This window comes from Orcinus orca, chromosome 5 (genome assembly GCF_937001465.1).
Source record: "Orcinus orca chromosome 5, mOrcOrc1.1, whole genome shotgun sequence".
In the NCBI taxonomy this organism is placed as follows: Eukaryota; Metazoa; Chordata; class Mammalia; order Artiodactyla; family Delphinidae; genus Orcinus; species Orcinus orca.
Window position 1 is genome coordinate 73,807,088 of NC_064563.1, and position 144,179 is coordinate 73,951,266.

Genomic DNA, 144,179 nt, shown 5'->3' on the forward strand with positions numbered 1-144,179 from the left:
ATTTCAGATTTCACTCGGGAAGCTTCCCTGGTTGCGAACCAAGTGTTTTATTTTATTTTTAATAATTCTTATTATCACATGAAATGGAAAGCTTCTTTGCATTTATTCATTCCCATAAATGAGGAAGAGCTTGACTCATGATGACAGATATTTGCTTCAGTCTTCCAAGCACAGCCTGTGTTGAGGCTGGAAGAAGCAAGGATCACAAACGAACCTGTTTATTTCAAGATAGCTTTGACAGTCATAACCAAGAAATGCCATCTTGCCCCTTGGGGCCAGCCCTTAAGTCATCACTAAAATCATGTCTTTAATTTACTGATAGCTGGTTTTATAAAATCTGGTTTAAGAGTGTGATTTCTATGAAAAGATTTATGAATGTAAATAATAAATGTATAGGTTTATAAAATGTAAATGGTAAGATTTTATAGAGGTTTAGTCAAAGTTTTAACCAATGACCAGAAAAATTTTTAAATACCATCACATTACAAAAAACCCTAAATTACCAAACTACAGTTCTAAAAATACAAGCTGTTCTATTTACATGTATTTCATTTTTACATCCATGCCTCTGAAAGATCTATTAAAGTTGTTGGTTACCTATCATTAGTAGTTAATTTTTAAATGTAACTAAGTTCCCAACTGCACATTTTTTTCTTTCAAAGACAATACCTCTCTCCCTACATCTTGAAAAATGAGTAGTGTTTTGCTAATAACAGTTCTCCTACTGCCCATTCCTTTGAGCTCAGGAATTAAAATAAATTTCTTTAGCATTTTGCCATATTTGCTTTAATTTTTTGTTGAAATATTTTAACATAAGTTACAGATATATTTCACTCCCTAATACTTCAGCATGCGTCTTTAAATAAGGATATTTTCTTATATAATCACAATACCATTATCATACCTGACAAAGCTTACTAGTAATTCCTTAATATCATACTCAAAAATCCCAAATTGCTCCAAAAAATTTTTTTATAGCTGGTTTGTTCAAATCAGTATCCTCTGAAGGATCATGGATAGCATTTGCTCATTATGTAACTCTAAAACATCTCCTCCCCACTCTCTTTTTGTACCATGGTATTAATTGTTGAAAAGTCCAGACGAGTTGTCTACAAGATGACCTGCCTCCTAGATTTGTTTATTTCCTTGTGGTGCTAGTTGTTTGTCTAGTTTCTGAATTCTGTATGAAGTAGAAGGTGTAAGAAAAATTTGAATAAACTCACTACTGGCAAGAATACTTCATAGGTGATACTGCTAATTCATATTTGGTCCATTTCCTATCCCAGCCGGAAACTTTCCCACAATGGTCCTCTCTCTTCTCCCAGGATCTGTCAGTGACAGAAAATTAACTTTCTCTAAATGATCCATCTACTCTGATGAAAAGCTCTGAAGAAAAGTTTAACCCAGGTTCTGTTATTTATGGTTTACCTTTTAACTAAATGAAGATCCTGTATAAATGCACAGAATTTAATCTAAATAATAAGAATAGATACTAATATCAGAGGCAGAGTGGCATAGTAAAATGTTCTTAATTTTGGAAACAGACAAATGGTTTCAAATGTTGGCCCTGCCCTACCACTTAACTGTCTTTGGAACTTTGAACAAGTTATCCAATGTCTGAATTGTGGTTTCCTTACATGTTTAGAGTTATTGTGAGGCGTAAACAGGTTCATGAGTAAAAGCATCTAGCAAGAAATCTGCACCAGCAAGTATTCAATAAATGTTTGCTGGGCCCCCCACATATGCCAGCGCAATAAATAAGATATTTAAAATGACATTCTGCAGAAATGAATACTCTATGTGTGTAAATAGATGGATTTATAAATCTAAAATTGAGATAATTTTGGAAACAGAGGTAATTAATCTTAGATTGTGAAAGCCAGAAAGGCAGGGAACAGCCTCAATTCTGCATTTTACAGATAAGAATGTAAAGTCAAAGAAACAAGGTTTTGCTTCTACCCACACTCGGCCCCCCCTTAAGCATCTGTGATAAATTGGTGGAACAGAAGATGGCAGATGAAAAAGGTGCCTTCCCTTCCCAAGCCACATTAAGAATCCATTCGTCCTGAAAAGAGAGGGAATGTGGTCTAGAAATGCAAATATTTTCATCTCAGCTGCCATGCCAAATGACGGCTAAATGTGTCTTTAAAGATCTTTGGAAAATCAATGCTTTTATACGGGAGATTAATATTTGAGTTTTCTGAAATTTCTTCATTACCCTAAACCACACAGACCCAGGCACATGGACTCCCTGAAGTCTGATGAATGCCAGGACCCAAGTGCGGATTGAAAACCGCCAGCCCACACTTAGAAAGCCAGGGTCACACTACATTAGTATGAGTTCAGTGCCATATGGCAAATGCCATCGTTTATTAAACATGCTGCTTTTGAACTTACTGCTAATAGGGTATCATTATAAAATGGGCATAGAGAAAGAAACAGAATTAGTTAAAATTTTTATAGCCTGATTTCTACCACGTATAATGTATATTTTCTTAAAAAATGAAAAAACGAGATTTTTCCCGTTAATTAACAGAAGGTAGAAATTTAGAGAACTTTAGAGATATTGCAAATAATTCTCCATCGGCGAATATTTATTCTAAACAAGGTTTAGATCATACATTTTTTGTTTACCTAATGAAAATTACAGCGTTAAGAGGTACATTTTCAAAATTGGCTATTTTTCTCAGAGAGGAGCATTAACTACATCGATTCAATCAGTTTAAAACTATATACGTAAAAAAAAAAACAAACTATATACGTATTTACCTGATATTAATAAAATAACAGGAACAGGAAATAATGTCCATCCCCTTCCTTTAGTATAGGTAGTAGTTAGTGCTCCATTTCATGGCAAAAAGTTTTACCTGCAGATAAGAATATGGGGATTCTTTCCTTGACCCCCAGTAATGACCAGATGGGGAGTGGAATAGCCACACAAGCAGTCCCTTGGGTGACTCAAAGGAAGAGGTTCTGGAGAGAGCTTATAAAGATGGAGTTCAGTACCTTCCCCGAAGACCACTGCTGAGGTACAGAGCAGCAGGAAGCCCCCTGACCCAGCAGCTGCTGCTAAGCACAGCCTTCCTTTTCCTTCCCGGCCACCCTGTCCAAGGCTGAACTCCAAGTCAGGAAATTTTTCTCAGCAAGGTAATGATCTGATCCAAAATAATCAGCACTTAGCTGTGACCAGCCAATGGGCTTAATCCTTCCAGGAAGTGTTACAAAACACCCTAAAGAAACCTCCAATTCATGATGTGAAAGCAAGTGTGTGTGTGTGTGTGTGTGCATGTTTATAAGGGGTTGGTGGAGAACTCACTAGGGGCTCTTCAACGAGCCCCCAAAGCCTCCTCCCTGTTTGCTCACATCTCCACCTGAAAGTAAAATTAGCCACATATACCTGCCTCTCATTTTCCCTGAAATAACTTTGCACAGTAATTTCGGGGACATTCTTATTTTTAAAATATTTGGTCCTGTTTGGCTCCATCCACTCTGAAACCAACCTTTACTTGCATCTTTGGATCTTCCATTTCAGATGAGAAAGCCATACAGTCCAGCATAATCTACTCTTGAAATATGTAAAAACATGTCCCATCAGAGAACTGGAATCCTGTTGAGTTATAGCTTATAAATTCCCACAACCCAAAGAAGTATATGTAGGTAACATTAAAATGATGACTGCTCCCTTGAGGCATTTTATATTATACTTGAAACATTATTTTAACCAACCTTCCAGGCTTCAAAAGGACAGAGGGTTAGTAGGTCAATGATTTGCTTATGTTTCAGACAAGAAAAGGTATCAGACTACGTCTCATTTCTACTCACCTTCAACAAGGTCTGACTTACCAGCCCTAGGTTTACGGTACTGATAGCAAATCCAAGTACTTCCTCTTCCATATCCAGGGTGCATGCTGCTCCCCCAGCATCCCAAGCTAGAATCCTGAGCACGTCCCCGAATGGAGCAGCTGACATTGTATGCCCAATCCCTAACTAATGACTGTGGCCAGGAAAATGGTTATTTTGATTGGCCTACACCAATCAGGGTGCATGTCTGAAGCTGGGGATTAAGTCATTTCCCAAGAAGGACACGTTATATGGAGGATAGGTAGATACTAGTAGGAAAACTGGAGAAAGGGAAGAATGAATACTGGTTGTTCACTACATAGACATCTGGCCTGAAAGACAACAGCAAGCCCAGGGCTATATCTACTGAAAATTACTGTTGGGATTACTAACAAGGAAATAGTTTCCAGATTACAAACTAACAAACAACAACAAAATTCCAAGGCCAGTATGTTTCTTTTATTATTATTATTTTTGTTTGACTTAAGATGGTTGAATGATTTCATTTTCATTTATAAGCATTACAAGAATTCCCATGCAAAAACCAAGACCGTATATGCCTAATTTCAATCGGCCAAAATCCAACCCGTGAGACTGGACATTCAGGATCAAAATCAAAATGTTGCTTGACCTTTCCAATAGTAGACATCACGGTCATCCTTTGAGAGATCGGCAGGCCCCTGACCTCCCAAACACTACAGTTTGCCATGAGTTCATACCAAAACAGGGAGCCGATCGATGCCTTGCAGCACCTAAACCTGGCAAGTAATTTCATTCATGAAGACAGGACACCTCTACACCAAGGCTGCCACCCACAGTTATCTCCTGGTTCCTGCTCTATAGAAAAATCTGCTTTTGAACAGGCATGGTATCTTCTTTGTGGGGATTGATATTAATTTTTCCTTCCAGTTTTCCTCAAAACTCTCAGTAGAAGCAAAGAGACTTTACAAAAAAGCTTACCTCTTTAATGTCAAAAGAAATACAGTTGACCCATGAATAATGCGGGGGTCAGCGGCACCGACCCCTGTGAGGTTGAATAGCCACATATAACTTTACAGTTGACCTTCTATTCACGATTCCAAATCCATACATTCAACTAACACATTTAGTGGAAAAAATCCGTGTATAAGTGAACCCACGCAGTTTAAACCCGTGTTGTTCAAGGATCAACTGTACATACAAAGACAACTACTTTATCAAGCATGTACTTTCCCCAGCTTCAGATAAAGTCACTTAGCAGATATAAAGCTTTAAAAATTTCTCAGTAAGATAGGAACCAGGAATATCAAGGAGGGCAAAACAGGACCCCACAATTAAAGAACTAAACAAATACAAAGAATCATTCTGTTGATGAAGACAAATGGGCTAAATGAAGAAATGATAGCATTTCAACAGTGGATGTCAATTTATATTGAAATACACGCATTGGAACTCCGACAATGGCAAAAATCTCATTAGTGCAAATAACAATTATAATGGTATATTCTTTAATAGGATTTAAATAAGGCTTCAAATAATTACACACACTAAAACTACCATTTGGAAACCTTAATTCTATTTGGAAAGTTGTCAAAGACACCCTTCCAAACCATCCAAAGTTCTGATTTAAGGACAATTACATTCAATGAAGTTGCTCCAAACACAATTTATAGCATTACCACTTCCAAAGTCTACATTGTTTGGCAGAGAGGGAGAAAATACCCTGGCCACTGGTCGAAAGAAATAAATCCAACTAACGTACCAGGTAGTTCCCAGGTTCAGATGATTTTCAAATATCTGTGGTGATGAACGCTCATTAAAAAAAATAAAGACAATAAAAGGAAAACAAAAAATAAGAGAATCCTGAAGCATGAGAAAGAGATTTGTTTCCCCACTCCCATGAACAAAAGTATGAAAGCACAAAGTATGAAACAGAAAAAAGTGAGAGAATTCATGGGTATTTTCATCTATGGCTCAAGTTCTCCTTAACAAAAACAAAACCAAACACCAAAACAATGTGTAATAACTACAAAAAGTAAACAACAAAATCAGAGGCAGAATATGAAATAGTAATATACTGTTTCAGAGCCTGCACCATCCTGCAGAACCAGGAAACTTAAAATGTGTTCTTAACAGATCCAACCTAGGCTGGATATGTAAAAAACAGAAAGACGGCATCACAAACCACACTACATATTATGAGAGTTTTAGAACCAGAGGGGAAAAAAAGGCAGCAAAAACGCTCAGAAAAATTTATCATCAATTCTGAAATGGGGCCTTGTCACATCATCAGGGTTAATGAAGACGGAGATCGACTTCCCCGGGTTCTCAGTCACTAGTTGCTGCAGTTTTTTGGCCAGACGGTCATCGGGCTGGTTGGGGTCCCCTCCGTCGGACTGCGGGGAGGGGATGGTAGTGGTGCTCCCTCGTCTCTGGAGCTCCAGTGTCAGCCGGTTGGCTGCCTTGACGTGCTCGATGGCGGTGCGCAAGTGCTCCGCCGGGTCTGAGCGGACGGAGGAGAGCTTCCGCGCGTGGAGCATGACCGTCTCCTCGGACAGGTGCTCCAGCATGTTGCACTGCGGGATGAAGTAATTGGGACACATCTTGTTGACCAGACAGTGTTGCAGGTCATCAATGAGGCCCAGCAAAAAGTGGGCTGCATAGTCTTCTTGGGCCAAATAGTTGGCAGGAAGTCTGTCGCAGGCCCAGAGCATCATGCTCCGCAGGTGATAGGGGCTGATAGCCTTGGGCCGGGACAGGAGTTTAATGATGATGGCTTTGCAGGCCTGGTAGGCCTGCATGAGGCTGCTGGAGATGCACTTCTTCAACTGCACCTCACTCCTGGCAAAGGACAGCCGCCACTCATTGTCCTTCTTTCCCTTGTAGGAGCAAGCAGGCACCAGGTAAAACCCACTGATGACTTCTTCCTCGGTGATCTTCCCATCCCAAAAGTGGTTCTCCATGAGCCAGCTCTGGGCCACTGCCGGCCAACCCTTGAAAGAGACCACTGGGACGATATCGTACAACATGCGACTGCTCCCCACACCCAGAATGATGGAGATGATGGTCCCATTCTTTTCTACCTTTTCCACCTTTGGCATCCCTCGCTGGGGTTTCTTCTGTATCTCTGACAGGACGATGCTGATGGAGTCATAGAACCAGTCAGCCACTTTGGTTGGGGAGAAGAAGTAGTTGGTGGCACCATTGATGTGATCGACGATGGTGCAACAGTCTTTCCACTTACTGATCGTCCCCTCGTCAAAGAGCCGAAGGCTCAGCCAGGAGTGGCACAAGGCTGAATGGCGCATATCCAGCGTCACAGGCTGATTACGGTCGTGAAGCTTCAGGGCTGGCACCAGAAGAGTGAAGTCCATGTCATAGTCAGTCCCTCGGGCATAGACATTAAGCTCATCTAAGTCCAGGTCTACCACGCCTTCCCGGACTCCTCCAGAAAGCAATAGATACTCATTGGCCACCGGAAGTTTTTGGTCCAGCTTTTGCACCATTCCTAAAAACAGAAGGAGAAAACACTGTTACAGGAAGCACAGATACAAGAGTCTTATGCATCAATCGAGAATGTGCTGAGCTTCTAAGAGCCACTATTCGTTATCAATACAAAACCAGATCTTAGGCTGCTGCACAGACCCAGCCAACAGTACGTTGTTCATTTTCATCAGTGCTAGAATCCATCCTTTTCCAAATGGGAGAATTATGCAGGTTCTTCTCTCATGGTGAAAGCAGTATCATTTTCAATCATAAACCAGGGCTCCTCTTCCCCCAGTCATCACCTCGGTTAATGGCACTGCCATCCACTCAGTCACCCAGGCTGAAAAACCTTAGTAAGTTTCAAGTCTTACTTGCCTTTCTACTGCCAAATCTTATCTATATAGCCTCTGCGACATTTCTTGTTCCTTCCCTGTTCTCCATCTCTGCTGCCATCATATAACGCCTGGCTCTTCCATCTCTTGCCAAAGCCGTCTCTCTCCCCCACATCCTCACCCTGCTTAACTTTCCTCTGTTCCGATGATTCTCAATGTGGGCTGTGGACACTGAAAGTAAGACACTTTCAGAGGACAGTGAGGTCATGACTCCTTTCATAATACTAATACATTATTTGCCTTTTTACTGTGTTGACACTTGAGCTGACATTTAATGGTACAAAAGTAAAGGAGGGCAAAATTGCTGGTGCCTTAGCATTAGTCAAGACAGTGGCACCAACTGTACTAACAGTCATTTGATTCTTTTTTATTGGCATGCACTAGCATTTAAAAATTAGTAACAGGGCTTCCCGGGTGGCGCAGTGGTTGAGAGTCCACCTGCCGATGCAGGGGACACGGGTTCGTGCCCCGGTCCGGGAAGATCCCACATGCCGCGGAGCGGCTGGGCCCGTGAGCCATGGCCGCTGAGCCTGCGCGTCCGGAGCCTGTGCTCCGCAACGGGAGAGGCCACAACAGTGAGAGGCCTGAGTACCGCAAAAAATAAAAAAATAAAAATTAGTAATAATCCAGTTTCACTTAAAATCCTTAATGGAAAAGAAAACTGATTAATTTTGTTGAATCCCAACTTTCAAACCTCCTTTTTATGTGACAAAATAGGAAGTAACCATAAGGCACTTCTGCTGCATGCTGAAATACAAACTCTGTCTTCAAGAAAAGCACTCATGTTTGAGTTGGAGGCTAATTGAGCTGCTTTCTTCATGGAACGCCATTTTTAATTTAAAGAATTACATATAAACTATGGGTATTTAGACTTCAGTATGCAACAGACATTTTCTTAAAAACTGAACAAATTAAGACTGACTTCACAAAAACAACTGAGATATTTATTGCCAATGAAAACATCAGACCTTTCAGGAAAAAAGCATTATTTTAGAAAACTTATCTCCTGCACCATAAACTTAACATCTTCCCAAATTGTATACTTTTCTAATGAGATTGGTGGTGATAGAACAAATGTGACTTTTAGGGATGATATTATGAGCTCTTTGAGAGTGAGAACCATGTCTCAAAGATGTATGAAGCAGCCACAGGGGTCTGCTCCCAGCAGGCACACAATTGAAGCTATGACTGAATGACAAAGGAACAAACAGATGAAATTAATAGGCTTAAATATGAAATACATAAAGGCGAGACGGAAATGACTGTTCCACGACCAACATACAAATTTACCTTCCCTGCTTCCTGTCTTTTTATTACCGATTTACCTGTGCTTCATTATCTGACAAACTACCAGCATCACTCCGTGACTTATTTAACAACTTTTCCTGAAAGATCGAAAAGAATGACCACAAATTATGATTCCATTAGTCATTGTAGTTACTTTTAATCAGCATAGTTTTTTATTCATAAGGCAATACCAATGCAAATAAATAAACCATGTATATGTGTCTATGCTCCCACTATATTTCAGAATCTGACACTCTGATAAAAATGTGCTCTTTTTCATTCTTTAAAATCCTATTTTCCAAACAACAAAGAGCGAACGATCACTTTCTTTTTAAAGCAATCAATAAGTTATCCAGCATTAAAGAATCAACAATTCATCAGAAAGAGAATTCAGTGTACCCGATTTTTTTTTGGGGGGGTGCTGTTTCTCACGCTCGCTGTGCTGTGATGGGGCACCCAGATCCCTCTTCAATAAAGACTTCGTGTCTCAGCTGCTGAGGCTGTCAGTGCCTATCCCTCAAGGATGGTTTGACCTCAAAGAGCCACCACAACTAAGACCGTGGGCTGTGGTTAGGGTAGGAGGTAAACATCCCGTAACCAATCAGTGTGGAAGTGACCCAGTTCAGGGTACTCTGATGAGTCCCGGCACCCAGAGTTCCCACTGGGGCCCGCTGAGAAGGACACCACACTTCTCCCTCCGCCTGACCCTGCTTCCGCCCCCTCCCTTGCACAGGTGCAGATCCCAAGGGTGCTCCTTTGTAAATATCCTCACTCCATCTCAGGGGCTGCTCCCTGAGGAACCCAATCTAAAACACTACATACTAACCCAAGCAGCCTTCACTACAAATCAGCAGTGAACAATTTATTTTCCTTTTAAAAGTGGTTTTTAAAAGCCAGACAGCAACCAGTGTGGAAATTGTAACACCGAGAAAAAGATTCTTTTCTCAGTTGTCATCGTGTTTCAGTATCAACCTCATCTTTACAAAGTAATAGCTCCTACCACCACAAGTTTTGGCTGTTGCTCTAAGAGGATAAGATGGAACTTTCAGAATCCCGAGCAGGTGGCGAAAATCACTTTTACTATTTTACAGGCTCACGTGGAGGTACAGATACTTTCAAAAGGAAACATTTGATCTTGAAATAATTTACTCATTATTTCATATATTGTTTCATTCCAGCATCTGGAGCGCCCCAAACACACCTGGGGAAAACCATGACATGCTGGGTTGTAAGTAGTAAATAAGATCTGAATTGATCAGTAGTATTGTTATATGGGCACTACGTAATTGTCCCCTCTTGGGCATAAATAACTCAAAATTATATACATCTTTTTCTCCTAGACAGGATCCAACTGGCTCTGAGCACACTAGCCAGAACCTGTCTACACAACCAGAATAACATGTGTAGTAATGGGCTGGGGATAACTTGTTTACAAACGTGTCACTGAACTTTGCCTTGGATTGCCACAGTTTTGTTCCGATAATTACAGGTGAGAAAAAAAGCTAAAATTCCTTTCTGCCCTCTACTGGATTAAAGAAGAAGTTTTAACATATTTTCACTTGTTAGAATATTCCTCTTTCCTCCCAATTGCTGCTTATGCACCTAAAATGTTGACCCTTCTTTCAAAAGAGCCGTATAAAGTATTTGGCTAAATTCTAATATTCAGGGGTTAGGATAATGTTGGACATTTCTTATTCCTTTAAAAACGGCAGACAGAACTTGAGCAGTAGTGAGAATATAGCTGAAGCTCATTTGCTAAGCTCCTAAGAGTTAGAAACAAAATCCCTAAGGTCACACTGTTCCGGAAGCAGATCCCCTGAGACCTCCACATTTACATTTAGCCCGCCTGAGCCCATTAGTCTACAGTTTTACAGATTATTTGGTAGCACAAATTGGAGCCTTCCCCAGAACTGCACAAACTCAAAGGCCCTCCTTGAAAACTTTCCTGGGCTAAGTTTAAGTAAAAATCAGCTGACGTTAGCTGTCATCCCAGATGGGTTGCCAGGCAACTAAAACACAGGCAGGGTCTGAGAGGGAAAAAAAATTCTACTGTACACTTTGGCTGTAGGCATTAGTTCCAACAGATGCCATCTCTGAACTGATCTAAGGTTTTTTTGTGTAATTACAGGAGATTTGTGTGATATCAAGTGCCTCTGGCTGTTTAGCTATTAGTAAATTATTGGAAACAGTGGGAACAAAAGAAAGGTTGAACACACACCATTGAGCTTGTTAGCAGCAGAGAAAAGGAGAGGTGGAGAAGTAGCTTATTCCCCTGGGCGGGTCTCTTCTTTTCAGGAAAGAACTGGCATATGTTTGCTCTTAAAAACACAAAGCAAAAGTGCCTCCCAGCCTCCCTTCCTGTAACTGATTCCTTGATTTCAGTTTATTTCGTAGTATCTACTTATGAAGACCTTAAAACTACTGTTTTAGGTACTGGGGCCCCAAGTTTAAGGAATGAGTTCCCTATCATCCACTTAGTTCTTTGCTGACTGCCTTCAGAACATCAAGTGAAAAACTGAAGTCTGTCCTGGACTCTCTTGTATTCTAGAGAACAAAACTTTATCACATTCTGTTGAATTCAGATTACTAATTCCCATCACTCAAACGTATAATGCCAGCTGGCTGACACCAGAGCACAAGAACTAAGTATCATTTGTCCTCTCCCATCTTCACAGCTTCCCTCAAGTACATCTATGAGAACTCAATTAGTAAATGGATAAGTGAAATTAGTACTTATATAGATTGCTTTAAAAAAATCAATTCTTAACTATGTTGAAGAGATAAAGATCTATCAAAAAGAGAAAACTTTTACGTCTTGTAATTAAAGCTACAGAATACATTTTATCTCTCTCTATATCTTTGACTATGTATATAAAAAAGATTTCTATGTAGATAAAAAAGACCCGAATATCTCAATAATATTCATTGCTTCATAAAAAAAGTATTACCTTTTTCACCTCAACTCATGTGAAACACCAATAACAGTGCCTTTATGGCACTGATCCTTAATAGTAGGAAAGGTACAGAATGGGATGATTTTGCAAAGTCCTTCTGGGATTTTGACACATTCCCTTAGGGTAGCAGTCTCCTTAGCTGTTAATAAACAATATAAACCTTCCTGTAAAAATATTATCATCTATGTTTCAAATATTTTTGTCAAACTTATTTGATAGTCTGAGCAATATTCTAAAAAGTAGGCATGGCCATCTTCTTCTAAAAAAGTCACCAATCTATGAGATTTTTAATGACTTCAAATTGGGGAAAGTTTTTTCATTTTCTTTATTCACAGCCAGAAATCATCTATATGAAGTCCCTCACTTTATAGGTGAAAAACTGAGTTCAGAGAGGAGAAATAACTCATTCAAGGTCACACAGCCCTGGGGACAGAGTCACAGCATTGCCTTTAATTCCCATATTTGTTGTGAGGGTCAGAGTGGCAAATGCACACTGTTCTCCCTATGACAATGACCCGACTTGACATGAACGTAGAATGGCTGGGAAGGAAAGTAGCAAAGGTCTCAAGGCCAAGTGCCAGCTTTGCACTTTTGTTGGTCACAGCTTTCGTGTGACCTTGGACCGTCAGCAGAACATGCCCCATCATCCACATTTATCAGAAGGCAGGATGCACCTGACCTGTCTTACAAGAAGCTACCCATATTCCCAAATACACTATAAGACACAGGAAATACAGAAGCAAGACACCAGTGGAGCTTCCTAGCTTTTCAATTATCTGCTGAGTGATCATTAATATTAAAAATTTTATAGTATGTTTCATAAGTCAAAGAGTCTGTTTTATTTGGCATAACTTCTGAGACAACTGCAGGTAATGTTATTTAAACTTTTTAGAGACCTGATTAATTCACGTATGGTAATAACCTATTGACCAAATATATATAGTAACAGGACTGATTCAAAAGATGCCTCCTCAAAGAAGTCTTCCTTGACCTTTTCGCATCTTGACACTAATAATGTCTGCGAGAACACTGGAGTCAGAGCAAGACAGGCTTGGGTTTGAATACTGGTTTTGTCATTTACTACTTAAGTAAGTCTGACAAGTTATTTAACCTTTCTGAGCTTCCAATTCCTCATCTATTCAAAATGAACAAATAAAACCATAAAACCGCACTTCTAGGGTTGATATGAAATGTCTAAGCACACTGTAGATATTTAGTTCATTTTCCCCATATAGTCTTCCCTTTCTCCACCATCTATAAAACTGGCTTGGCCAAACAACTCCTATTCCACAGAGCTGATAATCTATCGAAAGCCTCTAAGCACGTGTAAGGCCTACAAAACATGTTAGATGAAGGGAAACGAATGGAGCATCCTCTCCTCCAGCCGCACCCAGACTGAAGCTAGCCCAGGGATGCCTCCTCTAGTGGCTGCCATCGGGTAGCATGGTGCACAGCCTGGCCAGTAGAAGGCGGGCTGGATTCCAGCCCTTTCGTGTTCCCTCAGAACAAGTGCCCTGCAAAATGAACAACCTACACACCCCTGTGAAGGACCTTGATCTGAATTCTCACCCTAGCACTTTCTACACCTATAATCATAGTGGGTTGTATTCATGGCTTATTGTCCCTCCTTAATGAGATAATAACACCTGGCACAGTAATTGGCAAAAAGTGTCAGTAAATGAAAGATGCTCTCGCAGTCAACGGTCTATGAGCTCCTGCAGTCAAGGTTTTACTACTGCAGGGGCTAATACAGACTTTGGGATTAGAAGGCAACTGTGGGTTGGGTGCATCATTTAGCTCCGTCAACTTGACCACATCATCAGTCACAAATTGGGAATCATGAGATTTGCCATATAATGTAACAGAAAATACTACCAGCATATCTCTATAAAATCATCCAAAAGTCAGGTTGGAGAAAAAAAAAAGCCTGTCTAATCTTTCATTATTTTCTTTCTTAAAAATTAAAACTCAAGTTCTAAAAATTGGTGGGCTTTGGCAAAGTTTACTAAGCTATTTTGAACAGAATGAACATGAGTCAGACCTGGACTCAAGTCCGATTCATCCAGGACCAACCTAATTAAACAGTTTCCTTAAATGACATTGGGGAATAACAATTAAAAGTTTGCTGGGGGGGGCTTCCCTGGTGGCGCAGTGGTTGAGAGTCCGCCTGCCGATGCAGGGGACACGGGTTCGTGCCCCAGTCCGGGAAGATCCCACATGCCGCGGAGCGGCTGGGCCCGTGAGCCATGGCCACTGAGTCTGCGTGTCTGGAGCCTGTGCTCCGCAACGGGAGAGGCCACAACAGTGAGATGCCTGAGTACCGAAAAAAAAAAAAAAAGTTTGCTGGGTGGCCATGGGGTTAAAACAAGAAAATGCACACCAAATTACTTAGTGTGTGGTCTGGTACTCACTTGGCAGTCGATAAAGAGAGGGTTCTGGGCATGTGCCCACATTAGCAAAATATTTTTCCCATCCAATAAGTCTTGCCTTTTCCTCCTTTTAGTTCTTAGGATAGTTTAAAAACTCATGGTTTCTGCCAATCAAGACTTATTGGCAAGACTCAAAGGAGTGTCTCATTAGCCCCACCTAGCAGTCGCCTACAGCTACAACAGGGCATGAAAGATCGGTTGTTAGTTTACAAAAGGAGTGACCATTTTAGAAGGCTCATTCTTGAAAGATAAAAACAGTAGCAGGTGAAAAGTAAGAGTGATGCCAATACAGTATCATAAGGATACAGAAATATGCCAGTGATGACCAGATTACCTCTCTCCTGATCTTCAGAAGCAGCAAGAAGCTTCTAATGGAGATCAGCATTAAGTCAAATGTACCCTCCTTCAGCCTGTGACCCAGCTGAATCTGGTTTGTATTCCTTTCTCATTTGGGGATGTATATGCCAACTACTTAAGCACTCTGAAACTGGAAGTCTGGGTTTGATGGGCAGGGGGTAGGCTCTATATTTTAGAAGAGGAATAATGAAGGAGGCCAAGTCTGGGAAATTGCAAGGATGGTGGTGGGATTCAAAATTGGGGTTTGATTTATTCATGCATGTGACCCATAAGTATCAGTGCCTCCTCTGACGCAGTACTATGCCAGATACTGAAGACACAACAGTGAAAAGAAACACACAGTCCCCACTGCATGGTCCTTATGTGGAGTGAGAAAGCCAGTTACATTTGTGTCAGTTACATTTGTATCAATCAGGAGAGATGTGAATATGCTGAGTAACAAACCTAAAACCTCAGTGACTTCAAACAACAAAGTCTTATTTTTCATTCAGGCAACGTGACCATCAGAGGTTGCTGGCTAGGGCTCTTCTTTCCTTCATCCAGGACCCAGGTGGCTACAGTACCCCGCATCTAGAAACTCACAGGCCCTCTACTGGAGGAAAAGGAAGCCCTGGGGGGATCTCTTTCCGGCAGCTAAACGCCTTGGCCTGGGAAGGACATATGTCATTTTCATTCACACATCACTGGCCAAAACTAGTCCCATCCAACCCCAGGGAAGAAACTGCAGTTCTACCTCATGCTGGGAAAGCAGAGAGCCAGAAATATTTGATAAGCAGAATGAACAACCCCCACACTAACCAAACAAGCACACACTAATGAACATATAATTATAAGCTGAGATAATAACTCTGAAGGAAGTGAATAAAGGTCCTAGCCAAAACATAGAAGGGGAGGAAGAGGACTGCAAATTGTTTTGCCTGGAGAATGAAAAATTCAAGAAGACCATGAGATCCATCTTCAAATATGTGATGAGTTGTCCTGGTAAAGGAGAAACGGACTTTAGGACTCCAATAAGTAGAAGGTGTACAGAGAGAAAAAAAAAAAATCAGTGTCATCGGTAAATGAAAGGCTCATCTATCTAGTAGAATCTTCTAGCAAGGCTGCCTGTGGAGGGAGTACATTTCCTGTCCCAAGAAATGACCAATCAGCATTTTCAGCAGGGGGTGATGACTAAAAATACTAACATGGGATGGGGTCTGAGTATAGGTGTCCTTCAAGGTGGCTGCCTAACACCAAAGCCTCCTCCTACTGAAGATACCATGTAGACTGCTGTAGCCACCGACGACCGTGCAATGTGGGCCCCATAACAGGTGCAGGAAGAAATCCAGGGGAGTATTTATTATGTTCCAGTGGAGGAGGCTGTTCTTCCCTCTCATCTGTTTTACTCTGTCATTTCTAATCTGCAACCCAGCTGCTATCACAATCCCCCAACCAACTCCACCGATTTTAAAAGAAGAGATCACAGTAGTAGCAGTAACACACATCAGAACAAAAGAAGGACTGACTTTACAAAGCACACTTTCAAAGTATGTACATCTCATGTCAAGGGCTCTCTGAGAAGGGCACAAACATTGATTGGATCTACTATGCATTAAGGCATAGGCTGAATGTCTCACCTATGTCTTTTCCTTCTATCCTCTTGGCACTTGGAAGTAGGTCATCCTGTCCCCATTTTACAGATGAGGAAATCAAGATAAATAAGTCGAATAAATTGTTCATGGCCATAAAAACTGAAATGGGATGAAAATTCAGGTTCACTCCATACTCTTTTCACTATCCCAGTGATGCTTTCCAGCATTAAATGGGCTCTCCTGAGAGGATAAATAATTTAATATCTTTGGACCTTTAAAATTGACACATGAAACACTGTAAGAAACAGTTAGTGGAAGCTTATTTCTCTGTCCAAAAATAAAACAAATTCTATTTTGGAGTAAAATGATTTTTAAAGCAGATTAAAAGCTCATTTTAGCAGTCCCTGGGAAATGAAGTATTATAAGCAAAATGGGTCAAAGATTATAGGAAAGACAAGATTATAAATGACTTCTTTATTTTTTAAAAAAGTGAGTATCTAGTGCTGCGACACACAGCCATGTGTGCATGCATGTATGTGTGCTGCATATTTAACTCAGACAATTCTGAAAGAGCATTCCACAAGTATTTTAATTCCAAGGGAATCCTTGGAATTCTTTCAGTCCCCCCAAGACAAACTCTGAAAATGTTCCTATATATTCAGATGCATAGTTTAATTTGCTTATTTTAATCCAACAGCAAAGCCTAAATTTTAAAGTCCTATCCCCTAAGTTTTTACTACTAGACTGGGGGGACAGAGAGTGGCTGAGAACATCATTACCAAGGGAAATACTAACCACAAAGCCAGAAGCTGTTACTGAGTTGTAAATCTTTTTCATTTGTGGACACAGCAGTATCTACCACCGTCACTTTTTTCCTCTGTGCAAAACTCAGCTCAGGCACACTGAGCCACGGGGAAAGAAACATGACGAATTCTGTGCCTTCTCTAAAAAAAAAAAAAAAAAGCAACCCAAACCCAAATCAAACCTAAATAACCTGTTATCCTGAGTCTCAATAAGAGATATGCCCGCTGTGACTCAGCAGCCTGAGAAACTATGTCACTGTTGATTAAAAAGGGACTCCACAGTGTAGAGTAGTATAGCTGTGGTCTACACGACACACTCAGATTTGCTACATTAGCTCAAAAATGGTTGCAATTTATATAAAGACCCAGCTAAAGGATTTTAAAACTTCATTGGCTAGCTAAAGTCCTGCCTTAAAATTAGTTTACTTTGGAAATGTTCAAACATACAGAAATGTAGAGATAACAGTACAATGAATCACCACGTACCCACTACTCAGCTTCAACAATTATGCTTGCCATTCTTGTCTCATGTATTCACACACTTTTGGCTGTAGTTCTTCAAAGCAAAGCCCAGATATTATACCATTTCACCCATAAAACACTTCAAAATGCTTGTCTAACTGACAAAACCTTTTAAAACGGTAACCACCATTTTCATATCTAAAGGAGATTTTAAATGATTACTTACTATTACTATTATTGACTTCACTGATTTTACCTTTTTCCTAATATGCGTGAATACATGAGTGTGTATGTGTAGGACAGGCTGTTGATGCCCTGCACCTGCAGCCACGGTAGGTGGTTTCCTGTGGCAACTTCCCTCCTTAAGGCCAATGATTCTGCTCCTTGGCCTGAGGGTCATCTCTGCTCTGGCACCACTGGGAAGTGCAGGGGAGTTCATGCAGGAGAACTGACTTTAATCCAACAGCAGGGGAGGGCAGGAATCAGCAGACAAGTGCCCCGCTTCCCCAGACTCTGGTGGGACAATTCTGAGTTCTACACAACTTCCCAGAGGGTCCCACAAGATGAATCTGCTCATGAACAGTCGTGCTTCTCACAATCACCTCCCAAGTGAGCTACCACATCAAGAGTTTACTGGAATCTTCAAGGGTGAAAATTTTCAGAGTGATATACTTGGATTGACACTGTCCGTCTGACACTGTTATTTCCTGACATGATGAGAGACCCCAGAGCCACTATATCTGCAACCTAGGGACTCCTATTACATACTCAGAAGAGATGGAAGGGAGAAACTAGGAGCCTGTTAATAAGCTGACTATATAATAAACTACATGGTAACTACCTAAAGGCATCTCCTCTTGTCCTGAGAATAATTTAATTCTAGGACATTTTCCAAAGCACCAATTTGCAGCCAACAACCTTAGCCAGAGATTTTTTAAAGCTACTATATAATTACAGTGTGAGCTAAGATCATAATAATCTAATACCTGATTTTGAAAAAGGATTATAACAATGCATTTTCCTTTGATGCCCGAGAACAGAGCAGGTAAATAAACGGATTCCGTCTTATAAAACAATTCCCAATAACTGCCAGAAGGTGGCGCCCACACTCCGTTCATTTACTAAGAGTTTTTGGAACCAAAGTCGTAAAAATCCTCCAAAGAAAGCTCTAGGGAAACAGGCTTAGCAAAGGGCTAAGACTTGATAAGACTATATTAAAGCACCACTCCGGGGCCTATTTGCCCTCAGCGACTCAAAACCTTGTCTTTTGGTCTCCCGGAGGAAATCTGGTTATTCGGGAGCTGATGTGCTCCACCTAGGTGGAGCCCAGGCTGAAAGATGCTTTGTCTGGGCAGGCAACATGGTGGGCAAACGATTCTTAAGAGTATATTCAAGACCTTGTTGCAAAGTACAGTTTCAGCTCTCATCGGTTGCAGCTGAGATGAAAACAAAACAAAACAAAAAACCATGAATAAAGCTTCAGGTGCCAGGAATAAGGGAGAGAGAAGGCAGAGTAAACAGTTTTTGATGGTATGAGGTTTAAGGCACCGCTCTTGCTGCAAAACTGTTTCATTCTGACTACAAATAACACACTCCAAGATTTCAGGAGCCAAGATGGAATCGATTTTTTTTAAACCTGGCTTCAATCAATAAATAATCCAAATAAACACTGCCTTACTTTGTATGATGCTTTGCAGTTCCCAGATCCTTTTCTCATTTGTTCCCAGCAATAATGCTGTGAAGAACACTAGAGTTCTCATTGTACAGGCGTGGAAGCTGGGTCTTGACAGCTAAGTGACTAGCCAAGATAAGCGTACAAAATATTCACAGAGTTCTTTGGCCTGAACAAGATTAAAAACTAGTCTGATCACATACCATTATTTTGAAAGAAAGAAGGGGGTGTTACTTGGGGTCTTTACCAGGTTATCAATTTGTTTCTTACAGAGTTAGCAGAAGGAGAAAGAAAAGGCTGAAAATGTAAAGCTTGCTCTGCCAGGGGCAATCTATGGATGATACACCTAGAGGTCTGAGTTACACCTAGACTGACTGGGTTACTGACAAAATGCCCCTCTTTGCTTAACTACACCGGCTAAACAAACACATCATTCCTAGAAAATAATTCGTCTTTAAGTTTCAAATAATGGGATACCTAAAAATAGTAATTAATCATTAACATATTGTTATAACACCTATTATTAGCGATGACCCCCTTGTCTCTATTGTCTTTATCTTCATTTAACTTGAAAAAAAAATGTTATTTCATTGTACTAATACCCTCAATCAAGTTTCCAAACAACAAAGTAGTAACATCCTAAAAATCTGCTACTTCAAAAAATAACATCTCAGTTAACAAGTCTTAGAAGTTTTTCCACTGTATACAGCTGGAACATTCCATACAAAAGTTCAGATTAGTACAATTACACCCGTACCTAAAATTTAAGGAAGGACGAGGGGATCAAATAAATATTTCCAAGGAAAACAGACCTGGAAAAAAGTACTGACAGCCTGACACACTAATAAAGAGCTGAATCTACTTCTGAGACGCAATTGTCTACCTGATAATTATTTTCAATGACTGGATGAAACCATACTTGGGCTTGAAAATGTTCACATCAAAAGAAGTCAGACTTATAAAACAACTAGTCAAAAAGCCCTGTGCAGGAGGTTGAAATTTGCAGTTTAGAAGCATGAGTAGATCACTTGAAAGAGGGTCAAATTGTTGCAGTGTTTTTAAATCCAGGCTGGCACAATAAAAAAAAAAAAAGTCAAAGAGAAAGTCAAAAAGGGAGTCTCTTCATGCTGACAAGCACAAGTGATACTTTGAAAATGGCTTATTTCACCTACTTTTCCTCCAACCATCAAAAACTAGAGCAAGAGTCAATGGTATGAGGATGAAAAGGGAAATTCGATATTCTAGCCAGAGATTGTAAACTAAAATGGTGGCTAAGAAAGATATAAAAGGGTTTGTTTGGTTTTTTTTTTAGCTTTATACTTTTGAAGGATGTTGTTTGAATCAGTTGCCAATTCGGTAACTCTTGGACTCCAGGGGATGAAGCTGAACTTGTGTGTACCCTGCACAAAGAATGGGAATGAATCATAGATTATTGGGGCCAGAAATGAATTCCAAAGTTCTGTACTCCAACTGTCATGGGACAGAACATGTTGCTAAGGCCCAAAGAGCAAGGGTGACACAGCACAGCACCTGGCACAGGTACTGAGAAGCAAACGCGAAGTCCTGACCCTCAGTCAAGGGCTCTCTCCACTCCATGCCGGGGTCACTAACCAAACGGTGGGAAAATATGGGTCCCCCCATCCCACCCCAGAAGGACTGAAGCATAATCTCTAAGGAGACATATGTGGTTTAAACTAGCAAATCTTTAAATGCTTTTAAAAGTGGAGGCTGCCTGCTCCCTCCCTCAATTTCAAAGCAGGAACTTTTATTACATGGACTCAAGAAAAGGCAGAGCTGTCCGGTTAGAGGAAGGGGTTCACTGGACCAGTGATACTTTAAAACATTCAAGAGCTGAGATTAACCACCCTTCAAATCAGGAGAGATACAACTTTGGCGGGACTTTTGGAAACATGCCAGTAATTGAGATTCAGGAAAGATGAGACACCTATCATGCCTCACACCTGGGGAACTCATTTACCTCTCCAACCTCCAAGTTATTCAGTTTGCTTTGAATGAAAAATATATTTTTGTTAGATTCCTGCCAATTATTTTTTCAACCCCTCTAACTCCCTGTACCCATCAGACAGTGGCTGATTTTTGTCTTCTGTTCAATCTTAAGCTTGGACAAAGCAACTGTGGAATCGACCGAAATCCTTAAGGGTACTTTGCCCAAGCACCACCCTCGCTCGGGAGCACGTACGTGGGTCAGGGGGGTATGACTCGGCAGCCCAGCCATACACCTGTGGCCATGGGCACAATCACAGCTCAGTCCTTGAAATCAAAGATCACACCGTTTAGACAGAAGCGTACAATCTCCAAAGCTATCAACTGCCCGGGAGGTGAATTTAGACACGGTGGATTTAACACAGACACCCATACGCATACCGTGTCCCTTCCAAAAATCCAGTGAGATTAGGTTTTCTAGTAAAGCGGGAAAAAGACCAAATGACAAGCATTCTTTTAAAAAGTAGTGCCAGCTTGAGAGAGGTCATTAAAGGACTCAAACCCAAGCGTGATGTGACTGTGAGATGTAGAAATCTCATTTTAAGGTCGTTACGAAAATGACATTTGTGCACTGACCCAAGTCTTGTCATGAGAGTACCTTTCAGATGAAAAATTCCATAAATTCATTTTAAAAGGGGGGAAGGGTGGTTTGGGGAGAAACCCTCGAGCAAAACCATAGGACATTTTCCATGTTTCCACTAGAGGTCGTGCCTTCCTTTTTCTTTAAGGTTTCGGACTGGCTCCAAGCCAAAGGACTGGAGAAAGGCCTGAAGGTTGGATATAAATTTTTAAAATTCATACCTGATCTTCCTGATATGCTTTCTAAGTGAGTCCGAAATGCATTTGGGTTTCAGATACAGTGTTTCTTATCGGTGACTCCCCAGTGTCCACGTGCTGCTTGCAGTAATTCTTTTGAAATAGTGGGATGGATGTCATATACATTCACTGATAAATTTCCACAGCTTTAAGGTAAAGAGGCATATGGAAGAGGAAGATACCCTAAGAGATAATGTGGATGATGTGATGGAGAGATCATAATTTTAGGATATAGAAAAGCTTGAATGTGAACCCTAGCTTCATGATTTATTACCTTTGTGACATTTGGGTAAGTATACTGAACTTTTTGAAACTTTAGTTTCCCCACTTGAAAAAAAAAATTAAAAATGAGGATACGAGTACCTCTTTCACAAGGCTATTATGAGACTTGCCTGAAACAGTTACATAAAGCTCCCAATACAATTTCCGGAACTTTGCAGATGCTGAGAAAGTGTAATTTTCTTTTTAAAATAGCATTCTGTTCATACTTCTCTGGGTCAGTTAATATTACTGGCTTTTACCTTGCTGTCTGGGCATGTGATTTTTTTTTTTTTTTTAAGGAAATGTTCCAGTATTTGCCTATCTGTTCAACCATCTCCCTCCCTCCCTCCCTCCCTCCCTTCTTGTTTTTTCTTTTGATTTTAGTTTCCCCACGTTTGTCAAGTAATGTGGGTTGAATGAATCAAAGCTGAAGACAACTCTGCCAGCTTTGTAGGGGACAGAAAAGCATTTTTAATGAAAAGTCAGCGCAAAGTACCTGGTTGGTAGGAGGGATGCAGAGAGGGAAACGGGAGGAACAAGAAAAGACAGATGTACTGATTTTTATGGTCAGTTTTAGCTTAATAGCATCTTTTTTGTTCTCTGTGAATTTGGTATATGCACAAAATGTAGTGAAATCCTTGATACTGAATAGATTCTGTCTTGTAACTACAGCGGTTCTCTAATGAGCATGCAGAATAATCATCTGCATAAATTATTAAAACACAGATTGTTGGGCCTCGGCCACCAGAGTTTCTGATTCAGTAGTTCTGGTGGAAGACCTGGGAATGTGCATTTCTAACAAGTTCCCCGTTGATGCTGGTCCAGGACTACGCTTTTAGAACTGGTTTAGCACCGTCACAAAATTTACAATCCAATTACAGGAAAGAAAATGGAATCAATTTAAGGAATCTAGGCTCTAATCCTGATCGTCCATTAATTCACTGTGTGGTGAGGAAGGTTCATTACCTGTCATGCCCAATTTGCTTACCTGGAAAGAGGAACAATGTCTCTCTACTGACGAGATCAAATGAGGGTCAAAAGAAGAAATGGGTAAATTAAAACTTTGAAAAATTAGAAACTACTCTGGAGGAACTAAGTAACGGATCAACAATTCTAACAGCCTAGGAGAGTTCACCTGAGATGCCAACTTGCCTACATCAGGGGATGCCCAAATCTGGGGGTGTGTCTGCAGGGTGTTTCCAGATGAGATTAGCATTTGAATTGGTAGACTCAGTAAGGTAGATGGCCCTCCCCAATGTGGGTGGGCATCATCTGATCTGTCAAGGGCCTGAACACAACAAAAAGGTGCAGGAAGGAAGGATTCACCCTCTTTTTCCTTCCTCACGGCTTGAGCTGGCACATCTCATCTCGTCTCCTCCCATCCTCAGACTGGGCTTTACACCATTGGCTCCCCTCGTTCCAGGCCTTCAGACTCAGACTGAATTACAGCACCAACTGTCCCGGTCTCCAGCTTGCAATCAGCAGATAAGTGAGAATTCTCGGCCTCCATGACTGCCATGAGTCGATTCTTCATAACAAATCTCCTTTTACATCCTGCTGGTTCTGTTTCTTTGGAGAACTCTAATACACAGCCATTACTTAAAAGATTTCCTTAAAAGACTGGAAAGTGACAGTCCTGGGTTCTAGTCTGGTTCTGCCTCTGACTTACCCTGGACACACACTTAACCCTTATGGGTCATAGTTTTCCACCTAGCAAGAGGTTTAGAGATGAGATGATCCCTAAGGTCTTTCAAATGTAAAAATGCTATGGTCCTAGGATCAGAACATGAGCAGTGACTGGGGCTCGGGCAGGTCTCAATCTAGGGAACACCATCTCCCCTCCCAGAGCTGAGGGCAGGTTCTTTTATTCTGTCTGCATGGATCACCCAGCAGTAACCTAAGGGCCACAACCTTGGCCCACACTTCAGTGTAGACCAGTCCCAGAACCCAGGCGTGCCATTGCCCTGCCAGCCCTCAGCCTGAGCTCTCAAACATTCCAAAACCAAGCTCCGTATTGGCTATCATTACTGAACTAGTGTATTTGTCATCATTAGATCACCAGAGCCCTACACCATCCATTCAGTTGATAAATGCTTGAGATTCTGTCTCTAAAATGTCTGCTGTGTCATGCCCCCCCCATACACCCTGTTGCCATTGTATGTCATTGTCACAGTTGAGCTTAAGCCCTCATTTCTCTCACAAGGACAACTGCAACCCCTCTTAATTGGACTCCCCTTCACCACCACCCAGCATAAGCTGTCAAAAGGAGCTCCTTCAAGGTCGGATCTGATCGCATCACACCTACTCCAAATCCTATAGGGTGGCCACCATCCCTGTAGCCAAGGCCTCCCAGGGGACTTCCCTGGCAGTCCAGTGGTTAAGACTTGGTGCTTCCACCATAGGGGGCACGGGTTCGATCCCTGGTCAGGGAACTAAGATCCCACATGACACGAGGCACAGCCAAAAACTACTGATAAAAATAATTAATCAGGCTTCCCTGGTGGTGCAGTGGTTGAGTCCGCCTGCCGATGCAGGGGACACGGGTTCGTGCCCCGGTCCGGGAAGACCCCACATGCCGCGGAGGGGCTGGGCCCGTGAGCCATGGCCGCTGGGCCTGCGCGTACGGAGCCTGTGCTCCGCAACAGGAGAGGCCACAGCAGTGAGAGGCCCACGTACCGCAAAAAAAATTAATTAATTAATTATTTTAAAAAGGGCCTCCCACATTCTGAGGCCAACTTCCATTTCAACATGGGTCTTACTGCTCCCTTACCTTCCTCAGTGGCTCCAGCCCCAAAGTGGATCCCCCAAACTCTACTGGTCCCCTAACTATGTCCTTGCTTTCCAGCTCCCGAGTCTTTGCTCATTCTCTCCTTTTGACCCTCCATCCCTGCCTGTTGAAATCCGGCCAACTCCATCTAAAAGCTTCTGCCTCCTAACCCCCCACGTTCACACATGTTATTTCCTTTCTTTCTTTGTACAGTCTTTTTGATTAACCTGATATTTTATGAGATTTATGAGGTGACTTGTATTACAGCTATCTGAATTCATTCCCAAGTCTCACACAAGGTAAGTTTTTTACGGACTCACCCGTGTCCCCCTGAATCCTGGGGGTTAGGCTACTGAGATCTAGAAACAGTCCATCCTGATACAGAATGTGTCCTTATAATATGAACTAGTTCGGACTGCAAATAGCGAAATGATGTCAGCAGAATAAAAGTACTGTTAGTTCATACGCCATTTTCCAAGAATGTTAATATTTTGTACAACCAAGGAATAGCCATCAAACAAAACATGCTCAAACACAGCAGAATGCATGAACCCACAGAACGAATGACGCTCAAATTCTTCGAGACTCAAATCGGCATGTGACCTGTCATGGAAATGCTTTTGTATGATTTTAGTGCATTTCCTCTTTGTCTCCACAATTCAACAACTTTACCTCCTTTTTTCCCCCCTAAAACCCTTTTCATAAAGCCACTTCTAATCTTTTTTCAACGGTAAACTCCTGTATTAGAGTATTCTGTCTTTTTCTGTTCAGTACTGCTACTGCTTTTGTTAATTTCCTGGTTACAAGGTCAGATAGGTTTGAAGCGATCTGCTCCTCACCCTGTTTTCCCCACAAGCCCTGTTGTTTCCTGAGTGTCTGCTACGAACCAAGTATATTACATGTTATCTCACTACTTAATATGCAAAATCTTTCAGTCTGACATTCTACCCTCAATTTACAAGAAAAGAGTCAGACTCGGTGGTTAAGGGTTTTGCTGTGGTGACTCACACAGGGTTGCCCGAGCCCCACACGTGGGCTTTTCACTGCTATGGTGGCTTCCACACTGAGTGCCAAGGGCCGAGCCTCCTCTCAGGTCCTGTAGCTAGTGGAGGGTGAGGGCGTGTGAAGGGTAAGGGAGACTGCGCCTGCGCCAGATGGGCAGCCCCTGGGCCTGCCGCCCCCCCTAGAATCACTTTTATCTGTTTTACATATTGGGCTTCCTCTGATGCTTCCATCTGAAGTAAGAGTCCTACAGTTTTAAAAGGCAGGAATAAAAAGGGTTGAAAATCACTGCATCCTATCAAGCTGGCTATTTCCCAATTCTGCCTGAGGCTGGCCTTCAGCAGAAAAATAAATCAGTTGCTTACAAAAGATCTACTCTATACAGAATGCTGTTGTGGGATTGCGGGGGGTGGGCCCCCAAATTCCCTGCTCTAATCATTCCAAAGCTCTAAAAAGACTTCACTTTATGCCCACTTTACTTGCTCATTTGACTCTCTCTACCCCTTTCCAGACATTGCAAGGCAGGTTGGGGGCTGGCAGAGGTGCAGGAGCCTGGAGGGCAGACCCTCCAGCTAATGCCCTATGGAGAAGGTGGATCCGAACCAGCTCCGAACTGAGCAGGACCCCCAGTCCTGGTGCTCCCTAAGAGAGGCCGGCTCGTTGCCACCAAGAGAGCTGGCTGGACAAGATGCTCTTTAATGTTCTTCCTGACTGAAAAGAGTGTGTTTCTGAGCTGAGGGAAGGAGGAGGAGATGTCTTAAGAGTGAGTTTATAGCAAGCAAATGGGTGTAATGGGTGCAATGGGTGTAAAGCACATGCCCCACTGACACACGCAGAGGCAAATACAGACCCTTCGTATGGGTTGTTTCTCTAAACTTCATGAGTAGTAAGGAACAGATGCAAAAAAAGAAAGCGAAATATGATGAGTGCTGATATAACTGAAGCAGAATGGGACAGAATACATCTATCTTGAATTCCCCCCGAGAGAGTAATGCCTAACAACACAAAAGGTCGTTTCAGAGCTTTCCAAGGACCTCTCCGCGTCCAGCGGTGAGGCTCCACGTTTCAGGGAAAGGACGTGCGGGGAAGTTTCTTTAAAGCGGTTAGAAAGAAAACAGCGGGCGCTGGATCTACAGCCAGTCTCTGGGCAATGAATGATTTGTCGCCTTCTCCTTCTGGTATTGATTCTCGCCTCAGACAACAAGTGATTGCAGATGAAAGCACGCATGCCTCGGGGACTGCTCAGCCTGTGTCTGAAAGCTTCCCCAGCATCCTGGCCCCCCGCACACCCCTCCCCGGGCTCTCACTGCAAAGGCCCATCCCCCTCCCCGCGGAAGCAGCTCAGCTGGCCTCACCTGCACACATCTGGAGGTATCACTCCTGGGGTACCTACATTGCAGCCTCACCACCTGTTTTCCATTCCCAGAAATCTATTTCAAACACACACACAGAAGAGTCTGACATTATGCCTCTTTGAAATAACAATGTCCATGTCACTGATACGAAAATTCTTCTTGATGCTGCTGTCTTCCAGATATTGCTAATGCCATCATCCAACCACTCCTAGCCTCTTAATAACATAGCCCATTTATTGAGCGTCTACTTTGAGCCAAGGATTTTTAATGTATTACTGTTCACCTTTACACTGCCCCTGAGTGGTATGAAGAAAGGGAGATTCTGAGGTTAAATAATTACCCAAAGTTACATAGTCTGTGGATCTGAACTTTGAACCCAGGTGTCTGATTCAGAAGACAGTAAACTTGGGAATTCCCTGGCGGCCCGGTGGTTAGGACCCTGCTCTTCCACTGCAGGCAAGGGACACGTGTCCGATCCCTGGTCAGGGAATTGGGATCCCTGCATGCCAAGCAGTGTCACCAATGTATATTTTATATATATATATATATATATATATATATGTATGTATGTATAAAGAAGAAGACAGTAGACTTACAAACATCTCACACAGGTCAGTGGGAACGACTAGCCACATCTCGTTTCCCCCTTTTCTTAAGCTCCTTCTCACAGCTCCAGGGAGATGGCAAAGGGACTAAAGCTTTCAAACACTAGGGGTCCAGAAATGAAAGAAGCTGGGAAATCTAGGGAGAATTGAACCTGGAGACAGATTTTCAGGCCTGGATTTTCTGTCTTTCCCTCTCCTCTTGCCTGAAATTCTACCCATTAGGTTCATTTTCACAATTAAAAAGAGAAAATGGAAATTGCTTCTTGGAAGTTAAGGTGCTAATTACCATTTACTCCTTAGTATAAAATGTGTTCAATCGAAGTGAGACGTTCTCACCACAGTGGAGACCACCTGCCTGGCTGGGATGCGAGCTTTGATTCACTGGACTGTGATTTGCGCTGGAAGGCCCTGAGGACAGAAGTCAGAGACAGGGAGGCCTCCAGAGGCCGGGCCAAGGAAATGATGTGCTGGTTTCAAAACCGCTCTTCCTTCCTACTACACAGACTCCTACCCCCAACCCACGCTAAGAAGACAGGTATTAGGGCTCAGCGGGTGACTGAGTTAAAATGGCACCGATGAACGCAGGCATTATTTGGGGTGTTTTTACATGGAAATATGTGATCTGATTCCAAACAAACAAATATATATTCATCATATTCCTAAATGTGAGGCTACCAAGAGACATTATTCACAGCAAGTCATACAGAAGCCAATTACATGAGCACAAACAAGCTTAACAGAATCCATCCAAAGGCAATGGGGAATGGGGGAATCTGCTTCAATTCTTCACTCCTACAGGAAGTTGTTTCTAAACGTGGTTGAAGAGGAGAACCTGTGATACCCTGGAGAGTAACTCTTACTGTTTCACTTTAATTATTCATTTCTCCTCTAAATAAGATTCAATAAAAAAAAGTAATATTAGTTCATTTCAGACACCCATTTTGATAGGCATGGTGGGATAGAATTCACTATTAAAACAAGATCTTGCCAACTAACTTTATTACTCTTGTGCCCTTTACATATCCACCTAGAAGTTATCCCACAAACATAAGAGCAAATGCAAATCACTGGGCTTTGTGAACCATAAAATCCAATATCAAGTAAGTGCTATGAGGGTGATTAAGAGAGAGCATGCTGACCTATTCTTATTGAGCCAGTGACGCTCCCCACAGACACGAGTGGATCATTTTCTCTTTCATGGCTTTGCTTCTCTGCGTGCAAATGGGAAGGACGCATTCGTCACTCACATTCATCCATCTCAAAAGTGCCAGGGTCCTTAGAGCATCTAGTCTCACCACTTCATTGTAGGGATGAGAACATTACGGACAAGAATGCCAAAGCAGGACTACAAGCACTTAAAACCCACAAAGCTAGTGAGTGTCAGAGCCTGGAGTGGGTCAAGGTCTCCTAAGTCTTGGATCGGCACTGACACTCTGGTATAAGAGTAAAGTATGACCACACAGAGTTGCTGAGATGGGCTATAAATATACAAACCTAAATCCTTTACAGGAAAGCCCGGCCATCACACTAATGCCAATAATCAGTTAACGTTTGATTTCTCTGGTTTCTACCAAACAGCTATGATAGAATATAATAATATGATAGAAGTTGTTTTTGACACATTTAGAAGCTACTATAGTATTTGTTCAAAGTTAAATTGGCATCTTTTAAAACATCATTTTCACACTGAATATCCTGAGTTCGTTATTTATAGGTAACTTTAAACAAACACATTTAACATTTTTTAAAAAATCAGGATTACCTGCAAAGAAATTCTGTTTAGAACAGATTTAATTTTGACTAATGCCATACAAAAATGAATCCAATTTGCTTTAAAAACATTGAGTCAATAAATGTCTGATAGGGGCTTCCCTGGTGGCACAGTGGTTGAGAGTCCGCCTGCCGATGCAGGGGACACAGGTTCCTGCCCCGGTTCGGGAAGATCCCACATGCCACGGAGCGACTGGGCCCGTGAGCCGTGGCCGCTGAGCCTGCGCGTCCGCAACGGGAGAGGCCACAACAGCGAGAGGCCCGCGTAACGCAAAAAATAATAATAATAATAAATGTCTGATAATCTCTAAAATGACTTGTAGCTGGAGGATTCCTAACCGGGTTGTGATCACGGCTTAACAAAATGCATCTCTCCAAGATAAGTGTACTCTCCTGGCTGAGAGCTGAAAGGATAGGAAAAAAGATTACTCATGGCTGGTTTGGACTTCACATATGTATACGTAAAAGGTTAATTTCAAAAGTTCAGTACTTTTGCCAACCCATTTTATTCAAATCAATTTTTTTCTGAATAAAATTAAGATTAAGAGGTTGAGAAAATATAGAAGTCATGGAAGTAATCATTGACTCCTATGCCAAAGCATTAACAGAAATACTTCTACTGGAAGGACATCTCGCAGATAGCCAAATGACCTTTAGGGCAAAAAGTCCTGGGAGGTACACAGAGCAAAGTCCATCCAAACACTCTTCTTCCCCCCAGTCTCCACCTTATTTCAAGGAGCAACTTGAAGTATTACATCCTCTGAGCAGCCCTCCTTGATTCTGCCTAGCTGCTGCCATGTGTTGCCCCAGGCATATCCCTGATACACTCTACTTACTTACCTAGCTCCCAATGAGAATGTCAGCTCCTGGGTGTAGGGGCCTGGTAGCCTTGTGGCCTGTTCTAGTGCCTAGCACAGTAACCGGCACAGAGAAAGCATCCCAGTGCTTACCGGATGAATGGAAACAATGAATGGCGAGAACAGAGGCCTGGATGAATGTGTGTGTGGGGAATGCAATTCATTTCAGACAAATTCTCTTGCCAAGCAAGTAAAAACATGGAGCGTAGAAAAGACCTCAGAGATCATCTGGCCCAACCTCCTCATCTTCCAGAAGCCAAGTAATCTTGGCTTAGTGCTGCATGAACTATAAGAGAATATTTCAGAGAACATATGAAAGAATATTAGGAAAAGCAAACATTCTCTCTAATGAAGATACCAGCCCACACAATCTGCAAGCAGAACTTAATTAAAATGTTCACAGTGCTAATTTTAGCTGGCTTCTATTAGTGCCTTCAAAAGTGTCCATCTATTACCTGGCAGTGTCAAGTCTAAATCATCCAGGCTCAATTACTTAGTATGTAGATCAGGCAAGATTCTCTCTTCCTCTCCCGCCTGTGTTTCTCCAGCTTTTCATGCTCATTAGCACCTCCAACAGAAGGCTGAGGAAACGAAACTCCAATTTATCAATGTCAACTGTTGAACCAGCAAATTGCATCAGTCCCGCCCACACATGGAAGTGTTTGGACAATTCTGAATCAACAAGATGTTGGCAGCTGTGTTCCTATGGTTCAGTAATTGCATTGTTTCCTACTGTGTTCTACCGGTTGTGAAATGAATTTATTAAATAACCTACACAAACGGAATGTGGTGTGGGCTAGTGGAAACAGCTCTGAGCTGGTGTTGGGAGACTGTCCTACTTTGACCACTAGCCCTGACTTCAGTTTTTCTAGTCCTCAGGCTCTTAACTACCCAAGAGGATAATTCTGCCCTGAGCAGCGGAGAAATCTCTGGCACCTAAACCATTGTTGTTACTGTGCTTGAGAGAATGCACTAGAATCTGTAACTGACCACTTCATACTGGAAGACAGTAGTTGGGAAAGGAAAATTGAGTCCACACACATGAAGCATATAATGGAGGGATTTAAACAGACATAGCGTGTAAGAACCTGCTATATAACACAGGGAACTCTACTCAATACTCTGTAGTGATCTCTATGGGAAAAGAATCTGAAAAAGAGTGGATACATGTATGTGTATAACTGATTCACTTTGCTGCACACCTGAAACACAACAGTGTAAATCAACTCTACTCCAATAAAAATTTAAAAAATAAAAAAGAAACTAATTCTACTGTCTTTGGTAAGTTTGCCAGTTGGTATTTTGCCAGTTGTCTTGGGTTATTAAAACTAGTTGGTGTTTTGTAAATCTGGCTGTGTGACAGAATGAGACATATTTTCAAGTGAAGATGAAAAACTTACTTGGTATATTATTACAACTGTAAAAGAGGAAAAACAATTAAGTTTAAGAAAAGTCCACCCTAAGCCTAGTAGACCCTATTTCCATTAGTGTTAAACCAGACTCAATTTTAGAAGGCAAAATGATTTGTGATTACAGAGAATGTCCCCAGAGAGCTGCCCTGCTGAGGGGTGGGAGGGAAGTCTCCCTGGGCCCCAAAGAGCTCAAGGTCTCTTGAGTGGTTGGGGTATTTTTTTCTGGGCAAAGATAGAGGAGTCTGAGTGGGAAAAATACCCTCCCTTCAACTGGGAGTTTGGCACTCACTCAGGGCCCTAATTTTGTTTTCAATGGTTTCCCATTTTTTCTTAAAAAGCAAAAAAGTTAAAGTAAGGCTTTCTCTCAAATGAAGAAGCAAAATTCCACTCCTTTCCAAACTCTGTAATCAATTATTTTATAAATAGGACTTGACTCAGATCCATAATCATTTACTGAAATCTACACATAGCCCAGTGGTTGTGGCCAGGTGGTACAATGGCTGACAGATTACTTACCCCGGGCTTGATCGTTTCCACAATGGGCAGGGTGATAGTTAATGTGTGTCAAGCACAAGCCCACGGCAGGCCGCGCTGAAGTCTATCATAGCCGGGCTGGGTGCTTAATTTCCCAATCTCCTACCTAAACCTTGAAGAAACTATAAGAGGTAGGTATTAAGATTACTAATTTGCAGACAGAGAAGTGGTTACTCGATGGCATGAAGTGAGGAAGTAAGAAATTTAGGAACTAAAACCAGGTCTGGCTCACTCCAAATCTCACCAGCTTTCTGCAAGGAGATGTTGGTGTGAATCTCTGGGATATTTTGTTCTTTCTAGACTGGATGACAAAGCCTTGCAAGGCACTCTTCCGAATAAATTAATGGTACGACACTGAGGCCTTTTCTTCCCAACACAGTCAATGGAATATATACACAGAAATTCATCACTGGAGCTTTCGTTCTGGCTGAATGCTAATTTACTTTATTCTCTAATGAGGAGACCTCTAGCCAAATTGCAGGTCAACAGTCTGATGAGTGGCACAGTGGAGTGTGAGTTTTTAAAAAGCCACCCACGGAGCTGCATTCAGAGCTGAGGATCAGTGCTCCAGGGCTCGCTGGAATGTGCCATGGACCGAGACACGAGGCCAAGATTCCAGTTTGCTTTTGCCTCAGGACTGGGGCCGAGAAACCTGTATTCCCAACTCACAACTGTAGCAAGTCATTCCCCTCATCTGGGGCCTGTTTCCCCATCTGGAAAATGGTGGGTTTGGACCGACTGATGTATTTTTTAAAGTCAAGTCTATTGAGGTATAACTTATCTACAATAAAACTCACCCCTTTGACAGACACAGTTTGATGAGTCTGACAAAGGTATACAGTTTGATAACTATAGCCACAATTAAGACACAGAAGACTTCCATCACCCCCCAAAATGTCCTCATGCCCTTTTGCAGTCAATCCCCTTTCCAAGCCCCAGGCAATCTCAGATCTGATTTCTATCCCTATAGTTTTACCATTTCCTGAAGGGCACAGAGGTGAGAAAGTATTTAGCCTTTCATGGCTGGCTTCTTTTACTTAGCATGGAACTTTTAATATTCATTCATGTTGTTGAATTCACCAAATCAATAGCTGGCTTCTTCTTACTGTTGAGCAGTATTTCCCTGTATGGATATGATGCACTTTGTTTATCTACTCACCAGGTGATGCACAGTTGGGTTGTGTCTAGTTTCTTGCTAATATGAAAAAAACTGTATGCCTTTGTGTTAACATAAATTCCATTTCTCTTAGGTAAATACTTAGGTGTGTGACAACTGTGCCACTTGTTAAGTGTGGGGTGTGTGTTTAACTTTCTTATAAAGTGTCTCACTGTTTTCCAAAGTGGCTGTACCATTGTGCATTCCCACCAGCCATGTATATGGACTGGGTGCTATTTAATGGGTAGCCTCAGATGACTGCAATTCCTATCAATGTCCCATGAATATATCGACTCTTCCAGAGCAGAGGTCCCATGAAATGCATCTCAGTAGCCTTCACAGCACCAAGGACAGATTCAAAGTAAGTGCATGGACTCAGCGCTGGGAGCCCTTCCGGGTCTGACAGCGCTATCATTCTCTTTTTTCCTTCTCTGGACATCTTGTTCTGTGACAGTGGACACTAAACACCGGCTTTAGGCTGAAATCGGCCTGGGACGGCCTGCAAAACTACCACCTACTAGCTGTGTAAGGTAAATACTTTCACCTCTCACAGGCTTGATTTCCTCTTCTGCAAACTGGAGGTGATCATTACCTTCTGCGCAGGTTGTCAGAAGATTAAATGATGTAATTATGTGTGCTCAACCCACAGTAAGTGCCCGGTAAATAGCAATTTTTAGCTTCTACAGTTATAGACTGGCATGGCTGATAAAGAAACGGTAGGTGATAAACTTGACCCCCTTCCAAAAGTCCCCAACAACAGCTAGAATGTGAAACTGGAGTGCCCTGTGTTCCACTGCAGAGGCCTCACCATGTTTTCCTGATAGATTCAAACGGTTCAAGAGTTCCCTCTCTCCACGCATTATGTTGGTGTATTTATTCTTCTCCTTATTTATAATGTATACACGTGTGTATACGTGTATGTATTAAATATGTACATACAGCGAGAGAGAGAGAAATGAACAAAAGAAAGAGTTCCTCTCTTGTTGAGCTTAGAGTCTAATGTGTTCCTTTTAACTGATGTGTAGAAAGACACAGGACAGAAGTTTTGCCATGGGCAAGGAAAAAAGGCAGAGTGCCAGGGCCAGCATTCTAGATGTCAGCCAAGCAGCTTAAAGTGTGGCAGCATTTATGGGACTGCTGCAGCTCTAACTTCCATTTTATTCAGGGAAATATACTGTAGGTCTAAAGGTTTCCTGAATGCTAATGTGTGTGTGTGTGCGCGCGCACACGTGTGTGTTAAAGAGGGAGAGAGGAGAGAGGCAAGAAAGGAGGATGGGGATTCCACTGGTGGGCATCTGAGCTCTGAGCAATGCATCAACACATTTCACTTTAAGCGCTGTTTGTGTTCCATCCCACCCGCCCACCCCCCTGCAAGCTAACTGCCTTGCTGTTTCGAGCACCCAGCTGTTGCTGTCTGAAACCTGACCTTCACTGTGAAGAGGCTCACAGCTGCAGCAAGCTGTCTACCTAGTAATGCCTGGGTTCTTATCAGCTTCATGCCTCTCTTTCCCTTAACCAACTTAGTGAAGCGGGCTGGTTTCCCTAGTTCCCTCCCCCAAACCATTAGTCTCTCAGTCAAAATAAGAGGAGGGGGGGCAAGTACCCCTTGAGGAGAGAGGAGTTCCGGTTGCAGGGCAGCCCTGCAGAGGGCCACTGGAGGCCTGCCTGGCTCAGTTCACTTTCCTACTAAGAGCGTGGTTCATGGACAGGAGCAAGGGCATTATGTTAGAATGTTCATTAGAATGCAGAATCTCAGGCCGGACTCTACACCTACTGAATCAGGGGACCCCTGATTAATGTAGGCACATTAAAGTTTCAGAAGTGCTAGAATGGGATATAAACCCCAAAGAGTTTTCCAAGAGCATATAAGATGGCCAAGCAGATCGGGACAAAACTATGTTGGAAAGGCAACGTGGTGCGAAGGAAACAGCCAGCCCCAAAGACCCTCACTTTCTGATATTCATGCCCTTGTGCAGTTCCCGCGAACACGGAGTCAGGGTTGGTCTGTGTGGCAAATCGAATGTGTAGAAGTGAGAGCACGAGACTTCCGGGGCAAGGTCATCACAGGCACCGCAACATTTTCCTGGCTCGGTCCTTTGGATCACTTGCTGGGGTGGGGAGCGGAGGTGGGTGGAAAGCCCATCGCTATGTGGGGGCCTCTTTCAAGACCTGGTGAAGAGGCCCACATGGGGATAAACTGGGGCCTCCCAGCACCGACTGCCAGCTTGTAGGTGGAACCTCCAGGCCCAGCCAAGCTGTCAGGTGACTGCAGAGCCAGTCAACACCTTACCTGCTACTTCATGAGAGACCCCAAGCCAGGACCACCCAACTAAGCCACTCCCAAATGCCTGATCCCAAGAAACCGTGTGAGCGAATCAATGTTTAATGCTGTTTTAAGCCACTGAATTTTGCAGTATTGCTTATTCAGTGACAAATAACTAGTACTAGGACAGAGAGCTGGGTCTGAGACTGGGCTCGCCCTACTAGGAGTGGTTTTCCATGCTCACATCATCTTCTCAGTGCCTCAGATGCCTCATCTACAAAAGGAACCACCACAGTTCATCCAATCGTCAACCCCTTTGAACATACAGATGCACCATTACTTTATATATCACTAAGACAGGAAAAAAAGATGTCATCAAATGAGTACATCTTAGGTCCTCAAATGCATACAAATTTTAGAGATGTAAAATTGATGGAAGATGTGCATCTTAAAATTGATGAAATACAGTATGATGTGCATTCTGCCTGCCACATGGAGATGGTACAAGGATCAACGGCACAACAGATGAGAAGGCGGAAAGTGATGGGCAGCGTACTGAAGCACCACTGCTTGAGAAAGGGAAATGACACTACGGTTCCAGACCAGCTAATTAAACTGGCTCTGCTGGGCTTCATCATTTCACTTTTAATGCTCTTGCCTCGGGCTCCTATCACAATGTATGCTCAAAATGACTGCTACAAAGCCCAACTGACAGGGAAAAATAGTTAAGGAAAATCATCTATGGCAATGCTCCCTAAACTTGCTGGAGCATAAGAAATGACTCAGTGCATTTTTTAAATATACACCCAGACCCCTTGCTAGAGACTTTGATTCAGTAAATCTGGAGTGAGCGTTGGAATCTATACGTTACCAAGGGCCCCAGGCAGTTCTTACGCACACACAAGATTTAAAACACTGATCAAAACAAGATAATAGCCATCCCTTATTAATATTTTTCCTTGCATCAAATCATAATAGGAAAGTATAAGTCTGGATTGCCTTAGCTATGTCCCCATATAAAAAAGGGCTTCGATCTGGTATAAGATTTTACTGAAGGTCAATGTAAAAACAAACAAACTGTCCTACAAAGGAATTTGCCATCACTAGAAAAGTTACTGAAGTCATGGAAAATTATACTATTCAATGCTTATAGTGTAAAGATCTGCATAATATTAGAGGAGATATATTAAAGAATGTATCTCCTAACAGGCTGATCTGTTTCCTTTTTTAAAAATTGAGGTATAGCTGACGTACAATATTATATAAGTTTCAGGTGTACAACATAGTGATTCATCATTTTTAAAGGTTAATCTCCATTTATAATTATAAAATATTATCTATATTCCCTGCGCTGTACAATATATCCTTGTCACTTATTTATTTTATACATAGTAGTTTGTGACCTGTTTCCTTTTTTATCAGTCAATAAGAGTTGCTAGGCAACCATATTTTCCATTTTTGCTTAGACTGCCAGGAATCTTTCACCTAAAATCCATGCCTCCCAAATGATAATAACATTAAAAATAATTAATATTTTTGGTCAAAAACATAGTTGCTGCTGCACAAAGCTTCTTGGGAGATTTTGAGTTTGTTGTGTATTTTAATGGTCATGTTATAGTCATGTGTTTTTTCTTAATACTCACAAGTCTTTTTGAAAGTAGGCAAAAAAACAGATTTTAAAATGAATACTGTTTGTTTTGTTTTGTTCTGTTTCTAATCACGTTTAGACTAAACGACCACAATCCAATTTCTAGCAACTCTTCGCTGAGTTGAGTGGGTTGTCTCCTCTCATGCCAATCCCTTGGCCAGCTTTTAAAACATCACAGGAATGCTAACCCCATCTTGGCAAGGAATGTTGATTTCCTATTCAAGCCAAATACTTATGCAAATAAACAGAAAATAATTTTAGAGCACCTCCTCAAAAGCCTCTTCTTGTTTTCTCTGGTGCATAACATAATTTTCTGACAATCTGACCCAACCATGGCAGCAGAGTCAGGCCATTTAAAATCTTTCCCTATAAGAACAAAACACACAAAAAAATCTTCCACTGCATTTTCCAACATTTTACTCATGTGCTTTCAGTTTTGCAACAGAATTTCATCCTTGACCTGAATGTCTAAATAGCTCCCAAACAATAATTAAGTCACCACAACCCTGCTGTGTAAAGGGCATTTTCTGACAGATGGGATACCAAGACAGAACATGGAAATTGCTTCTACTCTTCCCCAGCCTTATGGAGCAAGGAGACTCAGGGCAAGGATTTTCATAATCAACCTTGGAGTCTGAGGTGCACGTAGAGGCTCAAAAGGACGTGACTAAGTTATCGATATAGAGTATGGAATAGTGTTAACTCATTGATGTTCCAATAAATATTTCCAATCTCCACAACTGTCCTCATACCTGAACAATGACTTCACCCTGTTTTTTTCGGTCAAAGATCCTTTACTCTGTGAAGTCTTCCCAACTGCCCCTCTCCTCCCATCAGGGTTAATCCCATTCTCATCTGTCTTCCTGTGACACTCACAACATGGCAACACAATGGATTGCCTTATCTATTTGTCTCCGCTGCTGGACCAAGTCGCTTGAGGTCAGTGATCCTAGATAATTCCTCTTTGAACTGCAGGACCAATCAGATTACCCGGTACACATCAGGTGCTTGGTCAATTTGTATGAATGAAAGAATCTAGTTCAGGGACTCTGAGGTCCCTCAGATTCTCTGATTCAAATTCAGTCATTATGCAAATAAGGACATTAGGCCCAAAGAACCCACCTTTCCCAGAGTTACACCAAAAAAAGGAAACAAGACAGACAAAAATCCAAATTTTCTCATTCCCAACCCACTAATTCTCCTTTACTGGACCTATTACACGACCTCTGACCTATTTGTCAGACCCCTGTCTTCTGCCACCACTTCTTGGACCTTCCAATTTAGTTAGTCTCTCCCTCATCCATCATTTCTCAACCCAGAATCAGGTCTTCAGTGAGGAACCTTCCAGCCCGGGGCAGGCTCCTTCATTATCTGCTCCCATACCTCCTCGAACCATGCTTCTTTCCTGTGGAGCATGTATCCCAGCCTGCAATTATACTTTCAAAAGTGAAACTATTTTATGAAGGTCCAGCTTTCTCACTAAACTCCCTGAGAGTAGAAACATGTATTTGTTGCTGCCATTCACTGCTATATCCCTAGTGCAGGAAGCCTCACTCGATTAATTATTTGTTGAATGAATAAATCATTTTAAAACTCTGCAAAAATAAGGAGTGGGTCAGTCGTACAAATATTCTGTCTCATGAATAGCAGAGATACAACAAAAGCAGGCTTATCCTTCCTGTAAAATATTAAAAGATATCTCTATTTTTGCGCTCAGATAATTCACTTTATAGATAACACGTAACTGATGCTTAAACTCGGATGTCCCTGTTTCAGAATCTGGGAAAAATCTGGGCAGCCTTCTTCTTTCAATGGGTTCACAATGAAATGCTAGTTATTTTAGCATGAGATTGAGACAAACCGGGACCAGCAGTGTGATTCTCACAGAATTTCTTTCCCAGGATAGACAGAAATATCTGGATTATGTAGATGACTGCTTTCTACAACAGGTATGGATATTTGAGAGGATTATTCTAATTCAATTTGCCCCTGCATCTTTAAAAAGTTTCTTAAAAGCGTGTAGCAATATTTGCAATTTTTTTCCACTTAACCCAGAGAAAGGGCCAGGTCACGTCTCTGATCCCCAAGTCACTTACAGATTCCAGAAAGAAATATGACAATTTGATGTAATTGCTTAGAACATTTTGACAATCTGCTGGGTCTAAAACAGTTTAATTAGATATCAAAAATCGTTTCCAGTTCTAACTCTGGAATTAAAGAAGTAAATGGCTCACTTCTGTTTCTCTCTCTTCTTCACCTGTTTAAATATAACAAAACTCTTGTCAGTTTGAAGGTTTACTAGCCTTGATCCTACAACTCATGGTGAAAAACCTGCCCTCCTTTGGAAGACCAAGAACAAAGTGGTGAGAAAAGCCCTGCCTTGGACAAAAAGCTTTGATTACAGGATGTCACTATTTTTGGAATGTTCTTAGCACATTCCCTATGAAAAACCATTATATCTTCCCCTCCTTGGAGCTTGAGAAAAATGTCCTACCTCTCCTAAGCTGGGTTATCTCAGAGGTGTTGGAGTGAGGCAACAGTGATGTCAGAGAGTATGGTTATATGCTCTGATTTGGCTTTGAGTGAATAGACTTGGGTCATAAATCAAGAGACCTAATTATAAACATAGCACCATCCTTCCCTGGACCTCACCTTCTTCTATTATTAAATAAAGGGCATTACTCAAAGGTCCCGGTTGTCACTAGCATCCTGTGACTCTAACTTTGACCCTGCTAACACAGAGAGAAAATCTCAGAGCTTGTTTCTGGGAAAGCAGAGAAAGGACCAGATATCTAGAGGGGGGTTTACTGTCTGTTCTGCCTCCGCTATAGATGCCCATGGGTGCTCTGCACCTAACCCTGGCCATTGCTTCACAGTGGACCTCTAACATCCAAAGGTAATCTGGATGCTTGTTATGGGCTGAAGTGTGCGCCCCTCAAATTCATACTTTGAAGCTCTAACCCCCCAGTACCTCCAAATGTGACTCTATTTGACCCTAATCCCAGCAGACTGATGTCCTTATAGGAACAGGAAACTGGACACAAAGAGACCCAGAGGAAAGGCCATGTAAGGACACATTGAGAAGCCAAGGAGAGGGGTCTCAGGAGAAACTAAATCTGCTGACCACTTGATCCTGGACTTCCAGCCTCCAGAACTATGAGAAAATAAACGTCTGTTGTTTAAGCCACCTAGTCTGTGGTATTTTGTTACAGCAGCCCTTGTCAACTAATACAATGCTGAACTGATTCACCTGTTTAGATAAGAACTTGGATCTTCTTGTCTACATCTCTCCTTTCTCCAATGAAAAGACTTCAGTTCTAAAGCAGGAAAGTAACTTTCCCAAGGTCACACAGGTACTTAGTGCCTGAAGAGACACTAGAACAGAGCTTATAGAGGGAAATAGGTATATTCAACAGCCTGGACTTTTCCCTTAAAAGCAATCCATGTCATACAATAAAACACTGAAACTTGGCATAGACATATGTATCAAAGAACTTATACCCAGTGTACAGTCATAATATGCTTGAGTGACCAATTATAAATTATGGTATTTCATTGAACTGAAAACACATGCTTAAAACATGCCCTGTTTTACCCAGAACTCTGTCAGCATCCAGGAGGTATTAGGACTTCTTCTACTCTAGAAGGCTAACAACTTTCCTCCAGGGAGTGCTCACCTTAGCTACTGACTTTCCTTTGTGCTCTATTCTCTCCCAAAGGGGCCTCCTGAAGTCTGTGTACAGGGAGAGACACTCAAACATAAGCATGACTGTTTTTGAGACTAATACCAGGCATTTGCTCTGGAACCCATCTCCATTCTCTACTCCTGGTCACACACAAGACCTGACCAGGCAGTCCCTGGGCTGACATGGGCTCCATGCCAAGCCTGAGATGAGGCTCCAGGGGGGACCTAGCTGCATGTTCCCCCACCACAGAAGATGGAGGCCCTGAAAGAGAACTCAGATGAAATTATCCATAGCAAACCCTGATTATCAAAACTGGCTTTAAGGAAAAAGGGAAAGGTCCTAGTTCACTGGTTCCCAAATGGACATGTTCAGGCTGTCTGCATCTGAATCATCGCAAAAGGGTTTGGTTTTTTTTTAAAATATAAACTTCAAAACCTCATCCTTAGGCTGTGCTATTTCACGGGTCTAGGGTGGGGCTCTGGACTGTGTATTTTTAGGTGATCCTCGGGTGAGTATAAAATTTGGGGAATACTCAAAACCACTCTACATTTCTCAGAGTTGAAAGAAAACAACTGAGAAGTAGCTGGTGTCTACAAATAATAGCTTATATCATTGAGTCATTATCATTAACTATCACAAACATCATAAGCCTGGAGTTCTTTGATGTACCATCCATCTGTTTCTATATTAGCTTATACATTGTTAGAAAACAGAACATCCCCAAACTTAGTGACTTGTAACAACAAACATTTCTTATCTTACAGTTTCTGTAAGTTGGGAATTCAGGTGTGGTGGGGCTGGGTATTTCTGGCTCCAGGGTTTTCACGAGGTTGCCATTAAGTCACTGGCTGGGGCTGCAGTCTTCTGAAGGCGTGACTGAGGCCGAATAATCCACTTCCAAACTGAGGCCTCAGTTTCTCACTGACTGCTGCCAGAGGCCTTAGTTCCTCCCCACCTAGGCTTCTACATAAGACATGCTATGTGCCCCCATGACATGGCAGGTACCTCCCCTAGGAGCAAGTAATCCAACAGAGAGAAAAAGGAGGAAGCCACAGTGCCTTTCATGATCCAGTCCCTGAAGTTACACATTATCACTTTCACTTTTTTCTATTCATTAGAAATGAGTCACTAAGTCCAACTCACATTCGTGGAGAATAGGCCTCATCTTTTAAAGGAAGTGTCAAAGAATCTGTGGACGTACTTTAAGCTGCTACAATTTCCAATATATGTCATACTCTGAGAATGTAATAGAAATTAGAAATACAGAAGCATCTCTGGTCTTGATGCTGCCCTCGTGGAATCTGGGAGCAGGGGTAGAAGAAAGGACCAGGGTACCCAATACATTATTCTCCTTTTATGAAGTCAAGCTTGCAAACAGTCAGTTAGGTTAGGGGCAGAGGCACATAAATGTAATACATTAGAAGTCAAAAAGACTTGGGTGTGAGACCCGACTGGCCCAGGTTTAGCTTTGTACCTCACTTAGCCACTGAGCTAATAAACTCTTTCTTTACAAAATGAAAATTATGTTTTACTCACTAGTGGTGAAGGGGCAGAGTTGGGGGCAGAGACTCTACAAAGGCAAAGAAGATAAAATCCATGACAGTGTGGGACAAACAGCAAAGTGCTAGACATATTAATAAGTATGATTACTAGCATGTTTATTATAAGCAAAGGTATGCACATCAGAAGGTGATGAGGCCAACATACCCAGGTCACCTTAATTCCTTTTCCATAGTCCCTCTCTGGATTTGTATACCTTCCTTCTAGGTGCAAAGCAGCCCCTTAGCACTCTCTAAGGAAACCCCACCCACAGGGACACTCATGTCCCTGCTCTAAATTCTTTCTGGCGGACACATCCTACCTGTGCTGTTCCTAGCAATTATGTCTGCACAGGCCCTGCAAAATGTATCTAAACTGCTTAACGCTACCTGATCAGGTAATGCCTCTCAAGGACTTACAACTGTGCCCCTGAATTTGTAAATGCCCATTCATACTGAAGGTAAGAGTGAGAAGAATTGCAAATAAATATGGACACATCTGGAAATATTTTGTGCTTGTGGGTATGTCTATATATACATATTTAAGTGTTATTTATCTAAGCCTGCTATATGCAAAAATAAAACAAAATAGTGAGACAGAATTCACCATAATCAGAATGGAAACTTCCTTGGAGCTCTGAGGAATCTGACTCAAGAGTACGGCTGCCAAAGGAAACGTCAATCTACACAGAAAACAAACTTATAACCACCGAGGTGTAGGAACGCATCTGAGAAAGCTCATTCCCAATTCTTTTTCAAATCCCTTTCTCCTCCTCCCCACGGTTTTCAGACTCTTTAAAGAGATCCAAGAAATTCCACCGTTTGGGGGAAACTCACTATGGTAAGGCATGTAATATTAAACCACCCCGTGGCCTTGAAAAAAATAAAAAACAAAAAGCATACCCACGCAGAGATAAGAAAAGAGCTTGAAAAACAATACTCGGAACTCTTCCAAGCACTGAGGCCTGGAGGACATACCTAAATCAAAAGTATTTTTTTAAATGTATCTTTAGTTAATAAGTCAAAAATTCAAGGAGCATTACAAGAATAAGCGTAAAGGTCCCCTGCGGACATAAAAGGTGATCATGAGAGGGAACACAAAAACTGGAGGTGTTCAAGTTTTAGAAAGCCACCTGCCGCGCTCCCCTTTTTGCAGAGAATAAAGGGAGAAGGGCTGAAATTAGAAACGCTTATACTCATCCCACAGTTTCAAAGTCAACTAAGGGGGACAGAGTATGTTCGAAATGAAAAAGAAAATCAAAGCTCTTTTAATTCAGCCACCATAACTTTGTGCTTGAGGGTACAGCAAGGACTTTTCCTTTTTGCTTTTTTGCTTTTCTTCTCTCCCCACAAACCCTCCACCCTCCCTGTGAAGTTAAGTCACAGTATCTGGGGCAATTGATCAGGAGTTATTCCCATTTAAATTATAGCCCAATCCTACCAAACTTAAAAAATCTAGAGTTTGTTCTCAAGAGCCTTCGTTGTTTGAAACAGATGTGCAAGGTTTTGTGGTAGGAAGTTTCTTGTGGTGGGAGGTGACAGGCTGGATCTCCCCAGGTAACCAAATAAGAAAAATCCTGCTGAAAGACGGCACTGGTAAGGGCCTCTTAAGCGACCTTGTCCAGTAGAACAGCCAGACATCAGAGGCTTTGATGAAGCAATTGCTGAATAAATGAAGGCCTAGAAGACGAGGTTTCAGTTGATTAGCACAACCTCTTAGAAACTTGCATACAATTTGGGATTGTTACATACAAATATTTCCTGCAATCACTGGGTGCTGCTGAGTTGTCTCTTAATTTTCACCAGAGCTTACAGACAGGAAGCAGGTTGTAGAAAATACTTTACAGAAATCAGAATCTGCAAACCACATGTAGAATGGAAAGAACACAGGTTTTAGATCAGAAGGACCTAGGGCTGAATTCACAAGCTCTGCCTCATAGTAGCTGATTGACTGATTTAGATAACTAACGCCTCTGGGCCTTAGTTTCTTGCATTTCCCTCCCCCCCTATTTTTTAAAGCCAACAGCTTATTGTGAATACAAAATAAGCATCTCCATGAAAAAGTACTTTGAATGAAGTAATGAGGCCACAACAGTGAATGACACCAGCTCCTGAACTTGCACAGTTCCCAAGCTAGCTGGGAAAACAGAGTATATGAATGAAAAAGACAAGGCAGGTACAGTAACCAGCCTCCAGGGTGGCCCCTGATGACCTCACCTTCTGGTAGTCACATCTTTGAGTGGTCACCTCTCACAGTGTACCAAGGTGGGTCAATGCGACCAACAGAAGTGATGGTTTTCACTTCCAAGATTAGGTAACAAAAGGCATTTCAGCTTCCATCTAAGTTGGTGTTTCTTTCTCTCTCTCTGATCACTCACTTTGGGAAAGCCAGCTGTCATATCAACGCACAGCCCTCTGGAGAGGACCAAGCGGAGAAGAACTCAGGTCTCTGGCCAAAAGCCTCATAATTGAGCTTAGAAATGGATCCTCCAACCTCAGTCAAGCCTTCAAATGACCGCAGCCCTGGTTGAGAAACCCTGAGCCAGACCCAAGCACCTACCTAAGCCGCTCCCAGATGCCTGACCCTCTGAAATAGTGGGAGATAACAGATGTCTGTTGTTTTAAGTTATGGAGGAGTCTGTTACACCACAATAAATCACTAATACAGTAGGTTACACTAAAAGTTGCAAGGTTTGGAAGAGGAAGAAATCCCTGAAGGCTGGGAGTTGTTTGTCAAAGGATTAAGTTTGGAAGGAAGGATGAGTTGGACAGGTGAGGGGGCAGCACCGGGTTGCAGACATGAGTGAACGAGTCAGAGAGGCAGGAAAGCATCAGACAGGTTCAACGTGCAGTGCGGAGAGAGACAGGATGCCAGCCAGGGCATCTGCCACTTCTAATTCAGACCGTGGAGGGTGAGTACAGATCCTTGAGTAAGGAGATGCCTAGGCAGTAACTAGAGCTGAGAGTTCCCACTGGTGGGCATGTAGTACAAGATGAATTAGCTACACAAAACCAGAGGCGAGGAAGTCAAGCAGGAGTCTTCTGTAATGCCCCAGGGGCGGAAATAAGAAGCTGCCCTAGAGTGCAGCTGAAGTAGGAATGGAGAGAAGAAATGAATGTGAGATACATCATGAACGTGGTCCACCATGTCGAGCATGGCCGTCTGCCAGAGCCTGAGGTGTCTGAATCTCCACTTGGTCATTTAATCTGTGTGCGGAGTCAGTTACATGCCTGAGGACACAACTACCACAGGACACGTCCTTCAGTCATTCACGTAACATGCTGTTCCGGCATACAACACGTTGCACTATGAAATTAATGCCATAAATATTGGAGATGATTTAGACACAAAATTACAGTGAATGTGTAAGCTTTGTTTCCTTTTAAATCACCTCGACTGCAAGAATGGACTCTAAATTACACTGTTATCCTTAATAATGTCAAACACTAATAAAAGAGGACACTGTGTAAGTGATACTCAGAAAATTCAAAAAAAATCCTTCACGCCAGCGATAGGTGGGAGGAGGAAAGCCCTAAGAAACAATATTAGTCCTATCAATCTCGCCCTGTCATCTATGTAACAGGAGAAAAATCACCAAAATGCCAATGGAGATTCCGACAACATTTACATTGTGGGATCCCTGGGGTTCTCTGGGAAGTGACACTCTCCAATTACTCAGAAGCTGCGGAAGCTGCTGCTAATTTTGCGAGCGGTGAGGGCCATTCTGGTGAAATTACCGCAGGACAGCTGACAAAGGGGCCCCACTCTTTGGCTGACTGTCTTTGACTCACAGAGTCTCCAAGGAACCGGAGGAGAGAGAGTAGCATGCCACACATGGTGGGAAGAGCACACGTGGCCATCCCTTCCCAGACCTACAAGGCTAGCGCCCACGTAGTTTAGCATGTGCGGGAGGTCGTCTGGCCCACACCCATTTGACAGCTAGGGAAACTGAGGCTGAGAGAGACTTAAGAGAGACTTAAAGCTACTGGCCCAGGTCACGCAGCCTAGAGAGTCGATTGGGACTACACCCTGGTTTCTCTAACCCCCAGCCCGGCACTCTTCTCATTTCCTTCCACCCCACGGTGGACAGGAGGAAGATGATGGCAGATTCGTCCAGCCTCCAGGGAATGCACTGTGCTCTGACATTCACTTCCACCCAGAAACAAAACTTGAACCCTTCAAATCAGCACACTTTGAGCATCTACCCTACACCCAGCACTCTGCCAGGTCCTGTGAGGTAGAGGTGAGTCTGTGAGTAAATGGAAGCAGGGATTTGGGCACTTTAGTGGAGGCAGAAGATGGTCATAGCTGACTAACCAAAGGCTGACTATCAAGGGTGAGGGGAGAGCAGACTTACTGGAGAAGGTGACATTCAGAGTACAGTTAGGGTCCTAACGGGGAGGCGGTGGCAGAGGTCATTCAGAAAGTCTGGGAAGGCCATGGTGCACACTGGAAGGCTGGCTCTAGGGAGGCCTGAGAAGGAGATGACTGGGAGGCCAGGTGCACAGGGAGGCTTGGAATTCCAAGAGAAATGTGAACTTTCTCTCTCAGGTAATGGGGAGACATGGATGCTTTTACAAAGAGAGTAACACTATTCAACCCCAGACAGGGCGGAGCTCCATCAGCCCCAATTGTAGCTTGCTAAACAAGATCGTCTGTCACTAAGGCTGTCCTTTCAGGGGAACTACAAAAGACAAGGACTGAAAGCAAGCTCCTTCCCGTCTTTGACGTGTCCTAGCAGAATGCCGATTAGCCTTCCAGGGAGTGAAGGTGCTAAGAACCCAACTTCAGTAACCGTGCTTCTCCATCCGCTGTGATGACACGGGACTGTCATCACCACTTAGGGACAACTCTGCTAACACCATGCTGTATCGGGACTAAAGAGACGCCAAGCATCCTACTCGGTTCAAAAGCAATAGAGGTAGGGACGTCTGCTCCTGAAAACTGGACTTGATAAAGTCACAGAAAGAGAAACATCTCTCTATTTGGGACACAGTGAAATTTGCCAAAGGGCACATGTACAGTACGTACATATAAACAACTATAGCTGGGTCAGGGAAGAAAGAGCTCCAGACGTTGGAAGGGAACGCCTGTATTTCCATCCTGGCTCTGTGACTTACCAGCCGCCTAACCTGCAGGTTATTTCACTTTCCTGAGCCTTGGTTTCCTCATCCGTTAAACAGAAATAAATGCCCTCTTCTTTGCCCACATGTCAAGAAGCCTGAGGGAGAGAGGTGCTCACGCAGTGCCCAGGCCCAGAATGCAAGCAGCCAGAGCTACCCTCCTAGCAGAGTCAGACAAGCAGCCTCCTGAAATGGACCCCCCCTTTGCAGACGGAGTCCCAAACTGCCACATTTGGGCCAGAGCTCCTGTCCTCCCAGCTCTGGAGCGACCACTCTCCGTTGCCGATTATGAAATACGCTGCTGTCGTCCAGGTTTTGATTTCTGCTCAGTTGTGTTTCTTCTAGTTGTGCCTCCCTTGGTCAGAAACCTACACTGAAACCACCTGAATGGGGTCCTCCCCACCGGCCAAGTCTCAGGAGACACTTTACCTCGTCCCAGTCTCTGCGATGGTCGGGCCTGGATACACAATGCCCAACGACATTCAAGTTTATTTAACCCTTGGAAGGAATGGATTGAGACAATTTTTGTTACCCTGGAAGGCTAGTTAGAGCTCATGTGATTAACTCTCTCTCTATTCCTTGCCTTGGTGTGAGCTGGATGCCCTCAATCATGTGGTTACTTCAGAGACATCAGCAGCTTTTTTTTTTTTTTTTTTTTTTTTGCTGTACGGGCCTCTCACTACTGTGGCCTCTCCCGTTGCGGAGCACAGGCTCCGGATGCGCAGGCTCAGCGGCCATGGCCCACGGGCCCAGCTGCTCCGCGGCATGTGGGATCCTCCCGGACCGGGGCACGAACCCGCGTCCCCTGCATCGGTAGGCGGACTCTCAACCAGTGCTCCACCAGGGAAGCCCAGCACCTTTTCCCTAAAACCTTTGGCAATCTCCATTCACCTCTCCCCCGCGGTGCTGCTCGCCTTGCCCTTTCCTGCCCTTTCAAAGACTGATGGGCAGATACATCACACTGCTAACATGATGCCAAAGCGCCCATGCAATCCAGAAACACAGGTGATGGAGGTAAACAAAATGGCAGCACCCCCTTCTGTTCCCCAGCAGATCTCGCCCCTGTCATTTCTCTCCTCTGGCAAGTGGAGCCAGCAAAACCCCCTGAGGGAGACGGGGTGGAGGTTTAAGTGCCTCTGTGACAAAGCTCCCACATTCCGACAGGCTGGGGACCCCAGAGGGAGATGAAATGCTTCAACACCCTTCCCCGCGCATGACCCCTGCCCCACGTTAACCCCCAGGGCCCCATTCCAGCCTCTTCCTTCACAAGGACACCATTCACACACGGCCCATGTTTTGCCTAAAAAAGAGAAGTCTGAATAAGCAAAGAGCCCCTCTTTGATCTGCAGGAGAAAGTCTACCTCCAAGCCTCCCATCCCTCCGCCAGACACTTGGCAACCTCTTCCCTCATTTCCTCCAGAGGGAGGGCAACAAGATGAAAGCTCTGGCCCTTTAGTTCTCACTTGGAACTTTTACAATGGGTGATTAACAGCCTCTTAACCAGAGTGATCCTCTACTCACCAAAGATTTGACTGCTAAGTAAATCGGATTCAAAAGTAAAAGAAACACATGTATTCATTGTCCTACTTCCTTGGGAAGCTCAGAAGTTGCAGACTTAAGTGATGAGAAGCCTAAAGAATTGTAAAAGGATTATGGGGTGACTGGCACTTTCTTCAAATGACATAATTTACTGAGTAAGGTTTTTCTTTCCATATGTAATTAAGAGCCAGGGAAAAAGCAACTCCAACCACTTCATTCCTTACTAGTCTCAGGAAGCACATTACACCATCCCTAACTCAGGCAATGGCCTGTGAGACTATGGTATAGGCAGCTGTGTGCATGGGACCTCGATCCCTGCAAACATTTTTGTTAAATGCCAGATAATTTAAGCTCTCCCAGATGACCTGATTTCAGGGTTCCCTGAACCCCTTTATTTGGAGGTAGCAACCGGAGCCCAGATGCAGGGAAAACTAACCACGTGGAAGCAGAGTCTCCGGGGATCCCCTGGGAGAAGCCATTCCTGAGTCTTCACGGTCTCAGGGTCACAGAGCTGGAAGGAACCTAAGGCTTTATTAGTCCCCAAGACAATCGCACAATTATTTGTCAAAACAAGATCCAGATGATTGGGTCTCAGAGACCCAATATTACTTTGCTGATTAAGGGTTGAAAATAAACTCACAATCAGGCAAAGGCATAGGTTCTCCATTTAATTATCCAGAGATTAAGAAACATTAGACCTGTCAGACCCAATCTTTTGGGACATGCTTGACAAACGTCAGATTGCTCCCTCCCTAAAGTCAACCAAATACAGTAAAAAGAACAGGGGCTTCTGAGTAGATTAGAACTGATTCCAAATCTTGGCTCTGCCACTAACTAGTAGTTAGGCATCTTGGGAATGGTGTCTCTCAAAGGGTAATTTTCCTCATTGTGAAATAGAAATAATATCCATTTTCATAAAGAGCTGGGATTAAATGAGATAGCACATGACAGGATGTTTCTTTATACAGAGTAGGTACTTCATCTTCCTTCATTCCCAGGTTATACAACAATGGAACATAACCTCCCAAATCAGAGTTCTTGCAGGACAAACAATTCCCAATTCAACACAGCAGCACATCAGTTGCTCAGACTTTTTACAAACTCAGCACCCCATCAACCTAGTCAACAACTTTTCACTGACTACAACATCCTAAAGCTGTTTGCAGAGCACCGTCTTCCATGGATCTAGAGATGGAAATGATTATTTGGACACTATCTGAGAAATGTAAACAGTTGCATCCACTTAACATGGGGTTGAAATACTCTAGCTGATTCACAGCAGGCAAAATTGATAAACAAATGAAAATTCCATCAACCAGATTCAAATAGAAACACCATTTGGGCTTAGTTTCAAAGTACTGTACACTCTCAAAAATAAAATATAACCAACCAAAATATATTTATGTCTACAGCTGTGACATTAACATTAGCGGCGGCTTGTTTACATGTCTCAGCCAAAAAACGCTCGTCCATCTGGTCACATACCCAGCATTACACACATATTTTAAAGTTATGCAAATATTTCCTATAGGAAAACACAGAGGTTATTTCATGTAGACAAATCTGGAAGAAGTCAAGTGCAAATATGCTGCAAAGATACTGCTTAACCCACAAAAACTGACATTTTCCTTTCAATCTGCCAGTTAAATGCCTGCTCTGCTTTCTCATTCATTCACCCACCTCTACAAACATTTGCATTGACATTTTGCCAAAGAGTTATCCCACAGATCCCTAACGGGGAGGGAAGAAGGGAATACAACAATTATACACGACTTTCAAACACTGGAGGTGTCTTCAAAAATATTCTGGCCCAGAGAAGGCCCAATATCAAGCCAGATTTTTAAAAGTGACATCAGTACTTTAATATTATTATACACTTATGCCACAACAGGCTGTCCATTCATATAGGAGATAATTCCTGACCCACTTCCTACTCCAGACAAAGTAAGTTGAGATTGTGACAGACCCACTATTTTGCAGACTAAGAGTATACTTCTGACTTCATATTTCTAACCTGAAGAAAACCTTGTAAAATGGAATAAGCCAACCTACAACAGTTTAATACACTAGCATCCAGGAGCTACATACTCTGTGTGTGTGTATATATATATATATGTGTGTGTGTGTGTGTGTATATATATATATATATATATATATACACACATCTCTGTTTCTTAAAATATACACTTAAGGCATACAAGTGATTCAGTACTAATGGCCAAATCTTCCTAGAATAAAATCCAAAGCCTGGTCATGTACAGCCAAGCAGCAGGAAAACCCATCCCCATGACCATGGCATTGGATAAGCTTCTGCTATAGAAAGTGTTATTTCCCCTTGAGGCTCTGACTGACCACAGACAAGGAAAAGCAAGTGTATTCAGAGGGCCCCTGGGAGCCTAACAGAGAACTCTAGAATTCCCCAAGTTCTGGATCCACCACAGTTATGATTTTTTTATTTCTTGAGTAGTTAATCTGTCTACACAAAGAAGTGTACTTAACGTATTACAGATTCGATACCATTATAAGATTCTCAGTGCTGCAGCCAGAGAGGTCATTTTAAAGCACACGTGCAAATGTGTCACTCCCCTGTTCAGTCCTGAAATGCCATCCCACTTAGAGGAAAGGCTGGAGTCCTCCCAATGGCCAGAGGGGTGACAAGCCTTGCTTTCCCACCACTTTCCTCTGCTCTGCTCACACCAGCTACACTTGCCCCTTGCTGTTCCTTGAACATCTTCAGAATTCTGCCCTGGCTGGAAGACTCTTCTCCAATGTTCTCACAGCTCATCTTTAACCGTCTGCAAGTTTTTGCTTTAGTATCACCATCTTACTCTATTCAAAACTGCAACCTCTTCCCATTGCCTTTTACCCTGCTCTACTTTCCTTTTTTTTCATGACACTTAACTGTATTCAATAAAAAAACAAAATGGGACTTCCTTGGTGGCACAGTGGTTAAGAACCCACCTGCCAATGCAGAGGACAGAGGTTCGATCCTTGGTCCGGGAAGATCCCACATGCCGCGGAGCAAATAAGCCTGTGCACCACAACTACTGAGCCTGTGCTCTAGAGCCCGTGAACCACAACTACTGAGCCCGTGTGCTGCAACTACTGAAGGCCGCACACCCAGAGCCCATGCTCCACAACAAGAGAAGCCACTGCAGTGAGAAGCCCGCACACCGCAACAAAGAGTAGCCCCCGCTCGCCGCAACTAGAGATAGCCTGCGTGCAGCAACGAAGACCCAACACACCCAAAGAAATTTTTTTTAATAAAAAATTTAAATAAATAAAAAGCAAAATGATAATTTATTATCATGTCAATTGTTTATTGTCTGTTTTCCCCTGCTGGAATGTTTACGTTCCAAGAGAGTGGGAGTCCTTCTCCAGTTCGTTCAATGATGTGTGTCTCAAGTGCCTAGAACACTTCCTGATGCATAGTAGGGCCTCAAATATTGGCTGAATGAATAACTAACTGAACTGCCAGAAATGGAAGTGTTTTATGACAGAACGACTCCCTGGGGCTCTGCTAAGGCAGAGACTAGGCCTGAAGATTCCATCTCCTAGGGCGTTTACTCTACAATGCCACAGGAAAGGACCTGGACAGGACTCCTGGAAAGGACCCCAGGAAGATGCTGGACAACAGCTCAAGCAGAGTAACAGAAATATGGACAGACTTGGACAAGATGTACACCGCCCAAAAAGCAAGCATCTCATCCCTGCAGGGTTCAGCACCTCCCAAGGCACCCTACTGCATGGATTCTTCAATTCGAGGTTCAAGGCTCTCCAATCTGGCACCCAGCCATGGTATCTCATTCACTCCGTCACTCATCACATGTGTGGTGAGCCAGGCACCACCCTTAGCCCTGCATGTACTCCTCTACATGCCACCAGAAGAGCTGCTTGTCCCTGCCTGCCCCCAGCCCCACCTACGTGCACAGACTGTCTGAGAACCTCAGGCTCAGCCCCGCCCATTGCCTGAGTCAGCCACGCGGCCTGGATCGCTTTTGCTGACCTAAATCCACGGTGCACCATCATCCAAAGGGCATGTTAGAACGATTCAGAGTACAACACACATTGTATCAGCCACCCTCGAACCACAAGCCACCCCGGACTCCGAGCTACTGACCCATACAGCAGTTTAAGACTTTTGCAACCTTCTTCCATGTTTATAATCAATTTAAAATGCTTCATATCCTCTGACTTGTAATGCGGGTGTAATGCGGGCACAGACTGTAGTTAAAACAAGCCTGCTCTGCCAGTTACTAGCTGTGCCAATTACTAGGTTTACAATGGTGATTGCAAGTGCCCCTACCATAGGTTAAGTGTGAGGACAGACGACCTTAAGAAGGCAAAGCTCGTGGAACAGTGAACATAGAAACACTCCAAGCAAATACTCAAGATACTCCCATAAACGAAATGAAGTATATCTACACAATGGAATATTATTTGGCTATAAAAAGAAATTAAGTTCTGATACATGCTACAAAATGGATGAACCTTGAAAACCTGCCAAATGAAAGAAGCCAGACACAAAAGGCCACGTTATATGATACCATTTATATGCAATGTCTAGAATAGGCAAATCTATATTCAGAAAGTAGATTTAGTGGTTGCCAGGGGTTGCTATGGAGGAGGAAAAGGAAAATGACTGCTCATGGGTATGGGCTTTCTTTTCAAGGTGATGAAAATGTTCTCGAATTAGAGAGTGGTGATCGCTGTACGACGCTGTAAGTAGACTAAAACCACTAAATTGCACACCTTAAAGAAAAAGGGCATTATCCCTCCTCTTCCTCCTCTACGGCCTCCGGAACTATGCCCAAGTCTTATCATTGTATCCCTCAAAGTCCCCAACAAAAAGCAAGACAAACTAAACGTCAGATAAACTAAGTAACCAATGACAAATGCGGAGCCAAAATTTTCTAGGAAACATCAACAAAGACTAGAACAACTGAGCAGCTACGAGGAATGATTGGCCAACTTGGGCCAAGTTTGGTCTCCCAGGCATTTGGAGTCATGCCAGCACACACTCATTCACTGAGGCTGAGGGTCAAAGCAGGTTGTGTCAACAGGGGAAATGATCAAACAACAGAACTTGGACGCATCAGTTCAGGATTAAAAAGGGGGCTGGGGAGGCGGAGCCTATCTCATCCTTTCAGTTGGGGTCATAATCAGAGTCCTCCATCAGCATGCCCAGCCTCAATTTTCAACATGCAGACCTATTTATACCGCCTCCCTTTAATCAATGTAATGACTACAAAAATAAATGAACTGGAAAGGAGGGTTGTAAGGACAGAATGCATAGGAAACAAACTGGCACATATTTCAAAGCAACAGTTTCTTTTCTGGAACCCGCGGGCAGTGAAGAATTCTTAAATATATTCTAGCACTCAGCTGAACCATCCTTGCCACCTGCCCCATACACACGTTCTAGAGGTCATTTTCCCCACAGAAATTTTTTAAGGAGGAAATAAACAGAGGAAGGGGAAATGCGCTATAGTCTCAAATAAGAAAAGGAAAATAGTGTATTCCGAGAGAAAAAATAAATGTTCTTTCTTGCATTTTCCAGACTCCAAAGGCTCTACATATAGGAAATTTAAAACAATTACAACAAAGAAAATGTGTCAATACGGCCAACATAATTAGAAGATGGATAAAGAAACAGGTGAAGCCCAGTCATCCAGCAAATCCTCAAACTGTGCCTTAGAATGTTCAGAATTAACTCCTCACCATAGACTCTCTGGACAGTGTCTCCAGGTCACTTTCATCAAGATGCCCATTTTCTCTGCCTGCAGCAATCTTATTCCATTTCCAAATGACTCTGGGTTTGCCTGTTTCTATTTTCCAGAGCACTCAGAAATCCAGATTCGTAAAAGTGCTTCCATCTCATCGTCTCTGATTTCTCTCAGCTACTTTTCTTTCCCATTATCACCCTGAATCCAGCCCTCAACATCTCCCTCCCCCTGAGACTATTTGAATCACCATTGACCTGGTTTATCTTACTGTATAGCTCTTTGATCCATCTTCTACACACCCCAATATTTATAAATAAATGAACAAATAAGCAAATGAATGAATACATGTGTGCATACCTGAGTGAAGCCTGAAATCCTCAGCCTGACCTTTAGACCAATCACACCCACATCCGCTCCTCTCCCACTTAAGGCCACTTGACTCGTCACCTCCACACCATTCCACAGCCATTCTATTCCATCATGACCCTGTCAGAATTCAACACTCCTTTCTCTGCAGGGCACTTCTGTGGCAAGTCGTTTTTCACACTAAGGTAGCATTTAATGCAATGAGACTTTTATCATTTGATGCTTACCAAGTTTCAGTTCACCACAAATGCAACCATGTCTTATTTACAATTCCTTATTGAGTACCTATGATGGGCCAACACAAGGGTTACAACAACAGTATCAACAGTTACAACAACAGTATCGGGGTTACAACCTGAGCGCCGTTCAATACATGCCCACTGACTATGTCGATGAATAAGGGACCCCAACAGAAATATGACGTCTGCGGACATTTATTTTGCACTATGCTAAATGACGGGCATTATACTAAATGCTTCACCTACGTTTCTGGTTTTGTTTTTCTGTGGGGGGTGTGTGTGTGTGTGTGTGTGTGTGCGCGCGTTTTAATTAAATCCTCAAATGACCTTTCAGGTAAGTACCATCATTTCCATTTTACAAATAAGGAAACTGGGGTTCCAGCTTCTAAGATCAGAGTCAAAACGCAGCAGTGCCAGGATTCTGTGTAAGGTCTGTTGATTCCAGAACTCATTCTCTTGAACATTAACCTCCTCTCCCTCTTGCCCTCCCCCTTCCGCATCCTCTACCATTTAATGGATAGAAAATGGAGCTTTGGAGAAGTTATAAAGCAAGACAAAGACGGCAGAGATCTATGCTCAGAATAAAGGAAATCAGAAGAGCTTCTGATTACACTCAGGACGGGCCGCCCCCACCACGTCTTATGAGAGGGCAGGTTTGAGGAGGTGAGATGTGGGATACCTTCCTTTAGCACCAGCTCTGGAGCCTCCGCACGTGGCTTTAACCCCCAGCCTCCAGACTTTTTAACACTGTGAGCTGGTGCAGATCACTTCAGCACTCTGCGTCTCAGTTACGTCACGGGCTCAATGAGAATCCCAATGCCTATCTCACAGGAGAAATGAGGAAACACGAGGGAATCCAGACCCTAAGCACCACAAGGAAAGAGATCCAGTTTACCCTTTTCACAGCTCTACCCCTGCCCCTGGCATTGCACTTGGCACATTTTCTGAAGTCTGAATCATGGTTTCTTGGGTGTTTCTCTTGTCCACTAATAACCTGCTGCCTACGTGATACCTAAAAATAATGAAGACATCATCGTCATATTCGTCATCAGCATTATTATTACCACCACCCTAAAACATAAGGAAAAAAAATTAAGCAAAAATAAATTTAAAAATAATATCCTACAGCAGGCAAACAGGAAAAAGAAGTATTTGCATTTCATTACAGCTACCATGACTGCACACTTTTCACAATGGAAGAGATAGAAAGGAAGAAAAGAGAAAGGCAAAAAGAAATATGAATAAAGAAATCTAACTGATATCCTAAACGTGTAATCAAAAAGAACAGGCCTTGGAATATAAATTGAAAGATCTTCTCAGAGAGAACCGATTGAAAGCCCAAACTGAACAGTCTCAGCAATTTGTGGGAGAAGAAATATTCTGAAATGGCATAACCTAGGAACAAAGAACAAAGCGTTTTTATCTGGCTCCCAAACAATTAAATGAACCTGCCAATTCCACGTGGAAGATGGGCTTTAAAGAACTGCAGTTGAGCCGAGGGAGCATTCAAAGTGAGTTGGAATTCATTACACGCCAGAGGAGAAGCAGCCGCAGATTTCTGAACAGGCATCTCCAGCCCAGGCCAGGAGGAGCCCGAGGCAGCCCACAGCTGGCTGAAGACTCAAAGGAAAACCACTCTTTGATTAACCCATCCAGCCTGTGCATCTTACCCAGCTCCTGGGCTCCTTTCCTCCCATAGGCATTGCTAGTCCACACGTCCCCTATCGCTGAGGAATTACAGAAATGTGGCTAAAGAGGAAAACGCCCTGGCTGCAGTTAGGAGGGCATGAGATCAATTCTCACTCTGCCCCGCATGCAGCGAGAGGAGGGAAATCCTTCCCTCTGACGTGTGACGTGGGAAAAGGCAGGAGGAATACATCACATATCGGTTCCTAAGCCAATGGGCAAAAATCAAATACGTTAAAAGCATCCCTGCACATATACAGACGAAACTGTAACTGAAAAAGATACACACACCCCTGTGCTCACAGCAGCGCTACTCACAATAGCCAAGACATGGAAACAACCCAAATGTCCATCGACAGATGGATAACAAAGATGTGGTGTGTATAATGGAATACTGCTCAGCCATAAAAAGGAATGAAATAATTCCATTTCCAGCAACATGGATGCAACTAAAGATTATCATACTATGTGAAGTTAAGTCAGAAAGAGAAAGACAACTGCCATATGATATCGCTTATATGTGGAATCTAAAATATGACACAAATGAACCTATCTATGAAACAGAAACAGAATCACAGACATAGAGAGCAGACTGGTGGTTGCCAAGGCAGAGGGGGTTGGGGGAGGGATGGAGTGGGAGGTTGGGATTAGCAGATGCAAACTTTTATATACAGAATGGATAAATAACAAGGTCCTACTGTATAGTACAGAGACCTATATTCAATATCCTATGATAAACCATAATGGACAAGAATATTTAGAAAAGAATATATATATATAATGTATAACTAAATCACTTTGCTGTATAGCAGAAATTAACACAATATTTTAAATCAACTATACTTCAATTTAAAAAATATTAAAACTAAAAAAAAAATAAAAAATAATTAAAAATATTAAAACTGAAAAAAAAAGCAGCCCTGGATATCCCTACACTCACCCAGATGGTAGGGTCAACATGTCTTAATGCATATACCAAGAGAGCACACGGGACCTGAGGCCAAAGGAGAGCGCACACTTCTGTCTCCATCTGCCATCTTCTGCCCCTGAGGACACTGCCTCCTGGTGGGACTCCAGACTCCAAGTCACCAGCACCATTTAAATTGCTTGCCCTCATTCTATTTTTTTCCAAGTCATATTATTACACTTCTGTAATTAAAGGGCACAAAATATAACATCATATTATAAGTCCTGCCTCGATCAGAGGGATGTCTAAAGACCAAGAAGGTAAAAGAGACGTGAAAGCACTGTGAAGACAACCAAGTGCTTTACAGTAATATTATTCATCTCATATGTTGTGAACTTCCAGTGGACTCACGTAGGAGTATTTCCAGGATCTAACACAGAGGCTGACAGATTTTCCAGGCACTCAATAAATAATGGAGATCAACTGATAAAGTTATGAATCAGCTAACCCTCAAGTTAGTATCATCAATTGCAGGTTATAAATGGGACAAGATATTTTCCTGGACCTATCTCGTAAGTACTCACAATCTAGTTGGAGAAGACACGCTCTCAGGACACACAGGGCTGAAGACGATACACCTGCAGATGCTACTTACAGGATACAGACCACAGCATAGGCGGCGGAGAAATTTGTGAGCTGGACTCATCCGCAAAGGATCCTACACAGGATGACACTTGAACCAGGATTTCATAACACAGAATGGATGGACTATGGACCTGGGAGAGCTCTTAAAAAGTCAGTTATTCACCTCTATTATTTTAAGCCTGAGAAAACTAAGCCTTTGGAAGGGGCTCTTGGGTACCGGGCTCACACAGCAATGGCAGCACCACCACCAAAGACCATGGACCCTCGCTGAACAATACTGCACAATACAGAATTGGTCTCACTTCACCTCACTGGGAACAGCAGTAAAACAATCCTGGCCATCAATCTTTACTCCAAAGTCACTTATTAACCACCATGAGACAAAATGCTAGACAGCGTGGCAAGTGTGTGCATACACGGATATATACACATGCTCTCTCGTGTTTCTTTCTTTCTCCCTCCTCCCTCCACCCCCCCAAAAGGATTCCTTGCCCACAACAGAGCTAAGAGAGTGCCTGAAGGTCAGTCAGAGAAGAAGGCAGAATTGCCATTTTCATATCCCAACTCAAGTATCACCTTCCCAGTGAGGCCCTCTCTCCTGGACCAATATGATTAAGGACAACCCCATCCCTGCTCCACCATCTGACACCCTATGCATACATTTTTTCTCTCTCTCCCCTGCGTAGGATGGAAGGGCCATGGGCAGTGATCTCTGTCCGTTTTCCTCAGAGCTTCATCCACAGCACCAAGCGTGTATTAGACACCCAATGAAATGTTTATTGAAAACAATGAATAAACACAGAAATCAGAGGCTTCATGAAGAAAACATCATTTGCCCTCATCCTGAAATGATGGATGGTATTCAGGAAAAAACAAAGAACAGATGCTGACATGAGTAGGTGTCAGAGTAGACATTACAGGTGGAGAAAACAGTGTCACACCAGTGAGGGGTTCCTTGTCCTAAATGCAAGATGATTAAAGAGATACCGTACAAGGAAACCCAAAATGTCTGGGACAGTGTATACACATAATTCTGTATAAATAGAGCTGGAAGGCTACCACCCAATCTCAGGAGGCCACTTTGGTAGCCCCAATCTCACACAGACCCTGTTAAAAAGCAATTCAGCTGGGGAGGCGGGGAGGGTAGGGGGAGAGAATGATGCTTGAAGCCACTGAATGTAGCATAGGCCTTCAAGCTGCTGTTCACGAGGCCAAGTGTTTCCCTGAGCCAGAGCGCTGCCTCGCCCTTCACTCTGCCTTGGCCACAGCCCAGAAAGGCCAGCCAGGGTCTCTCCCGCATTGTTTTCCACCCCCATTTCGGGTTCATGCCACAAAACCGGGCAGAAACTCACGGGGATGCAAAGGGCTTTTTTTTTTTCTTTTCTAGTTATTTTATTCATATATTTTTTAACGCTGCAAAGACTGATTTGGGAAACAAGTAAATCTGAAAAGGAGAAAAGTCATTAGCATGCATAAAAAATAAAGGCAGTAGAATATTGATTGTGGCAATTTAGGAAAGCTGGCACAATGTACCTCTCCAATTCACAGGAAACTGAGAGAAAATACAGTTCACACTGCATATTAAATGGAGAGAACATGGCCTCAGGATACACGCAGTTGCTGAGTGGGCACAGACAGCCTCTGTGCCCTGTCTGCCTGCCCGCCCCAGGAGCCAGCACTGCCAGAGCCACCCAGGACACGCAGGCGGCATTACCAACGTCTACGGCAACTTTTTCCACTTATGTCCCTGACTCAGAAGGCAGCCATTTCCCACAAGTAATCTAAACACATCTGAAATAAATCCATAGACACTCAGAGGGGTACAATCGATGTTCTAATGAGGAAGGTTTTAAATACCAATTTTATTTCTCTCTTTATTCTGTAAACGAAAGCAGATTGGTAAATAAATAACGTAAGCTGATGATTTGTGAAGCGCTGGAGTGGTTTAGAGGAACCACTTGAACGAAAGTGCCTTGAACGAAAAACCAAAAGGTTAATCTTCGTTCCTGCTTTGGGGCAGCGCACACCAAGTGACCTTGGGCAAATCATTAGGCTTCCTTGGGCCTCAGCTTCCCTTCCTGACTGCATCTTACTGAGAATTAAATGGATACTATTAGTTCATTGAATTGTAACAACGCTCTGAGTTGATACTATTATTAACCCCATGTAACAAAATAATTTTTCCAAACTCACAGGCAAGAGGAAGAGCCAGGCCTCGCTGGACATTTGGTCCTGTCCAAGACATCCATAAGACATTAGGTCCACGCCAAAAGGTCCTTAAAAGCTGGTCCTATCCAAAACGTCCATGAGCATATTTGTTCCACGCCAAATGGTTTCGGACAGGACCAAATATCAAGAACCTCTGGGTGTGGATCAACTGTCTCCATCTCCGTGGACATTTTGGACGGGACCAAATATGACCGAATATCAAAACCCTTTTGACATGGACCAAATGTTTTATGAACCAAATGTCTTATGAGCATTTTGGACAGGATCAAATATCTGCTGAGCCAGGACTGCGAATCTGCCTGATTCCCAGTCTCGTGTTCTTAATCCAAACCCTATAGTGCCCTCAGGTTATCCTCTCCAAGCCCCTCCTGGTTCTGATCATCTAAGGCACTCATTTCTTCATCTGTGTAAATTCATTCAAATAGAAAGGGTTGAGGCCACCAGAGTCTACTTGCATTCAAATAGCACCCAAGTATGGGAGGAGACCTCCCACCTAATGGTATGAAAGGTGTCTGCCACCTCAGTAGCAAATCAGAGAAGCAGTGAAAAGCTCCTTAAAGCCCCCAATAATACCTGGGTTCTGTTCTGATTAGCTGTCTGGGGACAGAAAAGCAGTACCAGGACCTCTAACAAAAACCCATTTCTAGTGACAGCCCCTCCTATCACCCTCCCCCATCACAGTCCATTATCATCCGACATTATCATCCAATGTGCAATGACAACTCTGTGATAACAGTTGTTTCCATAGGCTGGGGCCACAGGCCAAGTGCAGCAGAGAAAAGTATAATCACACTAGGGCCAGGCCCTGCTCTAGGGGCCAAAATGCTACATGAGAAGAACGGAGCTTAGCAGCACCACATGCAACCGAGAGTAATTCAAATGTTTCAAGGGTGTGTGTTGACCACTAAGATTGTGTGACTGAAGCTGCATGGACAGAAGTGGATTCTCTGGAAGTAGATGTGTCTGCTTTGATTTGTGCCCACACTACACCTGGAAGATTCTCATTTCATTTCACCCAACGCACTGACAATAGGAAGTTCCATTGGTGTGGAGGAAGCTTGGTGATGAAACTATACCTGGGCGAAGACTTGAAGAAACTGGGAAGATTTAGAGAGGAGAAGCCTTGGAAGCCAGGAGCACCAGCTTCAGAGCATGAAAGCCCTCCCTCCTCCCTCGAGAGGAGGACGCTAATTACTCCATGTTCACCCTGATTGCTGAATGATGGAGATGGCGGGAGGGAGAATGGGCCCCCATTAAAGAAAGAAATTCCCCAAAGGCTACCACCCAAATATAGAAAATTTGCCTCTGGAAGAGTCACTCCCCAGGGCTAGAGGCACTGAAGCAGGGGCTGGACAACCGCTGAGAAAGGAGGCTGAGGAGTTAAGGAGTCATCATTCCATAAGAGGTCAAAGTGCAATTTGGGATGAACTGTGTCCTGCAAAAAAGATCAGGTCCTAACCCCCCAGCCCCCTTATCTATGAGCGCGCCCTTACTTGGAAATAGGGTCATTGCAGATGTAATCAAGTGAAGAGGAGGTCCTCATGAATTAGGGCGAGCCCTAAATCCAGTGACCAGAGGGAAAGCCGGACACAGACACACACAGAGAAGACGGCATGTTAAGATGGAAGCACACACTGAAATCATGCAGCCGAAGACAAGGAATGCTAAGGATGGCCAGCGACCACCAGAAGCTAGGAAGAGGCAAGGAGAAGATCTTTCCTTAGGGCCTTCAGAGGGAGCACGGCCCTACCAGCTCCTTGATGTCAGAATTCTAGCCTCCAGAGCCGTGAGGGAATAAATTTGTTTGATGCCACCCAATTTGCGACAATGTGTTACTGCAGCCCTTCAGAACTGATACACGTAGCAATCCCTGAACCCGGTGACATTCTATCTATGTCTTAGGAACTGAAAGTTGTTTTCCAAGCGGGAATTTTGATGGAGTAATAACATTAATTTGTGAATCAAAAGGAATGGCAGGAAACTGGTTTACTTGGGTTTTTTTCTCTTTTTTTTGCAGTACAGGGGCCTCTCACTGTTGTGGCCTCTCCCGTTGCGGAGCACAGGCTCCAGACCCGCAGGCTCAGCGGCCATGGCTCACGGGCCCAGCCGCTCCGCAGCATGTGGGATCTTCCCGGACCGGGGCACGAACCCGTGTCCCCTGCATCGGCAGGAGGACTCTCAACCACTGCGCCACCAGGGAAGCCCTAGTTGGGTTTTTTTTAAAACTCATTCACTGAGTGCTTAACATGTGACAAAAATTCTGCTAAGCCCTGAGGACACAGGATAAAGGAGACACGATTCCTGCCCTCAGAGAACTCACCATCCACCTTCTACCATAACTTGACAGATGCCTTTACATCAATGATGGGTGCTGTAACAGAGGCATTTATAAACACAGAGGTAAGCAAGGGTAGAATGTCATCCGTGACAGTGGGTGGCAGGGAAGACTTTTTGCAAAGGTTACATCTGCACTAGATCTTTAAAAAGCAGATCTTTAAAAAGTAGGTGTTCTCCAGGTGAACCAGATAAGGAAGTGCTTTCTAGACATGACAGCCCAGTACAAAGGCCTTGGACTAACTCCTCCAGATATGGGTAGATGAGGGCCTAAGAAGGGACAAAAAATAAGAGCTAAGGGGAAGCACCATAACCTGTACAGGAAATAGTCTAGGAAGCCTCACAAGTGCTTGGACAACCCTGACTCCAGTTTTTAAGAGTCCTATTCAATTACCGCCCCCCTCACACCCAGGACACTATGTCATGTTTATTGTTTCATTTTAGAGTAACTGGAGTGCTAGATTCCTCCCCCCATGGCTGGTTATATACCACCACCTTGTAGTTCTTTTTTTTTTTTTTTTTCTTTTTCAGGGTTTTATTTTTTTTAACTTTTTCTTTTATATTGGAGTATAGCCAATTAACAATGTTGTGATAGTTTCAGGTGCACGGCAAAGCAACTCAGCCATACATATACATGTCCACCTTGTAGTTCTAATGGGGATGTCAACACTTAAAATACTCATGGATGAAAAGCTAGACGCATCACATGGTTTCCCCCACCAGATTTTTTTTTTTTTTTTTGAGTACGCGGGCCTCTCCCTGCCGTGGCCTCTCCCGCTGCGCCCCACCAGATTTTTAATCCATTCATTTCTCCTCACTCTGGCATATGGAGATGGGAGAAGCAGAAATGAAACTAACAGCTGCTTCTCAATAGTGGAGGAGCATAAGAAGATGTCAGTGTGTCACACATGACAGCTGTGAGCACTCTCAGAACATAATTATATAACCTCTGGTGTAGAGAGCTTCCCCCCTTCCAGAGCACTCTCACGTGTCACTGGGTTTTATTCTTATAACAACCATGGGAGCCGAATAACATCTATGAGGTTAAGAGGTGGCCCAGGGGTTAGGTGAACTGCAAGTTGGAGGCTCCCCCAAGGTTAGACCTCGGTCTCCTGACCCCAGGGTGCTCCTGCCTTCGTAGCTCTGTGTATTTGACTTCTTTCTTTTTTTTTTTTTTTTTTTTTTTGCGGTACGCGGGCTCTCACTGCTGGGGCCCCTCCCGTTGCGGAGCACAGGCTCCGGACGCGCAGGCTCAGTGGCCATGGCTCACTGGCCCAGCCGCTCCGCAGCATGTGGGATCTTCCTGGACCGGGGCACGAACCCGTGTCCCCTGCATCGGCAGGCAGACTCTCAACTACTGCGCCACCAGGGAAGCCCGTATTTGCCTATTGAAGCATGTAAAAGGACTCCTAGGATGGTTCAGCAGGAGTAAACGGAAACTACTCAACTTACACGAAGAGTCTACTGGAAGGTCAAAAAGAGCAAGTCCTGCTTTCCTCCATCTTATAAATGAGAGAGATTTCATGCATACCATCAAAATAACTACATCTCCACATTCTGAATGTGGGTGTCTTAAGAAACAACTTGAGGGTAAAGTTAGGAACTGAAGATGTGGGATGCATGTAACTGCGATAGAGCTCAGGGAGCAGATCTGGTCCAGCAGACCCCTCTAACCCCTTCCCTGATCTGCCACCCCTGCCATGCTCCTATGTTCAATATATGACTTCTGTGTCCAATATATGACTACATCTGCCTCCTTTAAAAAGCAAGGGAGGTTGCTTGAAGTTGCTGATACCAATGGTAATGAGGAAATCAACTCATCAGAAACTGAGAACAGAATCCCTGACCCTTGTGCCCATGGACTTTTCCTTAAGTATCACTCTATTAAGCCAACTGTTCATTTCCAGGGCTCAGAATTTCTCCCAAATGCTCAAGTTAAGAAAGTAACTGCAAAATTTAAATACAGACTAAAGCTGCAACATACAAGTGTAAACCAGAATCACATTCTTCCTGAAAGAACTGAGACTACTACTGGTGTTGTCTCTTTATGAGGATTAAAAAAACAAAAAACATCAATTAGATCTCATCTTCTGGTTTTAAGATGTCTCTCTGATTAAAAAGGGAATTAATGCAAGGAAATAAAGTTTACATTTAATCAATCTCCTTACCTCATCCTATCCCGTAGCCCAGTATGTGTGTTTCAGGGATTTATTTTTGCCTAATCTATAATGTTAAAGACACAATGCATCTCAGCATACATGAGCGCATGCACATATGCACACGCACACACACACATGCTCATATCATTCTGAACTGTTATGTATTCTTTCCCAGGTGCCCCAGGTTGTAAATGAATTCTGAACTAACTTAATTGTCTTGCATTTCCATGAAGGCAGCACCTGCTTTTGAGGCACTTGGGTGATCGCATGAAACATAAGGATATAAAAAACAATCTGTCCTCATACAAGGTATGAGATAATTCAGAAGGAGAGAAGCTGGTTCTCATCTTTAGAGGAGTCCACTGGTTTCCTGGGAAATTGCTGAAATACTAAGCACAACCATGTTTTCTGACCATCTTTCTCCTCCAGCCCCACATACCTAGAAATAGATGTGTCACCCTGTGTGCGGAAAGGTTGTAAATTTTCCCTCCTCCCGGAAGAGAAGGGAGAACACAGAGGGATTGGAGAAACCCATTCCCCTTTCCCCTCATCTCCTCTCCCGAGCACGTACACACAAGACGGTGTGAAGCCAGGGGTTGCAGGGAGACAATAAACCCAAAAACTATTGAAATATTAGGTTATGAAGTGACTTTCAAACAGGAATGTCAGTGCCTCACTAATTAGCGGGAGCAGCGCTGGGGTGAAAGGAGGAAAAGGCAGCTCAGATAAGCCAAGCTGTGGAACCCTCAGTCCCTCGCACCCAACGCCCACAACCCATGCAGGGAGGAAAAATGGAACAAGGAATCCTCTGCAGCACAATTCAGACGGGCTCGTGGGGTCATGCTCCTGCTGTTGGCTGAGGAAGGAGTCCCAGCAGAGCCAAGCGGCCTAAGGCTGATGTAAAGTGGTTCCCCAGACCAACAAGCGGCATTTTGTCAGCATCTTATTTGCAGAGAGGAAACCCTATGCCCTGGCTTCCCCTGCTCTGGGCCCCATGGCTCACAGATGGCACAAGGAGAGGCAGCAAAAGGTGGTGAGGGCAGGCATTCTGGCTGGAGAGGGTGTGGACTTGGTCCTGGTTGTTGTTTGTTTCCATGTTATTTCTGGAAAGAGGGCTCTTGAGAAATGAGGTCCATCACTGCTTCCTTTAGGGCTTCGGGTGTTTTATTTTATCTATGAATGGAAGAGGACCTCTCCCCTGGAATCGAGGCTGACTCTGCCACCACCTGATCAACAGAACGCCATGGAAGAACGCTCTGCGGGCTTTCAGGCCCAGGCCTTAGGAAGCTAGCAGCTTCCACTTTCAGCCTCTTGGCGCATTCTCTCTGGGAACCTTCATCTTCCGCATAAGAAGTCTGACTTACACAGAGTCTGTCATGCTATGACATAAGCCAAACTAGTCACAAAGAAAGACTAGAGGTGGGGGAGAGGCTGGAAGGAGCAAGGCAGAGAGGTGTCTGGCCAGCTCTCAACTGAGGTGCAGAAACCATAGAGCAATTACAAGCCATCCCCTAGGTACAGTCTGAATTCCTGTCTCACAGGGTCATCTAATACAAAAGTCCTTACTTCAAGCTACTAGGTTTTAGGGTAGTTTTTCATGCAGCAATCAGTACCTGAAACAGAGACCCGTAAAAGCCCTTCCAGCTCGAACAACTCTGACTCTGTGACCTTCGTGCATCTTGGTGGTCCTCCACTTCCTACCCCATCCTCGCTAGGACAGCCAAATCCAGAAGTTGGAAGGGTTGGGTGCGTGTTTATGGTGGACGATCATCGTCTGCGTCCATCCTCCCCATAGCCCAGGAACAAGATTTTCATTTGAAGAACCACCCCTTCTCCACTCTCAGTCCACATAAAAGGAAGGGATTCACCTTCCATTGCTCCAGGGGTAATCCCACCCCTATCTATGCCCATTAGCCTGACCATCCCTCTGATGACAGTGATTGCTTCAGGAGTGGGTAACTGATTTACTCAGAGCCAATGAGACATAAATAAGGCAGAGGTTTCCCCAATGAACTTGAAACAGAAGAGGCAGGTAGAGCAAACCTACCCCTGGACTTTTCAGTGATGCATGTCAATAAATTCACATTTTGCTTAAGCAGTTTTATGTTGAGTTTTCTGACACTTTGCTGCTGCTGAAATTCCTAACTGCCAGTTAATGGAGAAAGGGGTATCACTGGCCCTTGCTTTCTTCCATTCCTAGCCAATCAGGCATCAGTAGCAGAGAAAGACATCATCTTGGAGGTAGATGAAGTAGGGGGAGACATACAGGCAACATTTTAAAACACATCAGTAGAAACAATAAATGCTGGAGAGGGTGTGGAGAAAAGGGAACACTCTTACACTGCTGGTGGGAATGTGAATTGGTACAGCCACTATGGAGAACAGTATGGAGGTTCCTTAAAAAACTAAAAATTGAACTACCATATGACCCAGCAATCCCACTACTGGGCATATACCCTGAGAAAACCATAATTCAAAAAGAGTCATGTACCAAAATGTTCATTGCAGCTCTATTTACAATAGCCCGGAGATGGAAACAACCTAAGTGTCCATCATCGGATGAATGGATAAAGAAGATGTAGCACATATATACAATGGAATATTACTCAGCCATAAAAAGAAACGAAATTGAGCTATTTGTAATGAGGTGGATAGACCTAGAGTCTGTCATACAGAGTGAAGTAAGTCAGAAAGAGAAATACCGTATGCTAACACATACATATGGAATTTAAGGAAAAAAATGTCATGAAGAACCTAAGGGTAAGACAGGAATAAAGACACAGACCTACTAGAGAATGGACTTGAGGATATGGGGAGGGGGAAGGGTGAGCTGTGACAAAGCAAGAGAGAGGCATGGACATATATACACTACCAAACATAAGGTAGATAGCTAGTGGGAAGCAGCTGCATAGCACAGGGAGATCAGCTTGGTGCTTTGTGACCGCCTGGAGGGGTGGGATAGGGAGGGTGGGAGGGAGGGAGACGCAAGAGGGAAGACATATGGGAACATATGTATATATATATAACTGATTCACTTTGTTATAAAGCAGAAACTAACACACCATTGTAAAACAATTATACCCCAATAAAGATGTAAAAAAAAAACCCCAAAAAACCCTATCTTACAAAAAATAAAAATAAATAAAAAAATAAATAAAACACATCAGGACCTCACTATCTGGTCTTTAAAATGAAAGATTGGACTGAGCTATGTTGAGGGAAGGAAGAATTCTTTCTTTCTTAGGAAAGAATCCTAGGAAGAACATCCCTGGGATTCTGTGAGGGCAACACTTCCATGCTATTCACTACATCATATAATCATTAAAAACTGAAGGTAACCCAGCAGACTGGTATTAGTGGATAGCTAAGCAAACTACCATAGAAAGCACAGTGGGAAATGACAGAGGCAATGAAACAGAGAGTTTGGGGACTATGTTACTAACTGAAAATGTGTCCATCTAATAAACACTAACTGATTAAGTAGGCCACAGACTAGCTGTTAAAATAAATGTACTGTATTTAATAATGGGATAAGAGGAGGAAGAATAATGTGGCTGGATTGGGTGGTGAAGGAGACAAGACACAGTGAAGGAAGAGATCCAGAATCCGAAAGCTCGCTCCAGCTGAGGTCTGATGCTCAAATCCTGTTTCCCACATCACTAGAATAAACCCCAAGCACAACACAGTACGTGGCTTACACTGCCCAGACTCTAATCACAGTTGGGTTTCCTGGCTGTGCCAAGGGAGAGTGAAGGCTGCCAATTACCCAGATGAGACACTTCACTCTGCAAACCCCACCCCAATAGCCCTAGACCTCGGCTTGCACTTGGGGTGATGGCCAGTTCCACAGGAAAGAGAAGTAGCTGCACCCCCTGCCACCAATGAGTCTATTCCAGCCTGCACAGGCCAAAGCAAGAGACCTGCCACTACCATCATGAATAATGGAAAAGACCACGGCTCTCTGGGCAGCCACCAGCACTGTCTACAACTGCCAAACTTAGCAAGGAAAGGGAACTGAACAGCAAGAAACAGGGCAGCTGCAGCACTCACGTTCTATCAGAGGCATGAGAAGCAATTCCCAGAGGAAAATAAATTGTACAGCAATAGTACTTGGATGGATGATGCTCGAGTGGAACAAGGGCCTGAGATTTGTCAGAATGACTTTCTGGAGGAGACGAATTAACAACCATCATGAAATACATTCATACAACCAAATCTGATGATCTTGGCCCAGAACTGCTCAGGCACACAATGATCCCCAAACCATGCAATCAGGGCTGCCCTTTACTCTCAAGTGCCCAGAGGGGATTTCCCCAACATGAGTCAGGAAACCTGGATCTGAACCTCAACTCCATCCCCCCAACTGAGTCTCCCTGGTAAATGATATCCTCTGACTCTCAGCTTATCTGTAAAATGGGTAAATAAACCAGAACATTTACAGCATAGTGAGGGCAATGAGTGAGTGCCCTAGATCAGCTGGGTGTTTTGACCACGCTACCTTTATATTTAAAAATACAAAACCCACATTGAAACAGGCAGGTCCAGGGATAGCTTCTCATCACATGCCTTGCTTAGGTTAAAATATATTACTTCCGAACAGAATGGTCTCCTTCTATAACTCCATACTGCTTTCTCTCTAATCAATGTGGCCTAATTAGTCATCTCCATCCCCAGAGCAAATATCCAATGCGACTTCTCAACCAGACACTACTCAGTTACCAGAAACATCTCTTAGTTGTAAGATGTGGATAAAGACTTTCAGAGGTTATTATGAGGCCACCAGTGGATATTATACAAATAAGAATTTCCAATTATAAAGCTTTAATTCACATGGAAGGTGAGCATGTTCATGAGTCAGTCACTTCTATACACAATCCACCTTCTGCCCATGCCACCCATGCTGACAGTCCCCTAGCGTGGAAAGTTACAACTATTTGCAGATTGAAGGTATCCAGGTTCTTTGGAAAAGGAAGGGTACTAACTTATTAAAAATTATGGTTATCTAGGAGGTGATGGGACCTACTAAACATGGATGAATAATGTCAGAAAAAACCTGACTACTGTAAAACATGCTTCCTTTTCTCAACAAAAAGACACTGTGCAGGAAGCTAGGCATACAATGGTGCCAAGAACGACACAAAACCTGTCCTCGTGGGGAGCATCTTCTATGGAGGAGAGCTGACAAGTACAGGTACAGACGTGGGAATAGAACCGAAAAATCTAGCCTTATCTGTGGGGTCAGGGAAAGACCTGAAGAATAGGAGAGAGGGAGAGGGCAGAGAGAGCATGTTCCAAGGTCTGAAGTCAAGAGGAAATGAGTCGGGTTAAAGGACCTTGAAGGAACCCAGAGTGGAGAGCACCAAGAGGCTAGAGGCATGAGATGAGGCAAAGAGAACAAAACAATGGACGAATAAATAACTTGATAACATTAAAGACCCCACACTATGTCTTTGAAAACAGAGGCCACAGCCAAGGTTTCCCTCTTTCAGAAAGACAAAGGTGTGCGCATGCACGCGCGCGCGCGCACAGCTATTAAACATGCCATTGGATCCTGACCTCTATTGCCTTTTCCTTGAGGCTCAGCCTAAGTGATTAGCTCCCCAAGCCCAACAGATCCCCAAACGGGCAATGCTCAGCAAAGCAGCGAGCATGAAATTCACCAGTTTAGAAGACACAAACCCCAAGGAAGCAACCCCCCACCCGTCCTATACACCAAGAGTGGGGGGCAGGGCTTATGTGCTTCGCTCCAAGCCCTTCCCCCGGCACCATCTGCCTCCCCCCACCGCGACAATGGAAAGCCACGGTACAGGAAGTAACTATTGATATGATTACATTAGAGTTGAGTAATGGTTACCAGCACTCAAGGGTGTCAGTTCAGACACCTCAGGGAGAATTACTAGAATGACAGTACTTAGTAACTCAAAGAGCCCCTGGATACTTCCCAGCGTCACCATGTCATAGCACACAGAAGAGAGTGAGTATGATACTGGGGTGAAGGGGAAGAGGCTTCCAGGACCAGAAGTCCCAGGAGGCCTCCACGCCCATTCCCCCTCCTCATCTATAACCTGTCTATTGCCCCAGTCTGAAAAGCTCTGCCTGAAGGAACCACCGAGGTCAACCCAGGCTTCCCTCCCTTCTCTTCCCATCCCCCCACGCCCACCATTCAGCCAATTTCACAGCTGAAGAAACCAAGCAGCCTCTTAGTGCCTCTCCCCTGTTATCCTTCCCTTACCGCTCTCTGATCTGCTGTCCTGCTCTGTGAGCTCCACTCCCTGGAAGCAGAAGACTCCCCTAGAACATTCCCTCCCTTCTCTTCAGCACTGGGCACAATACTGGAAGATGCTTTTTACATGTTTACATTTAAAATGTCTCCTCCTATGGCCCCTTCAGGCAAACATGTGCTTTATGGTCCCCAGCCCTGGAGTACCGCACCATCCTGGGGGTTTCCTACACGCTGTCCACACCTTTGTAAATTTCCCTCTAGGAAACGCTCCTCTGTGTTCCCTAATTTGGGTGTGCCACCTGTTTCCTCCTGAGACCCTGACTGATACCATGTTGAACAACAAGAAAGTAGTTATGTTACATCTACAACATGAAAACAACAGCCTGCACCATGTTTAGTAACTCAATTGTAAGGTTTTTTTCTATTAGGTTTTGTTATTTATTAATATGTTACCCACCAACCATTCCCCTATTCTCCAAATGTCAGCTTCGCGAGGACTGATGCTGCTGTATCCCCTAACACCACGCATTGGACCCGGCATTTAGAAGATACTCAGATGCTTGCCAAGGAGACAGATGGATGGATGGATGAATGAATGAATGAATGAATGAATGAATGAATGGATGGATGGACAAACGAACAATATGGTAAAATATCTGATGAAAGAAAAAAGTCAGAAAACTGAATATGAATTAGAATTACCATATGGATGTAGAGAGAAAAGAAGTAAAAGAACATAAAGCTTGATTTTTTTGTTGTTATTATGGAAAGACTGTGGGTGGATTTTTAATTTTTAATTTTTCATTAAAGTCGCAGTGTTTATATAGCAATAATACTTTAAAAAGAAAATGTTTTTGTGTCACTGAAATCTGGAATGAGAAGGGAAATGTAAAAAAAGATGCATTTATATATTTTATGGGTACACAAATGGAATACTAAAATAAGAGACAGCCAAATGATTAAACATTAAAGTTGACTTTCCCTTCACACATAGCATTAAAGAGTAATTAAGACTTTCCACTGTGTTAAGCAACCACTTGCCTAACAAAGTTGCCATAATCACGTTAAGTCAAGGCAGATGGAAGCAAATGAGATGCAAACAGGGCATAGTCCCCACATGGATTTATGGCCCACATTTTTACTGCCAGCAGTTCTTCCCAAGCAGGGGACTACATGGTTATACGCATTTATTTACTTCTATACATTTTTCAGATGCTACAGTCAGAGTGGAAATACTTCTACACAGATGCTGGAGACTTAGATACTAGGCCCAGATCAATCAGTAAGTAGCTGTGTGACTGACCGTCAGCAGGCTGTTCTACCACTCTGGACTCCACTTCCCTGATGTGGAAAATCAGAGGATCCATGCCAAACTTGGAAGTCCCTATACTTCTGACATTCTACGCTAACTACCTAGAGTGTTAGGACACCTGATGGCAAAGGTGGAATGTCAATACAATTACTAGGACATTCCCAAGGCACTGCCAACTCAGTAGGACCAATGCCAACCTCTCTATCTCACACAAAACCTTGCTCCCCTTTGCTCTCTGTCTTTCTTTGCTGTGAATGCCTCCACCATGTATTCTTGTGCCCAGGAGAGCAACCTGGCCATCACCTTAGATTTCTGCCTCTCCTTTACCACCCACATCAAACCCCCTCAACCGATCAGTTTCACCTTCTCTTTTTTTAAAATAAATTTATTTACTTATTTTTTTTTGGCTGCACTGGGTTTTCGTTGCTGTGCGCGGGCTTTCCCTAGTTGCGGCAAGCGGTGGCTACTCTGTTGCGGTGTGCGGGCTTCTCATTGCGGTGGCTTCTCTTGTTGCGGAGCACGGGCTCTATCTAGGCTTGCAGATTTCAGTAGTTGTGGCACACAGGCTCAGTAGTTGTGGCTCGCAGGCTCTAGAGCGAGGGCTCAGTAGTTGTGGTGCCCAGGCTTAGCTGCTCCGCGGCATGTGGGATATTCCTGGACCAGGGCTCGAACCCATGTCCCCTGCATTGGCAAGCGGATTCTCAACCACTGAGCCACCAGGGAAGCCCCCTGTCTCTTGACCCTCTCCTGTTTTCGCCATAATTGCTGCTCCTACTCCAGCTCAGGCTCTCGTCATCCCTCTCCTGGACCATTGCAACACACATCTAACCGGTCTTCTTCAGTTAGTCTATTCAATCTGTTATCAACATGGTAGCCATGGTGGTCTTCCTAAAGAGCAGTTCACGCCCCTGCTAAAAAAAAACCCTTCAATTGCCCTTTATCTTAAAGATAATGCCCCGGGCTTCCCTGGTGGCGCTGTGGTTGAGAGTCCGCCTGCCGATGCAGGGGACATGGGTTCGATGCAGGGGACATGGGTTCGTGCCCCGGTCCGGGAAGATCCCACATGCCTCGGAGGGCCTGGGCCCGTGAGCCATGGCCGCTGCGCCTGCGCGTCCAGAACCTGTGCTCCGCAATGGGAGAGGCCACGACAGTGAGAGGCCCGGGTACCGCAAAAAAAAAAAAAAAAATACATACATATATATATATATATATATATATATATATAAAATGCCCTATATTTCCAGGTCGGTTCACAGGCTCTACATTATCTAACCCCTGTTGACTCTCAGCCTCGCTTCCGGCCACTTCCTACTGTCCCTCCATTGTCAGTCATTCTAAGCTATTTGCGGCTCCCCCAGGGACCACGTTTTCCTTGGGCTCATGGCCTCTGAACACAACACGCCCTCCGGTTAGAACGGTCTTCCTTTCCCCATTTTTCCTACATGTTGGTCTGGCTACTTCCTCCTCCTGGTCCCTAAGGCTCCAGCTTTCTCCGAAAACCTCCTTAGGGCTCCAAATCTGGGTTAGATGGTCTCCCTATGTTGCCCTTGTAGCACCTTATGCTTATTATTCAGAAATACAATAGCCCGTTTTCTGAGTGAAACTCGAGAGGCTTTCTCATCACTTATTTCCAGAATCAAGAACTATGTCTGCCCACAGTAATTAAAAATGATTATGGATGAATGCATGAAAGAGAAAGAGGGAGAAAGAAGAAAGAAGTAAGAGATGAAAAGCAACTGATCTGTAGGCAAGTCTCAGACCCTGTACCACACAGGATTCATGTTAGCCAGGACCCCACAGATTCCATAAAGGCCTTGGCTGCAATACTTAACATTTTCTCAGAGTTCTAACTTAGGAGACGGAATGAATTCTCAGAGATTACTACATCTATTATTTTGTGCTCAAGCTGTATTACCCTCAAATCATTCCAGATGATTCCAAGCTCATCTTTAAAGTAACATTCATAACTATCTAGGTCATAACTTTTTTTTTAAATCTGAAATTAAGCTTTCAAAGTAAGGAAGTCTGACAATTATTCTGAGTGTTCAGAACCATTTCAAACTAGGTACCCTCCACCAAACAGGTGATGTATGTACTTTTTCAGTATCTGAACCTTTCTTCAGTGCCATTCCCAGTTCTCCACTCCAAGCTCTGCCCATCTCAAATATAAACTCATCCGCAAAGGCTTCCCCGGCCACCCATGTCAGTGAGAATAAAGGTAGAGTTTACCTCACTGTCCCCCACAAAGCTTCATACAGAGATCTTCTCATGGTCCACACTCTTCATCTGAAATTACTCAAATATTGTTTATTTGTAGTTACATACTATACATACAAATTTTACAACATTTATCTGTAGTTATTCAAATACTTGCTCAAACTCCTAGCCAATGCATCTTTTTTTTTTTTTTTTTTCCTGTACACGGGCCTCTCACTGTTGTGGCCTCTCCCGCCGCGGAGCACAGGCTCCGGACGCGCAGGCCCAGAGGCCGCGGCACATGGGATCCTCCCGGACCAGGGCACGAACCCGCGCCCCCCACATCGGCAGGCGGACCCCCAACCACTGCGCCACCAGGGAAGCCCCCAATGCATCTTTATTAACAAGAATAAATGACAACTGAGTGACACCAGGCTACTCATATGCAAGTATTACAGACTGATGCACAGGTTTTACACATCTTTCTCTCCAGGGTTTTCCATGTCAAAATTCTGATGGGCATCTTTGTTCTCAGAACTTGGAAGGACCAAAGATACCAGTTGTTGGGAATTCAGGGTTCCCAAGTAAATCGTAACGTCCTTTTCACACAAACCTACTGTTGCAAAAGAAAAAAACCGCAGAGAGGCAGCACGATGGTGGAGGAAAAAAACCTGGAATTAGGTAGGGACTGTCCCCCAACCAAATGTTTACCATCCCCTTTTTCCCATCTCTCAACATCCAAAATGGTGAATGTGAACTAAAAGCCTTCAAAAGGCTTTTTGACGCTATGGTGTATCATCTACTTATAAGTTCTCTTCCCCCAGGCAAATTCAGTGGCAGGACTAAGTTATTAAAAAGGTGGACACAGGTGAGTGCCTTTATAGACCTTTCTCCCCCTATAGAGAAAACTAGACAAGAAATAAAAAGCTCAACAACTTCTTTGAAACCAGATTTTTGCCTATTACCTTCTATAGAATAAAGACTTATTCAGCAGCACCTTCTGGTCTAGTCTGCCCTCTCATGAAAAACTAACTTTTTTATAGACTTAACAAAACATCCGTTAGGCAAGTGAGGCTTATTGAATGTCTGCATTTATATGAACTGTGTCTTGCAGACCTTACTGTGAGAATCCCAATTCCACTCTTCAGCCCAAGCTACATGCATGCTGATCACGTGGTGGGCATTTTGTGCTGAAGAACAGGATCACTGTGTCAGCAAAATACGAACAGACACCTGCCCCAGCCCCCCACCCCCGGGGAAAAAAGAGACAGAATAGGTAGTAAAGAAGCAATGACCAAACCTTCAGCATGCATTCCTTATCTCCCTAAAATTCACAGATTCCAAAATGCACACAGCAGTTGCTGGCTAAGGCTGAAGATTAAAAGCACCCAAAAAACCTGCATCTTAGGGGTTAGGAGGGGAGAGATCAAGAACGGCTCTCTCTGCCCCCACGAGTATTTAATAAAGAGAAAGGAGAAATTCCAAGGGACCACAGAGCACATGTGGCTCTTTTTAAGCCAGATGCCACCAGCACAAGGGCTGGCAGCACAAACAGCCTTGAAATTAAAAGTCTCCAAGGGGACCTCAAGAAGATGGAGAGGCGGGACCCACGGATGCTCCCAACAATAACCAAGACGACACAGCATTTGAGCGAAGGCAGTGACTGGAACAAACCCCCATCGGGCCTCGAAAAGGCATTCACTGCTTCCTCCATCTCCGTATTCCTTTCTAGCTGATTAGTGAGATTATTAATTTCTCCCAGAAATGAAAGAATGATTGGAGAGATTATGCAAATAGGAAACCTCAAGACAGGAAGCCGATCACCGTGCAGCAGGTTGGAAGAAGGGGGAGAGCTAAAGAAAGGGGTATCTGCTGGAGGCAAAAAAAAAAAACCCAAAACAACAACAAACCCTTCTTAATCAACTCTTAGGCAGGAGCTTTCAACGGTTCTAGAGAAATTTCTCCCAAAGCAGATGAATCTTTTTTTTTAAAGTCTTTATTGAATTTGTTACAATATTGCTTCTGTTTTATGTTTTGGTTTTTTGGCCACGAGGCATGTGGGATCCCAGCTCCCCGACCAGGGATTGAACCCGCACCCCCTGCATTGGAAGGGGGAGCCCTAACTACTGGGTTGCCAGGGAAGTCCCCAAAGTAAATGAATCTTTAACTGACTAATGTCATAAACAATTAAAATAGATCTTTATTGCAGAGAATACCTCATAGCAGGAAAGCCTTTAAGCTTTCCCTTAAACCCACAGAGCAGTGAGCTCGCCCAAGGCCAAATTCTTCAAATGCCAAACCTCTGAGGAGGGGTGAGAGGGTGAGCTCACTCGGAGAGGAGGAAAGAATGAGATTCCTGAGCTCCCCAGGATTCCACTGGCTCCCAGGAGGGGCTGCAGTAGGCATTCCTGCTGCATCCACGATTACCACGAGGACAATATCCACTGTTGCAAGTTGGGTTCTCCAGAAGCAGAAGCTGAGATGGAGTTTGGGGTTCAAGATGTTAATTAGGGGTCCCTTGTAAGGGGAGGAGGAAGCAGGATTGGGCAGAAGAGGAGGCAGCAAAGCATCCAAAGCCTATCAGGGGGTGTTCTGGTTTCTGGGGAGACCTCATACTCCTTTCCTATCGCCTGATGTCACCAGATATTACCCCAATGCAGGTGGCCCCAGGAAGCCATGTCCTAGGGTGAGCAGCTCTCTGCGCAGCCCAGCCCAGGGGACCCTCACAGAGCTGACAGCTAGCACAAGGCTGTCTGCAGACCACGCTCTTGTGCAACTGTCAGCCAGCCCTTCCCTCAAAGGGGACCTGAGTAGCTCATCTCTTCACAGCCACCTCTTCAAAGACATAACCTGCCTTGATATTTATGATTAAATTTAAGAATAGTAAGAATATAATTTACATTACTGGGGATATATTAATATGAGTAAAATACAAACCAATAGGAGAATATTTCCATCTGCACTTAAAATAAGTTGATAATCATTTTTCAGATTAAAGGAAAAATAATTGCAAGAAAATGTTGCTCTTCCCATTTACTGAAAATTATAAAGAATTATATACATCTCTAACTGTATACTAAGACAGATATAAATGTATAAAATTATATAGAGGATTGCCTGGAAGGATGTTCCCCAATATGAACATCTCCAAAATGTTCAGTATAATTATCTCTGGGTGCTGGGATTTCAAAGGATTTTTGCTTTCTTAATATCTTTCAGTATTAATTGAATTTTCTGTAACAAGCATCTGTCTTTGTAAACAGATACAAAGATGCAAACTCAAAACAAAAGCATCCTTTCTGGACTTCTATATCCCACCCATGAATCCAAGTGAGAACCACCATAATAGAAAAAGGAACCTAAGACTAGAGAAAAGTCCTAGATCCGGTAGTGACTCACCAGGAGAACAAAGGCTAATTTCCAGCCACTCTGGACCTTGGTTTCCCCACCTGTTAGCTGGGGAAGGGGGAAGATGGAAGATCTCTACAGGTCCTTGCAGGCCAGTGTTTTATGGTTCTAAGAGAAACGTCAGCCACTCCCCCACACCACTATTTTTTGAAATGAAAGATTAAATGTAACTGACAAACCCTCCAAATACCCTAAATAAATGCATACCTTTGTTGTAAGAAAACTGTACTGACAGTCATGGAATCTGAGCTGTCAGTTACCAACACCCTGCTGGGAAAAAGCAGGCTCTCCAGCAGGTCTTTGCTACAGAAATTGCTGAAGTTTATGTCACAAACTGGTTAAATTAATAAGCATATCTGTACCTCTGGAGGCAAACAGAGGGAAGCCTCTGGAGAAACTTGGCAGGACGGGCCAGTGGGAGCCCTCCGAGTCAGATGACAAAACCTTGATCCTGTGGAATTTTATCACTAGAAAGGTATAAATGTGATGTAGACAAAAAGAAGTGGCATCAATGTTATCTGCTCTTGTCCCCAAATGTACTGAGCTCTGGTTGTCATTCTCTGTGATATTTGCCCTTTATCCCAGCCTTGTAAGCACTGAGACCTCAAGGGACTGAGAGCCAACAAAGATCATTCCCATTGCTTCTAATTCCTGAAAAGAACTCCCTGCCTCCCTTTTAGGATGTTATTGGAGTAGCCTCTGAGGTCCAGGAGAGCAAGGATCATCTGCCTCATTCAGTTACATGTCTCTAACGTCTATCCTACCGCTCGGCACAAAACTGACATTCAATAATTATTAAATAAATGAACACATGAATGTTTCTGAGCTCAAAAAACATCTGATGAATACCTAAATAAGAGGACAAATCCATGAATCACTTAGAGATGGGAAAGGACAGAGTATCATTCCTACTCCAAAGAGGTAAAACCTGGTACAGCAAGATTTAGTGACATGCGAGAGCAGAGAAGCAATTCTTCTGCTACGTCTGGCACGATTCAGACCCTTAAAAGATAATTATATATGTTTCTGGAAGATTAGACATATTTGAGAGTTGAGATAAGAGCAATAAATATGATTAAGAGGAAAAAATCGGTTCTGTGAGGCAAATAAAATCATAGTAGCAAGGGTTACATTAGACCAGAGGCAGACCTTCGGGCTGTCTTCAGATACCAATGTGACTACAGTTGTGAGCTCCATTTAATTACAAACAATAAAACATCCACAACGAAGGGATCTTGCCTCTAGACGACCTCAGAAATAGCACAGTATTTAAACTCTTGGGAAGACATATTCTATCATTTTTGTCAACGTGGCTCAATTAACAACGTGTCTGCTCCCACCCCCAGCAAATGTATTTTGGTTTAAAAGCCCAAATCCTCCTCCTTTTTGCCAGAAAGAAGATCCACTATGATCAGTTTCAGTTCTATACTCTGCTCATGAATAAATATCAAGTTTGTGACCTTTATCACATCCTCTAGGCAAGGATTATTATAATGAGACCACTCATCAGTGGTCTCCACTCGCACAGCAGGAAAACCTGGATGTGAGGAAGGCCATTCCGAAGGGAGAGGTGATTAAACATGAAACAGCCCTCCGAGAAGCCCCCTTTCTCAGTGATCTTTAAAAACACTATCTGTCTCAGAGGACTCAGAAGTAGTGCTCTCTAGGGCTGGGACAGCAACAGATGAAAGTGAGAGCAATAGGCAGGCTCTGGGAGTGTAAAATGCTTCCAAGGCCACGGCAGAGCTGGGACTTTGCCACCTCAAAGCTTCCTCAGAAGCAGCAGAGCTATAAATTCCAATAAAATCAAAATGGGCCTGACCCACCATTATAACTCTTTGGAACGTCACCAGAATCCACGTAGACAAGGTGGGCAGGGCACAGACCAGCGGAAATTTGAGACAAATTTCCCACACTTCACAGTGGTCCCTTTTCACTTTTTTTGTCTTGAACCCCACCAGTTAAATCATTTTCATAATTTTTGTCCACAGCATCCAATTTTTTGTGATGAGCTGGGCGCATCAATAAATCACGCCAACATTTTTGAGTACTTCAGTTCACAAAATATGTGTACATACATTGACCAGCTTTTTAAAAGCCTTTCTTTTACAATATTTCCAAACGTACGTAACAGAGGTAATACCATGGATACCCATGTATCCATCAGGCAAATCTTGATACTTTGCCACATTTCCTTCAGATTTTTTTTTTTTTTTTTTAATTTGCGGTACGCAGGCCTCTCACTGTTGTGGCCTCTCCCGTTGCAGAGCACAGGCTCCAGACGCACAGGCTCAGCGTCCATGGCTCACAGGCTCAGCCGCTCCACGGCATGTGGGATCTTCCCAGACTGGGGCACGAACCCGTGTCCCCTGCATTGGCAGGCAGACTCTCAACCACTGCGCCACCAGGGAAGCCCTCCTTCAGATTTTTGAATAGAGAATATAGATACGATTATTCCATTCCATTTAGAGTGCTGATTCCTACCCTGAAACGTGCAGGTGTCATTCTCAAGCATGTGTTTTCATGTGCTTTTACTCCGTGTGTAATCATAAACAATGCATAGCATTGTTTTTTGTTGAACATTAAATAAACAGTGTTGTTGTACAAACCATTCTGCAACTTTCTCTTCTAAACGTTATGATTTTGACATTGTCCTATGTTGAAAATATGACTCTAGTTCATACATTCTGATTGCTATACGGTATTAGAATTTAATTCAATTTTCATAGTCATTTTGTGCCTGAAATGATAACAGGGTAAATATTTTGCCCAATTCTACGAAGCAGTGATTGACCCTGACTTAATTCTTCTTATTCAAAAGTCCCTTGCTCTTTTTACTGCAAAATTCTTGATACCTGGAAATAGAATAAGATCAGAAATTACAAAGTCTTCACACAAAATCCTACCCAGCTTCAGGTTGGGAAAGGAGAAAAACCACTCTCACCATTGTCTCGAGATTCTTCACTGAACAAACTAGGCCACCAACTTCATGCAGAGAAGATGCCAAACTGAATGCCTTTGATTTCTTTAAGCTAAACTACACTCTGGGAAATCTGAACACTGCTGGGGTATTTGATGCTATTAAGGAATTAATGGAACATCTTTTGAGGTGTGATGGTACTGTGGCTATGTTAAAAAGGCAAAAGATGTTGCTTAATGTTTACAAAGTTTCAGTTTTGCAAGATGGAAAGAGTTCTCAAGATCAGCTGCACAGAAATATGAATGCAGTACTGCACACCACTGAACTGTGAATGGTTAAGTTAGTAAATTTTATTTTCTATATATTTTACCACCAATTTTGAAAAAGGAAAAAGAAATCCTTAGGGGAGAATTATATGTCTGGGATTTGCTTTAAAATAATCCAGTGTAGGATGGGGGTTACTGATGAAACAAAATCAGCCGAGTTGATAACAACTGAAGCTAGGTGACAGGTAAATGGGGATTCATTTTACTAGTCTCCTTGCTTTTATATCTTTGAAGTTCTCCAAAATAAGAAAATTTAAATAAGGGTTTTAGCCCAGCCACAACCCCCCCCCCAACTTGCTTAACCAGTTGTTTTGCTTTTAAGTAGAAATTAAAAGCAGCATATTTTTCAAACGCTAATGGTTCTGAGACCTTTTTCACCTGTTGTAGTTCTAGAATGGACAGTGCCTCTCCAAGTTGAATGCATGTGCATATGGTTCACCTTGAGACCCTGTTCAAATGTGGTTTCTGTTCAGCAGGCGTAGGGAAGGGCCTGAAAGTCTGCATTTCTAACAAGTTCCCAGGTGATGCTGCCGGTCCAAGGGTCACACCTTGAGTAGCAAGGCTTATAGGCGGCAAGCGTTTGCAAGGGGAGTAGTCAGCAAAGCTTTATTTAGATTGCTTCTCTGGGGAGTAGAAGGGCACCAACACTACTGCCCTGTTCTGGAGCAAGGTCTCCTCACTCCTTTGCACCCCAGCACCAGGTACCACTACTTACCCAGTGGTAACCACCAAAACGGACAGGACAAAAACAGAAGAATCCCAGGAATCAAGTTTGTTTTTTTCAGGGCCAGTCCTGTACACCTAAACTCATTAAATAACAATGAAAAATTCCTGCCCTGATAGTTTTCTGCTTTTAAATCTATTAAGTAATGACTAAACCAAAGAAACGTGTCTAGAAGTCAAAGCTCAGAGGCCAAGGCAAGACTTGGGAATCATTAACAAGCTGTGAGGTTAAAAGAGCAAAATATCTTAGAAACTCTAGTAAATTCCATCTGATAAAAGAAACAAAAATCCATTTAAGCTTGCATGTTCCTAAACAACCATCAATCTCTCAAGAACCAAAAAAAAAGAATTTCTACCTGTAAAAATCCTACCACAAAATCCAATTAGTTTGTCTAATGTTTTATGGTCATCAGGTAAACTTGAGGACAAAGTCTTTGGTCCTCAGAGACTATTCTATTATCTGTTAGACCAGGCATGCCCAGAGGGCAGGGATTATAATTTATAATCGAGGATTCCCTCCTTTAGCCAGTATGATATGTGATTAAGCCATTACCATATCATCTCACAGCTCCCTGAGAGCTTGCTAAGTGCTAGGCAAGCACTGAGCAATTTATATGAATTATTTCACTTAAAATGCTTTGTCTTCACTCATTGTCTTTTGCAATCTAATTACAAGCTTCTAAATCCCTCGCCTCCTTGCAAATATTTTTCCTAAAAGGTTCATTCTTGCTTTTCTCAGCAGGGAATGATGCTGCACAAAAGGCACTAGCTCTCTGCCCTTTGAACTCCAGATCCAAGCGATCCAAAGCCTAGCGGAAAGACTCAGAATACGCCCCTCCCTCACCACTCACACAGGCAGAGCAGGGACCAGCCACAGGAAGGGTATGGAAGAAATCCACACCGTCCCTGCCTTCAACAAACAGACAAGTGGAAAGTCACCAGCAGAAAAATTACAATATTATTTATTCACTCCCCCCTCACACATGCACATCCTATAATTCTCTTGAGAGGAGGCAGAGGGAATCCTTCTGACGAGAGGATTAAGGAGGTCTCCATTAAGATGGTTTTCAGGCTCGGCCTTGAAATATGGGTACTTATAATACATGAAGGAGGAAAACAACCTGAGCTTCCTGCAAGATAATTTTCTAGGTATTGAAAAAGTCTGTTTTGTAAGAAATGAGTAAAGAAAATACCTTACCTATAAAGTTAACAGTTGGCAAACCATGCCTCTTCCTGACTGCAGAGGATCATAAATTCTGAAAGCCATGAAGCCAAGTGATTGTGCTATCTTGTAAAAACCTCTGAAACAAGTGAATTTCAGCAAAAACGATATATGACATGAGAACATGGCGTGAAGTCATAACGGCCGCCCTCACATCTCCCATGGCAGGTGGTTATGTTATAGAATGTGCAGGCCTCTCAGAAATATCAGATCCAGGCAGAGCAATGGGGAGAGGAAGAATGGAGATTTTAACATATAATAATAAAAATTCAAAGACTGTCTTCAGTGGAGGAAAAATGATGGTGACATGCTCAAAGTTGTACTTTTAGAGGTCATTTTCTCATCATTTCTTAACAGCTTATCTCAAAGAAAAAGAACACCACTAAGGGGAAGATGAAACAAAAGATTTATTTAGACTAAAAAACACACATCATCTTCTGACTCATAGAAAGTTCCACTGGAAGCCTCCTGCTCAAATTAATTGGCTGAGCCATTTTATTTCAAACAGGCGAGTAAGGTCCTGCCTTGATGGTCCTAAACTTACTGTCTTAGCTCCCTCCCCCAAAGAGGCAACTCAATCTTGGTCATAGTAAGTCCACGTCTCCTCCCCCACTCCCCTTCACCCTGTCCTTTCCCACCACACTCCCACATCAGAAGTGTCTGCACCAGCTCCACCCCGCATGGCTGGTACCTTTGTCCTATCTCTCTGGGCTTCCATTTCTTTTCCATAACAAGGAGGGTGGCCATTTTTCTTAGGTACCAACTACACATCAGGCATTGGGCTAAGAATGTTTTATACTTAAAATTCAACCTCACAAACATCCAGTGAATTGCCATGAGGGTCAAGGAAGTTAAAACTCATGCTAACATTTAGATAGGAAAAGGCAAAGCAGAAATTTAGACCAAGGACTGTCCAACTCCAAAGTCCTTGCTCTTTGTTCTTTCCACATCTCTACACAGCTTTCATAAAAAGAAAGTGTTCAGCCTGATGACTGCTAAGGGCCCTTCCAGATCTGACATTTTATTTCCAATAGTCTTCATGTCCAGGTCCAGATTTCCATACGTCTGGACTCATCTTGCCCGTACCTAATTATTTGCCTGCAGCATGCCCTGGATGGGAAAAGACACGGACCAGAGCATCAAGGGCAGCTCTGGCACAGGTAGGAGTTTGCTCCTCTCTATCCAATGTCTCTCACGCAGCTGGGGCTCTGTGGTTCCTGTCACCTGCCTGCCAGCATACCTGCCAGCCCTCAGCTCCCTTTGTCCAAGAATTTAGATCATTCTCAAGCCTGCATGCAGGAGAAAGGTTTAAAAACCAACCTAAACTAAAAACTGCAAGCTGTCTACTATACGCGGACACTCTGCCTGATGCGTTATGTGCATTAGCTCGGTCTCAAAAATGTGTGCATAAGGTCTCAAAAATCACCATATTTATTTATTTATTCATTCACTTATTCAGCATATATACTGAACACTTTCTCTTTGCCAGGCACTGGCAAAGGCGGGGAGGGAGATAGCATTAGCCACATTTACATACATTTGTGGAAATGGCTCAGAGAGGTTAAGTGGCTTGTTTAGCCAGGGACAAAGTGGCAGTGAGCAAAGATTTCAAAGGCTATCTTGAGCTTGAAATGGTAATAAGGGGATAATGCTCTCCAAACGTCTCCAATAACTTACTGGTTTCATACCCAACAATATAGAAAGGGCTTTCACATATGTTATCTCATTTTACTCATCAATTCTACCATTTGTTGTAAAGAAAATAGTTTCCTCCTATTTCCAAAATGCTGGGCAGTATAATCAAGTACTTTTATTAAGAGCAGGTCTGAGTATATCACCTTTTAAAACTTTTGATGAGTCACAGACCTTCAAGGAGAGGGATAGAGAGCCCTTATTCCCTTACATAACAGATTAAGCCCTATATGCCCACCTGCGCAAAAAGTACCATAAGAACAAGTCACCTCACAAATAGCAAATGTTCTGTTACCAAACCAGGCCTATTTCTTAAGCCACCCACTTTAATTCAACTCAACATACACTTACTGAATTTCATCTCTATGCCAAAATTTACTTATTTTTTTCTCTTGCATAAAGTATATACTCCTAGGGATCTCAGTCTAGTAGTTAGGAGGGGGATGGAGAAAGGAGATAGGGAGAAAGAAATGAAGATCATTTCCAGGGTAAAGAGAGTAGTCCGAGATGCTACTCCCTTTCTAGTGTGTGGATAAGCAGATCCCATATTGCCACAATTTTACATGAGAAACCAGAAATCTAGATTTGTTTTATTTATTTTTTAGTTACACAAAAGATTGATTACATAATCTTTGACTCTGGTAATAGAAGGCAGGTCATTCAGGCAGTAGCAATAAATTTATCCACTTCGCTCTCTTTATTTTCCCTCTATGCTTGAATTTACACCTTTGAAGTCTGGATTCTCCTTATATTGTTTATTAATTTTTTTAACATCTTTATTGGAGTATAATTGCTTTACAATGGTGTGTTAGTTTCTGCTGTATAACAAAGTGAATCAGCTATACATATACATATATTTCCATATCTCCTCCCCTCTTGTGTCTCCCTCCCACCCTCCCTATCCCAACCCTCTAGGTGGTCACAAAGCACCGAGCTGATCTCCCTGTGCTGCTTCCCACTAGCTACTAGATTTGTTTTAAATAGTCGCCTGAGATGCTGTCATCTAATTCAATGGTGTGTTTGTTTTCAATACAATCAGGGCCAAACACATTAGGTCTACAAGCAAAATTCAGGCTGCAGACAGCTGACATAAAACATCTGGATTAGAATAACAAATCTAATAGGAGAGTCAGAAAAGCACTGACTTTTCCTGTTTCCAAATCAGTAAGAGAAAAGCAAAAGAGGGATTTTGAAAATCAGGGCTTCCCTGGTGGCGCAGTGGTTGAGAATCCGCCTGCTAATGCAGGGGACACGGGTTCGAGCCCTGGTCTGGGAGGATCCCACATGCCGTGGAGCAACTAGGCCCGTGAGCCACAACTACTGAGCCTGCGCGTCTGGAGCCTGTGCTCTGCAACAAGAGAGGCAGCGATACTGAGAGGCCCCCGCTTGCCACAACTAGAGAAAGCCCTCGCACAGAAACGAAGACCCAACACAGCAAAAATAAATAATTAATTAATACTCCTACCCCCAACATCTTCTAAAAAAAAAAAAAGAAAGAAAATCAAATCGACTGTGACAGAGGGGCAAAGACAGGAGTTAACAAGAAATGTCAATGTTAATGTTTTTAGTAGTTGTAGTAATAGTATAGAAAAAGCTCGAACTGGTCTTCCACATGAGCTGTGTCACCTTTGGCAAGCTACTTAACCTCTCTGTGTCTCACCTTCCCCATCTATAAAATGTGCTAGCATAGACCAAGCTTCAATAAATGTCAACTATTGTTACAGAGGTGATGGGTAGCCCTTCCCGAAGTAAAAATGCGCTACATGAGAAAAGAAAAGCTCCAAAAGCTGTGAACACAAGACAAAAGTTTTAACAAATTACTTTCCAATAGTTTAATCTGATTTTAGGCATATTATTTAACCCATCTACACCTTAATTGCTGGGTTGGTAGGAGGGGAAAAAACAAAACCACTTACCTCACAGGGTTTGGGGGTAAAAGTACTTTGTACACTATTCCCGTGTCAAACAAATATTACAATTATTAGCCCAAATATGAAATATAATATTTCTATTTCACAAAATACACACATAAGAAGCACATGAGAAAGTGGCAGCTCCTTGTTGCTCAGACAACCCCCACTGCTTATCACATGTACGATCCATCATGAGCTTCCAAAGTACCTACCTTCACACCCAACAGGCTCGCTGGTCCTCACACCCACCAGTGACTCGGAGTTCAGAGACTTTTGTCTCCATTTTACAGATGAAGATTTAGAAACTGAGCCTCTGAACTCCTAACCCGAAGTGCATCCCCATTGACCACACTGCTTGCCTGTAGTAGCACATTCTGAGGGAGAAAGCCTCAGAAAACTCTGTTGAATTCTTTTTAATTTTCAGTCATTGCTTATTAATACGGCCAGTCTGGGCAGACTCTGGGGCTAATGTTACAGCAATTGAAAAGCAGAAAGTAGCTCTATAATTACCCGAATGCTTCTAATAGAGCTACACAATGGGCACAGAATTATGTACAGAGGGGGGGAAATGATATTAGACACCTCTGAACCTTTGAAATTACTTAAAACCTTGCCAGATGAGCAGGAAGTATTTAAAGAAGATTAAGATGAATTTCCCATTTGGTGTCCTACTTACTTTGCACAAAAAGATATGGCTGTCACCTCCAAGGTAAACTGCCTCCTTGGGGCCTTCCATAGCAACGACACAGGCTGTTCAGGAGAAAGCCCTGAGCTTTCGTACCACTGACAGCAGAAGGGGCCAAGTGACCAAACCCTGACAGGGGCTAAATTCCCCTGGAATCTATAAGTCACTCTTCTGAGAGCCACAGGAGGGGATCTGGGCTTCCCCATGTGTCCTGTGACATGACACCAGGACTGCCTCAGATGAGAACAGAAACTGCCCTCCAGACACTCCCTCGAAAAATAAATAACTGTCCCCAAACCAACCACTGCAGCAAATCTCCATGTCTATCCCAGGATTCAAAAGTAGAGCTATTTGATGCAAGTTTTGGTATCAGTTAAGAGAGAGATGATTCTACTTACGGAATCCTAGCATCACAGACTAGGGCAGCTCAATTTCTTCATTTGACAGTTGGGGAAAGTCAGGGCTGGAGAGAGGAAGTGCCTTGCTGAAGATGAAGACACACAGTAACAGAATGAGGTATCCAACGCCGGTCATATAAACCCATACTCCATTTTCTGCAATGCTTGGGAAACGTCCTTAACAATCCTTAGCCTTGTTGAGGCAGGCTTCGCTGACCATCTCTCAGAGCCCAGCCCAGGCCCTTCTCTCCCCAGCTGATTCTGGAGTACAGCATAGTGCCGCCCAGCTTTCTGACCAACCCTCTACCTGAAGACAAATACATGACCTTTTTCATCCTGGAAGATCTCAACCTCTCATCACAACAGAGAGACAACAGGTAAATAGAACACCAAACCCAAGAACATTTAAAAGCTGCCAGAATCCTATAAACTTGTTGCCCATGGTCCATAACATACAGTCTAATTTTTTTCCTGAGAACATTGTCAGAGTTTCCCCTTCTATTCCTCAAACTGGAGATGAAGCTCCACCTCTCCGTTCTTTAAGAAGCCCTCTTGGGCTTCCCTGGTGGCGCAGTGGTTGAGAGTCCGCCTGCTGATGCAGGGGACACGGGTTCGTGCCCCGGTCCGGGAAAATCCCACATGCCGCAGAGCGGCTGGGCCCGTGAGCCATGGCCGCTGAGCCTGCGCATCCGGAGCCTGTACTCCGCAACGGGAGAGGCCACAACAGTGAGAGGCCCGCATACCGCAAAAAAAAAAAAGAAGCCCTCTTCTCCCCACCCAGCACCCCACCCCTCCATCTCCCACCTGAGCAACAGGAGCAAGCATTCTGACCAGAGATGCCCCCCTTTCATAAGGCAGCTATCCCTCAAGGGGAAGACCCCCTTAGGCTTCTTCTCATCCAATCACAATGCAAAAAGGTAAGACTAATAAAGATAAGGATTGGTAAGAAATCTCTTCTTTGTCTGAAATCTCGGAGCACATTCCCAAGCCCTTCTCAGTCTCTTCAAGATTCTTCTTGGTATCCTTAAAAAACTAAAAATAGAGTTACCATGTGACCCAGCAATCCCCTTCCTGGGCATATATCCAGAAAAAATGAAAACCCTAATTTGAAAAGATACATGCACCCCAATGTTCATAGCAGCACTACTAACAATAGCCAGGACATGGAAGCAGCCTAAGTGTCCATCGACAGAAGAACAGATAAAGAAGGTGTGGTATATACATACAATGGAATATTACTCAGCCTTAAGAAAGTAAAATAATGCCTCTTGCAGCAACATGGATGGACCTAGAGATTATCATACTAAGTGAAGTAAGATTATCATACTAAGTGAAGTAAGTCAGACAACGAAAGGCAAGTATCATATCACTTATATGTAGAATCTAAAAAAAAAAAAAATGATACAAATGAACTTATTTACAAAGCAGACTCACAGACATAGAAAACAAATTTATGGTTACCAAAGGAGAAAGTACGTGGGGAGGAGTAAATTAGGAGTTTGGGATTAACAGATACACACTAATACATATAAAATAAACAACAAGGATCTACTGTATAGCACAGGGAACTATATTCAATATCTTGTAATAACCTGTAATGGAAAAGAGTCTGAAAAAAAATACCTATGTATGTATATGTATAACTGAATCACTTTTGCTATACACCTGAAACTAACACAACATCATAAATCAAGTGTACTTCAAGTAAAAAAATTATTCTTCTCCGTATCCAACTCATGATCAATCCAATTTCATCAACCATCTCCGCACAACCAGCTGGCCACAGGGATTTCCTACAGATGCAGGAAATGAAGAGAACTGGGGGGTGGGTGAGGGACTGGGGGACCTGCTAGGGAATCTCGCCATGGCCCTCACTTCTCAAGGGACGTGGAGGTGGGGATGCCTTTTCTTAATACCTTTACTTCCGGTCCAGTGCCCACCTTCTTCATTTCACCAGCAGGTGTACAACCTCCAGCACCACCCTAAATTCTCAAAAGGATTACTGTAACCTTAAACTCCACATGCAGACTTTTGAGTGAGAGTTCCACATTCTCCCACAGCTGAATACACACCCCAACCATCTCCAAGTCAGGTCTCCCCTAAACTATCTCCCTCTCTTCTAAGTGAAAGTTACTCGTATAAGCATCAGATTGAAAACCTCAGCTTTACTTCAATTACTTTAATCCAGCCAAGGGGTGTTCTGTTCCCCTTGCAAAGGCCCCTCGGGCTGGGTTCACAGGGTGGCCACAGTAAGCATCCTGCTGGTCAGTCCTACACTTTTGGAAATGTCTGGGAAACTGATAAAGGCAGAAGAAATTTCTTTGTTTCCTGGAAAACCTAGCTTTTTATTTACAAAACTTAAAAAAAAAAAAAAATCAGTAGGAGCTCCACTCTACCTGCTCCGTAAAATGTTAAACCAAAAGGTTTGCGCAAAGAAGTCCACTAGACCTTTATTCAGGCAACTTTATGTTCTGCTCCCCTGTTCACAGGCTGACCTATTAATCCTATATAAAGGAAGTAAAAAAGGATTTTCAGCCAAAGGTTGGAAGAGGGGGCAGTTTCGTGTACTGTGTTGCTCATTTAACATATTAAACATGCACTAATTTCATCCTTAAAACAACCCTATGAAGTTAGCATTCCATTCAAAATCCTTAAAAACTAAAACTGAGTATAAAATTAAAAGATGAAATACATTCTTTTATCTCTGCTTTATGAATGAAGAAAAGCATCAAAAAGGCTGGTTGGCTCAAGGTCACACAAGCTAGTCAAGGTCACACAGCTATGCAGTAACAGACCCAGGTCTGCCTGACTCCAAAGTCCCCATTTTTGTTTTCCAGGATCCACCCTGCTTCTTGTAATCTCAGAGGCTGACACTCCTATTTATTTCCTCTTTTGTGGTACTGATGCCTCCTCTCCCTTCCAGATCCAGAAGGACAAAAATAACCAGTATGGTTCCCCTGAAACAATGAAATTTGTTTGTTCCACAAATCTGGCTACAAGGATATTGCCACTAAAAACGAAATCCTCCACGTTAGCCTGGTATCCTGTTAGTATTTCACAGATGTGAGCAATGACAGAGCTGGCTAGTTACTGAGCATCTCCACAGGCAATCAGTGGGCTCCAATTCTTTGATATTTGGAATTCAACTCTGGGGTGTCTTGGATGTCACAAGCAGGAGCTTGCTTATGGCCATGGGACCCCCAGCAGGAGCAGACGGCATGGGATGAAAGGATCAGAGCTGCCTCCAAGACATGATGTGGATAAGAAAGGGTTGGGGAGAGAAATCAATAGCTCCCTTCTCATATTTCTCAAATGAACATCAAGGTGCAACAATAAATGGTAGATCCCTCTATAACAGTAAGAGGAAAAAGAAAGACAAGGAAAGAGAAGATGAGGGAGTTAATAACGAACATGTTCCATTAGACTAAACAACTTTCCGTCCAGAGATCCAACAACTCGGTGAGCCTTAAGAGGTATTTACTACAAAATGACAAAACTGAGGTTCAGAGAAGTTATGCAGCTTGTTCAAGGTCACCAAGCTAGTCAGTAACAGCGAGCAGACAAGGATTCAGGTTTCCTGACTCTGGGCCCAGGGCTCTTTCTGCTCACAAGCCTCTGTGGAGATGGAGTTGGCCTCACTCGCTCACGTCAGGTGAAGTCACTGGGTTTCTAGTCCCCATTCTACCATGAACTTGCTATATAGCGACAGAGATAGAGCGAGGACTGTGACAAACTGGAGAAAGTGTGGTGCCTCTAAAGGACACAGCTGCTATTCAGTACCAGGAGATTATGGCCACACAGGAAATAAATGGAGTCCTTCTCATTTTTCAAGCTGGAAATCTGGCTTTGTGAAAAATCTCCCAACTTTTAAATGTTTGCTCTAAATATTTAAAAACACCATGTTGGGCTTCCCTGGTGGCGCACTGGTTGAGAGTCTACCTGCCGATGCAGGGGACATGGGTTCGTGCCCCGGTCCGGGAAGATCCCACATACCGCGGAGTGGCCGGGCCTGTGAGCCATGGCCGCGGAGCCTGCGCGTCCGGAGCCTGTGCTCTGCAACCAGAGAGGCCACAACAGGGAGAGGCCCACACCGCAAAAACAAAACAAAACAAAACAAAAAAACACCATGTTGGTCAAATCAAACACATATAGGGGAAACCAAACCCACAGGTAATCAGTTCTAAATCTGATGTAAATTTGCATAATAAAGGGAGAGCCAAGTGGCTAGTTCCTAACTAAGGGACCACAAGGACATGGAGTTATTGGTGCTAGAAATCCATGTGCCCACCAAGCACTACCTCTCAAGCCTACATACTACTATTTTTCAAGTATATATAGACACTATTATGAAAAAATTCAAAGTAATTCACATGGTTAGCTAAATTCATAGTAGCTTTCTATAACTACTCATTTTTTCTCCAATAAACTGATAGTAAAAATATAACCACTACCATTTGAGTCCTCATCATTTTTTAATTGGAAAAAAAAAGACCCTCATGTTTAGAAAAGGTTGGAAATGACTGAACTAGATAATTTCTAAAGTGTACATTTTTATAATTCCATGGCTGTAAGCTGCAGAGAGGTGGGAGTCTGGGAAGAGAAGTCCCCTGAACACACCAAGGTATGTCCTTAAAACTCGGCACACAATGACTAGCTCAATGCCTATTGTGAACTGTGTTTTACCTAACTGTTCAAGTTCAAGAACAAAAGCAAAGTAGCCAACCACACTAGCAATGTTTATTGAACAACTGTGTTTCAGGCAAGTAGAAAAAGACAAGCAAGAATAGGTCTGAGATAAGCTATCACTGAGCCTTCATGACAATGGGAAACGTCAGACATCAGCAAACTCATAACGGATCAGTGCAACTAAGACACCTATGAAGATAGAATGCAGGTTTAGGAGAAGGTGACCTGTCCTGGGCTAGCCTGAAAGGCCTCCTCGAGAAGTGACATTTGGATTGAGCTGAGGTCATCTAGGGAAGTAGAAGTTAAGGTGTTGGTTGCATGGGTGTGTGGGAGGAGGGACGGTGCATTCCAGCAAAGGGCCTCAGTGGTGGGGATATGGTATTTCCAAAGAACTGAAACGCCTGTGTGGCTGAAACCAAGAGAGTGAGGACATCTGAGGTTTGAGATGGGGCTTGAAAAGGCCTTAGGAAACAGAGCACTGAGTCCTTCTAATCCTGTTCAGAATGTTTAGGCTTTTACTTCAAGAGAGATTGCAGTGTCAGCACATTACAGAGTGCCCATCTCAAAGCAGGTGTATAAGAAACATACAGTGAAACTGAATGGGGAAGCCAGAGATGTGAGCAGGAGCTGGGTCTCCAAAGACTGTAAAATACACTGAGTTTAACTTTACTGTGAAGAATGATGGGTTGTCCCCGAGGGTTTAGGCCTATTTAAAAGGTGACTCAGTGTGGAAAATGGATTTAAGGGACTGGAAACAGAAAACCCAGGGAGATTATTGCAGTAACCCAGGAAACTGACAGTAGTGACCCTAACTAAGGTGGTGACAGTGGGAATGGAGAGAAGAACACAGAGCCTAAAGGATGAGGCAGAATGGACAGGCCTCAGTTCCTTTTCAGCTTCGGGGTAGGAGGACGAGAGAGGGCCTCAGGATGATTCCCGAGTTCCCGTCTTATGACTCTGGTGAAAGGTGGTGTGGCTGATCCAGGAGGAGCAGGCTTGAAGCACAGACAGGTTCACTTTGGACACTCAATTCGTGGCACCTTTGGGTCAACCAAGTGGACTTGTCCAAGAGGCAGTGAAGCCCAGGCTGGGGCACAGGCTCGGAAGGCAGCAAGAGAGATGGAAAATGACACTACGAGAGGATCAGAGAAAGCGTGAGGGGAGAAAAGACGGAAGGATCACCAAGGGCTGGACAAAGAAATACAGATCTGTCCCTTACACGGCGACTGAGGAAAAGGAGAAAACCAGCAAGAGTATGCTGGATGGAAGCCAAGGGAAGAGAGTTTAGGAGAGAATGGTTCCCAAGGGCAAATTGGAGAAGGAAAGACACATCACAGCACCCTGTTCTGTTCTGGTTGGTATTTCCTTCAGGGCATTAATCATAACCTACAACTTTTTTCCACTGTCCATCTCCTTCTAAGACTTGTAACCAAATATGAAGGTTTGTTCCCCACTGTATTCCTACTGCTCACAGAGGGCTTGTTGCACAGAAATTCTCAACGATCTCTGTTGAAGGAATACGGAGAATGCACGTGTGAGTGTTTAAGAAGGAATCAGTAATGAAGGAGAACCTGCAGATAAAAGGGGCAGAAATAATCCCCAGGGAAGAAGCCTGGGCCTGCAGAGAGGATGCGACCCAGGAGACAGGAACAGAGGTAGGTTGGTCCTGAATGACACAAAGATACTCAGAAGGATCATTTCCCATCCATCCTCTTCCCCAAGAACCAGAGAGGATAAAATTCTCTCCCATGAGTTTCTACACTGTCCAGATGGGCTTGCCCATCCCGGATGCTCCGTTCCCCTGAGATTTTATTCCAGGAAAAAATGAGTAAGCAGGTTGGGGATGAGGCTTCTCTGAGGATTCCAGTTCCAATCCTCTGCATCACGAGCACCAGATTTTCAAGAAGTAATTTCATCCCAACGACTGATCTTGTAGCATGAAGCCAACGTGCTTTCAGTGCTGTAAGTCAAGTCAACGCACAAACATCTGCCCTTACAAAGCAGGGCGGCTAGATCCAATTTTTACCTAAAGAATTATTCCCTTTTCAAAAGTAGTCACTTACTGCACTAAAGAGTCAGATCCCTGAGTTCACTTAAAACCCAATTCGATTTATAAATTTTGATTTCACAGTAACTGTCTTAAGAGTGCGTTTGGCATCTGCCTTTCACTGAAAAAAGATGAGCTCCCATTCCCCCCACAATGATAGACTACATTAACTATGTCCTAATTAAATGTTCTAAATCCGGAATGACATGGGGGGAAAGAGGGGGGTAGAGCCTGTACCTTCATAAGACTTGCCCTAATTTACTTAGCATCAAGGGCCCAGTTGACCTTTATAGAGCCTTAAATCAATCAATTAGCTGAGACACACCTTCTTACTTTCAAAATGAGGAGATGGCATGGATGAGATGGTATTTCACACAAAGGACTTTCAATAAACATAAACCACAAGCATCAAAAGAATGTTTGTCCTGAGGGCTGCCAAGAAAGGCCAAGTGATAGAATGAAAAGAGTCTGCACCAGGAGCCAGAAGAATCGTATTAGCAACTGGCTCGCCGGACAATCAAACCAACCTCTTCTCCACTCTGCCCACTATTCCCTCACTTCCATCCTCTCCCTCAACGTTTAGCATCACCTCATGTTTTATGCCAGCAACGAGCACAGCGCCTGGCATGGTGATGGCGCTCATGTCATGGAAAGGTACATGGGGTTAAGAGCTCAACTGCCTAGATTTGAATCCAGCCTCTCACCAGCTTGAGCAAGTGACTTAACTGCTGTAGTTGCTTTACAGGTAAAGCAGGGGGATGGTAGCAGTATTGCTACCATCGCAGTATTGTTGTGAGGATTACATGGGTTAATGATTACAAAGCACTTGGAACAATGCCTGATAAACAGCAGGGAAGAGTTTCCCAATACAGTCATTATCATCACCACCACCAGCTTGACCTTGAGCAAGTTACTGTCCGCCGCCATGGGGTTAAATTTCCCCACCAGCGACATGATGGGGTGGATGAACTGGTCTCAGGAAGATCCCCACCAGCTTAACTCCTCTATAATTCTTCGAATCCTATTACAACTCTCTAAATCCTCCTAAGGCTCTGAGGTCTCAGCAGCAGCAGAGAGGGAAGGTCCATTGCCAGGAGTCTTACTAGCCCATGGAGCTTCAACTCCTCCCAAACATAGGCTGGACCCAGTGTCCCACAGTCTACTCAGCCAGCCTCCTTCCTTACCGTAGATACAGACTGTTCAGAGACAAAAATATTCATTGTGATACTCAAAGCTGTGTAGACAGCAGAGAAGTGAGAAAAGGACACACGTCACGGGGTGGGCGGCAGGGGGAACCAGAGAGAAAGACAAGGAACAATCAGAAGACAAAAAGCAAACATGACACACCAGAAATAGTGTGCCCACCAGGTTATTTATTCAGCATTCTTCACCTAATAGCTTAAAAAAACTTCAAACTACAAGGCAGCTCTGTAGCAGGGAAATGTTCCCTATCTAGAAGCACAGCCCTCTCAAAGTGATTCCCTTTCACGTTAAACCCAGGCAGATGCTCCCCAGGGAGCAGATGCTACTGAGTGGACAGTCTTAGGTACAAACACCTTTCTCAGGAAGCAGTCACTTGCCAGACATTTGACTCACCTCCACTCTGCCCAAAAGTAAAATCAGTGTTCAGGATGATCAAGTCCCCTTTCCCTTCTGGGCCTCAGTTTCCACTTCTGTAAAATGGAGGAGGGAGCAACCCAGGCCACCTAACTTCCAAGTTTCCTAACAGCATTAAAATTGTAGTATTCCAGGACTTCCCTGGTGGCACAGCGGTTAAGAATCTGCCTGCCAATGCAGGGGACACGGGTTCGATCCCTGGTCCAGGAAGATCCCACATGCCACAGAGCAACTAAGCCCTTGCGCCACAACTACTGAGCCCGCGCTCTAGAGCCCACGAGCCACAACTACTGAGCCCATGTGCCACAACTACCGAAGCCCACGCGCCTAGAGCCAGTGCTCCACAACAAGAGAAGCCACTGCAATGAGAAGCCCACACACCACAACGAAGAGTAGTCCCCACTCACTGCATCTAGAGAAAGCCCACGTGCAGCAACAAGGACCCAACGCAGCCAAAAATAAATAAATTAATTAAAACAATTTTTAAATTGTAGTATTCCATCAATGATTTCCACTTTGCGGGAGGAAAGGTTTTTTTTCTTAATGAGGTAAAAAAAAGATCCACAGTTATTTGCTATTTTCTGCCTGAAGCTAGGTTTCCTGGGTTCAAATTGCCAGTCTACCACTAGCTTTGTGACTTTGGGCAAATTGCTTAATCTCTCTGTGCTTTGGATTGCTCATGAGTAAATAAGAATAATACCTTCCTCATAGGGTTGTCGCTAGGATTAATTCAGATAATGTACATAAAGTATAAAGCACTTAGAACTATTCTTGGAACATGGTAGACATTATTTGAGTGTGGTTATCATTATTTTCAGTTACACAGATAGTTTTTCATTCAAAGGGAAAACTTATTTGGAAATGGCATGATAGAAGTAACACCAACACACACACACACACACACAGCAGGTAGATGGGAAACCTGGGTTCTAACCATTATTCTGCCCCCAAACTAGCTGTACAGTAGTGGATGAACTATGGCCCTTCTCTGGGGCCTCAGATTCCAAATCAGAGGTGATAAACTGGCAGCCACAGTTTGACCTACAAGGGAGGTGAGAGGTGATCTCCTTCACCAGTGCAGCCCCCTACTGCCCGGCATCCCTGACTCTGACATCAAGAACCAGCTGGCATTTACCACGCGGCACACTGCACACACTTTCCTTACCACCCAGTCCCTGGTGGGCCTTTGGCTCCCTGGTTCGGATCTAGAGGGACCGCCCCTTCTCACAACTGGGCTATGAGCCCCCGGGGCACCATATGCCAGCAGGATTCTGTTGTTCCAGATCAGAAACACAGCCTGTGTTAAAGCAGGCTGCGCACACCAAGGGCACAGTTGAGAACAAACTGTTGAGATTTCTTTATTAATCACAGCATCATCCGTACAAGCAGCTGCTATCAGGAACAGCTGCAGCTGCTAAAAGGGTGATCTTGAAGCAGCCTAGAAAAGTGCTTCCAAGTTGCATACCGACAACAGGCACGTGCAGACCTGCAGTCTATTGGCTTGGTTCTTCCTACCAATCCTCAGTGCCTCTCTCTGGACCAGAAATCCTCCTTCTTCCATACCCTGAGGTGGCGTGGGATAAGGGAGGTTTCTAGAATCAGCCTAATACAAAGAATTTGGGGTGAACTTCAAAGGATTTCAATTTGATTCCACCTCAACCATTCAGTGACCTTGAGTGAGTTACTTCTCTTGACCATGGGTTTCTTCCTATGTTAAAACAGAGACAATAATAATACCTACTCTATATGGTTGTTGTGAGAAGTCAAAACTAGATTATGCCTATGAAAGTACTTTGTACACTGTGGAAGTCCAGATGAAAAAATACAGGTTTATCATTTTCCCATGAAAACTGCAGTTTGACGCATAAACCATCTAATACAGAATTCACTGTTGTTAGCTTAGGGCTATCAGAGGTGAAATCAGAGAATTACATGGCTACAAAGGGCCTTTTGAGGATCTGTAACCCAACCTTTCTACACTGTCTCCCTCTCCTCCAGTCCCTGAATGCTATCAACAAGAGCCTAGCCAAAGGGTGGCCCCACTTGGAAAACCTCCACCTGCAGGAAACTCGCTATATTCCAAGGCAGGCAGCCCATTCCTTCCACTGTGGGCCTAATCCAAACATAGACCATTCCTCCTCGTAGAGACCAAATCAGACTTGCTATAATTTAAAGCAGCCTTGAAAGCTGCTTTCAAATGGACCCACCCCAGGGCCTTTGCACATGATGTTCTACCTACTTGAATACACTTCCATCAGTCTTCAGGTGGCCAGGTCCTTCTTATCTTTCCAGTTCAAATGTCTCTGCTTCAGAGAGGCCTTCTCTATCACTCTTCACTCCATCCTACCCAACCTTCCATCATAAGGGTCTGTGCTTTTTTTTTTTTTTTAAGCGCACATCCCTATTTACTCATGTGCTTAAATCTTGTTGAATTCCCCAGAGAACATAAGTCTTAATGAGGTAGTGACCTTGCTTCTCTAACTCACCACTCTGTACTCTTACAATACAGGATCTTCACCACAGTAATTACACTAGTTCATGGTAGGCACTCCAACATATGTTGAATGAATTTTATGAATTAATGAATGAATACTCAATTCTATGCACACTGTAAATATTCAAATACTCATTAGAAGAAACAAAAACCTCAACAAGCCTTACACCAACTCCCACTACTGACTTAACTCACAAGTATTAATCAAGTCTTCCTGTGTTGAGGGAAAAAAAATATAAAAAATAAACAAACTGAACAACAGCTCCCCGTGCCAGCTTTATTCATAGCAGCACTGTCCCTAGTAATCTGTCTCTTTATCTTGTGCAGAGGGAATTCATGAAAAGGCACTTAAGTGGACGAAAAACAGATAGCTGTTTCCTGGAGACAGGGCCTCACATAATGGCATAATTATGAACTGTCCTTAAAGAGATCGCTCAGCTGGCAAGTAGTCACCCAAGTCCATTGTGAATGCTGTCACAGGCCCTCAGATACGCGAGGCTAACAAACAGACATGGAGAATGCGTGCCTACAGGGTATGTACTGAGCCATGCCGCCCTCAGCCAGCCTTACCCACTGTGTACCCTTGGCCCAGTAGAGAGTAGAAAAGCCAGAGAGGTATGAAAGCTGCTACCCTTGCCTGGTCTGGGAACACAGACTCACCCCAGCAACCATGAAAGATATCTGGGTAGAAAAGCCATAAGCTCTTTGCAGGCTATATGCTGGAGCAGAAGACACCGGAGATCTGGGTTGAGTCCTGTTCTACAACCTACTCTATAACCTCCAACTAAGTCGTATCACCTCCCAGAGTCTCAGTATTCCCATCTGTAAATGGGGGTTACTAGGTCCTTTCTCAAAGGCTGGTCCAAAGAATAATACCACACCGTATCAGATGCTAATATGTACTGAATCTATAAAGCACTGCACAAAGATAAAGTATTGATGGCAAATTAGCTTATAATCATAAATAATTGCTGCAATTAGGATGCCAGAATAGGCATCCAAACACCTGGAGGTTGACTGGTAAGCACAAGGAACACCTTCATGAGAAAGGTGACTTATGCTTTCTATGCATCCTTTAAAGCCCCAGGTGTGGGAGTGCAGGAGGTTCGCAAGTACCCTGGATGCCCAGGGAAGAAAAGTCAGGGTCTTCAAGAAAGGGGGATTTCCCACAAGTCACGGTTTGCCACTCTTGGTCAACAAGCTACGGCAAATTAATTGGGACATTTCTTAAACTGCCCTATGATAAGTCTCGAGGATGTTATTATTGGAATCTAGGAAAGAACTCCCCTACCACATGAGGAGATCAGATCAAGATTTTCTTGACTCCAGAGACGATGACGGAATATGGCTTAATGAGGGGAGCAACCATAAAGAGACAATGTCAGAAAGCGCTCATGCCTTAAATAGAGCCTGAAATCAGAAGCTGTGCACAGAAAGCCTCTTTTAAAATGCATGAAGTCACGTAACACTCCGTTGGCACCTACTGTTTACGTAAGCCCACTGGGCGCTGCAAAGGTAAATGAGCAGGGATTATTTAGCCTACAGCGTGGGGAACATGTGGTAAGGGCTATGAAAGCGGACCAGGTGTTAGGAGAACACAGAGGGAAGGGAAATTTTTCTCCTTGGAGAGATATAGGAAAGCTTCATGAGTCAAGTGGCATTTGAGCCGGGAGAAGAAAACAAAGCAGAGATGAGATGTCAGAATGCTGAGACTCTTAACTGCTTCTGTGACACAGATGTCTTGACAGGCTGGAAAAGCCTGGCGACCCCTGCAAAAAAAACAAGTATATTTAAATGAATGATAAAATTACACAGGACTTCAAAGAAAATTGGTATTAAAACACAAAATGCAGTTAAAAAACAAATTTGTGATAGAGTACCATATGTGATTTTTTATTAATGCATTCAATAAAATCTAGCAGCAAGTCTAACATCTACCATAATTTCAAAGCAGCAGTGAATGGCTTTTTGAGATGTCTGTAATATCTGTAATGTGAAGTGAAAATATCTGTGATTTCTATTGGCAACAAAAGCAAAAAACAGAGGTACTGCTAATACTACTGTGGTTTGTTACCTACTTTTATAAAGAAAGGAAATGCAATATTGCAGTTAGCGGTCAATAAAAATAAAGAGGTAATTTTTCCCCAATCAAGTTCACAGATTCCAAGTTTTTGTTTCCATGGACCCAGGTTAAGAAATCCTGATAGAGAGAACAGCCCAAGCAAAAGAAGAAAGTGAGAAATTCGGGTAATGTTATGAGACCATGTAGAACATGCAAAGACACAAATAGGAGATGGCATTGAAAGGAGATGGCCAAACCCTCAGAAGTCACCAAGAAGAAGGTTCTTCATTCCCCAACCATTAAACCACAGAATGTGCTCTAAGTTCCAGAACAGTATCTTCTTTTGAAATAAAAGATGAATGAAAGAAGCAAGAAAACATCTTAACACAGGTTATAGCTCCTTTCCAAAAGTGCAGTAGATGACAGCACATTGATAAATTTACTAAAAAAACCCCCACATATCCAACAGGATTATGTATGTAAAACTGCAAGCATGTAAGTATGAGTGGGTGTAAGCGTGGTTTTTTGTTGTTTTTTTTTTTGCTGTACGCAGGCCTCTCACTGTTGTGGCCTCTCCCGTTGCGGAGCACAGGCTCCGGACGCACAGGCTCAGCGGCCATGGCTCACGGGCCCAGGCCCTCCGCGGCATGTGGGATCTTTCCGGACCGGGGCACGAACCCGTGTCCCCTGCATCGGCAGGTGGACTCTCAACCACTGCGCCATCAGGGAAGCCCGTAAGCGTGTTTTATAAACATAGACGTCCAGAAAAAATGTACATCAAGTATTAACAGTAATTAGAATTTGGAGGTGATTTTACTTTCTTCTTTGTATTTTCTACAATTGGAAAGTGGGCCAAAAAAAGGCCCAAAAAAGGTTAGGTGACTTAGGGTAACACACATTCCACACAGTACAAAACAGAGCTTTACTAGAACTCAGAAATGTCCTTCTTTTGTACCTTCATCTTCAGAACTGAATGCATCTGAACACAGGAGGTAGGTATAATTATTTGCCCCAACTTACATATTCAGACTCTGAGACTCAAGAGTCTGTTAAGTGACTTGCCCAAAATCACAGAGCAAGTTAACTGGAGGAGTTGGGGCTAGAATCCAGTTCTCCTGCCCCTCTAGAAGGCAGAATAGTATCACTGTTGAAAGCAAGGGTTTTCCATCAGCCTGACCTTGGTTAAGTCCCAGCTATACCACTTACTTGCTAGTAAACTTGGACAAATTCCTGAATTTTTCTAATCCTAGAGTTCTCCATTCTTCTTTACTTCAAAGGGTTATGGTGTCCTTGGGAAAAGATCCAATGATGGGAAACCCTATTACAACCTCTGACACAGAGGAAACATTCTAATAATCATCTCAATCACTATGCCTCCCTGTCTCTGTCCCAGGGGGAAGGACTCCAGCTTTACCAGAAGCCAGCGGACATATCTGCTCATTAGACGCAGCAGCCCAGTTCTAGTCTCAAAAGTCAACTGGGATCAGCTCATTGTGTGCACAAGCAGCTCTACTGGACAGGGAACGAACAACATCACGCCTAACACGGGACACAATGTCAGCGTGCTGAGCAGCCAGTTTGGGGATCTCTAGGGATTCGGATTCAATAGGTCTAAAACAGGACCAGAGGTTCCAAATTGTTAAAAAGCTCCAGGAGAATCTAAAGAGCTAACATTCAAGGACAAATTCCTAGTTTGACATGAGAGACTCCACTGTTTCTGTGAATACAAAAGGGACCCAGTCTAATCACAAGCAATGCATTATCCAATGGGTGGCCCAACAAGGCATCATAGCAAGACCAGGGATCATCAATGGTTCCAGGGCTCTTCCGTCATGAAGGGCAGCAAACGCCCAGAACCACGGAGGGAGAATTGAAACCAACTCAAACCAGAAGCAAAAATAAATGTTCAGAGGGACTTCCCTGCCCCAGATGCATAATGTTTTCAGAGCTGGAACAGACTTCAAAGATGATGTCCATTATACAGATACCACAGCACATTAGTGACCAGAACACTAAGGAACGTACCAAGACTTGGAGGCCCACAAAGCAAAGATTCACAATAAATTCCCTCAGTAAAGATTGCTGGATGAATTCGTTAAGGAAAAGTGACATTCAAACACTCGAAAGACAGGGCTTCAAAATGGCCTAGTCTGTAGATATAGAAAGTACCTAAAAAATATGGTAGTTTCCGACAGCACTCAGAAACACCACAACCATGGGCCTGAAAGGAGACAAGAGTCAGCAAACTATTCTCTTAAAGTTGATGGGCAAAGCAGAAGAGGGAGGGGGTCTCCACAGGCTCATATGAATTAAAGTTTCTGCTCATTATTTTATCCTTAGGACCCTGCATACTGCTTGGCAAACAGTATAACATTCAGTAAATATTTGTTGAACGCACGAAAGTAAGAAAGACAGACCAAAAGAGACCATCTCTGCTCGTGCAGGCTAAGCAGGGTACTGAGTATAGCATTCCCCACGGGGTGGGGCCTTTTTGGTTGTCTGGCCCAAGAGTGATAGAAACTGATTGCCCACACAGTGGAAGGAACATGAGCTTTCGAGTCAGGAATACTTGGGTTCAAACTCAAACTCTGTATGATCTTGGCATAAGTACTTGACCTCTTTGAGCCTCAGTGTTTCATCTTTAAAGGGGGATTAACACCACCTACTGCACCTCTAAAACAGGCATGATGGTATGTATCCTTAAAAAGTTTCTGGAAGAAAATTACATGAATATATTTATGCAAAGTAGCTAGCACAAGGGCCAGCATACAGTATCAACTTAACAAATGGCAATGTGGCTTGGAATTAATCATGCCCTCTCCAGCCAGAGCCTATATTCTCCTAGGTCACCTCTAATCATTCTCTAGAGTCTTTCTGATAGGAAGCTGCAGAAATAGTTCCAGTGTAAGTTCACTAGATTTTCTAACAATGCCCATTTCTTTAAATAAATAATAAAATCATATACACATTCCTTGTCAGTTTACAAAATAACTTCATATTCACACACATAATTCTGAAACAGTGCATTACTATTATTCCATGTTTAATAGATGAAAATACTATTATCTGTGTTTAATGGATGAAAAACCTAAGACCACCTAGCCAGCAAGAGGCAGACTGAGACAGGAACTATAGATTTTAACATTTTATTCTAATGACCATCAGTTTCTCATCCTGAAATTCAAACGAATGATCTTTCTACGGAATAAAATACTCCAACTCAGACTGCTCCAGAACTCGTGTCTAATGCTGATTGGATTACCCTAATACAGCTGAAAGCAGAAACAAATTCTGAAACGAGACAATTTTTTTTTTTTTAAACAAAGCCCCTCCTCTGGATTTAATACCTCAGTTCTTGACAGAAGAAGACTTAGAATCGGGCCAAGAGAGTTTTAGCAACATCTCTTCCATTTATTAGCCATGGGACCCTGGATGATTCTTAACCCTAGTAAATTTCAATATCCTCGTCTGTGTAATGGGAAAGCAATACCACTCCTAAGGTTGTGTGCAGTTCCTGGCACAGAGAAGGCAGTCAGTAAGTGACAACTACTCTAATGACCACACCATGGTACCAACCATTTGGACTGAAGGGGAAGTGACTTCTTATTTCTTCCTGGCTCTTCTAGCTTCTTCATAACCCCTGTTCTGCATCTGTTCAATGGGGACACAACCAGTCTTCATTCGACCTCACCAGGGAATGAAGATAACAAAAGAGCTGGCAGAGACATTATGCAAATACCAAATATTATTAAAATATTAATGAACTCTGGCAATTTCCCTGAATTCTGATAAATGGTGTTTATTATGCACTGCCAGCCTCTCCCACAATCTGGGCTCTCACATATTAACTAGATAATAACAGCAATCATTCTCCTAAAAGACCAAGGTGTAGAGAAATAAATAGTGAGTCTAGATGACTCCCGCAAATACCTGCCTCCAAAGGAATCAGAATCTCCGGACAAGCAGAGAAGGCCAGGACAGACCGTGGACAGCTGGGTGACCAGCAGCAGGCTCAGATCAACTCCACAGACTAGGCAGACCCCTGTTTTGATAGGACAGTGGAGTTTCCCGGTGCTGACGGGTTACCGTTTATGACAACAGCCTACCACAACTTCGCCCTTCTGCGTAGTAAAGTTGCCTCCGATCTCGATAAAACAAAAAGGATCTGGGAAGCTGGCGGGCGGGGGCTTTAGTCCAGGCTAACAATCTCATACAGAAAGTGGCTGCCTCTGCCAGCTGCCTAAAAACAGAGGTAGCGTTATCCACAGCTCCATTAAAGAGGTTTGCACCAAACTCCTCTGCCATTTCGTTCTGTGTGAGGGGATAATGTTTTCAGGCTGTCGACAATCCTCAGGTGCCGCTCATACAGAAGCAGAACAAAGCCAGGAGGACTCACACCCACCCCCCAGAAGCTCCCAGAAATAATGGCCTGGTGCCACCCCTGTTAACACCTTAACAAGCTGAGGGTCATTAAGACACATCATTCGCATATTCATGAAAGACTGTGGACTGCGGCAAGTGAAACAAAGTGCACAAAAAGAGATTTTGTTTTTTCAAGCCAAGCGAAAATCCCCTTTAGGAAAAGTAAATCCACACGGGGACCCTTGCTGTCGCCAAACCTTCACTTGTCTAGAGCAGCCAGCACCTCATTAAAGGAAAGCAAGCAACTCACAAATGAATGCAGCACCACACACAGGCAAGCTCATTTCGCCATCTGCCTGCTAGTGTCCAGAGGGGCAAGAGGCTTAAACAACATTCTCCTGAATTTTCTCGCCCGCAGGTGGAAATATCAAATTCCCAGGGGGCAAGAAAGACTTCTCTCGCAAGATCAACTGGGTAAAAATGAATAAAAGGGAATTTCGTTTACCTGTCAACACCATGCCACTCATGACATTAAACACAAAATAAATTAAGCACCCGCAGTAATTCACCCTTCGTAAAGGCTTTGAGAAATCAGCGTTATCAGCCATGGGGTTAGCACAGGATTTCCTCATGAGCTGGGCACTTAAACTTACCCCTCCCCACAGCCTCCCATTTTCTTTTCCATGACTATCCTGACTGATGGTGACCGAGCACCTTTTCCTAGTGAACGACCTAGGACAGGAGACATTGGAATTGAGGCCGGCGCTATAACAACACAATGGCAGGCTTCCACTATATACGTCAAAGAGAAAGGACATGATTAAGCAACTTAAATAACTTGCCCTGAGCCTTCTCTGTGTATCCCCACCCTTCTGACAATCACTGTGCTGGTTTTCAGATCTGAAAGCTTTGTAAGCTTGTAAGCTTCCCACCGCAAGGTTAGGGAGTTATTTAAACACGCACGCGCGCGCGCGCGCACACACACACACACACCACATTTAATTCAATATTAGTTGAAGGGTCGAATCTCTCAATGGAGAGCTTTTCAACCCCATACACAACCTTGGATACACTTGGGAAGTGTGGAGCAAAAAGTAAAATCCAGCCCCAAGTTTTAACATGCTTCATCGAACTTCCCAAAGCGTTACTACCCACCGCCGGCACACGTACAATTTGTATTACCCCCAACCTGGGCTGTGGGGAGGAAGCAAACCGAGAGAAAATACCCGATGATAGAACCAGCAAGGACAGCAGACAGCCGGCTGAAATCCAAGTAGACGGCAGGAGGAAGGCAAAAGCTCAGTCTTCCTCTGTGGTCCAAGACCTATTTCAATTAAATTTCCCACTACCTGGAAAATTGCCTACGAATGTATTTGTCGAGCGCACAGAGACACGCGGTGGGGCAGCGCTACACTGGAGTCCCAGTTCTGCGGAGAGTTCACCGCCAGGCCACGTACTGCATTCAGGTAGAGTTGCACTGGTGGAGCCGCAAGCTACGCTAGAGGCCCCCAGCAGCGGACACTCACAGCACTAATCCGAACGACAGGACACTTGGGGAGGGGTTCGGTCTCCCCGGCCTGACTCAATTATTTTCCTTTACACAACATTCAGTTGTGTAAGGAACTGTAGGTGCCAGGCTGGGGGGTAGGAGGGGCGGCATTATTCTAAACCCGGACGTCGCCGGGGTTCGAAACCCAGGACACCTCTCTCGGCCGGTGCATAGACAGCACACAAAGAGGAAGGGGCTGGCGCTCCTCGGGGTCAGAGATCTGAGCGTGGTCGTTTTCGAGCTGGGAATTAGGAATTCCGAGCTCAGCAAGAAGCCCGGAGAAGCACCGGAAATGCTTCCGACCGCTTCAAGGGGAAATCTACTTGCAAATCAAAGTTGCAGGAATTCCCTGCGCCCAGCCTACTTGAGCGGGTTACCAGGGAACACCCAACAAGTTTGGCCACCGGGGGCCCGGCTTGACAGCGCCGCGCCGCAAGCGAGACTAGAGAGCAACTTGTCGCTCCGGCGCCGAGCCAGAGCCCCAGGCTGTCTCCGCGCCCCGAGCTCTGGAGAGGACCCGAGACTCGGCGTTGGGAAGGAGCAGGTCCTTGTCTTTGGAGACAAATCCCTTAATTGAAAGCCGCAGCCGGTCCTCACCTGGACCGCGCGGCTTCCAGGGGCTTCCCCCAAACAGTGAGACGTTTCACCACGAACACTTCACCTGCCTTCCAGGCCCCCGTCGGTGAGAAATTAACAAAAGAGCCAGCGAACTGGGGTGGAAAAGGGACCCGGCACAAAGTATGGTAGGGAGGGGAGGGAAAGCAGCTCAGGTTGCCGCGGAGAAAGAAGGGAAGAGGCGGAACAGAGATGGGTTATACCCCAGGCACCCGGCGGCTCCGGGAAGAAAATCAAGAAGGAAAGAGCGCGCGAGAAGGGGGAATGGGTTCTTTACCCCGCTTCCCATCTCTCACACACACACACTCACAAACACACACACACACACACACACACACATCCCTCCCTCTTTTTCCTCCTTACCCAGCATGGAAAAGATGAAATCCTTGGCTGTGTGAATCTCCAGTGCTCTCTGGTCGTCATATTCCCGCTGGTCGTGCTTCGTGAATTCTTGGATGAGTTTGTTCAATTCCTCCACCCGAGCTCCCGACCTGAAATCCAGCTCCGGGAACGCAGGCTTGTTGTTACAGCCCAGGGAGGCTGCCTTGCTGGCGGTGGGAGCCGCCATCTTCATACAAAACGCGCCGAGTAGCAGCTCCGCGGCGGCGGCGGCAGCACCCACCCCCGCCCCCCCACCCAGCCCCCCTGGGTCTCCTCCCCTCGCCGGCTCCCTGGCTGTGACCCCGGCCCGTGGGCGGGCTGGCGGGCGGGCGTCTAGGCGGGCGGTTCCGGCTCGGTGCGCTCCGGGCGTCCGGGCTTCAGAAGGATCTGGACTGCAGCGAGAGTGCGTGTGTGGCCCCGACACCCTTCCCTGCGGCCCCACGCCCGCCCAGATGCTGCAGGTCTCTGCCCTCCCCTGGACCTAGCTGGCAACTGCGGTAGCGGTTGTAGAGCCAACCCGAGCCTCCCCCGGGCGAGGAAAGTGAAGTGGAAACAATGTGAAATTCACCAGCTCTGAAATCAACAAGCTGCCGGCTCCGGTGTTACGGAGCCAGCACCAGCGTCCCCCATTTAAAGGGACAGCGCACCCAGTGGAAAGAAAAATAAATAAATGACAGAGGTCTGCGCGCCTATGCCACTTGCCAATCTGTACTCGGGCAGACGAGAGAGGTGTAGACCTATTCTTTCTCTACCTCCACCCCTTTTGGGGGCAGGGCTTGCCAAGCGCGTTCATGAAGGGAGCCTTCCTCTGTCTGATTTTAAGGGCGGTGTCCTGGGCGAGGGCATCCCTATGGGAGCGTTTCCGTCTCTAGAACTCCAAAGACTTTAGGTGGTGAAGGAACCTGCCTTAAGGAGTATAAACCAATCTTCTGCCATTTCTGCACAGATTGCCAAATATGATATGATTAAGCGTATCAAAAAAAAAAAAGACAGTGCCCACCCCGTCCCGTATAGACACGCCCATTAGCCACTAAAGTATCCCAACCTTTGCCCGAGGTAATTAATTTTTCCTGGATAACAGCCTATTAAACTTAACATACAATGACTTAATGCGGTTCAGCCCCCTCCGATATAAAGATAGGAAAACTCAAGGGTAGGTGTGGGGGAGGGGGAAGAACAATGAATTGCCCCAGGTTCCAATGAATGTTGAATGACAGGTGAAAATTCTCTCATACAGCAAATACAATTCGAGCGTCCACTATTTGCCAGGCAGAGTGCCAGAATCTCAGTGGACAGGGATAAGCCAAAGGACATGGTTCCTGAGATGGAGTCATACTCACTTGACAAGGCAGATTTTACTAAGTCATGGTCCTTTAGACAGAATAGGATCTCAGACGTGTTTTCAGTGGTTATGAGGTTTTTGACTCAGACACTAAGGAGACCTATTTGTTCTTAGAAAAAAAGGTTATCTTCCTCCCTAATTCTCCAAAATCCAACTCATCTCTATCCCACAGTCCCTGATATAAGATAAAAGCTTTTTCTTACCTGGGTTCTCATGGCCAATAATACAAACTCTTTTGTTCGTCCAGGCTCTGTCGTGCCTTTCCCTATAAAATGGAGATGATAATTCCTGTCTCATATGTTGTTTCAAGGATTACATTAAATAAAGTGGGTCAACCACTAAGTGCAATGCCTGACATAATAAACATTTAATTAAATGTTAGCTGCTACTATTGTTGTTATAAACTTAACTCTTTCCTCTTTCCAACCGATCCACATTGTTGCCATGGTGATTTTTACAAAACACAGATCTGGGTATTGACATCCTCCTGGATTTTTCTCCTCTTTACTCCCTTCCCAACTTTGTACCAAAGCCAATTCCATAACATGCATTTTTCGAAAGCCTTCCCTAAGACCCTCCTCCCCCAAGCTGATGGCAACATTTTCCTCCTTAGAACCTCCACTGCACCCTTTCAGAAACTTCCATATGCCTCTGATGAATTTTGACCCTACTTTATCATTGTTAATGCAAGTTTCAAACTATGAGCTTCCCTAGGATAAGAACTACACCTTACTCATCTTCAGATTTGTCGCTGCAGGAAGGTCCTCAATGTTTATTGAACCAAGTGATGAGTGAAGAACTTTGGCATAACCAGTTAATTTCTTTTGCTTTTGGTTTCCTTCTCTTCGAAACAAGCTTTCTTACCTACTCAATATTAAAGAGGAAGGATACATATCCACATGAACGCTGGTGCACTGATGAGGGAGCTACTTAAAACTCTGGCTTTTGCAGGTCTGCTATGCTGCCCTGACTTCTCATCTGAGAGGGTATTATCATTAACTGGGCAGTGGGATAAGCTATGCAAGCGGTCGGAACTCCAACACAAATCCATCCACTCCCATCTGTCAGTGCTTCTCTCTTGATCAATGGTAGGCATCTGTGAGACAGCTGGCTGCGGCACAGTCATTTCATGGATCAGAATGATTCTAGTTCACCCATGCAAGCAACAACCTCCAACCTAATACAGTTTGAAAGAATTCAGGCAAAAAAGTCAAGACACTTTTTCTTTGTTAATTTCCAAAAGTGTGAATGAGACAATGCCCCTCCCTTGTGACACTTGTATTCATACAGATAAAACAAACAGTTAGCAGGAATTGTGCCTTATAGGGCCTCAGCCCTGGGTTTTGGATGTTTTGAATGAGGGAGTCAACAAATGGTCTCTCTGTTCTTCTACATTTTCTGTTTACTTTCCATCAGCCAGATCCGAATTCTATGAATCACTGACCTTCAGTGAGTCTATGTATTTGGAGAATGTCCTGAATAGTAAACTAAATACCTTTTATATGCTCTTATACAACTCTGATAAGATGATATAAATATCCCTTGTCCAATTGTCAAAATAGGGAAAGAGGATCAGACCGTAATTTCCTGAATTGGTCTTTTGGGAGATTTTTTTTTTTTGGTTTTAAATTTTTTTAAATCAAATTACAAACTAAATACCAAAAACATCATAATCATAAAACAAAACAGGAAAACCAGACATAGCAGGAAATAAATAGAAGTCTAATTCCAATAAATCAAGAAGTAGAGGTATTAAAATTACAAAGATATTCTTTGTAATAATTAAATATCGCTAACAAAAACTGAGAATGTTGTGGAAGATGGGTTGTGAATGATATTACAATTGCACTTAATACTTCATATCCCATAGTGAGGAGTCAATAGATGTTACCCAAAGTTGATAAATCAATAGGCAGAAATTGTAATGGTAACTACGATAAGAGTTAAAGAGAGAAACTTTCAACAGTGATTACCTATGAGTGACTGGTTATTTTGTATTACTCCCTTTCTACAATTCTTTACATGTGCTTGTATTACTCTTCTAATTTAAAATAATTAGTTTTAAAAGATTTGGATGTTCTTCACAATCCACAGAACCAAAAGAAAAGATCTCTTTTGAAGTATCTTGTTTTTGCCAAAGATTGGTTCATCCGCCAAATTGGAATTACTTAAGCTGTAAGAAAAACCCATCACTGACTGGGTAGCCTCCCTTCATTAGGCTGTATAGCAGAATGAAAGCTCTCAGAAGGTCCAGACCACTTTACATGGCCAGCTTCCGTCTAACATCCTTCCAAATTAATGTAGTAACAGGGCCAATGACCAGTCACAGGACGGTTCTCATAGTGAGAGTCCCCTTTTGGGAGACTTTTTAACCTAGTAGACTGTGAACTCCTCAAGGGGAAGTGCTGTCTCTTCACCTTTGTAAACACCACATTTAATACATTTCCTGGCTCATCTTATGACCTTAATTAATGTGTTTGAATGAATGAATGAATGAACAAATTAATACCATCTCTCAAAGTCCAGGAAGTCAACATTTAGTTGATTTTTGCTACAATTAAATATCTCAATGCAAGCTATCTATGGTTTCCCAACAATCACTTGAGTTCTTATAAATGTAGGTATTTCTGCTTAAGTTTAATGAAATGTTTCTATTTGTGTGCCTTTTATTTTTCCCTGTGTATGTTATATGGCCTAAGAGAAAGAAGGGAAATGGAGAGGAAGGTGAAGAGAAAGAGAAAGAAATTATTAGAAGATACTAAAGAGTGTCTCGGACTTGTAATAAAAGTGCAGGTTTCTAGTTTTGACAGATGACTCAGGAAAGGTCAATGGAGTGTACCATCTAAATAAGCACTAAGGTAGGTCGTTCCTTTACTTGCTTGTGTGGCATCCAACAGACCAAAGAAACTCACTGCCTTTCCAAACTGCTGTCCCACTTAGAGGCAGAACTTGGCCCCTTACTTTCCCACACCCAAATTGTATGAGCTTGTGAGAGAAGCCTTCTGCCTGCTTCTCTGAGGCTGTTTGTTTTTAAATATGGCTCTCAAGTTCTGTGGCAAACTCTCAGCCATGAATAACTGGGCTGTGAAGCCCATGCATTAAAAATAGTAAGCTCCACACCCACATGATGGATTAACAAAATATAATTTTAAACAAAGATTCTCTGGTCTGAGAGCAGCCCAGGCTACAAGATCTGGCCTTCTTGGGCAGTTCCATTTTCAATAGAAGTCTAACCAGGGGAGGTAGCCCGAGCTTCTTATGATTTGAAAATGTAGGCAGGAAAAAGAGAGGCAAACACCACAGACATGTGGAATGTTGACAGCAGAAGGGACTTGGGGGATAAATTCCATCCACCGCCTTCACTTTGAGATAGGAGAACTGGACACAGCAAAGGAGAGGCCTGCCTATATAGTAGAGGAAATGCTGTTCTATTTCTCATACTAAATTCAAATTTAGTAAGTATTTCTTATGTTTCCAGGCCACCAGAGGGGTTGTGGAAAATGCTAGGAAATTGGACCAGAATCGTAATAAAAACAAGAGGAGAGTGGTCCTTGGGCAAAACAGACTTATTGATCTTGAAAGTTTAAATTTCAATATATCAGGAATTGCTGACATTTGGAATTACTTAGCTACAGCTTTTTGCCACTAATAGGTAGTAATCCAGACTAGAGCTGAATTTCCTGGGTATCTCACGAAGTCCTTCAGGTGCACATGACCCCATCTGGGGTAAGCTGCTAATTTTACCTCTTGTGAGATTAGGCCAGTGAATTGTTAGTGAGGTCCCCAGAGCAGGGTGGATAAGTCATGACTTAGTCTATTCAGTTCTAACAAGGTGACCCCAGAGTGAAGCCCCACCCCTCTGACACTCACATGGTTCACGGGGGCTCGTTTCACCCTCTCCTTGAACCCTGTGCCCTAATAGCCCCTGGGGACCTAGGTGGTCTAGCTGTGCAGAAACTGCCTATAAATCACCCAAATCTGTCCTTTTATTCTCTGCTCCTGCTGTGCCCCAGGAAGCCAAATCTGTACCTGTGGAAAGAAGAAAATGGACTCTAGGATGGGAGATAACAATATCTGATAACAATTATTAACAATTGTCTTCCTTCCAATGATGGAACACTTTCCGCTTCAAAGCACTTATCACATAAATCTGTTTATCCTCACAACCTCCTACTGAATAAAGCAGGTTGGTCCGGATTGTGATTATCATTCCAATTTTAGAGATAAGAAACTGAGGCTCAGAGAGATGGTGATGTTTGTGAAATCATCTGACTAATTGTTGTCTGTCAGCTCTCTATTTAGACATCATCTCCTGCTAAGGGCTTTTCCTGAACATCTTACGCCCCCTCCCCACACCCATGTAGGTCATGGAGGCTCCTTATAGCCTCATTGCCTTTGACTCTATCACTTCGTTGTAGCTGCCTCATAGCTTGTCTGTCTCCCTCACAAAGGTGTATGTTCTATGTGGGCAGAGACTATGTCTCTCTTGATCACCAATGTGTCTGGCACACAGTAAGTGTTCAATACAAGTTTGATAAAGGAGAAATTAAACGAATGAACCGTGTGGCTGGCTCGGGCCCCAAACTCAGGTCTTTGATTTACGACCCAGGTTCTTTCCATCAAACCTCCCTGGCGCTGTTATCAGCAACCACTGAGCCTCCAGAAAAACACCAACAATCTCTTTTATTTTTTACATCTTTATTGGAGAATAATTGCTTTACACTGGTGTGCTAGTTTCTGCTTTATAACAAAGTGAATCAGTTATACATATACATATGTTCCCATATCTCTTCCCTCACTTTTGAAAGCTTTACACTTGACCTAGCATTTCGCATACACAATCAGCTCCCAAAGCTCCAGTTCCATCATGGCAAACAAAACCTTTTCTTCTCTGTCTTCTAAAGTCTGAGCGAAGGCCCTTTGTTGAATAAATTTTATGACAAAATAACTTACAAAAAATTAAGTCTAAATATTCAATACGTCCTTCTTTTGGGGAAACTTAAGTCTACTTGACCTCCACACATCAGGCAAGAAAAAGCAAATGGAATAATTGCCCTAGAAATCCTATTTCTTTACAAATGACTTAACTTCATCCACTGTTCTGGGGAAACTGTGGGACCCCTCTTAGCAATCCCTGGACACTGCACCATCCCCATTTAGCCCTTGAACTTGCCAAAAGGCAAGGCTCTGGGTCCGCTACACCAATCCATATCCTGTCTTGTATGTACCTTGGGTGCTGGGTCAGGTACTGACGGCGGCGGGGAGGGTGCACAATACCTCATCAGTGAAGACTGGAGACGTTCGGTTTGGTTTGCTGTGAGCAATTAAATGAAGTGTGTCACAGGGGAAATTAATTTATATTATTTCTGGGTGGCTACAGAGGATGGAACCAGGAGAGATGGGTGGCAGTTACAGAAATGCAGGCTCCAGCTCAGGATACAGAAGCATTTTCTATCCACGTGAGCCGCTCTGCACAGAATATGCTGCCTTCTGAATTAGTAAACTCCCCATCACGGGTGGTGTTCAGAGAGCCCTGTACCCATCTGTCAGGGTTACACCAGAAGAGGTCACCGAGTTGGTAAGGAGCATAGGTTTTGACCCCTGAGGTGCCTTTCAGCTCTGAGAACCTAAGACTGGGATACTTTTTCAATTAATGCAATAACTGAGAACTCGTTTCCTGTAAGGATCCACCTCAAAACAGAACTATATTCTGCACCCTGAACACAAGGTGTTTTATATCCATTTTCACATAAGTTCCCAACATAAAGGATTGTGTCTTTCTTTTTCTCGGCTTAAAATATCCATAGATTTCGTTGTTTCTGGCTTTCCTACTGTCCAATCTAGCAGGCAATTTCATTCCACCACCTACAAAGAAATTCTGTTGGTATAGACACCTGTCCCACACATCAAACACAAATTCCACACCCAAATTCACACTCAGAGAAGCTCTCAGTGAAAAGAAAAGAAAGGGATTTCCTTGAACACATTTATTTACATACATCGTATAATGACAGAAGCTGGCTCTCTGAGCGGACCTGTAAAATTGAGCAGGGAATGGTAATGATGCCTATTTTGTTTTCTAAAGCTTGTCAAAAAATGATTCTCTAAGCCCTGCACTGTAACAAGTTTATTTGAAAACTTTGGCTTTTTTTTTTCCTTCAACTATGCCCAGCACAGTACATGAACAGAAGGAATTGTCTTCCTTTGTCCGAGACCCAGCGTGTTTAGCTGTGGTCCAAAGCTCATTTTAAATTCCAAGTTGCAAAACCTGGAGAGAGGGCATTTAAGGAAAATGCTGACACTCCTTCAGCTCTGACAACATTATCACACACAACCATAAATATACTTCCTGGACCATGTTTTCTCATTCTACTTTCCCTGTTAGTAGTTTCTAAGCAGAAAAAGAAAAAACCCTCAAACCTCTTAAATAATTATCCAGTGCTTCTACATCATCTAGTGGAGAAACAAAAGAAAACAGGGGGGCTTCCCTGGTGGCGCAGTGGTTGAGAGTCCGCCTGCCGATGCAGGGGACGTGGGTTCGTGCCCCGGTCCGGAAAGATCCCACGTGCCGCGGAGCGGCTGGGCCCATGAGTCATGGCCGCTGAGCCTGCGCGTCCGGAGTCTGTGCTCCTCAACGGGAGAGGCCACAACAGTGAGAGGCCCGCGTACCGCAAAAACAAACAAACAAACAAACAAAAACAAACCAAAAAAACGGGCAAAAAAGGAAAGGAATATAAAAAAGAACAGAAAAAACCCCACAGCCCCCTTTCTCTATTTAATTTCTGATGAATCATGTCTATTTAAACTGCCCTGCGAATGTGAGTTATGCGCACCTTATTGTGCCTCAGAATTTTTGCTGGGGGGTGGTGGAGCCATATAGATACACATTATGGATAAATACATTCATATAAAAGCAAAGGGCCAGAAGTCAGGAGACAGATGCGAATCTGGATTTTGCCATTAGTTAGTTCCATGATCAGAGGAAAATCCTATCCTCTTCTCTGAAACTCCTTTTCCTCAAGTGTAAATGAATAGAATAAGGTGTCATCCAGCTGTGACGTTCTGAGACTGTGACTCTGACAGGAAAAGACAAGCAAAGCAATCTTGTGCTCAGTACAATTTCTAGCACATTTTGTTTGTTTATGTTTCCCCAGTCATTCCCTGCACAGTTGGACACTCCATAGTTGGATGTCCTAAGAATTTTGTTGAGGTTCCTAGCTTTAAAAGAATTAACCTGAAATCAAGAGAGGAGAATCTGTAAGTGCATGGAGAACCCCTCCTTGGCATGTCTTGGCTAATAGCCTCTTATTCTCTGTTGGGGGGCGGGATAGAGCAAAGCCTGCTGTGGAAACTCACTCAGCAGCTTGGCCCTGAGGCACAGATAGATGGCCTCTGGGCTCTGAGGGACCAGCCAGGGCTCAGCAGGTATGTTCAGACTCTGGAAATTTTCCCTTCAAGATGAGAGGAAACAAAGGTACCCAAAGAAAGTACCCTAGGAAGTATTTACAAGAGGCTGCAGAACAGTTATAAAATAATTTTCTGACCCTAAAATTAGAAGCAAAGGTTTGATGTTCTGAAGCTCAGGTGCAGGATGAATGTGTACATGGGCCTTTATAGCCGGTTTATAAAGCGCTTGAAGACAAGGAATTGTGGTTTTGGCAAAAAGCCTTAAGGAGGCTTTTTATTTCTTTACAACCAAGATATAAAAGAAGTCTGGTCCCAGAAATCTAGGCTGAAGTTTTCTTTAGGTACTTTGGAGAAGAGCAAATTTCTAAATTTCAGGTAGTAATTGATGATACCATGATGAGCCATGAAAGAAATAGCAATCAACACATAATAAATAATATTCAAATGTGTATGATAACAAAAATAGATGCAAAATTAACGATATTATAGCCATGCATGCAAATCACAGGTATTAAAGAAGGGTAGGAGGGAGTTCAGAATTCTACCAGATCAAAATCTTAATCATTCAGATAAAAAAGATGATGCATTGACACAAAGAATGCATGTGACTGCCTATGGGAACACACCGGATGGCAGGACTGGGATCTTTTCTGCCATATATGTCAGCACAAGAGCCAAAGTATATAAGGGCAAGTTGAACCCTACTACATAGCCAAAAGTGGTATTTTCCATAAAGCAGTCTTTTTTATTCCTTCATTCTTTCAGCAAGTATTTCTTAACTTCTATTATGTGTCAGGCACTGTTCTAGGCACTGGGAATACAGCATTGAACAAAGCAAAAATTCGTGTCCCCTTGGAGCTTACAGTTCATGTAAGTCACTTAAATTTTTTTTCCACGTTGAGTAGAAAATGTTACTTGGAGAATAATGGTCTATACGGATATGGATGAGATTTTTTTGTGAGTCACTTAATTTAAATGATAAACTGGATATATTGTGCTGCAAGTAACCTCTTTATCTATATCAGTCAGGGCTCTCTAGAGAAATGGAGCTAATAGTGTATATGTACATAAAGAGATTTATTTCAAGGAATTGGCTTATGCGATCCTGAGGACTAACAAACTCAAAATCTGTACAGCAGACAAGTCCTAAATCTGTAGGGCAGCCTGGCAGGCTAGAAACTCAAGCAAAAGTTGATCCTGCAGTCTTGAGGCAGAATTTCTTCTACAAAACTTCATTTTTGTCCTTAAGACCTTTCAACTAATTCGATAAGGCCCATCCACATTATTGAGGGTAATCTCCTTTACTTAAAGTCAACTGATTATAGATATTTACCACTTCTACAAAATACTTTCTCAGCAACAGCTAGATTAGTGTTTGATAAAAGAATTCGGTACTATGGCCCAGCCAACCTGACACACAACACTAACCATCACACATCTACCCTATAAATCTATTAAGTGCTGATCACATTCCAAGTTCTGAGATACATCATGCACAGTCCCTGCCCTCTGAAGGGAGGGCGTAAACCATTTACTTCAATAAATACATAAAAACATGAAGCTCTATACATCTATAAGAGAGGTAAAGAACAAGTGCTCACTTTGAGGGTCTGGAAAAAGAAACAGTACTTTTAGGTAAAGAAGTTGGAAAAAGCTGAAAACACAAAAGACAGTTGACCTTGTCCTTAGAGAATGGGTAAAATTAGAACAAGGAAAACAGGAGGTTGACTTCCTAGTGGAAGAAATGGCAAAAGCAAAAGTGTAGAGTCAGGAAAATGTGTGATGTATATAGAAACATGGAGTGGTTCAGTTGGGCTGGAAATATACAGCATTCATCAAAACCTCTTTTATTTAGCTAGTGATTACTCAGTACTTGTTCAAGTACTTATTCCAAAGATATTAAAACATTTGCAGATGAAACAGAGAGATCAAGAGTCTCCTCCAAAGTCACACAGATAACTTTCACATACAAGTCAGTGCCATTTTCTTTCAGAAGCTACAGCTGACGCTTCAAAAATGATTTTTACCATCCCTAAGAAAGGAGACTATGCTTTATCTTTGTTATTTCAATTTACTTACCTTTGAAAAAGTCATGTTATTCTTTAATAAGTGGAAGAAATTTATTAGGTCCTAGCTTTCATAGGGATCGATGCCCCGAACAAGATGGTCAGGGATTTATATATCATAAAATTAAAACTTATTGCTTTTAGCACTCAGTCGAGGGTATTTCTTGGTTTGTGCTGTAATTAAATTGCCATGGTCAGGGGAATGGTATGCAGAAAGCAAGTACATATAGGAGCCACTGTGTTCACCAGAAAGTCAAGTTCACCCAGGACTCCTGTTATTTCACAGTTGTGTGTTTTTATATTCCACTTGTTACAGTTCCTTTCAGCCATCACGTTTCCATGCCCCAAGCCCCTCCCTTATTTCAAGGAATAGCTGTTGGTCTAGCAAGTCACTATGAAATAGATATTGCCTGTGCCTTACTACACTACCAGCCTCCCCCATCCCTGCATTAAAGTCAGTCATCTTTTTGCTAACCTAGGAATTCATTTTTCTACTCATGACCTCACCAGCCGTGGGTTTGTTCCCCAAACTGATGGTTTTATGGCACTCAAAACAATGTGCCTGGTTTTGAGACTACTGTTACATTTTAAAAAATTAAGAGAATTATAGGAATTATAGGATTCCAGACATTTGCCAAGCAAGTCTTTACTCAGTTTCATATCACGGTGAATTGAGCAGAAGCAAAGTAGACCTGTCTTCCCCCTCTGCCCCTCCTACTTTCTGCTTTATGAAAGGGAAGCTGAGGACCCAAACCAGGAAGTGACATCATCAAGTGTCTGGTTTCATATCTCCATAAAGTGCATTACTTTAATTAAATCTATCAAAGAGGCTAGTAAAAAGGAGGCTGGGGAGAAATGAGGTTATTGATCAAAGGTATTAGATAAATGGACATCACCAAGGAGTGGATATTCACAGATGTGTGGACCGCTCAAGAGGGATCAAAGTTCAACTTCCTCAGTGAATAGCCTGGACATTTGTCTTGTGACGATGTCCTATTATTTCCAAGGGCGGGGAGAATCAGAAAGTGTCTAAAGATTTAGAATCCCATTACTTTAAATTTACACAATGCTTTAGATGTATTGTGTACGATATCATCTTATTTCTAATCTCCACAACAATCCTGTAGGACAGGCAAACCATAGCCTCACAGGCTATTGGATTACATTTTGGAGGGCAGAGTTCAACCCTCCACAGCACATGAATAACCTGGTTAGCTGTGTGTCTAGGAAGGTACCTGTGTGTATTTCAGAAGGGCTGGTGTGGAGAGACAGACATGGAGCATCTTGGTGAAGATAAATGGTAATCACACGAACTAACTGACGGTCTTCGTTAAATAAAATTTCTCCTTCAAGAGTGGGTTTTAATCTACTGTAAAAAGGTTTAGCTCATTGTTTTTCACTCTGGTCTCAGGATAAGGTCACATCCCTTCAGATAGAGAGAAGAGTATCCCCTGAAAAGAGTGTACATTCTCAAAGACAATCATCAGGGTAGCGGGCCTCAGAAAAGTACAAAAGGCAGGGCTGAGGTAGGTAGAAAATAAGAAGCCTCACCTGCTTGATATTGGAACTAGAAGAGTATGAAAAGTCAAAAGTCACTTCCGGATGGGTCAGGCTCCCATCTGTGGGGTGGACAAGGGTGTGGCAGCCAGGGGAGGCATCTGTTTCTTCCAGGACTTGAGAACACCACAAAGCTGGGTGGGAAAAGCTGCCCATGTAGCTGATCATTAAAGGAGGAAGTGCTGTCACGTGGGGAGAGTGTAACAAGTGCTTTACCAAGAAATTCCTTTGGGAACAGGAAGTTCCAAGTGGCAATGGGGTTAGCAGAGATCCAGCCCCTCCACCCCGGGATTCTAATCCTGCCATTGCCCTCCTTGGGAGACTTTACTCTGAGTTTGTTCAGGTGGGTTCCCTTGCATATTCACCGAGGGATAATATTTCAATGATAAAGCCACGGAAGGGGGAGGGTGAATGCCAGCAACTTCTTCTTGATGTCCTCCAGAGAGGGAGCATTTCTCACAGTAGCAGTCCAGTCCTTCACAGTGCCTCAAATAGACACGATAACTAGTTGATTTCATCCAAATGGAGATCGGAGTCCAGTTTTCAGACCTGTGGTAACCACTGTCTGTACCTGCATGACTCTTCATTTCCCCAACAACTTTGTCCTTAATAGCTAGTGATTTCCAAGCTCTTGTTGAGTCTCAGACAGCATGTCATTCAAGCCTCACGATCTCCATAAAAGGTTATTGGATTATTCCCATTTTTCAGGGTAGAAAACTGAGGTTTGAATTGATCATGTAACTCGTCCAAAGCCACATTGTGTAAGCAGCACACCTGGACTTTCACCTGTAACTACTTCAGTAAAACTCTATGGTCTTGAGCACCACACTGGGCTGCCTTCCTGGTTGCCTCCCAAAACATGTGACGACCTAATGGAGAACTTGATTTCTTTTTTCATGTTTAAAAGACTGCTTAGATAAGTTACTGGGAAACCCTCTCTGAATTGCTATCTGAGCTATAACTGTGTTCAAAATGAAATAAAGAAAAAGGTCACCCTAATGCTAACCTCCAAGAAGGCTTCAGTCAATTCAGCACCTTTTTCAAGCTGTAAATTTACTCCCCAAATTGTCTACTTAGATAATCATTTCCCTCTCAGAAAGAAAAAAAAATGTAGACTGTTCAAACTTTTAATGTCTGCATCCCAGATAAATATCACTGTGGAAAAGTAGTTCAACAAGTATTTGCTGAGTGTTTTATGGGTTCTGTACCACACTAAGAATTGAACTGTTGCAAGCGGTAAGGGTGTAGATGGCGATGTTGACTACCATTGTCTGTGAGACCTGGTCCCTGACGTCAGAGCAGTAATAATTTCCACAGGAGCTGTGCTAACAAGTGGAATTTTAGAGGTTGAGACAGGTTAACACACCTGACCAAAACCAGATGTGAATATGAGAAAGACATGCTTGGGCATTCTAAGATTTATGTTCTTGGATTAGGAAGGTGAACACTTTTTGTGGAAGGTTCTGAAAATGAAGCAGAGGAGATTTAATTTGGCTTTGTGGGCAATTAATGAGGCCATTAAAGGTTTAGAATAGTAATATGATGAAAAGATATGAAAAATCCAAATCAAGTGTCATAGTTAGGACATTTTTAATTTTGAAGGCTTTACTATCAGAAATAAATCAAATTAAGCAAAGTAAGAAAAAGTATAAGTAGAGAAATTTATTGGCTCATATAACAGGAAGTTCAAGTAATGGACTTCGGTCTTGGTTGTCCAGGCATTCAAATAATGTCATCAGCTCTCTCGATTGGCTTCATTCTTAGTCTATCTCCATGTAATATTAAAATGTCTGCCAGGCTTACATGGGTTTTAGAGATTATGGCCCTAGAGAAAGAGCCTCTGCAGAAAAGGCACCAAAGTGAGCTCTGATTGGCCCAGCTTAGGTCACATGCTCATCTCCGAAAACTCACTGTGACCAGAGGGATGAAGCTGCTTGATTGGCCAGGACTGGGTCACATGCAAGCCCTGAGGCAGGGAAGTGACTCTGGTCAGTCCTTCCCCCACCTCCTTTAACTGCAAGAAGTGAGTAAGATATTTACAGAATGAGGGTGGAGTAGTTTCTCAGAGGAAGAGATACTGTGCCCACACACACACACACACACACACACACACACACACGTGTATCACCCAAGCTTGACTTGAAGACATTTACAGTCTAAAATAGACCACCTCTCTTTTCTTTAAACTGTAGTTTGTTCCTTTAAAAATTACTTTTATTCATTCATTTTATAGGTATTCAATGCTGTGAGACATAGCTCCTTTTTTTTTTTTTTGTGGTACGCAGGCCTCTAACTGTTGTGGCCTCTCCCGTTGCGGAGCACAGGCTCCAGATATGCAGGCTCAGCGGCCATGGCTCACGGGCCCAGCCGCTCTGCGGCATGTGGGATCCTCCTGGACCGGGGCATGAACCCGTGTCCCCTGCATCGGCAGGCGGACTCTCAACCACTCCGCCACAAGGGAAGCCCCATAGCTCCTATTTTTGAGTACCTACCACAGAAGTTTCCTATTTCTCTATACATAGATAGGTTGGGTTCTGAAAGTTAGTTGTAAATACTTTTGTTCATAACTGAATCAGTAGGTGTAGCAAAGCTAGATAATTGACCCCCAAAGACTCCTTCATAGTGTAAGTTTGTCAGTAGGAAGTGATGCCCAGCCTGGGATTATATTTCTTGCTCCTTCTCCTGTGCGTCTGGAGTGGGAGGCCTCTGGTTAGTTCTTGCCAATGGGAAGCGTGAGGAAGTGACGTGTGTCTCTTCTGGGTGGGATGGTTAAGAGGTGGGCGTGCCCTTTCCAGAGCCCCTGTCTCTATCTGTGAACTGAAGGGAGAAGCTTCTAGGATCTAACGGAGAGCTTAGTCATGAGAAACAGAGCTTCTGGCTCTCTGCACCTGAAATGTCATCCCACAAGCATCACCCACATTGAATTCTTACATGAGTGAGAAATATACCTTTATTGTGTTAAACCAACAGGAATTAGCAACTTACCTTAACAAATACAGAAGAGGTTTAAACTTATCGTCTACATCCTCACTTCTACCACATACAATCGTGAGTGTGATCTTCAAAATTTAAAGCCAAGTATTCACTTCTTCTTACAGATATACCTTTCCTTCAGCATTGTTTGCAAAAATAACCAATTTATTTCATATGCAGGAAATCTGTTGAGTCAGGCCACCTCCTTCCTTGATAATTCCTCTAAGTATGGGGAATCCTTCAGTAGTTATGGTGCCTACACTCCCTCCCTCTTCACTGAGATCCTTCATCCCACACACTATTCATAGCTTGTAACAGATCTCATCAGCAAGTTTACCCTGCTTCCCCTTTAAATTCTTTTACGAACTCATGGCCTTCCCTGTTCTGAATAAACACATTGCCACTAAAACTAGAGTCCTACGCTCAAGTGATATTTTGTTCATCAGTCACTTTCTATTGCTCTTAATGATTCTTGCTGATTGCCCAGGTAGACACAGATCCTTGCACCTGCTTTGTGAATAGCTCTTTGTCTTCAGAAAATTTTCTGCAGTCTTGTGAATTATGCCACTTAAAAATTTTAAATATACCCTATCTCGTTTACATAATTATCATGTGCCTTTTCTTATTAGCACTTTCAATACCTTCCTTGCCTTTGCATTTAGTGAATATGATGGATTAATAATCTTTGCAAAACAGCTTGAAACCTAGGCACATAAAGCAAATATGCAGTAGAATATGAAAAAGAATGTGTTGACCCCAAAGACAACAACTGATGTCCTCTGTTGATGGTGAGCCCACCTGATATATTTTTATACTGTTCTTAGCTTTACTAACAGGGTGAATGCTCTTAGGTTGTAGAGTCTTGGAATGCCAAACCTAGAAGGGTTATCTCATTCAGTTAAATACTTACATTCTACACACACACAAAAGAGAGAGGTTGAGAGGGGAGAAAGAGATTCCTTATCACATGACTAAAACTTTAATGCAAATGAGAAGCAGACTTGAATAATAAGTGAAGGTTTTCTGGACACCTTCCAGTCTGCCCTGCCAACATTTCATAAAGACATTTTATTTTCTCCAACACAGCTTCTCCTCTCAGTCCTTTAAGAAAATACTATGTTTGCCTCACTCCCAAGAGAAAGTGTAGAGAGAGATTCACCTGGAGACACATCGGACGTGATGTGGATTTATCTATGTTTCATCAATTCTTAGGCTCTGGGTAATGGGGAAAAAATAGGAGAAGCTGAACAGATCTATGCGAACAAGACCCGTGAAAGAGAAACGGGGAAAATGTTGGTGTGGGGTGAGAGATGGAAGGTCTCTAAAGAAGCTGATGCTTCTCAGAGAATTCAAAAAGTGAAACCTATCACTTCCCGTTTGCTCTCAGAATCCAGTGCTGATTAGTTTGACAGTTAGCCATTTTTGAGTTAGAGCGAATTATTCCAACCATCCCTGAATATTCCAAAAATCATTGAATAAATTATGCTGTGCAAAATGCTGCTTTTCAGACTTTTATTTGAAATATCCCTAATGTCAATGGAAAGAGAAGTTTTATCCCTGGGCCTGAGGATAAAGCCCAAAGAAAACATTTGTTACCTTTAAAATGTGTTAGGTTAAACCATATTCAGTTGCCATTTTTATAGGTCAAAAATGGTTGAATATTGGCAATTGCATAAAGTCCAACATAAGAATTTTACTTTCTATTTACAACATACATGTATTTATTTTCATCTGAAGATAGAATTTTAAGCTCCTTATCTTTGAGTAGAATGTGTGGACCAGGAAAATATGTCATGTTCAGCTGGTGATCTGAGTACCCTCTGGCAGTTTGAAGGTGGGAGAAAAGCAGCAAACTTCTCAGAGACACCAAGCTAGGCAACTTAAGAACCACCAGGGAGGGGCTGGCTTGATTCAAAATCAAACTTGATGGTGGGGTTTGCAGGATGGTAAGAGATCTGGGTATAAGAATGAGCAGAATAAAGTCCCTCTAAATACTCTGATCCCCTAGTTATTTTAGTCTGGTCACCTCCATAGCACTGAGCACCCTGTGTCAACCATTCCTAGGAAAATTTAGAGATGCCCCATCTGGAGTTTTCGGAGACAAAGGGTATACTCATAGCAGCCAGGAACATCTATTTTGTCTGATTGCTTCTGTGTGTATGTGAATGTAAGTGTGGCAGGGTAATTTCCGAGGGTGGAAATTGGATCATGATTTACTGGAATAATGAAAGCAAAGGATAGAAAGCAAAGGATTAGAAATCAACACTAACTCTGGACACTAGCTCTATGTACTTTGCAAGATGCCAGAAACTTTCCATCTTTCCTGTATAATTTTTCTTAGCTAATAACTGTTCCCTATTCTTTTTTGGTAGTAAAACATTTAAAATCAGAGCTCTGGTGGCTTGTCCAAGGGGTAGAGTGGGAAGTGGTGGGAACCTTTAGAAAGGGAGAGACAGTAGTTCTTTGAGGTCTAAGGCAATGAAGATGAAAAAGATCCTGGGTCTGAGGACTTACTGTGAGAAAAAAACATGTAGCAGGGGGAGGGTTCCTGAAAAACCCTATAAGGGCATGAATACTTCCAGATGCTCTGGTCATAAAAGTGAAAGGACATCCACAGGCACATGGATGTTGGTGGCTGTGTGGGTAAGAGCCTCTAGGACTAAGAAGTCAGACCTTTACAGGACAGAGCAGAGCATATGCTTATACAGACTCTTGGCTCCAACATCCACAGGTACCAATGTCCACAAAAGAATAGAGAAGGGCAGCCTCATGAAAGGAGAAAAAGACGATCTGAAACCCAGCTAGTAAGAGAAGAAATCAGTCACTGATTTCCTCTTAAAGATCCAAATTAATTCAGGAAGTGGGTTTCTCTGTTTCCCAGAGTCATCTGTCAAATTTTTCCACCCAAATCTTAAAGGAGGGGACCACATCAAGAAAATATTTTATCTATTCCAGAGTCAGTCCAAACATTAAGTATTCAAGTCCTTATTTTATTTCAGAATGAGTTCTTCTTGATCCTTGGGTAAAATTCGATACTTTTCCTTTAATACATTTTCTTGGTCACTACCAGGACTTTAGAAAGAGCTCTCATTTGATTTTTAAAAGATAATTAGCAAACTGGATATCTATACAAAAGTAATTTTTTTACCTCAGCAAAAGGGTGTAGTCAGCAGATAATTCACTCCTGTGGCTTTTCGTTAGCTAACTCTCCCTTAGGGCAATTTAGAGGTTAAGGCCCTTCTCATCCACTCTCTTAGCTGATGTTAGAATTATGGCAGCATTTCACCAGGCAAAGAAGAAAAAAACAAAAAAGCAAACAAGCAAACAAAAGACAACTCTCGCCAGAACTAATCTTTGTAATTAAGGTAGATTTCATTTATTGAGCGTCTCACATGTTATTCATTTTAGGTATATTATTTAATCCTCTCAACAACCCTATGAGTCAGAGCTCATTTCTATGTGAACAGGAAAAAACCAGGTTTGGGGATGTTAAGTAATTTCCCACAAATCACACAGTTAATAAATGGCAAAGTTGTCACGGTCTTTGTGACTCCAAGGTCCATTACGTTTCTGCTCTGGGCTTAGAGCATCCTTATTCTTTAATCTCACACGTAGGATTAAAAAATCTCAACCATCATTATGGCTCCGGGGATTAAGAGCATTTAAGAGGAAATGCAAATACTTCATTTCCAAGGGCAATACAGGACCCCAAGGCTACAGTGGTTTTCATAATTTTTTAAATGCAAAAATAATCTTATCCAGAACCGACTTATAAGATAGAAACACATTGTGCTAATGTATATTTATATGGTAAATCCAAATATGTAGCATTTGCTTAGTATAAAGAAACGAGCTGTTCTTATAAATATTTGAAATTAGGAGTGAAGGTGGCATTTTAATTTTTTACCAGCGTGACTATTAATGAAATGCTAACTTTTTGCATACCCCCTAAAGCACCTTCTGAAATTATTACTTTCGAATATTTCCTTCTTCTCTTCAAAATGTACAATCTTCTCCTAAGAACCAGAAACTTGGAGAATGAGAAAGGAACTCTGCTCTTAAGAGCTCATGTTTTAATCAAAAGAGAAATAGCACGATCACAAATAATGTAAGGATGAAAAGAGTCAATTGACGTACAAAATATTATGGCGGTTTGGTGCTATTCTGCCTGTGTGTGGGGCGTGGGGATCTTGGTAGACTTTGGAAAAGAGGTAGATTGTCAAGAGTGAAGGAAATAATACATCCTGTGATCAAGAGAATGGCTTTTAGATGGAGAGAAAGACATGATGATGGAGGAGGAAAAGGGCAGATGGTAGAGCTAAAGGATACTCTGAATTGTGCATGGGGGAGAGTTGTGATGTTATGACTGGACAGGAGAGTTGGCATCAGGTGGTAAAGTCTGTGAATGTCTTTCTGAGGAGGTGCAGCTTCTATGCTATAGGTAATGGAGGCCATCAAAAAGTCTTTGAGCTGGGAATCAAAGACAACCAAACTGTCCTTTTCATGAAGTTAGTCTGACAGCAGGCTCTGGTGGAACATGGATCGAAGGAGGGAGAGCCGATTGTCAAGGAGAACAATGAATATGCTCATCATGACTCCAGTAAGAGGGGTCATTCTGGGGGAAGGATTCTTCATGATGAGGGCAGGAGACAAGGTCCAAAGCTATGGGATGGGAGGAGTAAGGATACAGAGATGTCCTGAGGTGCTGGATTGAATAGTGTTCCTCCCAAATTCACATCCGCCTGACACCCATGATTGTGACCTTATTTGGAATAAGGTCTTTGCAGATCTAATTAAGTTAAGATGAGGTCATATTGGATTAGGTGGGGTCCTAAATCCAATGACTGTTGCCCTTACAAGGACAAGAGAGATTTGAAGACATGAAAAGACAGATACACAGAGGGAAGAAGGCCATGTAACAATGGAGGTAGAGATTAAAATGATGTTATTTCATGCCAAGGAACACCAAGGATTATTGGCAACCATCAATAGCTAGGAAGAGGCAAGGAATGATCCTTCCCTAGAGCTTTCAGAGAGCATAGCTCTGTGGACACCTTGAGTTTGGACTTCTAGCCCCTAGAACCATGAGAGAATAAATTTCTGTTGTTTTAAGCCATCAACTGTGTGGTAATTTGTTACAGCAGCTCTAGGAAACTAATCCACCTGGTAAATCTTAGAGCAAGTGATGGTGATCACTGTCAGGGTCAAGGAGAGATTTATAAAAACTCAATATACTAACAAGGAGAAAGCACCTTTCTATGACAAATTCCATGGTGAGCCTTTGTCGGTAGCACAGAGATAAACAAGGTATTGCATCTAACTCAAGAATCTTACATATTAATTGATGGGAGATCATGAATAATCAATAAAAAGGGATTGTAATCATGGGAACAGATGAAGAAACTGACCCTCAGTGGAGAGAAGGGATATACTAAAATCCACAGTGCTATCAAGTGGCAGTAATGAGCTTGAACCCATCTCTCCTGCCTCCTAGTTTAGTTCTGAAGACAGGTTTTCACAGGAGAGAAAAGCAAAGAGGAGGAGCTTGGCAGAGTGGAGGAAAAGGCTTAGAAAAAGGAGGCTGGAGCTCTTCAAGAATCAGCCCCTGTTTTTTTTTTTTTTTTTCCTTTTAATTCTGTCCCAAAATGGAAACATGGTCATCTGCTCACAGATTCCCAATCCCCAGGCCCCAAACTCCCCTAGTGTCTGAGAGTCTTGTCCTATTTCTTTTAAATCTCCAAAGAATGACAACAATGACTTCATTGCTTTGACCATTTTAATCTCAGCTGCTAAAAGAATGAAACTTAGAATAAGTAGGTCACCACAAGTTCAGAACAAATGTGTCGAGTGTTTCAGAAGCTCTAGGCTTAGAGAAAAACTAGAAGTCTTAGCCAATGGAGATAACCACTACCTTGGGAAAGGCATTTGATATGTGTTCTCATCATACAGTAATATTACAAACTGTTCAGATTCGGGGGAAAAAACCACCATGCTGGTCATTTAAGTTCATCTGTCCTTCTTCTAGGAAGGACTAACATAGGAACCATTCCAGAAAGAAGAGATCTGGTTGACCAAGACATGTCTTAGAGTCTGGTCAAGGCACATCCCTACCAGTTTCCACACTTGTACAAATGCTGAAGATGGAAAAGCCTTCTCCTATGTATTTGGAGAATTGAAGTAGGACTTTGGTAGGTATTGTCTCACTTAATTCTCAAAGCAACCTTAGAGATCTCAGTCGCCCTTCTCATTTGAGAGATGTTAAAGCTGATCCCCCAGAGAGGGGAAATGACTTGCTAAAAGTAAATTAACACAAGAGGAAATGACATGAAAAACACTTGGAGACATGTTTGGCTTAATTAGTCACTAAAGAAACAGAAAACAAAGCATTCTAGTGACACTACTTCACATCTATCGAGTCACCAAAAATTCAATATTTTATATATTATTTTATTTTATCTCGATGATCAGGCAAGGAAAGAGGCACATTCATCCACTGAAGATATAGTAAATGTGTTAAACTGATAAGATTCTTTTCAAAGGCAATCTGCTAATTTAAACTGTGAGTCATAAAAATGGTCCTAACCTGTGACCCAGTAGTCTAATTCTTACATCCTAAAGATTTGTAAATTTTAAAAGACGAACATTATTTGTTCAAAGATTTTTAGAAGAGTGTGATTCAGAATTCGAGACCTCTAAGATCATGCTGTCTGAGCTCTTTCAAAAACATATGAGCAAATGGAGACCCACAGAGAAATGATTATCCAAGGTTCTGAGCCAGGGTTGGAATCTGAGATTTCTGTTCAAGAATCTTTCTGTTATGCTCTGAGGCATTTCAGTGAAAAGCTAAATACAACCCAGATCTCCCCAAATCAAAGAACTAGTTTAACATATTGTTAAGAGCCTGGCTTTCTGGGTTCAAATCGTGGCTCTACCAGTTACTGGCTAAGTGGTTTAGGGCAGGTACTTAATCTCTGTGTTCCATCAGCTAAACCAGTGCAGTAAGAGAATCCCTTATATATTCAACCATTGCTGCCCCACCAGGTTTATGCAGGCTCTGACTGACTCCGTGACTTTGTGCAGGCAAACTACAGAGTACCTAGCCTTAAGCCCTCAGAGTACCTAGCCTTAAGCCCTCAGAGTACCTAGCCTTAAGCCCTCAGAGTACCTAGCCTTAAGCCCTTAATGCCTCAAGAGGCATTAAGCCTGCCTCTTATCACCTACCCTGAGGCTTCCCTGCTGATACTCAAGTGTGACATGGGCCAACCCCAAAGTGTGTGGCAATAAAAAGTTTCATGTGACAGATGGGAACTGGTGGATAAACAGTTCCTCCTTCCTCCCCCTGTATGACCGTCTGAGATGCAATTTATGCAGCTTTTTGAAGGATGGTCTCATGGGAAGACCGTCCTGTTAGATGGAGGAATTGATCACACTCGATGGTAACCAGCTTGATAACCCACCTTCAAATGGACTCTCCCTGCTTCCTTACCTCATTTCACTTTTCCCTCACCCCTGCTTCCTTGGGATTGCACCCTGAATAAAGTAGTCTATGGAACCCTTGTCTTCAGGCTCTACTTTCTTTTGAAGCCAGGCTAAGATAGATGGTACCCACCTTGGAGGGTTAAACGGAAGAAACATTAAATGAGTAAAAATAGGTAAAGTGCTTAGAACCGTGCCTGACATCATAGTAATAACTTTGTAAGTATGAGCTATTTTTATCCACTGCATCACCGTGTAGCTCTGTAAAATGGCACATACTTAGATGGTGCCGCTATATGGAAAAATGTATGTGAGACAACGGTAAGCAAAAAACCGCACTAGAAAGAAAGCATCACATGGAATATAACTCTATAAAAATTATATATACCCCCTGATGGTGGAAGGGATGACATGGAGCTGGAATTGTGACTCTATAATGGGGAAGAGGTGCTGTGTTTCTGTTTCCCCAGAGGTGCTTATTTATCCAAAGTGGAGTTTAAATAAACAGAATGGACACAGTCTCTTGGAGACTCTGCACACACCTCTGCTCAGAAATTCAATCCAGTGCTTATAACTCTTCATAGTTGGAAAACCCTTCCATGCAGGTCTTCTCTTTTTTATACTGCAGTTTTAAGCCAATTTCCTATAATTCACTGTTTCTGAAGATTGGAAACCATGAGGCAGTTGCTGTGATGAAACAACTACCCGCGAACAGGGTTCTCTCTTTCTACTTTTCATAGGGCTGTGACACAGCAGGCTCCTGTCCCCGACTCAGGGACCAATCTCCTCGGTAGTGGGTTCCTCAGCAAGTCATCAGTTCGGCGAGAGACTGACTTCTCCCCTCTCTTCTCAGTCCCCTTGCAGTCTAGGCTAGGAAATGGTGATATGCAAATTATGAGGATTGAAGCCCTGAACTTGGCTTCTTTAGAATCTCATGCACATCACCCTTGTACAGAGAACAGGTTAATGTGAGCAGGGAACATGTTTCTGTGGGGATGGGGATTGGGGAGACTCATTCGACTCCCTTTCCCCATTTGTTTGTCTGGGAGCCCAGGTCTGTCTTTGGTCACATGACCCATCTTGGTTTAAACTCTCTAATGGTTTCCCAAGGCACTTAGAGGTAAACCCAACTTCTTGTCTCAGTTACAAAGCCCTTCCTCAACCTGCTTCTGTTACCTCTCAGTCCTTATTTTACACCCTTCTCCCTGGCTCACCACTTCCTAGCTCTACCAGTCATTTTTTTGTTTCTTAAATGCATCAAGCTTGTCTTCACCTAAGGCTCTTCAGACTAAGAGCCCAGAATACTATTTCCCTTGATGTTCACCTATTCGATTTCCTCTTGTCATTCAGATCTCTCAAGAGAAGCATTCCCCTGCCATGTGGTCTAAGATACCTGAGTCACTCTTTTATGCATGGCCCAATTGCAGTTCTTTGGAGAATAGCCATCCAGTGTTGTTCTCGTGTTGTTATTCATTTACCATTTGGCATAAACCTCACAGGAGGGAAAACCATGTGTGTCCTGTTCTCCTGTTCTTCCTCAGAGCCTATAGTGGTGCCCAACACAACGCACTCGACAAATACATGGCATGAATGTGTAATACGTAGCAAGTGTGTTTGGCAGGAATTTCCAGGTGGTTCAGGCAGAGGAAAAGCTGCAAATGACAGCCTTTCTTCTCTCTCTTGACCTGGAAAGTAGGCCAGGTACATTGCTTTTCTACCCCTTTGTACACCAAAAAATATGTTATTAACACCTTCCAGGCGGCAAAGAAAAGGAGGGCACCAAGGCTGATCCACCTGTGCCTTGCAGTTTGTTGACTCAGAATAGGAACTGGCTGAAGAACCACACACAGCTCCAGATTTAAAGAAAGATTTACTATAAAGCTTTAGGAATGAAGACAGTGTGGCCTAGACTGGTGATAGGATAGGCACATTGATCAATGGAACAGAACAGAGAGCCCAGAAACACCCATACAAATATGGCCAATTGATTTTGGCAAAGTTCCAAAGGTAATTCAGTGAAGAAAGAATGGTCTTTTCCACAAACGATGATGGAAGAATTGGATATCCATAAGCAGAAACATGAACTTTGCCCTAAACCTCATACCTTATACAAAAGAAAACTCAAAACAAATTGTAGAGCTAAATGTAAAACATGTAACTATAAAACCTTTAGAAGAAGTCAGGATATTTTTTTTGACTGGAGTTAGGTAGAGTCCTTTTTATTGTGGCTAAAAATAACACAAATGTATCTTACATTTCTGGAGGTCGAAATCTGGGTTTCACTGGGCTGAAATCAAGGTGTCAGCAGGGTTGCAGTGATTCTGGAAGCTCTAGGGAAGAAACTGTTTCCATGCCTTTTCCAACTTCTAAAAGATTCCTTGGCTTGTGACCCCCTTACTCCATCCTCAAAGCCAGCACTGTAGCATCTTCCGATCTCTCTCTGTCTTTCTCTCTACCCCTGCCCCTTCAGTCAGAGAGTTCATTCTTCAACATGACACCAAACGCATGATCCATAAAAAAAATCGATACATAAATAAATTGGACTTCATCAAAATAAAAAACTCACACTTTGTGAAAGACACTATTAAGATAATGAAAGAAAAGTGAATGAACGAAAATATTTGTAAATCTTATCCCTGACAAAATACTTTTATGTAGACTAGGAAAGAACTCTTAAAACTCAAGTGTAAGAAAACAAACAATTTAATTTTAAAAATGGGCAACTTGAACAACTTGAACAAACACTTTGCTAAAGAGGAAATATGGATGACAAACAAGCACATAAAGGGATGCAATAGGAAAATGAAATCGTCATGAGATTACCATTGCACACCTATTAGAATGGCTAAAAATTTTTTTTAAATTTACAAAAACAACTAGCACTACCAAGTCTTGATGACGATGTAGAAAAACTGGAACTCGCTTGCATTGTTGGAGAGAAGGCAAAAATGATACAGCCATTCTGGACAATAGTTTGACAGTTTCTTATAAGATTAAGCTTATCATATAACTCAACAACCCCACTCCTAGGTGTTTACCCTAAGGAGATGAAAACTTAGGTTCACACAAAAACCTGTACATAAATGTTTATAACAACTCTATTCATAACCACCTCAAACTGAAAATAATCTAAACTTCTTGCAACAGAAGAGTGGATAAACAAATGCAGTATATCCATACAATGGAAAATTACTCAGCGGTAAAAAGAAACAGACAGGGAAGCAACAACATGGATAAAGCTCAAAGGCATTATACTGAGTGAAAGATGCCCATTTGAAAGTTTCTAGGCTGCATGATTCCATTTATATCACATTCTCAAAAAGATAAGCCTGGGGCTTCCTTGGTGGGGCAGTGGTTGAGAATCTGTCTGCCAATGCAGGGGACATGGGTTCAAGCCCTGGTCTGGGAAGATCCCACATGCCGTGGAGCAACTAGGCCCGCGAGCCACAACTACTGAGCCTGCGCGTCTGGAGCCTGGGCTCCGCAACAAGAGAGGCCGCGATAGTGAGAGGCCTGAGCACCATGACAAAGAGTGGCCCTCACTTGCCGCAACTAGAGAAAGCCCTCGCACAGAAACGAAGACCCAACACAGCCATAAATAAATAAATAAATAAATAAGAGGAATTCCCTTAAAAAAAAAAAAAAAAAAAAAAAGACAAGCCTATAGTGACAGAGACCAAATCAGTTAAGTGCAGAGGTCAGTGTGGGAGGAGGGTGTGGCTTCGAACATGAGGGAGTTTTTCAGGGCAATGGAACAGTTCTGTATACTAATTGTGGTAGTGGTTATATGAATCTATGCATGTGTTAGAACTCATGGAACTGTACACCAAGAAGGTCAATTTCATTATATGTCAGTTAAAAAAATTAAATTAAGAAAAATGTGAACTGATACTGAGACCTTGAATCCAGATTCCATTGCTTTCTGGGTGTGCTATATTGGACCAGGTACTTTCTTTAAACCCCAGTTTTCTCATTACCTCAAACACATATATGAGTATCCACGTTTCTTAGGGGTGTTTGGTGAACTGAATGAGGCAATGCATATAAAGTTGTGTGTGCAGTGGCCCTATAGTGAGCACACAATAAACATTAGCTGTTAATATAGGGTCCCAATTTTCAGAAAAAAAAATCTTTAGAGGAGGTTGCAGAGCATGGTAAAAAGAACATGAGCTTTGTGGACAGTCAAGACTTAGCTTTGAAGTACTTATCATCTTGCACAAGTTAATCAACCTCTCTGAACTTCAGCTTCCTAATCCTAAAAACAGGTATAATAATATTCACTTTATAATATTGTGGTAAGCATAACAATTAATATATGTAGAATATCTGGAACTTAGCTGGTGCTCAATAAATGATAGCTGTAATTATGATTTAGAGTGTTTCAATAAGTAAAACATAATGTCCCCTGACAGTGAAAAATTATGCTTACAAATGGATAATCTGCAATGATTAATTATGCAACCAAAGAAAGAGCTGACATTATGCAAATGTTCTAGTTTGTACTGGACTGGCCATTCATACATATTTTCCTATTCATAGCCAAAATATTAATTGGTTGAAATGAACACTGTTGCATTCTAATGAGCTCTTAAAAGGGCAAAAAGATTTTTCTAGCACAATGCAGAATAGATTTTCTGATAGTTTGTATTCTTCCATTTTGTTATTTTATTTTGCAAATGGAGCCCACAGTTCTATAAAGTGACCTTCATTTTATAATACTTTCCAGCTCTTATCTCATGGGTGTGTCTCAAAGTAAAGCAGGATCCAAAGGAACCTAGAGTCAGCTAGAGGGGCCTAGTGGCCTCTATGGGCTAGGTGTCCAGAGACAAGCTGAAACTCTTCTGGATTGATAATTTTCTAGGTTGCTCTCGTAGTCATTATTACTGTTGGCATCACTGTCGTATCATCAACATCACCCGCCAGGCTCAGGTTATTAAAAAATCACTCTTTGGTTCTATAGCACCTCCAATCTTCCTGAATATTATTTGTCTTATTATTATTTTTTTTAACTTTCTTCCTTTGTTCATTGATCCATGAAAAGGGAAACTGTTGCTTTAAGGAGATAACTCCTGTACAAAGAAATGATGTCACTCTGTCAGCCAGGAGTATAAAAACACACCTTCAGCCAAAGACATTTCTCATGTTAGATTATTTTTCAATGTTAATAAAAATGTTCTGAAATGGGTGATATTGTTTTATTGTTGCTTATGACATTATGGAGGTTACTGATGGGAAAGGAAGAACAGAGTACTCGAAGCACAAAGCTGGAAAAGATCTTAGAAATTCTAGCCTAGTATCTTTATTCCATCCATGGGGAAAACGGAACTCTAGAGAAGAGCATCGTAGGCACGTGTGACCTACAAGTGACAGGCTGAGTCAGGATGGGAACTCAGGTGTCCTGCCCACAGGATGGGCTAGTGGGCTCTATCATCACCTCTCCAACAACAGCCCTCCCTGTTTTCCTTTCTATTCTTTAACCCTAGTTTTGCAGAATTTACTTAATTTACAGTCACTCGTTCATAGAATACTATCTATCATCATTAGTCCATGCAAAGACTCTCTCTTGTTTTTTTATGTTTTCTCCTTCATTCACAACTGTCATTTCTAGTCCTTTTTCTCCCTTAGATGCTCATTCTACTGTATTTGATATTTTCTTAGCTATGCAAATACTGTATTATGTTGTATTTTACTTAATTATTTTGAGCTATAAATCTTCATTCAACATTATGCTTTTGGGCTATGTGGCTATATATTTATTTGGTTAAATAACTCTAACCATAGCCTAGTATTCCAGAGTATTAACTACATTTTACTTATCTATTCTCCTCTGTGGATTTTAGGTAACTTCTATTTTTGATACTGCAAGCAACTCAACAATTAACATCCTCTTATGTATCCCTTAGTGAACTCATGGGAGAAATTCTCTGGGTACACCCATGAGTGGGATCGTAGGGTCATAGGATACATCATTCTTAATTTGACTAAGCATTGCCAGATTCCTTTCCACAAGGCCATACGTTTTACACTAAAACCAGCAATTCCTGATTTTTCCCATCTCCTCAAATCCTTGTCAACATTTGGTAGTATCTTTCTTTCTTATTTTGCCATTTTGGTGGGTGTAAAGTGGAATTGCATTGCTATAGTTTGCATTCTTCTGATTATTAACATCTTTTCCTTTCATTCTTAAATGACCTACTTAAGGTCTTTCCTTTTTACCAATTACCATTTCATATCCTCTGACTACTTTTCTATTTGTTTTTCTGTTTCTTTTTTTTTGTTGACTTGTAGGAGTTCCTTACATAGTCTAGATATTCATCCCTTGACTGTTACAGAAGTCTCAAATACATTCTTCCAGTCTGTTCTCAGTCTATTGTGTCTTTTACTGAGCTGAAATTCTTAATTTTGATGGAGTCAAACTCATCAACTTTTAGCTTTATGGTTTGTACTTTGGGATGTCCCTTTGGAAGACTTTCTTTACCTTTCACAAAAATATCCTACATATTCTTTTGGCAACTTTATAGTTTTATCTTTAGCATTTAGGTCCTTAATCTACCTGAAGCCCATGTTTGAATATGGTATGAGGTAGGGCTACAGTTTTATATTTCTTCATATAATACTACTATTCCAGTTTTCCTACTGCCATCTAAGCAATCCGTTCTTTCACTTCCATTCCACTCCAGTCTCACTTGAAATGCTTTAGCATCTAAATATTTTCCACTAAATCCAGAAGATTTCCTGAAGCATAGATACATTTGCTAAGTTCTGAGAAGAATAGTGCTCAACCTAATTAGATATTTTATTGGTAACTGAGGCCAAGATCCAGGAGTCAGGATGCAGAGTTTAAAGTCTCCAGAGTCTATTAACAGCATTGTAAGACTCAGCTTATTGCAATAATGGAGCCTGTAATTCAACAGGAAAGCACAACCTTTCATGACTACAGATAAGAGGACTAGACCTAATGGAATGCTATGAACTGGTTTGGAGGTGCTGGCCAATCTTGAATCCTATCTGGACATCAGCTGTCTCAATTAGGAAATGACTTTTATTTGATGTAGCAGACTGCCAAACAGAATTTTATGTGAGGAGTTTTTGAAGCTAAAGAAAATTTTAGAAAAACCACTGGTATAGATGGTCTCATGAGTTTCTCTAAATTTTCCTGATAGGGTACCACCTCTCCATTGAACTTTAGTTATCATCCATTATTAATATGAACTCCTCTTTAGTTTTATCTCTAAGTTGGCTATTCAGAACAACGGGTAAGAACCACTATAGTATCCTGTGCTTTGCATATTGAGGGTCAACAAATATTTGATGAGCAAAAGAAGGTTGATGATACCAGGTGAACGGAAAGGGTCATTTTCATTTTTTTTTTTTTTTTTGCGGTATGCGGGCCTCTCACTGTTGTGGCCTTCTCCCGTTGCGGAGCACAGGCTCCAGACGGGCAGGTTCAGCGGCCACGGCTCACGGGCCTAGCCGCTCCACGGCATATGGGATCTTCCCAGACCGGGGCACGAACCCATGTCCCCTGCATCAGCAGGCGGACTCTCAACCACTGCGCCACCAGGGAAGCCCCATTTTCATTTTTTACTGTCAGTAAACCATGGAGGAGAAGGGTAAAAAAAAAAATTTTAAGTGAATTGGTAATTTGTCTTTTTTCTTTACAAATTAAATAACACTGAGATTCTTTCTGAGAATGTTGCATTAAATGAACTCAATTTTATGAAGGTTAATGTTAGAAATGTTTCCCATGGCTACCCAGAGATGCTTGTCGTGCCAGCCTTCTTCACTTTACTTACATGTGTATCAAAATCACTTGAGTCAGGCCGGGATGCAGCTGTTTTTGGAACAGATGATGGTGTGTGTGTGTGTGTGTGTGTGTGTGTGTGTGTGTGTGTGTGTGTGTGATGTTTGGAGGAAAGGAGTTCTGTTTAACAGTTGTATGGTCATAGGAAGTTGGAAAGAAATTAAACTTCAACCCGAGCAGGGCACCGTCTCCCAGAGGGAAATGAGTAAGGTTGTTGAGAAAATGTGGTTTCAGTTCGTGAAAAGCCTGCTGTAAACCCTTGGATTCCTGGAAACAAGTCAAGATTTATTCTTCAGCAAAATACCTTGGGATCTTGAATCCTCATCAAATTCTTTTTTTTGTTTGTTTGTTTTTGTTTGTTTGTTTGTTTTTGCGGTACGCGGGCCTCTCACTGCCGTGGCCTCTTCCGCTGCAGAGCACAGGCTCCGGACGCGCAGGCCCAGCGGCCATGGCTCACGGGCCCAGCCACCCCGCGGCACGTGGGATCTTCCCGGACTGGGGCACAAACCCGTGTCCCCTGCATCGGCAGGCGGACTCTCAACCACTGCGCCACCAGGGAAGCCCCTCATGAAATTCTTAATGAAATCTGTAGCCAGCTGGGTAGCTTAGTAGAAGGGCCCAGTTCTGCCCTTAGACATCTGTGGAGAGAAGCCACCAAAGGCAGGAAAAGGAGCTCAGTTCTTGGGATAAAAAGAAGGAAGGAAGACTTGTGCAGAAAGCCTTCTTCAGAGACTGTCAGAAGTCAAATTCTTGGACAAGCTGTATCTCCAGCCACTGAGGACTATTTCCCTTGAAAGAGTTTGGCAGATGTTTGGCATCTCAGTTACTATGGCAGGTGGAGAAACGGAACCAACCAGGAGGCACTGAACAGGCCAAGGGACCGTTCAGAGCCTGTAGTGAAGGCTCCGTATGGAGATCTGAAACCAATGTGGTGAAAGATCAGTTAAATAATTCCTATCTACTGATTTGTATGAAATGTTTTGCTGAGGGTATGAAAAGGAGGGCTCCAGTTTCACCATCTCAGAGCCATTGGATCTGGAAGAGTTAAGCCTTCTTCTGAAGGGATATCCAGCTGTTACAGGAGCCTGAGGCAGGCATGATTCCTCTGCTTCCCATCCTTTACTCAAATCCAACAAATTATCTTCTGCCTGAAACGCTGCCTCAATGTGCTTAATCGTTCATTCATTTACTCAATGTGTATTGAACACCTACTATGCACCATGCACTGTGACAGGAGCTGGGGAATCGGTGGAGATGTGGGCTGTGCCCTCAAGAGGCTCACATGGGTTATAGAGGCAGATAAAGAAACTGCCATTGAAGGATTTCTACTCAACAGGGGAATAAATGACAGAGCAGGTGCGGAGGCAGTTTCATATACTGTTCATGTGCATCAAACTCTGGCAGCCTCAGTGCACGTCCCAGCTCTGCCATTTATTGTTGTGTCATTTGGAGCAAGTTACTTCACGTTGCTGTATCATAGTCTCCTCACCTGTAAAATGGGGGTGAAGCCAACCTCATAGATTTGTGTGTGGATTTAATGAGTTAATACATGTGAAGTGTTTAGAACAGCACTTAGCATGTAGTATGGGCTCAATCGAGGTTAGTAATGACTGTGCTTTAGGTATTAAGGGAGCACAGGAGAGGAGCATTAGCTCATCTCGGGAGCAGGTGGCAACCTACATTTATTCACAACATCGAGATGTATAGAAACAACTTTTCTTGTGGGTGAAACTTCTTGCAGAGATCCCAAACTTCTTTACCAGACCACAGTATGTTCTTCCATGAGATTGACCAGAAGCAGCCCTCAGAGAACTGAAAGGCCAAGGATGGTTTTGCTTTTGTTTTTGTTTCAGCTGTACCTCTGACCATTGCTCTCTTCTTCAGTTCTCAGCTGAGTCCAGCAGTTTCTGGGCAGGATGAGGAAGAAACAGAGACTGACACTTCCCCACCAAACCAAAGGGAAATGAGTGATTCACCCCAGCATCATGGAGCCTGAAAGGGGATTTCTCTTTTCATCTGAAGGAAATTGGGCAGGAAAAATAGGCTAAAAACTATTCCCCGATCTAGGCAGCCCTTGGAAAATAATTTATTCATTTCATATTTCTACGAACTTTATTCAATACTTACTGTATGCAGGAAACTGTGGGTTACAGGATAAGAGCCTGTATTTATTGATTGCCCTCCTGTGTACCAAGCACCGTAGAAAGTACCTTATGTATCTAATCTAATGCTCACAACACATCCTCATTAGGTAGGTTCATTTTTATTTGCAGCAAGAAATTGAAACCTAAAGAGGTTAACTAATACCTTGGCCAAGGTTATACAGCAAGGTAGGAAAAGGCGCAGAGATTTGAATTTGGTCAGAATAAGCTGAACACCCAAATGCCTAACTGCTATGTTTCCCTGTCTCAACAAGACATAATCACAGTCCATGAGGAGCTCTCACTCTTGTGAAGGAGACAGATAATTAATATACAGTGTAATCTCTGCTCCATAAAGGTGTGAACGGAGCACTGTGAGAACTCCGAAGAGGGAATGAATTACTCTGCCTGGAAGAATCAGTTTCAGCTGTAATCAGCAAAGTGCTTAAGACCGTACAAAATTTCCAAAATATATGCAAAGCTGGAATGGTGAAAATCTGTCCCAGTGAAAGAAAAGCTTAAATTCTAAGATGATTAAAGACTATAAACAGACTAGGTGCTCAGCCTCTAAATGAGCAAGAATCAAACTTCAATTTTTAAGAGTCTATTATGCCAGGTATTGTATGCTTACTACTGGTTTGCTGTACCGCGCTTGACCGCGCCAACTGTCAAAAATCATGCACTTTAAGTCCCAGCTCAAATTCTGTCTCTTAGAAGGTAGTGACCATGATTTCTTTATCTTTATTCATTTTAGCATCCCCTGTCCTACCCACTCCAGGGGTCTAGGTCACTGCTTGGCTTAAGATAGGAGTTCAAAAATATTCATGCTGAATCTTTCAGAAGTTGATTATTCTACCTGTGGTTAGACCAAAGCTTTTTTTTTTTCTTTCTCACCTTTCTCCCTTATCATTTCACACCTCATTTATATTTCTCGGATGCTGCAAGGAGAAAAACTCTAAAATTCATCCCTTTTAATATTTGGGAAAGAGTGCATCAAAATGAGAACCTAAGATAAATTCTAGTGGTAACTTTTGGGTTTTCTTTTATCCATTATCATAGATTATCTTCATCAATTATCATAGACGGATAAAAATTAGCTTAAACTTGGTGGGAAAAAAAGTTCCCATATTGTTTTAAGATCTGTCCTGAGGGTATGAAATGTTTCCCATGGCTACTAGTCGCGTCGAGCGGGGGCTACTCTTCGTTGCATTGCGCAGCCATTGCCCATCTTTTTGTTAGGTTGTCTTGTTGTTGTTGAGTTGTAAGAATTCTTTATGTATTCTTTATGTATTCAACACTTGTTATTTTCTGTTGTTGTTGTTTTTGTAAATTATAGTCATCTTAGTGGGTATGAAATGGCATCTCTGACTCCCTGCTCGGGTCTGATTTTGTGAACAATGGGTACCAACTAGAACACATCCTTCTTCAACCCTTGGCAACAAAACTATCTGTTGAACTAGAGGGAGAAGAAGGAGAAAGGGGAAGAAGAAAGTGGCAAGGGATGAAGGTCGTGAAAAAGATTCTGTCCGTCTAAGCTCAAAAATAGATGGAGGATACAAGGATGTCCTGCAGAACGCTGCTGATAACGTTATAATATATCAGCACTTCTGATGAAACCGAGTACACTGTGTCCCCACAGAGTCAGTGAGGATTTGAGGAAAAATATCAATCTTCAGTAGATTTCATCCTTTCAAGTTCAAGTCAGTGGGTATCATTATGTCTGCTCAATCACAAGTCCAGGTGTAGCTGAGGACTCGCTGTCACCTACCACACTGAAAGCACCAGATTTGTCAGTTACTTTGCTCAGGAGCCCCGTCATTGCAGAGCTGCTCCCGGTAACACAGACTTTGACTTTGATACACTTCAGACACACTTCCAGGACATCCAAAAGGCCTCTATTAATTCAGATCTCTCACTGTGCTCATAGCAGACCTCTGATACCCAAACACAGCCCTGCACCAACTGTCGTCAGACATTTTTCTTGGTTTTTCATAGTTTTGTAATCATTTATGTCTTACGGTTAAGATAAGGTGTCAGCTTATCTCAGTATCTTGTAATAAGTTGTAAGTTTATTTTTAAACATTTTTGCAGCATGTATTAAGGAGAAAAGAAACTTTATTTTTTTAAAAGTTTTGGCTGCGTTGGATCTTTGTTGCTGCATATAGGCTTTCTCTAGTCGCGTCGAGCGGGGGCTACTCTTCGTTGCATTGCGCAGCCTTCTTATAACGGTGGCTTCTCTTGTTGTGGAGCACAGGCTCTAGGCGTGCAGGCTTCAGTAGTTGTGGCATGTGGGCTTAGTTGCCCCTCAGCATGTGGGATCTTCCTGGACCAGGGCTCGAACCCATGTCCCCTGCATTGGCAGCCAGATTCTTAACCACTAAGCCACCAGGGAAGTCCCAAGAAAAGAAACTTTTTAGCCTGTGATTTAAAAAATCCAAATTTATTAATATACTTTTATTTATTTTTGTTTGAAAATATTTCTTACGGCTTTTTAGTGCCAGAATTTTTATTTCCAACAGCTCAGCTCATAGCACCAGCTAACAAGCAATTTTGTTTAAAAAGAAGCATGCTTTTTTGTTTGAATGTTAGTTTTTTAAAACCAATAATTAAATAGGGCCTCATAAAAATGTAGTTGAGATTTAAGAACGAGGGCCCCAGATATTGTTTCAATTGAGATGAAATTTATATAATTTAAAATTAACCATTTTAAAGGGAACAATTC

The 144,179-nt window shown here is 42.9% G+C and overlaps 1 protein-coding gene across 3 annotated transcripts; it reads right to left on the reverse strand.

The window, feature by feature from the left end:
• Window positions 1-4,277: 4,277 nt before the first annotated feature.
• On the reverse strand, window positions 4,278-109,444 carry MB21D2 (Mab-21 domain containing 2). Of its 3 annotated transcripts, XM_033403717.2 has the most exons (3): window positions 108,674-108,812; window positions 31,125-31,250; window positions 4,278-7,327 (listed from the first exon to the last, which is right to left on the reverse strand). In XM_033403717.2, exon 3 carries the CDS (start codon window positions 7,323-7,325, stop codon window positions 6,063-6,065), a length of 1,263 nt encoding a protein of 420 aa, XP_033259608.1. In that variant the 5' UTR covers window positions 7,326-7,327; window positions 31,125-31,250; window positions 108,674-108,812; the 3' UTR covers window positions 4,278-6,062. The 3 variants fall into 3 exon arrangements, with proteins under 3 accessions (XP_033259608.1, XP_004278808.1, XP_033259607.1); XM_004278760.4 differs by lacking the exon at window positions 31,125-31,250 and having other exon boundaries at window positions 108,674-109,444; XM_033403716.2 differs by lacking the exons at window positions 31,125-31,250; window positions 108,674-108,812 and adding an exon at window positions 108,293-108,647.
• Between the last annotated feature and the right edge of the window lie 34,735 nt (window positions 109,445-144,179).

What these genes read in the sequence shown, in the direction of transcription:
- MB21D2 (XM_004278760.4), bottom strand. Translation starts at nt 108,884, where the DNA reads ATGAAGATGGCGGCTCCCACCGCCAGCAAGGCAGCCTCCCTGGGCTGT. An exon ending in TTTCATCTTTTCCATGCTGG is followed by an intron (nt 7,328 to 108,673) that starts GTAAGGAGGAAA and finishes TTCTGTTTTTAG; the next exon opens with GAATGGTGCAAAAGCTGGAC.